Source organism: Leuresthes tenuis, unplaced genomic scaffold, assembly GCF_036924035.1.
Source record: "Leuresthes tenuis unplaced genomic scaffold, fLeuTen1.0.hap1 SCAF_18, whole genome shotgun sequence".
NCBI lineage: Eukaryota > Metazoa > Chordata > Actinopteri > Atheriniformes > Atherinopsidae > Leuresthes > Leuresthes tenuis.
In genome coordinates, this window is record NW_027325372.1 from 33325452 (window position 1) to 33469027 (window position 143576).

The 143576-nt window shown below is 42.9% G+C and overlaps 5 protein-coding genes across 12 annotated transcripts; 3 read left to right on the plus strand and 2 right to left on the minus strand.

Moving 5' to 3' along the window:
- Positions 1-2598: 2598 nt before the first annotated feature.
- cunh6orf136 (chromosome unknown C6orf136 homolog) lies at positions 2599-24838 on the minus strand. Of its 2 annotated transcripts, XM_072370835.1 has the most exons (7): positions 24740-24838; positions 21463-21686; positions 11281-11961; positions 9517-9605; positions 9234-9434; positions 5791-5860; positions 2599-5440 (listed from the first exon to the last, which is right to left on the minus strand). In XM_072370835.1, exons 2-7 carry the CDS (start codon positions 21559-21561, stop codon positions 5297-5299), a joined length of 1284 nt encoding a protein of 427 aa, XP_072226936.1. In that variant the 5' UTR covers positions 21562-21686; positions 24740-24838; the 3' UTR covers positions 2599-5296. The 2 variants fall into 2 exon arrangements, with proteins under 2 accessions (XP_072226936.1, XP_072226937.1); XM_072370836.1 differs by lacking the exon at positions 21463-21686 and having other exon boundaries at positions 24740-24821.
- Positions 24839-28628: 3790 nt separating this feature from the next.
- abcf1 (ATP-binding cassette, sub-family F (GCN20), member 1) lies at positions 28629-68211 on the plus strand. Of its 4 annotated transcripts, XM_072370818.1 has the most exons (25): positions 28629-28860; positions 30059-30105; positions 30204-30275; positions 36686-36812; positions 36903-36934; positions 37006-37104; positions 39300-39393; positions 45636-45712; positions 45793-45888; positions 47935-48057; positions 48794-48894; positions 49790-49875; positions 49967-50106; positions 56650-56798; positions 56876-56959; positions 57085-57209; positions 57552-57664; positions 61291-61465; positions 62491-62565; positions 62793-62863; positions 62951-62983; positions 63786-63954; positions 64035-64099; positions 64175-64247; positions 67922-68211. In XM_072370818.1, the coding sequence occupies exons 1-25, from the start codon at positions 28800-28802 to the stop codon at positions 68086-68088; spliced, it is 2454 nt and encodes an 817-aa protein (XP_072226919.1). In that variant the 5' UTR covers positions 28629-28799; the 3' UTR covers positions 68089-68211. The 4 variants fall into 4 exon arrangements, with proteins under 4 accessions (XP_072226919.1, XP_072226920.1, XP_072226922.1 ...); XM_072370819.1 differs by lacking the exon at positions 39300-39393 and having other exon boundaries at positions 45632-45712; XM_072370820.1 differs by lacking the exons at positions 28629-28860; positions 30059-30105; positions 30204-30275; ... (1 more) ...; positions 36903-36934; positions 37006-37104 and adding an exon at positions 39024-39096.
- mrps18b (mitochondrial ribosomal protein S18B) lies at positions 68196-95407 on the minus strand. The gene is made up of 7 exons (XM_072370848.1): positions 95288-95407; positions 94881-95049; positions 94706-94803; positions 94541-94609; positions 80227-80293; positions 79039-79098; positions 68196-68478 (listed from the first exon to the last, which is right to left on the minus strand). The coding sequence occupies exons 1-7, from the start codon at positions 95366-95368 to the stop codon at positions 68282-68284; spliced, it is 741 nt and encodes a 246-aa protein (XP_072226949.1). The 5' UTR covers positions 95369-95407; the 3' UTR covers positions 68196-68281.
- A 662-nt stretch (positions 95408-96069) lies between these two features.
- On the plus strand, positions 96070-106498 carry ppp1r10 (protein phosphatase 1, regulatory subunit 10). Of its 4 annotated transcripts, none has more exons than XM_072369886.1 (18): positions 96070-96376; positions 99365-99485; positions 99568-99654; positions 100007-100142; positions 100234-100285; positions 100369-100458; positions 100546-100674; positions 100759-100864; positions 100983-101086; positions 101179-101306; positions 102887-103046; positions 103305-103448; positions 103534-103780; positions 103964-104039; positions 104133-104351; positions 104516-104639; positions 104756-105115; positions 105210-106498. In XM_072369886.1, coding segments are annotated over exons 1-18 (2442 nt in total). In that variant the 5' UTR covers positions 96070-96375; the 3' UTR covers positions 105368-106498. The 4 variants fall into 4 exon arrangements, with proteins under 4 accessions (XP_072225987.1, XP_072225988.1, XP_072225986.1 ...); XM_072369887.1 differs by having other exon boundaries at positions 99377-99485; XM_072369885.1 differs by having other exon boundaries at positions 96070-96166; positions 99377-99485.
- Positions 106499-121460: 14962 nt separating this feature from the next.
- On the plus strand, positions 121461-124844 carry agr2 (anterior gradient 2). Its single transcript, XM_072370846.1, has 8 exons — positions 121461-121552; positions 122066-122209; positions 122296-122359; positions 122446-122498; positions 122689-122765; positions 123596-123659; positions 124438-124521; positions 124614-124844. The coding sequence occupies exons 2-8, from the start codon at positions 122101-122103 to the stop codon at positions 124661-124663; spliced, it is 501 nt and encodes a 166-aa protein (XP_072226947.1). The 5' UTR covers positions 121461-121552; positions 122066-122100; the 3' UTR covers positions 124664-124844.
- The last annotated feature ends 18732 nt before the right edge of the window (positions 124845-143576 follow it).

Here is a 143576-nt window from a genome sequence, read left to right on the forward strand (position 1 = left end):
GATTAAAGGAACTGCATTAGGCTGGTTTAAGTCATATTTATCTGATAGATTCCAGTTTGTTCTTGTAAATTAAGAATCTTCCTCACACATTGGAGTAAGTCATGGAGTTCCTCAGGGTTCTGTGCTTGGACCGATTCTTTTTACTTTATACATGCTTCCATTAGGTAACATTATCAGACAGCATGGCATAAATTTCCATTGCTATGCTGATGATACTCAGCTGTACTTATCTATGAAACCAGATGAAACCAATAGGTTGGTCAGACTACAAGCCTGTCTTAAAGACATAAAGACCTGGATGACTCAGAACTTTCTGCTTTTAAATTCAGACAAAACTGAAGTTGTTCTCTTTGGACCTGAGTGCTTCAGGGAGAAATTGTCTAGTTATATAGTTACTCTAGATGGTATTTCCTTGGCTTCTAGTTCTACAGTGAGGAACCTTGGAGTTATTTTTGACCAGAATTTATCATTTGACGCACATATAAAACTGGTTTCTAGGACTGCCTTCTTTCACCTTCGTAATATTGCTAAAATCAGGAAAATCCTGTCTCAGGGTGATGCAGAGAAACTAGTTCATGCATTTGTTACTTCAAGATTGGACTACTGTAATTCCTTATTATTGGGCTGTCCCACATATTCTCTGAAAAGCCTCCAGCTGATCCAAAATGCTGCAGCCAGAGTTCTGATGAGAACTAACAGGAGAGATCATGTTTCTCCAGTTTTAGCTTCTCTTCATTGGCTCCCTGTTAAATTCAGAATAGAATTTAAGATTCTTCTCCTCACATATAAAGCTCTTAATGACCGAGCTCCATCATATCTTAAAGATCTCATTGTAAGATATTCTCCTAACAGAGCACTTTGCTCCCAAACTGCAGGTTTACTTGTTGTTCCCAGAGTTTCTAAAAGTAGAATGGGAGGTAGAGCCTTCAGTTATCAGGCTCCTCTCTGTGGAACCAGCTGCCAATTTTGGTTCAGGAAGACATCCTCCCTACCTTTAATATTGGGCTTAAAACTTTCCTTTTTGATAAAGCTTATAGTTAGGGATGGCTCAGGTGATCCTGAAACATCACATAGTTAAGCTGCTATAGGCTTAGACTGCTGGGGGACCTCATCTGTCACACCTTTCCTCACTTTCCTCTCTTTTTCCCCCTGTTTAATTTCTCAATTGATTTTATGTACATGTGACATTATTGTGGTTATTAACTTGTGTTTCCCTGTTCCAACAGGTATCCTTTGAATGGTGTTATGGTGTTTTTCCCCCCTCTTTTCCCTATTTTCTGTCTTCTCAAACCCCAGCTGGTCGAGGCGGATGGCCACCCTTCCTGGTTCTGGTTCTGCCAGAGGTTTCTTCCTGGTTCTGGTTCTGCCAGAGGTTTCTTCCTGTTAAAGGGAGTCGTTCCTTTCCACAGTCCCTCAGGCTCAGGACGGGAGATTGGACTGAAGACAAGTTTCAGTGCAATCTGTTGGTTTCCTTAGTAAGGATATTGTTTTTGAAGTGGCTCTATATGAATGAATTGGATCAATTTTGAAATTAATTAATTGGATTATGTTTACAATGAATTGAACTCCAATTGGCTTGAATTGGATTATATTATTTAAGTGCCTTGAGATGACATTTGTTGTAAGTTGGCGCTATATAAATAAACTGAATTGAACCCTGAAAAAGCTGTAAAGCTCCAAAACAGGTTAGAGTGTCTCCAAGCTACACACTCCACACAGCTGGTCTTTGTGGAAAAGTCCCCATTGCTTAAAGAGGAACAAGAACATCTGAAGAAGGTACTTAGGTAATCATGAGATGAAAATGGAACTTTTTCGCTAAAGGGAAATCAATGCATGTGGGACCCAAACATCACTGCAAGTGAAGCATGGTGATGGCAGCATAATGTCTTCAGCAGGAATTGGTCAGAATTTCAGGAATGAAGGATGGTGTTGAATACATTCGAGGAAAACCTGCTTCAGTCCTCCAGAGATTTGACACAGAAGGAGGTTCACCTTCCAGAAGGACAATGACCCTTAGCTTACTGCTGAAACAACACTAGAGTTGTTTAAGGGGAACCTTTAAATGAACAGGAATGGACTAGTCGAAGCCTCGACCCCACTCCAACTTAGAATCTATGACATGACTTCTTGATTATTGTAACAGAGGTGTCTTCTTGAGGAATGGGCAAAAATAACAGTGGATAGATGTTCCTGCTGCAGCTCAATTTGCTGCAAAAAGTGGTTCTACAAAGTAGGGGGGGTTAGTTATGGTTAGTTAAGGTTACTACAACCTTAGGGGGTTGAATACTACTATGCATGGTCTTTTTTCTTCTTTGACAAAAACATTTAGTAACTTCAAATTTGGAGGCATGTTGTGTTAATCAAGTGATACAAACCCTCCAATATTCTTTCAAATTCTAGGGGGTGAGGCAATAATACATTTTCAAGGCACTGTAACAGGTCGAAAAGGGAAAAGATGCATAATATAAGATCAGCAAGCTGAACATGTGTGCATTTGTTGTGTAGAACATTTGAGGTGCAGGTCGGGTTCACCCTGTTCTGATATCATTCTTCATCCTCCACAGACTGAGACCACTGAAACATGACTGGAGACAGGAATCGTGTTATTCACACGTTTATTTTGATCACAGTAGTGGTTGCAGCACAACATGCAGATATGAATAAGTCTGAAGCTGACAGATACATAGCTGAGCTAAATTAAGCTTAGAACACAGCAGTCATATTTTACATTAAATAAACCCCTTTGCATTCCACATGAAGGACAATTATGTGTTGTTCTTACAGTCATGTTTAGAGTTTACAGTATGTCGGCATACATTGTTCCACAGAGCTGAGCATAACTACTGCCAGGTTGATTTTCTACTCAACTGTCCATGTGGATTAAAAGACAACTAGCTCAGCAACTTGAATATAGACTATTGTTTATGAAATTATCATTGATGAAACTGTGAGTGACTGGGATGCATCACTTAACCTACACTGCAGAGACAGGTGGATGTTTGCAGCTTTGGTGGAGACGGGTTGGAGGATGCGTTTGTAGCTCAGCAAACAAACATGCGTTTACATGCCTAACACCAGATCTGTGGTCAGCAACAGCTCTGAATTTGGAAGGCTCGGGTCTTTTACTGCTTTTACAGGTGCTCCCAGTTAGTTCCCACAGAGGTCATTTGGAAAACAGAGGTGGAAGCACAGACTGTACATCTGTGGGTGGTGGCACCACAGCAGTTTGTGCACACTGTCAGCTGTGTGCAGATTTTAGGTGGAAATGATGTGGGAGCAGAAACAGCAACACTCGTTCTAGCTTCACTTTGCTCAGTGAAAGCAGCAGAGAAATGTCTGGAAATGAGCCACTGTTAAAACTTTGCGTAGCATTGTTCTAGCTTTGTGAACAAAGCCTCCAACTCTGGGTTTCTTTGGCCACAGAGCTGCACTGTTGTCCACCACAGCTAACATGACTGAGCCACACAGGTCCAATGTTCAAGCTCCATCAGACACACATCCTGTAATCCCATACACACCATCCAACTGCCAACACTAGATCACCAAGTGAGGACGAGAGTCAGCTGAAAAGCCCCAATACATTCACCACTTACTCCCGTTTCACAGAGTCCTCACTCCCTTAAAGCAACTCCATGTGAGTCACATGATGTTGAACCAACACGCCTGAGACGGGCTGATGAGTGGTGGACTTTAGTCTTCAGGAATGGTGCTGAGCGAGGACTCCTACATTTTTATCTTACTGAACACAGTTGTTTTATGATTGGCAGCTCATTCATTCGCAGCAGCTCTGCTCTTCAGGCTTTAAACGGATAGAGGCCCAGTCCTGTTCACCACAGTCCCATCAATGTTCATGAAGCACTTTCCTCTGCCATACACACCCTCACTGCTCACATTTGGGAGTCAAAGTGAGCACACAGTCAGGTTTTCTCGACAAACAACTTACTGGTGTGGAAATGATTGGATCCCCGGCATTCAGCTGATCTGCAGTCTGCCTGAATGAGGCCCAGGTGCTTTTTCATCAAAGTCCTGCACACACTACATGCTTTACAAAGGCTTTCTATATCCATTTGTTCACTGGTGTTGCTCTGAAACGCACACGCCACACACAGCGCTGTGTCAGGTCAGGGCCTGACGCCACAGCTTCCATCAACAACATATCTGAGGTGGTGTCACTCATTTTATTTCGAGATCTGCTTCAATCTGATTTTCATCTCTAAACATATTTGGAAAATGTGCTCTGCACACTGCTGATTCTTCATTCTGATGTGTCCCACCTTTTCACTGCTCAGACAGGACTAACAATGACTGTGGTGGACAGTGACTCCGCTGGCGTAAGCAGGCTGCATTCAGCTATGAAGGAGATGTCAGGACGTGTTGTTCCAAAACTGTTCCAGGATCTGCATGGACTGACCCACGGACAGCACATGAAAATCAGGATTATCTAAAAGTGCACACTTGTAGTACTTGTTGCTTTTCCACTACAAAGACAAGGACACATAAAGTGAGGAGGGGAGTGCGGCCTCTGTTTTCTACCAGTTTCTCTCTTTGTTAGTTTGTGCTTTCACATCCTGTAATCTGTCAAACATCAGGAAGACTGCCATGCCACCACACGACCCTCACTGTTTCCCTGTTTCCCTCCAGGTGTCAGTGCAGAGCTAAAGTGTGTGTGTGTGTGTGTGTGTGTGTGTGTAAGCGTACATCACAGCATCTGAACTCGGCAGGAGTCAAACTGGCTCACTCAGCTTTCCCACTGTTTGATTCAGACAAAGCAGGAGCTCCGACATGTGGAACATGCATTCTGTGGTCATTCAGCACACACTGACCTCCATCTTTTTATCCGACTCCTCAGTCAAGAAAAGTTGCATTTTTCCCCACATGTGTAGAAGTTTTGAACTGACCGCACTGTGCTTATCATGAACTTGTTAATGACTGGTCTGAAGTCAGCCAGCTCACATCCAACACTGAAACATCTCTATGGACGGTTAAAAGACTAAAGTTTAAAATTTGGGAGCTTTAAAAACTGAGAAGAACAAAGTAGTTTCCTGTTAGAACATCAACAACTGGTGGCAAAAGAGTGACAACTGGACTGAAAACCTAATTCTGTGTCCAGAACTACTAACAGTTGAACTAATGGAAAGAGGAAAAGCAGAAGAAACACTTGATTTAGTCTCCTGTTCAGGGGAAAACAAATGAGATCTTTCATTTTAACCTGTGCTGATGGTGAGAATTAATCAAACTTTCCGGTTCACATGGACCTTGGAAACCTAGTTTATTCCACTGGCCAGTTCTCCTGGGGTCAGTTTCTGCTCTGTCGCAGTGAGGACAGAAGGAGAGGCAGCAGATTGAGGGCAGGCCTGTGCTCTTGCACCCCCAGCGCCACCAGAGCCCCTGTCAGGAGGGAAGTTACTCTAGGAAGGACAGGCGGCTGAGCCGGCATCACCTGCAACACAGAGGGCATTAGAATATCCAGCTGCTCTCCCAGTCCGCATAACAAAGTTAAACACTGAAAATGAACCGTTTAGTTTCCAGAAAAGGTAGGTTTGTTCCCCCAGGGCAACAAACAAAACTGTTAATATCATCTTACATCATCATCTCCTGTTTAGACCTTACTGACAATGAAGGCAGCCAGGCATAAAGACTTGAAGGCCCCACTGAACACAACACTCAGAGTAACAGAGATTCAAAGGAGTGACAGTGGCAGCAGCAGTGTCAAGAAACATGTGCATCTTTCTAAGTCAGCACTTTAAGGATATAACAGCAGCCACCGGCCACAAGAAGTTAGCTGCTTACCTTTTCAACTTTGTGACAATGAATGAGTCCATCCTGTCCTATGTAAAAAGTAGAGAAAGCATCATATGACCTGAAAGAGAAGATATTTGGATTAGGTGAGATTAGAAACCACTGTGTCAGAAGACTACTTTACAAAAAACATCCAACGTTTACATTCAGACACTTCAGTCAAAGAGGAACTACACAGAACTGGACAGAGCTACTGTTGCCTTTGGTGCAGTTATGCTACCTAAACTTTGCAGGCTAGGATGACAAAACAAAAAAAGTCACAATGTAAATCAATCTAAAAATTATCAGGGTTTTGCTTCAACGCTACAGTTTCTCTGGCTCCAAAGTGTACACTTCAACTCATTTTGATATATTTTGTCTTACAGAAACCTGGCTGCAGCAGGAGGATCATGTTAGCATTAATGAATCAACTCCCTCTGACTATTTAAATGTTCACGTTCCTCCAACCACAGGCAGAGGAGGAGGAGTGGCAGCTATCTTCAGATCAGGGTTACTAATCTGTTACTAAACCTCTTGTGTTTGTTGTTGTGTATCGTCCACCTGGCCCTTATTCTGAGTTTCTGTCTGAATTCTCAGAGTTTTTATCCCAGTTAGTGCTGAGTACAGATAAAGTCATTGTAGTGGGTGACTTTAATATTCATGTAGATGTTGAAAATGACAGCCTAAATATTAACTTTAATTCTATATTAGACTCTATTGGATTTTCTCAAAGTGTTCACAGACCTACTCACTGCCTTAATCATACCCTTGACCTTGTGCTGACTTATGGCATTGAGAGTGAACAGTTAACAGTGTTCCCTCATAACTCTGTCTTGTCTGACCATTTCTCTTCAGCGCTGTTGCCAGGCTGACAAAGAGTCTGAGCTCTGTTGAGCCATGTATTCCTTTAACTGTCAGCAGTGATGATTTCATGAGATTCTTTATCAATAAAAATTGTTTCTATCAGAGAGAAGATTAATGGAATCCTTCCCATTATTATCACTGATGTATCATTAAGTAGAGCAGCTTTAGAAGTATCTTTAGAACCTGATTTTAGACAGCTTCTGTCCAGTTGATCTCTCTGAGCTAACAACAGTAATAGTCTCTTCTAAACCATCAACTTGTATGTTAGACCCAATCCCAACCAGACTGTTCAAGGAGGTTTTCCCCTTAACTGACACTTCCATATTGGATTTGATCAATCGGTCTTTGTTGACAGGATATGTACCTCAGACTTTTAAGGTTGCTGTAATTAAACCTTTACTTAAAAAAACCTACTCTTGATTCAGAAGTGTTGGCTAATTATCGACCTATATCCAATCTCCCTTTTTTGTCCAAAGTTCTTGAAAAAATAGTTGCAGTTCAACTTTGTGATCATTTACATAGAAAAAATCTGTTTGAAGAGTTTCAGTCATGATTCAGAGTGCATCATAGCACAGAAACAGCACTGGTGAAAGTTACCAATGATCTCCTCTTAGCCTCTGATAGCGGACTTGTTTCTTGTCCTGTTGGATCTCAGAGCTGCATTTGATACGATCGATCACAGCATTCTGTTACAGAGACTTGAACATGTTATTGGGATTAAAGGAACTGCATTAGGCTGGTTTAAGTCATATTTATCTGATAGATTCCAGTTTGTTCTTGTAAATTAAGAATCTTCCTCACACATTGGAGTAAGTCATGGAGTTCCTCAGGGTTCTGTGCTTGGACCGATTCTTTTTACTTTATACATGCTTCCATTAGGTAACATTATCAGACAGCATGGCATAAATTTCCATTGTTATGCTGATGATACTCAGCTGTACTTATCTATGAAACCAGATGAAACCAACAGGTTGGTCAGACTACAAGCTTGTCTTAAAGAGATAAAGACCTGAATGACTCAGAACTGTCTGCTTTTAAATTCAGACAAACTGAAGTTGTTCTCTTTGGACCTGAGCGCTTCAGGGAGAAATTGTCTAGTTATATAGTTACTCTAGATGGTATTTCCTTGGCTTCTAGTTCTACAGTGAGGAACCTTGGAGTTATTTTTGACCAGAATTGATCATTTGACGCACATATAAAACAGGTTTCTAGGACTGCCTTCTTTCACCTTCGTAATATTGCTAAAATCAGGAACATCCTGTCTCAGGGTGATGCAGAGAAACTAGTTCATGCATTTGTTACTTCAAGATTGGACTCCTGTAATTCCTTATTATTGGGCTGTCCCACATATTCTCTGAAAAGCCTCCAGCTGATCCAAAATGCTGCAGCCAGAGTTCTGATGAGAACTAACAGGAGAGATCATGTTTCTCCAGTTTTAGCTTCTCTTCATTGGCTCCCTGTTAAATTCAGAATAGAATTTAAGATTCTTCTCCTCACATATAAAGCTCTTAATGACCGAGCTCCATCATATCTTAAAGATCTCATTGTAAGATATTTTCCTAACAGAGCACTTTGCTCCCAAACTGCAGGTTTACTTGTTGTTCCCAGAGTTTCTAAAAGTAGAATGGGAGGCAGAGCCTTCAGTTATCAGGCTCCTCTCTGTGGAACCAGCTGCCAATTTTGGTTCAGGAAGACATCCTCCCTGCCTTTAATATTGGGCTTAAAACTTTCCTTTTTGATAAAGCTTATAGTTAGGGATGGCTCAGGTGACCCTGAAACATCCCATAGTTAAACTGCTATAGGCTTAGACTGCTGGGGGACCTCATCTGTCACACCTTTCCTCACTTTGCTCTCTTTTTCCCCCTGTTTAATTTCTCAAATGATTTTATGTACATGTGACATCATTGTGGTTATTAACTTGTGTTTCCCTGTTCCAACAGGTATCCTTTGAATGGTGTTATGGTGTTTTTCCCCCCTCTTTTCCCTCTTTTCTGTCTTCTCAAACCCCAGCTGGTCGAGGCGGATGGCCACCCTTCCTGGTTCTGGTTCTGCCAGAGGTTTCTTCCTGGTTGTGGTTCTGCCAGAGGTTTCTTCCTGTTAAAAGGGAGTCGTTCCTTTCCACAGTCCCTCAGGCTCAGGACGGGAGATTGGACTGAAGACACGTTTCGATGCAATTTGTTGGTTTCCTTAGCTAGGATCTTGTTTTTGAATTGGCTCTATATGAATTAATCGGCATATTTTGAAATCATTTAATTAGATTTCATTGGATTATGATTACAATTAATTGAATTCCAATTGGCTTGAATTGGACTATATTACTTAAGTGCCTTGAGATGACAATTGTTGTAATCTGGCGCTTTATAAATAAATTGACCTGAATTGAACTCCAGGTAATACAGCTTCAACCGTGAGGGTTAGAGTTCACATCCAACTTTGGGTCTTTAAGAGGGGGACCTTCAAGAGACAGGAGCTGAAACGGGTAGGTAAAAAGTGCTGCAGTCTCTTTCAAAGCTTTACAGACAGGTAACAAAAATGGAAATCTACTCAGACCTTGCTGTGAGATGGCAGCTACTCTGGATGAGCTGTGTTACCTGTACAGAAGTGATTTGTCTTTGCGGTAGAAACGCAGCAGCAGAGTGTGGAAGGGAAGACCCTTGATCCTCCAGCGAGCCTTTATGGTTCCATCCTCCATATGCTTGGTGAGCTTCAGCACATCCAGCCGAGCCTCGGCATAGTAACACAGACACAGTAGACGCCACAAGGACAGGGTGAGCCGGTACGCCAGGCGACCTCTGCATCAACATAACCAGCAGCTTCCAGTGTTTGTTCAAAGTAGAACATATCAACATTTTCCCAGCCTGAATGTGCACTCACCTGGTCTTTATGTTTATGAGGCCAATGATGAATTCCACATCATTTGTGTACATGGTGTAATCATGGTTCGTCATAAAGAAACCTGGAAGCTGTAAAACAAAGAAAAATCATTCTATGATGAAATGGCACAGCTTTCCCACGAGTTTCCAAGCATCTCCTCGCACATCATCAACTTGTATGTTAGACCCAATCCCAACCAGACTGTTCAAGGAGGTTTTCCCCTTAATTGACACTTCCATTTTGGATTTGATCAATCTGTCTTTGTTGATAGGATATGTACCTCAGACTTTTAAGGTTGCTGTAATTAAACCTTTACTTAAAAAACCTACTCTTGATTCAGAAGTGTTGGCTAATTATCGACCTATATCCAATCTCCCTTTTTTGTCTAAAGTTCATGAAAAAATAGTTGCAGTTCAACTTTGTGATAATTTACATAGAAATAATCTGTTTGAAGAGTTTCAGTCAGGATTCAGAGTGCATCATAGCACAGAAACAGCACTGGTGAAAGTTACCAATGATCTCCTGTTAGCTTCTGATAGCGGACTTGTTTCTGTGCTTGTCCTGTTGGATCTCAGTGCTGCATTTGATACGATCGATCACAGCATTCTGTTACAGAGACTTGAACATGTTATTGGGATTAAAGGAACTGCATTAGGCTGGTTTAAGTCATATTTATCTGATAGATTCCAGTTTGTTCTTCTAAATGAAGAATATTCCTCACACATCGGAGTAAGTCATGGAGTTCCTCAGGGTTCTGTGCTTGGACCGATTCTTTTTACTTTATACATGCTTCCATTAGGTAACATTATCAGACAGCATGGCATAAATTTCCATTGTTATGCTGATGATACTCAGCTGTACTTATCTATGAAACCAGATGAAACCAACAGGTTGCTCAGACTACAAGCCTGTCTTAAAGACATAAAGACCTGGATGACTCAGAACTGTCTGCTTTTAAATTCAGACAAAACTGAAGTTGTTCTCTTTGGACCTGAGCGCTTCAGGGAGAAATTGTCTAGTTATATAGTTACTCTAGATGGTATTTCCTTGGCTTCTAGTTCTACAGTGAGGAACCTTGGAGTTATTTCTGACCAGAATTTATCATTTGACGCACATATAAAACTGGTTTCTAGGACTGCCTTCTTTCACCTTCGTAATATTGCTAAAATCAGGAACATCCTGTCTCAGGGTGATGCAGAGAAACTAGTTCATGCATTTGTTACTTCAAGATTGGACTACTGTAATTCCTTATTATTGGGCTGTCCCACATATTCTCTGAAAAGCCTCCAGCTGATCCAAAATGCTGCAGCCAGAGTTCTGATGAGAACTAACAGCAGAGATCATGTTTCTCCAGTTTTAGCTTCTCTTCATTGGCTCCCTGTTAAATTCAGAATAGAATTTAAGATTCTTCTCCTCACATATAAAGCTCTTAATGACCGAGCCCCCCCCCCTTTCATTGTTACGGTGTTTGTTGTCCCTTCTTTTCTGTACTCTCAAACGCCTGAGTGTTGCCGTCATCAGATTCAAGATGAGCTGATCATTTTAATGAAATAGTAAAATGTCTAACTCTCAACATGTGATAAGTTTATATGTGCCATTGTGAATGAAATGTTGGTTTATGAGATACGTAAATCATGTCATTCTGTTTATACTTTTTAAACAGCATCCCAACTTTGGCTTGGATTTACAACCGATGTGATCTGTTACAAGGTGTTTCCTCAATTAAGTCTGTCGCCCTTACTCACACACTAGGTGCACTCTTACCTCTATTCTCAGTCTTTCGTACATCAGAGCCAGTTTCTGTTCTTCTTCACTGTCTCCTTCACAGTGCTCCACCTCTGCACTGCCTGTATGGCTACACAGAGAGACAGATGGCAGCAGAGGCAGTTCCACAGGTCTCCTGTTTAGTCCACTATCCTGTTGGGGTTTTAGTGTGCTACCATGCACTGGGTATGTGCCCGGGCAGTGAAAACAGTAAAAGTGAGAGCCGTACATGTATGGTGCCGGACATCCTTCTGCTTCAAACAGGCTTCTGAAGCAGCCATGTTCCCTCTTTACATCATTAGCTCTGCTTCTCCGGAGGCTCTCAATATTGATGTCATCCTCCCTGCTGCCGTCCACAGTCGTCAGTGGAAAGGAGAACTCAGAAGACTTCCGAGTCCCCAGATTAGGCAGCTCTCCTGTTTTGACGGGATTGAATGTAGGGAGCTCCAGCAGGGTGTGGAGGTCATTTGACTCGCCCTGTGGCACCAACACATACACACTGAGAGACTCCTCCCAGTCCTCCTCGTAGCAACTTTGTTTCTGACACTGGTTAGCATGACGCAGGGGATGGGACAGCAGCGGCTGCTTCACACTCTGATATCTCAGGCTGTTAGGGGGAGCCAGGGCCCAAGCAGCACTGCTCAGCCGGCGAGTCCGACACATCCACTGCCAGTCCACCACCTAAAAGCACCAACAGGAACATTTAGTATGATGTGCCATTAGTCACATATTCTGAGTAGTACTGTCTTAATTGTGTATGTCCAGCACAGACACACCACATCTGCTTCTATTTCCTAATGTGGGAGAGCAGAGCCTTGACACTACTCGAGCCACATATTATGTCTTGACACTGCTCGAATCAGATGTTGTTGAGGTCAGAATGAACCCTGTCTAGATAATGACAAAGATGCAGTAGCGTCCTCAGACAGCAGGCGCCGAATAGAGATTGTGTTTGGGCCACTCACACACTGAATGATATAGAAAGGTATTAAGAGGATGTCACAAACTGAGGTCATTGGGTCAAGAGTGAGACTCTGCGAGTCCGACTACTCTTTTCTCCACAACATAATGGTGACCCCGACTTCGTGAATTAGGCGTCTGGAGCCCCGCTGAGCGAGTCCTCTGTGCCCCGGCAGCCGAGATCAGTCGTCAAAGCCGGCAGGTGGGATATCTTTTTCCTAACCATTAAAGGCAGCAGATGTTTGCTGGTTGATGTACAGGGTGACAGCCCTCAGGGTTTTCCTTAAATTAAGGAACACAGGAGAGAGTGGTGGGCTGGTCCTCGTAAGTTTCTTATTTTTCCTCTGTGCAGGGGGGCTGCTAAAATTATTTAAAGAAAACTGTTGAGCATAGAAGTGCTGAGTGTTTGAATTAAGACAATAATTGGGCGAACAGCAGCTTGTGAGATGTGTTTGTGAAGTAGGTGGCTGTGAAGGAAGCCAGCCGTGCTGTATTGGGAGTGCACTGTAATTGTGAAGGACTAGTCGCTCAGCCCCCGGGAATAAGTCGATGATCTTAAACTGGAAACGTGGATACGCTTTTGGAGTGGGCCGGGTGTAGTCTGTGAGGTAAAGCATCCGCTCATGGGGATGTCTTGGTGCCAAGGGCCAACCTTTAGTGCATAGAAGGGCAATAACCCACGGATCAAGGCACACATTAGTTATTAATTATATGTGGAAATTATTTTCACTAGTCAAGGAGCAGACGGGTACTGATGATAGACCTGAGAACAGAAAAAGTTTGAAGGTGAAATCAATAAATATCGCAAGAAAACTGAAAGATTCATTCCAGTAGGGGCATGTTTTAATATATCTGTTTAAAACTATTTGGAGCTATCTTCATCTTGACCTCATTGTAGAAAACAATTGGCCACAGGAGACATTATAAGAGGTCACACGTGAGGCTGATAAAGTGCACGTCAGCTTCTTCTGATTCATGAATAAACCACAAGGCTTATAAAGAAGAAATATTTTAAATCTCATATATCGTCTATGTCAATATCTCCTGAAAATAAAAGTCTAAATAAAAGAAACTAAACAATTAAAATTGTGAAGAATTGAATGGTTTTTTAAAATTATTTTTAAATGAATTTGATTGGATTATGATTACAATGAATTGAACTCCAATTGGACTATATTATTGAAATGCCTTGAGATGACAACAACCTCATTCCACAGCAGGCCGCTGAGGCAGCTGTGTGTGACAGCAGCTCCTGCTCATCCTCAGAGGCCGTTCACACCTGTTACTGTTCTGAACCAAGCTCAGTTAACCACTCTGTATGCCAGGAAACACATACCTATGTCACAGCCGGCAGTAAGCTGACAGGACACCAGCAGGTCGACCGTGAAAACGCAAAAGCTGTCACCACAGAGGATGCGGTATGCACCACACTTGTCATGGAGGGAAGCTGCAGAGCTGGGGAGAAGGCATGTGCATCTCCAAGTTTGGTGTCAGTTAAGAGGTGACTGAAAAGATGTCCAGGAAATAGATAGTTTAGACAACTGGATACAGGATGTATCTGTCAAGCTGTCAAAGGAAAGCCCTGTCATTACTGTTAATGAGGAAGAGGAGGAGCTAAGAGGACAACACGGTAGTTTGGAGAGTTGAGGCTGATTCAGGAGCTACACCTGTACAGTGAACTCTTCCAGGTCTACATCAGGCAGTCAGGAGTAACCTGTAACAGTGGGATATTTTCCCAACAGGGCACTTTGTTCTGGTTCTGCCAGAGGTTTCTTCCTGGTTCTGGTTCTGCCAGAGGTTTCTTCCTGGTTCTGGTTCTGCCAGAGGTTTCTTCCTGTTAAAGGGAGTGGTTCCTTTCCACAGTCCCTCAGGCTCAGGACGGGAGATTGGACTGAAGACAAGTTTCAGTGCAATCTGTTGGTTTCCTTAGCTAGGCTGCTTTTTTTAAAAATTTTATTTATTTTTTTAAATTGGCTCTGTTTGAACTGCACTAATGTGGAATTTAATAAATTGGATTTGAATGGATTGTGATTCTATTACTATGAATTGGACTCTAATTGACTGTCTTTGAGGTGCCTTCAGATGATATTTGTTGTAATTTGGCGCTTTATAAATAAAACTTAATTGAAACTTAACTGAATTGAATCTAAAGTCCTCCAATACATTCACTTAGCGAACTATACTGTTATTCAGACATTAACACATCTCAGACTAAATTCAGTGCTGCAACAGATGTGATGTGTCTGAAGAAAAGCTACAACACACAGGATTTTTACTTCCTGTGCTGCATTAATGGTAATTCTGCTGAAGAGCAGAAATATGTGCAGCTCGGCTCTAAACATTCAGGGCAGGGCCGATTACAAGAAGACCAGGACAGACAGAAACGATAGTAGCTGCACTCACAGCAGAAGTTCACATCATTTTCTATTAATGCTACCTGCTATGGGTTCTGACAATGATTTTACAGAGGAGATATTTTCCAGAAACCAGAAGAAAACATCTTGGTGAGGTGTGTAGTCACGTCAGGTCAGTAAGTGGTCCTTCGGTGAAGCCCAGAACACAACTGTGCTCATACTGTTATACCAATGCGGCAACAAACATCCAACAACACCTCTGAATGTTGTCCGATGGCTTAGATCCAACACGTTTACTTAACACTGTCCACTTCCAGTCAGTTGGGATTCAAAGCCTGACTTTTAACTTTTTTGTACTGATCCAGACTATCCAGACTGATGTAGTGTGGGGCCTTGTGCATGAGTGTGTCACAGGAATTTTTGTAAACAGTGAAAAAGAACCCACAGTAGACCGACTGCGTATGAACGATTTTCAGACTTAGCCTGGTCACTGACCCCTGCACTCCTCCTCTACATGCTTGCTTCAACAAAAGCAGGGAAAAAAAGCACCTATGGCCATCTCAAATTGTAGGAATTTCATCTTGAAACAATTTCATTAAGTAATATCCAGTCTAAAACCTCCATGAGACAGTTGGTCATGTTCACATTGGCTAAATAAACTCTAAATGGCTAAATATTGAGCCAGTCTATGACAAAAATCTACAAGCAGGGTTCTTCTCCACTGAGGTTCTCTGTTTGACACAGTCTGGATGGAGCAACTGTTAAAACCTTATCTTCTTTAACCTACTGATGCCCTTCATCACATCTTCTCTTACTCGTATTGGTGAAATGCACTGCCCTTTTTAATCGATCTTTCAAAAGGCGTTTGACACAGACGATCAAGAGTATTTTATGTCAGCGACTGTCTAGCATTGGAATGTCAGACCTTGCTGTGGGCTGGTTTTCCAACTACCTCTCCGACTGTAAGCAGGGTGTGCAGTCTGATGTTCTTAGCTCCGGTTTCAAGGTTCCATTTTAGGACCCACTCTTTTTACTATTTATATGAATGGGGTGGGCTGAAACAGCAATGCATCCATACATCTTTATGCTGATGACACCGTTGTATTGCATCTTCTGTCGCCCAGGTGTTCAAAGATCTGCAGTATGCTTTTGACACCATTCAGGTGCAATTGTCTCATCTCAGGCTAGTTCTGAATGCAGGTCCATGTTCTTTTCAAATGAAAGAAGAAGGTGCCTGCTGTTCTACCCTGCATTATGTCTGCTCAGGGCACCCCTATTGAGTCTGTGGCCACTTATAAATACCTTGGCATCATATTGGATGATAGCCTTTCTTTTACATGCCATATTGACCAATTAATGAGGAAACTTAAGTTAAAGCTGGGGTTTTTCTTAGAAATAGAGCCTGTTTTTCTTTTAATACCAGAAAACGTATTGCTCCCGCTACTTTCTTGCCACTCCTGGATTATGGTGATGTTGTTTATATGAATGCCTCTGCTCACTCCCTACATCTACTGGATGCTGCATATCACGGATCTTTGAGATTCATAACTGGTTGTAAACCCCTCACACATCACTGCACATTGTACTCTCTCACTGACTGGTCTCCACTTTCCAATGCGCAGAACCACCTACTGGTATCTATTCATCTATAAATCCATCATTGGACTACTCCCCTCCAATATGTCCTCATACATGACACGGAAACAGTCTGATCGTAGCCTCTGATCCCTGGACTACATCACGTACTGAACTTGACAAAAAGCGCCTACTGCACTCACACAGAGAAGCAGCACCATGTTCCCCATCATGACTCAGGCTTGGACAACAACAGAAAGCAAAGCTAGGCTGTTGTAAGGAAAGGAATACCTTGAAAGGAATGTTTACCAGATCCTGATCTTGAGCCCTCTCATTAATCATAAACAGTTCACTCTTATTCCGATTAATTTTATATCCTGAAAGTCTACTAAAACCGTTCAGTATACCAAGTACTGCAGGTAAGGAGGTGTCCGGGTTGGAAAGAAATAAAAGCAGGTCGTCGGCATAGAGTGAGACTCTGTGCTGGATGCCACCCCTCCAAACACCTTGCATGCCCCTGCTGCCACGGACTGCAATTGCAATTGCTTAGCAGCGATGTTGGCTCTATTGCAAGGGCAAACAGCAAAGGGCTTAAGGGACAGCCTTACCTTGTTCCACGATGCAGCCTAAAGTAATAATGACGGTGAGTTAAAACTGAAGCCATGTGACTGGAATAAAGAAGTTTAATCCAGGAACAAAAGTAAAGAGCCAAAACCAAACTTTTCTAAAGTAAAAAACAAATAATCCCACTCAACCCTATCAAATGCTTTTTCAGCATCCATAGTAATAAGACATTCAGGTGTATTGTGGTTAGGAGTGTAAATAATATAAAAGAGTCGTCGCATGTTGAAGAAAGAATGACGGTTTTGGATGAAGCCAGTTGAAGGTCAGGGGAAATTATAGAAGGATGAATTTGTTCTAGTCTGAGCGCCAGTAACTTAGAAAAAATTTTAACATCTGTATTTAAGATATAGGCCTATAAGAAGCACAGTCAGTCGGATCCTTGTCTTTCTTAAGCAACACAGAAATGCAGGCCTGGTAGCATGATGGAGGGAGAGACGATTCTGTGAAAACTTGGCACAGAAAGGGGCCCAGATCGTCTGAGAATTTTTTGTAAAAGTCTACAGCGAACCAATCGGGGACTGGAGACTTCCCTGATTGCATGGATGAGATTGCCGCCTGAATTTCCTCTTTCGTTACAGGAGCTTCGAGAGTTTGTCCAACTTCTAAAGAAAGCAAGGACATATTGAAGGAATCAAAGAAGTCCTGGAGATTCTTTGAATTTACTCTCAATTCTGATGTGTATAGTTTGGAGTAAAACATACTAAATGTATCATCAATTCCCTTCTCATCTGATGGCACGTCTCCATTTCCTGTCCTAACTCCCGTTATGATTTGCTTTGCCCTCATCTCACAAAGCTGATTAGCAAGAACCTTGCCGGTCTTTCCACCATATTCGTAAAATTCACTCTTATTTCTAATCAAACAGCTTTCGACTTGGCGAGTAGAGAGTAAATTTAGTTTGGTTTGTAAGCTCAGGCGTTCTTCATACAGGGCAGGTGATGGTGATTGGGCATGCTGCTTATCAATATACAAGAACCGGTCTGACAGGGTCTTCTGCTCCTGCATCTCTGATCGTCTTTTAAAAAGGTGTCACAGAGATAAGTTCTCCTTTGAGAAATGCCTTTAAAGCCTCCCATACAGTTTTGTTTGGCATGCCAGGTTCTATTCTCCTTAACAAAGGTTTTAATTTTAGGTGAAATATTCATGGCTAATTGTTCATCCATGAGCAGCAGTTGGTCGAGCCTCCAGTGTTTTCTCACAAATTCACAACCCTGAAAGACCATCTTCAGCACAACAGGCATGATCAGACATGGTGATACTTTCATAACGGCAAGACCTAACCTTATTAATCAGAAACTTGTCAATAAAAAAATGAATAAATAAATAAATAAAAAAAATTGTATATTCTGGTATAAGTGTGGTGAACATGAGAGAAAAAGGAATAGTCTCTGCCTGTAAGATGCAAAAACCGCCAAGGATCTACAAAGGTGTAATTCTCAAGGAAAGATTTTACATAGGTTGCCAATTTATTGATAGTAGCTGGTTTAGTGGATGAACGATCCAACCTCCCATCCAAATAAAAATTAGTCACCTCCCAAAATTAATGAATGGGTATTTAAATCGAAAAGATGTGAAAACAAATTATGAAAAAAATAGTACATCATCAAAGTTGGACGTGTAAAGATTAGAAGATGAAGATGGGACAAATGGAGTATTTCGATTAATAAGAATACCTGCCCCCATGGTCTTCGCTTAAAACTGGAGTGGAACAACTGTCCCAACCAACATTTTGCCAAGCGCGAGTGGTCAGAGTCCTGCAGATAGAATACAACTCCAGGCTTAAATTGTTTCCGGCGTGACAAGACTCTTTTTCATTTTATTTGATGGTTCAACCTCTTTACGTTCCAGCTAACCAACGTCAGATTACCATTCATTCAGAGAGTCTCATAATTTGTATATATTGTAGAACCCCAAAAGGGAATGGGGGACCAAAACAAAACAGAAGGAGAAAGAGGGGAAAAAAAAATAATTTACATCCACCTTCCCGAAAGAATTCCCCAAACCACAATGAGTAAATGACAAAAAAATGCAATCAACAAAAATATCACCACAGCAGGTTGCATTGAACAGCAACCGCATCTTCTCCTCCTCTCTTTTATCAAATAAGAACTTCAATCCTACTAGCTTCAACCTGCTCAATAATAGCATTATACCCTTAATTTACAAAAAACAAGGGGCCGGTATTTGCAATAAAATATAACAAAGAAAAGCGTACGTCTTTTGCCCGAAATTGAACAATCCAAAAACACCTTACTAGAATGACAACTATTTTACCGTATTGGATAACTCTGGTGCGCTGCCCAGGCCGGTCCTTCTCATCCAGGAGTTAATCCAGCGTGAGTATTCTGACCAGCACTAGTGTCTACTTCAAGGCGGAGAGCATCGATTTTCATAGTGATGAGCTAATGAACCAGTCGGCCTCAGAGACAGACTCCAACTGCAGACTTTTGCCGTCTGGAAGAGTGATCCGGAGCCTGGCAGGGAAGAGAAGAGAGGGGCGGAGACCTCTCTTGTACAGCTTGGCCATAGCACCCTTATACTGGGCTCACTGTTTCTGGACCAAGTCCTCATAGAACTGGAGCTTGTGACCACGGTATTCCAAATTCCCACGACGTTGCCGTGCTTCTCTCATGAGCAAATCTTTGGTCTGGAAACAATGAAAGCGAATAATGACCAAGCGTGGTTTCGCGTCAGGACCCCGTTTAGGCATAAGGCTACGATGGGCTCTGTCCAGCTCCGGGGAGGATGACAGGGTCTGAGTGCCGAAAACCTCCACAAGCAGCCGGGAAAAGAACTCAGTTAGCCGTGGACCAAGATCCACTGATTCCGGCAATCCCACCAGACGAATGTTCCGCCTTCTGCTTTGACTTTCCAGGTCAGAAAGTTTAGCTTTAAAAAATGTGTTCTCCTCCTGTAGTAATTCACACGTGGCTAGGGCTGGGTATCAATCAAAATTTTTCGATACCGGTACCAATACCGATACCTTCACTTCAATACTGGTTCCTGAGTGATACTTTTTTCATACCAATTTTATAATATCAATTCTAACGAAAATTACATTTTACATATCTTCAGCTTTATTTTTCAGCTCAGTATTTTTCCAATCCAAGCAGTTTTCGTCCAGAAAAGATTAACAACAAATAATTTCCAGAGCAAAACTGTTGCAAACAAGTGACAGGTTGGTGTCTAACACTATCCTACATACTGAGGATACTTTTCACTGAGCAGTTTTTCTTCAGAAAAGTCAACATGTCTGCTTTCTGCACGTATTAAGTTGCAGTAACTTTGAGATTACTGCCGGATTTCGCTGAACATTAATTTACCTGTTATAATCCCACACACTGCGCCGTCCTCGGTGCTCTTAGATGAAGCCGGGTCCAGTGGTGGAGATTTTGAATGATGCTGCTCGGGCTCTGTGGCGTCCAGAGGCTGACTTGAATGATGGGAGGAGGATGTTGCGGTCCGACCTTCTTGCAGTAAAACAAGTGTAACATTAATACAGCCAATCGATGGTGGCATGATCAGTTCTTGATCAAGTGATTAATCTCGGAACTACCAAAGCATTTTGGTCAGTGTCTTAAAAGAACCGAAGTTCGGTACCCAGCCCTACATGTGGCTTCGAGCGCCGCTAAGCGATGTCTTCTGCTATTGTTTTGAGTTCGTTAATGCGTATCCCTTGGTGCGCAACTTCACCTTGGATCTTGTCCAGCTTTCCATTGATGGCCTCTGAAGTAGCTATAAAATCTGCAGCCATAGCCGTTCTGTGCTGTTCAAGCAAAGCGACAAGTGCAGGGTTCAAGGCAATACTAGCTTCATCGCCAAGGTTGGCATTAGCACAACTTTCAGCTGCAGTGTTCTTCTCGGTTTGTTTTCTTCCCTTAGACATGTTACAGTGCAAAACCATTGTCGTGTTGTTGGAAGCCAAAGCGAACGTGTCAGGAAGAAGAGTAGGGGAAGCAAGTAAAATTGGAAAAAATATATAGCAGGAGCGAGCAGTCGACACGGCTCACTACATTGCCGGAAACCAGAAGTCCCCCACACCTGCAGATCTAACTACACTAAACAGCCAATCAGTGAGCTACGTCACTGACAGACACACCACAAATTGACAATTGAAAAAAAAAAACTGCTGACGGTGTGTTTCAGAGACACAGATGTTCAGCAACACTTCACCTTGGTGAGGACCCTGAAGGACACGACTGAAAGTCAGAGACCTGCTGAAAACACCCTGTTTCAGAAAGAAGGGACTGAACAGATTTCAGTGTGAGAGGTCACTTCTAAGCAGTCTGCTTGGGTTAAACATGCTCCGTTTGTCCCACAGGATGAGCTGATCTGAGGTTGGTAAATCCTAATCTTCAAATGGTTTTCCCCCTAGCTTCTGACAAATCTTCAACTCAATCCCATTTACTTGGTGACTGTTTTAATCATTCGTTTTTGGCTTAGTGGCAACCAACAAATTTTTTGTGAAGTGACAAACTCACAACGAAGAATTATTTCTGCTACACTTGAAGGGTGTTTTGTACAATCCATTTTATATAAAGAAATTCCTAACTTTGTGAAGAAAGACACCTGGTCAATACATTTCCGTAACCTGAGTATCATCATTCCATCACAGTATCTTTTAGCTGATGTATAACAATGAACGTGAAGAAAGTGTCCAGCAGATTACCTGACTCAGACTCCAGCTCCGTTTTTGGATGGGATGTCTTCTGCTGTGGCTGCAGACACAAGCCACCCAGAAGGCCACGCCTCCTCTGCTCACAGCCATTCACCACAGGGGCCAGCGCAACCCCACTCAGCAGCAGATCATCACCCAAAGCACAGAGGACAGCAGAGAGCACCGTCTCTTTGGGACTTCCAGACTAATGCAGGAGAGCCTGAACCAGGACAAACCTGTGAGTTCAAAGAAAGGGCACCATGAGGTTTCCACCATGACACAGTTTAGCACGTTTCAATCCAAGCATGCTGCTCAACTTCAGCTAAATGGAAACTGCATAAAATCGTATGCTGAAAATGTTCCACTGGAGATAATGGGTATCAGCTCAAAACGAAAGAACCTGCATGTCTCAGCTTGCCACGACTCATTATGAGCTTTTGGGTAGAAAATGGATTCATTAGCAAATAAAAAAAACTTTTTGAGGTCTTAGGAACTATGAGTGAATGATATAAGAGGCCGACTTGTTGTTACATCTGATGGAATGAAATAACAACAGTAAGAATTTAAATAGATCAAACAAAGAAGTATCTACAGAGAACGCTGCTAACGTGTTAAACAGCAGCAGTCCACAGGTGACAAAAGCTTCAGTTACTGGTTCCATCGTCATATTCACAGTCTGAATGATAGGACACGACATGTGGGATCACTTTCATACGCTGGATCAAAAGGAAAACTACTCTAATACAGCTCTTTGTCCTTCATATGCAGTCTGACTGATCCCACACAGAGAAGTGACAGTCCTGATACACACACACTAACTGCTGCAGAGTGGAGCACCGTTTCAGGATTTTGTACATGAATGTGCTCTCAGAGTGGGTTCAAAGTGAATCAGTGTGATCTCCCAGTCCTGCTACCATCATGTTCTCTTGATGTGTGTGCACGTTGTTGTGCGTGCACGTTGTTGTGCTGCTGGACACACCTGCTCAGTGATGCCAGGTTAAAGATCATCTCAACCAATTTTCTGTATGACTTAATCACATTTAACAACAACTACTTCCTAACAAAGTCATCAAAACGTAACTTTAAAACAATCCGAACACAGTCCTTCTCCAAATGACTGCAGAGAGCTCTGATGTAAGCCTTCCTGTCCTCAATCGGCTGACACGAGATGCAGCAGGTCCACCGACGGGCTGCACAGCAGTCCGGATTCAGCTGCTGCTCACTGTTGCTAGGAACTAACTGCTGAGTGATACACATTAGCTTCAAATGGCAAATAGTTAGTTCATTTATCAACTTTGAAATATAATCAGTTCATTCATGAGTCCAAATGAACATAACCACAGGTGGTATGAAACCCTGTTTGGCTCACAGAGACCCTGAGCATCCATCTTTGAATAGTTTACTGGCACCGGAACAACAACTATAGCTATTAGTCGATTTAAATAAACCAAGGAATAATCTGGCTAAAACAAAATGTGAAGCAGTGTGGCTTTTCTTTGACTTTTATGAACGTGTTCCGAATATGAAATTAAGGACCACCAGTATGAAAACATACCCCCCCCCCAGGATACCCTCCAGGATAAAGGAGAAATCTGTTTAATATCTGAAATGATTACAGAACATCCTCCCCACAAACACCTGGAAACTGAGCTGGACCAGCAGAGCTGCTGGCTGATTCTCTGCAAGGTCAGGGTGAACGTTCAGGGGTCACACAAAGTGCTTTCCATCAGCCTAATTAAAATCCTCTGATTCGCACCAATGAAAATATGCTCGCTGGCACCGGGTGTTGGTTGATTCGAAAGGGATGGAAACGGTTGTATTTGCATCAAGTGTGACGTAGCGCACTTTCACCCCAACTGCTTACGGGTCTCTCACAAGACAACAAACATGGCGGACAACGGTTTGTGTGGATGGAGGAAGAAGTTGTGGCGTTTTTAACTTTAATTAAGGAGAAACAAATAACCGCTATCCTTGACAATATACAGCAGAGAAATGCCAGCATATAGCAAGAACTCGGATGGAGAAGCCCATAAAACGTTTACAGGCTGGTTGTCATGCCAACCTGCGGAAATCTCGCGAGTTAATAGTTTTCACCAAAGTCCACACTTTTGATGGAAACACACATGATTCGAATTTCTTTTAATGCGCATTTCCCAATTATTCGAATCAGTTTTGGATGGTAACATGACTACAGAACGTTCGGATGTCAGCACGGAACACACGACCCAGAGCTATAGAATACTCTATAGAGTATATACTCTATAGCTCTGACACGACCTATTATTGCTGCATTTCTTGTAGCTTAAAAGTAAAAATGACGTCACGTTCAACCTCCGCGCGTGCGATGCAAGTCAGGGAAAACATGGCTGCCTCTGGGTTTAGCTTGATATTTCGCTAGTAACGATAAACGTTATACAATACAAATAAGACAATAATAAAAACAATAAAGAATTTTATTTGCTCAAAGGGAAGCTGATTCTCAGGAAAATTACTTGAAAACGTAAATAGCGGTCGGCAAGCCGTCTCGATACCCTCATCCGGCTCCTGGATGTTTCTGACGGGCACATATGGACAGAGAGGCTGTAGCGACAGCTGACCACTTCCTCGGACATGAGCCCTGTCCCTGTAGGTTCAAACATCCCACTGTCAGAGACGCTTTGATCTCTGGTTGTTTTCCACCTGTCACGAGCTAAACGTGATTTTTTGGGATGTCGTGGTTTTTGACCTTTACATAATCCTTAAATCAATCAAATAATAAATGATCAAACATTGACAAAATATCAAACCATTACGGCAGCCGCCTATATAGAACGCAGTAAAATACAAACACTACATATCAAATATTTCTTGCGTATTTTGTGCTAGAAAATGGGCAAATACGAGTACTTAAGAGCTGTAAACAAACTGCACACAGCACAGGTTCGTGACACTATGTAGCATGGTCATTTAGGTATAGGTAACACCATTCTTGATAACTAAAAAACAGCTACTTTGACATTTGTTTTCAATCACCTTTCAGATCCAGATTATCCGGATATAGACATATAACTAAGACTGCCAGCTGTTAGCTAGCGCCTGCTGCCGACGGTGACACTCAATGATAGCTGCTAACTAGCTAGCACTGAGCTGCCCGCCGGCTTTGCAAACCTCCCCGAAATGTTACGTTTAACCGTCGAAAACCTTCTCACATCTATTTAAATGTCCTGGTTCCTCTACTCAGAGGAGAGTACAATAAGCCCGTTAAACTGAGACAACTGGCAAGTAAGTACGTGTAATTCAGGTAACTTACACAAATGTCATTCTAGCTGTGAGTGTCCTTGCCCAGCCAAACACGCCTCACTCAAGCCCTATTTATGGTGCCTTCACGAACGTCAGAAATACAGTCACTGCAGCCAGTACCGCGAAGGAGAAGACTTGACAGCATTACAGTCACAGGGAGCACACGTGCTCAGTCATTTTCTTCAAACATCCAAAGAAAAAACTCTCTGTTGTGATCTATGTTGCTTTTTTCTTTTCAAATCGTGTCATGTGACCTATTGGATCAAAATCACAAAATAATCCCTCAACCTCTTGAATTTGGATATTTTCACATACACGATGCTGAGTTAAGTACCCCCCAGCATTTTCTTTATTAGTTTAATCTGCAACTCTTTCTGTTAATAAACTGGATTATGAGGGATTTTAAAATGTTGGAATACTGTGCTGCTAACATATGCATGGTTTTCTGCTTTTACATCTGGAAACTTTAACCTCATTGTGCAAATAAAGTGAAACATTTAATTAAAATAAAAAGTATGCCTCCCCATTGTGAGGATGTGAATGGGATGAATGAAATGTTCTGTGAGAAAGATGTTATTCACTTAGATGGCCATGGTAAGATTACAACCTTTCATGTGGGTGACCATGATTCAAACTCCTTTACCCTACCAGTGTAAGTTGCTTTGGATAAAAGCATCTGCCAAATACACGAACATAAAACGGAATATGCTGAAGGCATATTCCCCCAGGTAAGGTAAAGCACAGAGCTTTGAACTACACGATTAAAGGCCTAATCTATGTGAAAGTAAAAACAAAAAGGATCCTGAACAATTCAAGGCCTCAAGGCTAGCCTAAAGAATATAATAAATAGATTCAAATAAATTTAAAAAAAAAACTTTTTTTATAATTATAATCTGTCTATAAAAGCTGTTGTTGTATCACGTGATGTTGGAAGCAGCTCTGATGTCACATTGTTGGTACCACATGAAGTGTTTCTAATTCAAATGGAGCAGAAAAAACTTAATGCTGATCCTGAACTGTCTGTGGATGGCTCAGCATCACCAAACACAGCCACTGGTAACAATTAAATAGAATTTTATAGTAAGTAAGTGAGAATTAAGTAGATTATGCTGAAATTTTATCTCAACTCTTCTGAGCTGAACACTTCTGTCCTGCAGCAGACAACAAAACAGGAGGAGAGACTGCAGTGGAAGAGTTTGGCAGAATTAACCAACAGATGAGTCAAACTCTCAACAGGGGGGTGAATGATGCAACTATTAATCATGGTTTACGAAAACTTCTCAAGTTTTCCCAAAAATTCGGTGAGTCTTTTGTCTCGTTCTGTTTCGTCTTGTGTTGTGTCTCTGTGTTGATATGTTCTCTGAATGGTTTGAAGTTTTTTCCACAGCAAAAGTTGACGTTACTGCATCTCTAATTAATGCTTTACAGCAGGTTGGTGAGTATTTTGGTACTGTCCTAAAACCTGAAATATTGATTGGTCGACCAATGAACACTATGCTTGAACTTGTTAAAGGGGAACTCCGGCATTTTTAAACCTAGACCTTATTTCTGGCATGAAATATGTTTATCTACTCACCGAGAACAGTTTGGCGGAAGTCGGCGTCCTTCACAAGCTATTTAGATAACTTGCAATAGGCGTATATCCATATAACGGAGTGAACAGGGCTTAGACGATGCAGCCTCTAAATAAGGCATTATCAGAATGAATGAATGAACGTGTGCTATAGCTCTGTTAGCTCATAGCTGCTGTTATGTGGCTACTTGCGGCTATACGAGAGCTAACTGAGGGAATTCTACACACACCTCTACTGGGACCACTTAATCCACAACGTTCATTCATTCATTCTTCTTAAAGTATTGGTGAAATAAAGACAGATAATGCCTTATTTAGAGGCTGCATCGTGAATGTATTTCATGCCAGAAATAAGGTCTAGGTTTAAAAATATCAGAGTTCCCCTTTAAAATGCAATTCCTGAATGTAGAACACTGTGAAAATGACATATTGCATTGTTGTGCTGCTCGGTTCTTTTTCCTGCTAACATTCTTCCACAGGTTGCATTAACTGCATCAGCAGCAGAACCACTACTGGACTTAGAGCCATGTTGCTGACCAGGTGTCCATCTGAAATTCTGGAAGGTGTGTCCATCATGCCAAGATGATGGTGGAACAATCACACAACCTTCATCCACATGTGCACAATGAGGTGGAAGGCGAAGCTAAGCTAAGCACTACACCTCAACAGAGCGAAAAGTCAATTTGAAGAATTCATTCCACCAACCGGCCACCAAACTTTCAATAATCTACAGCCTTCAAGTGAAGTGAACATCACCTTTCCTTCTGAGTTAGCTCCGGATCAGACTGCTGCACTGATGTTCAGCCAGAAGAAGACAAGTCCAGCCAGCAGTGACAGGATTGGACCAGAAGAGACTGAGCTGCACAACACTACTTTGCACATGATTATCATTTTCATTTTTTTTTCAAATTTTGACTGTTATTCACACTCACGTGCATATGTCATGGTTAAATCTTGTGTATTGTTAAGTGTTTTGTGACTTTCCTTCCATTGATCGGTCAGTGTTGTGTGTGTTGTTTATTTTTTCAATTTGTGTTTGTAAGACAAGCTGTTCTTTGTCATTAGCAAAAATCAACCGTTCGTAGTGGGACGTTTTTGAGTTCAGAGGTCGGTCGCCACCTGTGGTATGGGGCCATAGGAGAATTTTCCCATCAATAAAGTTGTAAGTCACAAACAGAAGCACCCGGACGGGTTTTTCGCTCCTATACGCTGCAAACTGTTGATTAACAAGATGGTAACAGTTGATTAATTATTTGCAATTTTTTAGGTTTAAGTAACGTTTAATTTAGTTTTCTTTTTATTCTTTTTATCATTATAAGTTGTTAGTGGTGTAGGGCTGCAGGGTGGTGTGATAGTTAGCACGGTCACAGCAAGAGGGTCCCGGGTTCGAGTCCCAGCTGGGGCCTTTCCATACAGTGTTCTCCCCATGTATCCGTAGGTTCTCTCTGTGTACTCCAGCTTCCTCCCATCATCCAAAAACATGCATGTTAGGTTAATTGGTGACTCTAAATTGCCCCTGGGAGTGAGTGTGAGCGTGGATGGTTGCGCAAAACAATTCTGTATCAGGGCTTTTAGCTCCAATTCATGAAAGGCTTGTATATACTCTTGTAAATAGTTTTCTGGGGGGTTTGTTAATGTTCTTGTTCTTATCTTGAATATTTCAAAGTTATGCTACTTAACCTTCTGGTCATTTAAAGAACCTGTTTAGTTTGAATATTTGGAATCAATCAAATCACTTTATTCATAGAGTAAGTTCCTGCAGCTGTTCTGACGGTCTCATATTCAAAAAGGGTAAAGGCAGCAGATATTATGTCTACTATATTACTAATGATGATGATAGTGATATAATTATAAAAAATAATATTATAATATTAATATAATAATAATAGTAGCAACAATAATATTACTATTATGATAATGATAGCAATAATAATAATACCTGTAATAATAAAAAACTATATAATGATAATAGTAATAACAATCTAATAATAATATAATTAAATCAGAGGTACAACGTATTGTTAAGACGAGAATGAAGGCAAGATGGCAAAGGCAATTGGATAAAGAGAGAGAAGGACCATGTCTTTATAGAACCCAAAGCAAAGTGGGATAAGTAAGGTGGACTGAAAGAAACAGAAGATATGAAAGGATATTATCTCACCTCTTGTCTCACTCAGACCTAGACTGGGACACACTGGGCTTAATAGTACACTACACATAATGGGTAAACATGACTGTGGTAAATGTGAATTTATTTATCCATATTATGTGCCTGTTGGTGGTGATAATGTAGCATAACGTTGTTAGCCAACCGCCAGTGAACACCAGAGGAAGAAAAAGAAGCAGAAGAAGAAACGAGGCAATTCGGCGACCCGGCATCTGCAACATTGCGTCATTGGGCCGCATGACTATGTGGTGATCAGAACCGTTTGGGAAGAAAACAGCCTACATTATAACGAAGTTATTTATTTCAGAAAGTCGCAGTTAAAGCAAGAACATGCCCAAGAAAGTGAAAGAGGAGACGGAGTGGGTGGGTGACGTAGTCGCCCCGGCAGCAGGTGGGATAACGTTCGTGTTAGAAGCTGAGCAGCTAAGCTAAAGCTAACTAACAGACAACTTAGCTCCACGTTCTGTTAGCCGTGTTTCTATTATTACTTACCCTAACTCTTTCATGAAGACTGAGCAATGTTTGTCCTAGAGGGAACTATAAGGATTCATTGAGCTAATATCGAAAGAGTTTGTCGCAATTTTGTAAAAGCCAGTGTTCATAGGAAGAATCTGAGTTTAGGCTTTGGGTGTATAGGTGGCAGATAAACGCACTAGTATAGTCGGTGATATCGGAAGAGGTAACACGCAGTGTTTTAAAGCGGCCCATCAACGGTTAAAAACGCTGTTTTTACATGGGGGACTTGGACAACCACCCTGCTATATCAAGCTGGTGTACAAATGGGCACATCATCACATTTCTGCTGCTGTTGTAGTACAGTTAGCTGGTGCAAACCGTAGAAAGGCAGTGGTTTACACCGCTGTATGATACTGAATGTCATATACCATATACATACTGTATACTTGATGCTGACAGAACAGTGAATGGCAGTGTAACATGTATGCGTAATTACCCAGCACACATTGGGCACATTTCCTCAGCAAATTCCACTGTCAGCACTTAACTTCAGCCAAATTATGACATGTGGAACCTGTCAGGTGACCAGAAATAGTTGCAATGAGCATGTGTAGGTATTTCATGCTCTTTAAAGCCATGTGCATAGGGAAATGGTAATTTTCCATAACCCTCACCAGATTTTTTTATTTCCCAACCCTAAGCAGGTGGCTATGATGCATATGTGGAATCAGAGAAAATATTGAGAAAGATTGCAGAGACAGGACTTAACTGAGTTTGAGGAAATGATACTGAAGGTAAAACAAGAGAAGAACAGCTTCCCACAGGAGTCAAACAAGAATCTGTCTGCTAAAAGTGCATGTGAGAGAAAAATGTTAAATGCCAACAAATGCAACATGAACATACTATTTTCCTGGCGACTGCATTGGATTTGAATACTGTCATGTTCAAAAAGATCGACAGACCCTCCACTTCTGACCCAGTGTTTCCACTGCCCTCAACTTACTGCTGCATGTCAAGTTCAATGTCAGACAGATGCACCTGAAATGACAGTCCCCACCTGGCAGCACAGCACTTGACTATTTCTAAGACCATCTGTGATTTTAGGAAATTAAAAATGAGTTGTCTTTCAACAGAAAAAGCTGTGAAAAAGGGGAAGAAAGATAAAAATGAGAAAAAGAGCGTGAGTACACATCTGATTAACAAAATATTTCAGAACGGATGTTTAATCTCAGCAGCGCAATGTCTCATTATATGTATCATGTGAATGTTTCTCCCCAGTTCTTTGAGGAACTTGCAACAGGTAACAAAGCTGAAATTGAGGTTGCTGTTAAAGAAACTCAAGGAAAACAGGTAACCATCACTGTCAGAATAGCTTTGTAACAAACTATGGTGACTCTTCGTATGTTGACTGGTACAGATGATATGACTAAAGAGCTGAATGATGGAAAGCCATTTTTTTTCCTGTAATACATGGATGTGTTATGAAAACTAATAAGAATTTTGTATGTGTGGCAAGAATGAATCACTTCAGAGTGATTTTGCAGGGGAGTGAAACTGCACAGAGACTTGATGCTGTACAGTTGGTTTCACTGCACCAACCACTGGTGAGGAAGGGTACACATAGCACTGCACGGTGGTGTGATGTTCAGCGCTGTCGCCTCACAGCAAGAGGCCGTTCTGTGTAGAGAGTTCTGTGTGCATGTTCTCCCTGTGTATGTGTGGGGTCTCTCCAGGTACTCCGGCTTCTTCACACTGCCCAAAAATATTTATAAAAATGGGTGTCTCTACATTGAGGGTGAATGTGGATGGTTGTTTGTCTCTGTGTGGCCCTGTGATGGACTGTCCAGCGTGTACAATGACAGCTGGGATAGGCTCCAGCCCCCCTGTGACCCTGAGTTGGATTATGCGGGTATTAAAAATGGATTTTTATGACTTGTTGAGATTTTCTACACTGAACTGATTGAGCTATCTAAAACCTAACCTATGCGTGAGGTGAACAATGAAGCAAGATTAGTGGTTTTGTAAGTTATGCTTAGCTGAAAGTCAGAGTTGTCAGTGTCAGAACAGGCCCATTCCCACTGTAGGAACCTTTTGCAGTTCCTATAACCTTTTCAGGAACTAGGCTGTTTTTTCGCGCATTCAGACATACAGGAACTCGGGACCACGGCCCTCAGTTCCTATAACCATTTTAGCTCCTTCTCCGAGGCAGGGTCTTTTCTGGGTTCCATTGGAACACATATGATGTAGGTGTTTGGTGGCTGGTAGCTCCGCCCCTTGTCCGAAATGTTTCCTCATACGACACGGACACAACCGGCGCCTGTTTAATAAGTTAAACTTAGACGTCGTCTCCTTTGTCTGCGGCGCTCTGCTCTCCTTCTTTCCTCCATGAAACGAAGAAGTATCGCCCGCTGCTGGATTCTTCGTCTCCTGACACTCGCTGTGCGCTCTTCCAGCCTCCATCTTAGACGCCTGATGTGATCGTCCATGATTAATATCACCGTTATGCAGACCATGAACACGGTGGCCTCCTCGCTCTCCATGTTAGCTTCTTGGTGGTGTTTTGTTTTCTTCTCTCCTTACTTTAGCGGGTTTTGTTTTGTTGTTGAGTGTAGTGCTAAAGTAACACGTCTGTCGCAGACGGCGGCGTCACATCAGTCCCTGTCGAGGTCCCTGATGAAATCATCTGAAAACAGCAACAAATTTTCCCTTATCCTTGCCCTGATGATCTCTCACTGAAACAATATTTAAATGTTATCAGACAGGACACTGAAAAAAAGCACATCATTTATTTATTTTATTATATTTTTCAATGTTTTTATTATTTTGTATTAAGTAGAATAAAGCAACTATGGCATACATACAGTCACAGTCTAGAATTATATGTGGTACAATATAAAATATGACATCACAAAATTTAAAATAATTGCAGCGACCAAAATAATACACATACAAATCATCAGGCGCTTTTCAGACCATACCACTCAGACTTATGCACTGTAGCAAGGGGTCCCAAATCTTAGCAAAGTTTTTCAGTTTACCTTTATCATGGTCCCTAATAGTTTCCAGGTTCAACACATTCCCCATCTCTCTAAGCCACATCTCAAACGTTGGTGCAGAGTCAGATATCCACATTTGCAAAATTATTTTCTTGGCCACAACCATACCAAAAGATACAGCCCGAGCTTCATATGAGTTAGCCATCAACAGGGACCCAGCTCCCCCCAAGACTGCAATCAATGGGTCTGGGCTCCAGCTCTTCTTGAAGGCTTTAGAGAAAATGTCATACCAGCAGAAAGATAACTTTGTACATGTTGACCGTTGGAGCCCAGTCTACCGACTCAACGTCACCCAAAGTGCTAGGGCAGCCTAAAAAGTCCCAATGAAGTCCATATTAGACTACCGGTAACTTCATAACCATTTCTAAGTAAATGAGCATTTAACGACAAACTAATGCTATATAAACAGCCTCAAAAACCAAGTTAGCAAGCTAACATACCTCTGACGAAGTGGTCGCTGCAGACACGGGCATTAGCAGTCTCTGCTCCTCCCGACCGAAGACGTACGTTTAAAATCCACTTTTTACGGCATTGTTCTGTGAGCTTTTTACATTTCTCACCTTTGTGAACGACTACCTTCGACTATACTTAAAAAAAAAAAAAAGTATTTTTCTCCATTAGAACGATTATAGCAACAGTAAACCACACAAAACAGGCAGTCTGACTTGGTTCACTTCCTGCTGTCCATCGGAATTTTCCGCTCTTGCGATGCAGCATTGTGACGTTACGTGAATGCAACCTATTGGGCAGTAAGACAAGACGGGTCGCGACCAGGCTTTGGAATGACACTTAAATTAGCGTTGTACAGTGATGGTGGCAACTCCGCAGCTTCCTTAGAGTGAGTAAACATCTGCAAGAGCAGGGGTGATAATTCTTCCCTAAAAGTTTTGAAAAAATCCATAGGGCCTGGAGCTTTGTTAGCCGAAAATGACAAATTACAAAGATGGCTGCATTAAGTTCCTTCAAAGTCAGGTTGACGTCTAATGCACTGATAGCCTCTTCAGAAAGGTGAGGTAAGTGCAGGCCCCCAAAAAACTCCTCAATATGTTCTCGGTTGAGGTTTGCTTGTGATTTATATACATCTGAGTAGAATTCCTTGAATTTATCATTTATCAATTTGGGATTAGTTAGAATGTGACCTGAGCTAGTTTTCATGTGAAATATAGCTCTTGAGGACTGCCTCAGTTGCCTAGCAAGTAGGTTGTGTGGCTTTTCGCCCAGTTCAAAGTGCTTTTGCTTAATTTGTGTTAGTAATTTGATCACATTCTTTGAGACTGCTGTGTTGAATTCATATCTCAGAGCCACAATCTTATTAAGCTGATTCATGTCGGGGGATATCTTGTAATTGTTCTCAAATATTGTTAAATTCCTTTCAATTTCCACTTGCTCACTCCTTGTACGCTTTCTTTCAGCCTTCTCCTAGGATATTATGTGCCCTCAGATTACCACCTTTAAAGCTTCTCACGGAGTAGAATCTTGAACATAGCCCTTGTCATTTGTAACAAATTCAGAAATTTTCTCTCATGTATTTAAAAAAATTCTGATCCTTTAGTAAAACGTTGTTTCATCGCCAATTGTATTTACCCTTTTCTGTGTTCCTTCTAAAATCTAATGAAGCTGGAGAATTATCAGATATGACAATATTATGATAGCAGCAGCCCGACACAGTAGAAAGCAGTGTGGAGTCTAAAAGAAAGTAATCTATTCTTTAATAAGATTTGTGTACAGATGAGAAAAAAGATGTCTTTTTTTAGAGGGATTAAGTAATCTCCATACATCCACAAGGTTGGAGCCCTGCATTAAACTATTGAGGATAGTGGTACTTTTAGACTTGCATGTTTGTGGTTGTTGCCTATCTGTCAAAGGGTCTAGGATACAATTAAAATCACCGCCCATAATCACCTTAGACTCAGAAAGATTAGGAATGATCCTAAAGAGGGCTTGGAAGAAGCCAGGATCATCATAATTGGGGCCATACACATTAATCAGTGTAACTGCTTTCTCATTCAATAAACCTCTCACGATTAAATGTCTGCCATTCTTCTCTGCTTCTTTCTCCTCCTGTATTAATGTAACTTTTTTATGTATTAAGATAGCAACCCCTCTTGCCTTAACTGGAAAGTTTGACTGAAATATCAGGGATGCCCATGGCAACGTCAAGATCTTTGCTGAATTTTTTTAATATGAGTTACCTGGAGAAAGCAGGTAACTCATATAACCTTTGAGTGACCTTAAATGAGTGACCTTAAATGGGTGATAACCTTGCTCCGTTTAACTGGGCTGTTCATTCCTCTCACGTTCCAGCTGACTCGTCTGACAGTTCCTGTACTTTGTCTGTTAGGGTCGCCTGACATTAAGTGAATGAAAAGAAAGAAAAAAAGTACATTCAAAGACTGTTGAGCTCAACAACATATATCTGCTGTAAAAGACTAAACGGAAAAAGAAAAACGTACTTACTACGAGAAAAGAACATTCTCGTCTACTCCCTCCGCACACCCCCCCTTCCCCGTCAAACACCATCTTCTCAAAAACAATGTCAGCAATGCCAAAATCGCGCACTCACGTTCCATCTTATTGCAGCTCAAGTAAACCTCTGGTAGCACTAACAGTGAAATAGAATGAAACCTCTATTTGAGTAAACAATAATAGTTCTTCAGAGAGAAGATGGAATCCTTCCCATTATTATCACTGATGTATCATCAAGTAGAGCAGCTTTAGAAGTATCTTTAGAACCTGATTTGTATTTAGACGGTTTCTGCCCAGTTGATCTCTCTGAGCTAACAACAGCAATAGTCTCTTCTAAACCATCAACTTGTATTTTAGACCCAATCCCAACCAGACTGTTCAAGGAGGTTTTCCCCTTAATTGACACTTCCATATTGGATTTGATCAATCGGTCTTTGTTGATAGGTGTTAGAAAAATTCTCTTAAAATTAGGCTCAGAGTCGCTGGATACGATTAACACAAAACATTTATTTCTTGCAAGAAAGAGACAAGTCCGCACAACCTGTCAGGAAGCTGCTCAGAGTTGTCTGACAACAAAATGGTGCTCTTGCTATTTATATTGTTTATGCTTGCTGGCCACACAATGTTATGGGAAAAGGCATTACTAGCCATTTAATGTTATGGAAAGACAAGTTCAGACAGTCAAAACACTTTTGCTTGCTACATAGTATTATGAGAACCAAAAGACAGGAGGAGCCCCCCCCCCCCCACACACACACACACACACACATCACAGAAACTCTTATTCTTGCAGCTTTTTTCTCATAGTATAACTATATAATTTTTCTAACAACAGGATATGTACCTCAGACTTTTAAGGTTGCTGTAATTAAACCTTTACTTAAAAAACCTACTCTTGATTCAGAAGTGTTGGCTAATTATCGACCTATATCCAATCTCCCTTTTTTGTCTAAAGTTCATGAAAAAATAGTTGCAGTTCAACTTTGTGATAATTTACATAGAAATAATCTGTTTGAAGAGTTTCAGTCAGGATTCAGAGTGCATCATAGCACAGAAACAGCACTGGTGAAAGTTACCAATGATCTCCTCTTAGCCTCTGATAGCGGACTTGTTTCTGTGCTTGTCCTGTTGGATCTCAGTGCTGCATTTGATACGATCGATCACAGCATTCTGTTACAGAGACTTGAACATGTTATTGGGATTAAAGGAACTGCATTAGGCTGGTTTAAGTCATATTTATCTGATAGATTCCAGTTTGTTCTTGTAAATGAAGAATCTTCCTCACACATTGGAGTAAGTCATGGAGTTCCTCAGGGTTCTGTGCTTGGACCGATTCTTTTTACTTTATACATGCTTCCATTAGGTAACATTATCAGACAGCATGGCATAAATTTCCATTGTTATGCTGATGATACTCAGCTGTACTTATCTATGAAACCAGATGAAACCAATAGGTTGGTCAGACTACAAGCCTGTCTTAAAGACATAAAGACCTGGATGACTCAGAACTGTCTGCTTCTAAATTCAGACAAAACTGAAGTTGTTCTCTTTGGACCTGAGCGCTTCAGGGAGAAATTGTCTAGTTATATAGTTACTCTAGATGGTATTTCCTTGGCTTCTAGTTCTACAGTGAGTCAGTTTCCCAGTCCCTGTCAATGGAAAACATCCCCACAGCATGATGCTGCCACCACAATGCTTCACTGTGGGATGGTGTTCCTGGGGTGATGAGAGGTATTGGGTTTGTACCAGACATAGCTATGTTCAGTTTTAGCCTCATCTGACCCGAGGACCTTCTTTCATATATTTGGGGAGTCTCTCAGATATGCTTTGGTGAACTTTTCTGTAAGCAGCAGCTTTTTTCCAGCCACTCTTGCATAAAGCCCATCTCTGTGGCGTGGACAACTCATAGTGGTCCTATGGACAGATGCACCAGTCTCCTCTGTGGAGCTTTCCAGCTGCTTCAGGGTTATCTTTGGTCTCTTTGCCACCTCTCTGATTAATGCCCTCCTTCAACCAATTTGGACTATTTTATGTGGGTCTGTTAAATAAAATACCCCTCTCCCCAAAATCAACAAAAAAACCCAGGCTATAACGCAAAAAAAAAGTAAACTGTCAAGGGGTATGAATACTGTTGTATGCCACTACACACTGTTGTAGCTGCTGCTCTGCCTCTAGTGCCACAGCTACCCATGTTCTATGTTGTCTCTGCTTGTAACTCTTGAATCTGCTTTTTTTCAGCCTCAGAAGAAAAAGAAAGAGCGGCGGAAAGGAAAAGGTGGACAAGCAGATGAGAATGATGAGGAGAATGTCATGCTGACACTGAAAAAGCTGTCAGTGCAAGCAAGTGATGAGGAAGATGGAACAGGTATCTTGATTCATTCCTGATCCAAGAGATTCCGCATATTGTAACCTGTGTACAGTTGATGATCAGTGTACGTGTCGTTTGTGTCCACAGTCATCACACTCAGTAAAGGAAACAAGAAGAAGGTTTGTCATTAATCTGCAGGCACACAGGACTTCACATGTTGACATTTTAAAACATCTCTGGTGTCCTTCAGGGTGGGAACATCTTTGCTGCTCTCAGCCAAGACCAGAGTGATGAGGAGGAGGAGGAAGAAGAAGAGGATTTGAATGACAAAGATAAAGCTGCAAAAAAGGTGCAATGCTGGAAAAGTCTTGCAGGTCTAACAGACATGGGAGTAATCGCAATATGCTAACTCTGGGCAAGTGTGGGCATTAGTCATTGGAAATCAGTTAACATCCCATATGAGGAGGCCCTCACAGGTGAAAGCTAACAATATACTCAAACTTTTACTTATGGCAGAGTCAAGACATGGTGACAGGTGACACATGGTGAAGGAAGCTAGGTAATCCAATCGGCTAAACCTTCCATTCTTTATTACCACTGCAAAGTAAGCACATTGGTTGGATTGCACTTCCACTTCATTTCGTAGCACTACCTCTTAGCGAATCGTAGGGCTTCCTCTGATTTATAAGATAATAATAGATCATTCAGTTTATGTCTGTTCTTTCTTAGGGAGTTCAGTATGTCTTGACTTTTTTGGTGTTCTGACTTTAACTTTTCATTTCCCTCTCAAACAAACCTTTGCTTTTACATTATTGAGAAGAGTGCAATGATCTTCCCTCTCATTACTGCTTTGGCACCCTCCTATAGTATGGAGGGTGATACTTCATCATTATCATTCAGTGTCAAGTATTCATGCCACCATATATCTACTAGGCCAGGTTCATCATGGCCCTGAGTGTAACAGATTTTTTTAGATGGTGGGCTGCCATCTGCTGGCAGTCTATCTATGGTTTGTCTCAAAACACAGTTCAAGTCTCCACCAATCAGAATAATGCTTTCGGAAGAGCTGGAGGAAGTAGCAGGGGACAGGGACGTCTGGGTTTCTCTGTTAAAGCTGCTGTCCCCGCGACCCGACCCTCGGATAATGGATGGATGGATGGATTTATTTCCCATATCATATTTTACATGTCTGTTTTGTATACATATGAGCAACCTTAGCCCACATTCTCAGAGTGAAAGACGGAAAGCAAGTAACACAGTTATCAAAATAAAACAGAACTATAAAAATGTATAACTTCCCCATTACAGTGGTCACCTCATAACAATTCCAGTGTTGTAAGCGAGAACTTGGTCTTGCTGTGTCCCTTTTCTCCCTTATTTTCTCCAGCTCTGCTAGTATTTTCGACTCAGCTAGCATTGGCTGTGCTGCGTTTTTTTTTTTGTTTTTTTTGTCCTCTCTTGGTTATTGGGCCTCTGTTTCTAGTAGACATTGCCATAATTTTATCAGAACTATGCAGGTTCAATGAGTTTAGGTCGTTTTATTATTGAATTTAATATGTTTATGTTTATGTATTTATCAGACGCTTTTATCCAAAGCGACTTAAAAATGAAGATATAACAAGCTATACAAAAAGCTAACAATAAACTACATAGAAGGAACCCAGGAGTCCGACTCTGTCAGAGGGGACAGAGTAGAGATAGGGTGCAGGCATAGAAGGAAGTGCAGAAAGATAAAGAGCAGAGATAGAGGGGGTAGGGAAGTACAAGGTAAGTGCTGGGATAGGAGATGCTCTCTGAAGAGCTGGGTTTTCAGGAGCTTCTTGAAGATAGACAGGGACGCCCCTGTTCTGGTAGCGCTCGGTAGGTCATTCCACCATCGTGGGACGACACATGAACAGAGTTTGGATTGTCTTAATAAGTTCCCTGACAGAGATGTACTTTTAGGCTGCTGCTATGGGCGTGTTGTTGCTGAAAGTCTTTTTAACAATTCTGAAGATAATCAGTTTCCACTCATTTAGAACAGAGAGGCAGAGCCCTGTAAACTGCTTAATGAATCCACCAAGACCTCATGCAGCAGGACTATACCTGTGCCCATGTGACCTTAATGAAGGTCTGGAGGGTAAACTAGGTCCACTGAGCATGTTTTGTGTCCGTTACATTGCATGTATAATATGCAGGGACAAGAACATGCAGCCTAATGATACTTGTGAAGAATATTTTGTCACTGCACCTTATGTGCCATAATTCTACTTTGTCTTAAAGTTCTGGGATATGTGTGTCATTAAAACAAGAAAATGAGATGCGCAAAAAGAAAGACAAGTTGAAGTCTGGGAACGTGAAGGTGGGTGCTAGAAAATTGCCCTCTTCTCTCTTATGCTCTTATACAATTCAGCTTTTTTCTTTTTCAAATCTCTTCTCATGTCAGATACTAGTCATCTTCTGTCTGAGGCCTGATACTTTACAAAGCTTCTCAAGATGTGAACCTCCAACTCTTGACCTGACACAGACTTTACTTACAGTGATTTCTGTTTATGAAATTGTCAGGCAGGGTCTGTTGAAAAGGATGAGACAGAAATAGATGACTGTGAAGAAAGATCTGTAAAGAAGACAAAGAAGGCTGAGACCAAGTCCAAGTCGGGTGCTGCTATGAACACACTCAGTGGAGTTCCATGGCACTGTGAAGAATCGGATTAATGGCTAAATTACAATAACACTGAGTTATTAAGTTCATGTATACACCTTAGTCTGACTAAAAATTGGACTGGATCAGGTTCGGCTGAACGTGCTTGTATACGAGGAATTGGACTTTGCGTTCTGCGCATTCTCAAGATTTTTTTCCCGGGTTCGTGACCTGGAAGTCGAAGGAGACGATCGGCAGCAGCGTCTTTCCTCCATAATCATTGCAACCAAGAGCGACGTTGTGCATCGCATTTGTGCCATAACCATGCTCAAGGGAAATGTAGAGGGACGTAGCTTCATCTTGCTCTTCGTTTGCCATCTTTTTTCGAATGCCTGAGTTTGTTGTTGTTGTTGAAGAGGTCAACAGGAAGTGGCTCTACTACCACTAGTTGAAATGGGTACGGTGCCACCTATCGTACCAGAGTATGTCATGCTTAGTGCCCATGATTCCATTTATTCACCGCCATATATACTTGGATAATTGCCCTTGCCCAAATAAGGAGCATAGTCCAACTATAGCTATAATCGAATTAATCTTATCATATAGACCCACTCAGTGTTTCATTGTAGACTGTACATGTACCATAAATTCCGGACTATAGAGTGCACCTGAATATAAGCCGCACCCTCTAATTTTAAAAAGAAAATCCATTTTGTTCTTGTATAGACCGCACCGGATTATAAGCCGTGGGTGTTCACATTGAAATATGAGAAATTTACACAGAAAGATGTTACACGTGAGGATTTTTAAACTTTTTATTAAATGCGTATGGTAACATAAACGAATACGTGGCGTAAATGCTTTTTTTCCCGAACACTGCCTGTAACACCGATGGTTTTAACTTAAATACCTATCGGTAACGCACAAATACGTGGCGTAAATGCTTTTTTTTCTCCCGAACACTGCCTGTAACACAGATGGGTTTTAACTTAAATAGCTATCGGTAACGCACAAATACGTGGCGTAAATGCTTTTTTTCCCCGAACACTGCCTGTAACACCGATGGTTTTAACTTAAATGCCTGTCGCTAACGCACAAATACGTGGCGTAAATGCTTTTTTTCCTGAACACTGCCTGTAACACCGATGGTTTTAACTTAAACACCTATCAGTAACGCACATATACGTGGCGTAAATGCTTTTTTTCCTGAGGACTGCCTGTAACACTGATGGTTTTAACTTAAACACCTATCAGTAACGCACAAATAGTAACACCGATGGTTTTAACTTAAACACCTATCAGTAACGCACAAATACGTGGCGTAAATGCTTTTTTTCCCGAACACTGCCTGTAACACTGATGGTTTTAACTTAAACACCTATCAGTAACGCACAAATACGTGGCGTAAATGCTTTTTTTTCTCCCGAACACTGCCTGTAACACCGATGGGTTTAACTTAAATACCTATTGGTAACGCACAAATACGTGGAGTAAATGCTTTTTTTCCCGAACACTGCCTGTAACACTGATGGTTTTAACTTAAACACCTATCAGTAACGCACAAATACGTGGCGTAAATGCTTTTTTTCCCGAACACTGCCTGTAACACTGATGGTTTTAACTTAAACACCTATCAGTAACGCACAAATAGTAACACCGATGGTTTTAACTTAAACACCTATCAGTAACGCACAAATACGTGGCGTAAATGCTTTTTTTCCCGAACACTGCCTGTAACACTGATGGTTTTAACTTAAACACCTATCAGTAACGCACAAATACGTGGCGTAAATGCTTTTTTTTCTCCCGAACACTGCCTGTAACACCGATGGGTTTAACTTAAATACCTGTCAGTAACGCACAAATACGTGGCGTAAATGCTTTTTTTCCCGAACACTGCCTGTAACACTGATGGTTTTAACTTAAACACCTATCAGTAACGCACAAATACGTGGTGTAAATGCTTTTTTTTCTCCCGAACACTGCCTGTAACACCGATGGGTTTTAACTTAAATACCTATCGGTAACGCACAAATACGTGGCGTAAATGCTTTTTTTCCCCGAACACTGCCTGTAACACCGATGGGTTTAACTTAAATACCTGTCAGTAACGCACAAATACGTGGCGTAAATGCTTTTTTTCCCGAACACTGCCTGTAACACTGATGGTTTTAACTTAAACACCTATCAGTAACGCACAAATACGTGGCGTAAATGCTTTTTTTTCTCCCGAACACTGCCTGTAACACCGATGGGTTTTAACTTAAATACCTATCGGTAACGCACAAATACGTGGCGTAAATGCTTTTTTTCCCCGAACACTGCCTGTAACACCGATGGTTTTAACTTAAACACCTATCAGTAACGCACAAATAGTAACACCGATGGTTTTAACTTAAACACCTATCAGTAACGCACAAATACGTGGCGTAAATGCTTTTTTCCTGAACACTGCCTGTAACACCGATGGTTTTAACTTAAATACCTGTCAGTAACGCACAAATACGTGGCGTAAATGCTTTTTTTCCCGAACACTGCCTGTAACACTGATGGTTTTAACTTAAACACCTATCAGTAACGCACAAATACGTGGCGTAAATGCTTTTTTTTCTCCCGAACACTGCCTGTAACACCGATGGGTTTTAACTTAAATACCTATCGGTAACGCACAAATACGTGGCGTAAATGCTTTTTTCCCGAACACTGCCTGTAACACCGATGGTTTTAACTTAAATACCTATTGGTAACGCACAAATACGTGGAGTAAATGCTTTTTTTCCCGAACACTGCCTGTAACACTGATGGTTTTAACTTAAACACCTATCGGTAACGCACAAATACGTGGCGTAAATGCTTTTTTTCCCGAACACTGCCTGTAACACCGATGGGTTTAACTTAAATACCTATCAGTAACGCACAAATACGTGGCGTAAATGCTTTTTTTTCTAACAGTGCCTGTAACACCGATGGTTTTAACTTAAATACCTGTCGCTAACGCACAAATACGTGGCGTAAATGCTTTTTTCCCCGAACAGTGCCTGTAACACCGATGGTTTTAACTTAAATACCTATTGGTAACGCACAAATACGTGGAGTAAATGCTTTTTTTCCCGAACACTGCCTGTAACACTGATGGTTTTAACTTAAACACCTATCAGTAACGCACAAATACGTGGCGTAAATGCTTTTTTTTCTCCCGAACACTGCCTGTAACACCGATGGGTTTTAACTTAAATACCTATCGGTAACGCACAAATACGTGGCGTAAATGCTTTTTTTCCCCGAACACTGCCTGTAACACCGATGGTTTTAACTTAAACACCTATCAGTAACGCACAAATAGTAACACCGATGGTTTTAACTTAAACACCTATCAGTAACGCACAAATACGTGGCGTAAATGCTTTTTTCCTGAACACTGCCTGTAACACCGATGGTTTTAACTTAAATACCTGTCAGTAACGCACAAATACGTGGCGTAAATGCTTTTTTTCCCGAACACTGCCTGTAACACTGATGGTTTTAACTTAAACACCTATCAGTAACGCACAAATACGTGGCGTAAATGCTTTTTTTTCTCCCGAACACTGCCTGTAACACCGATGGGTTTTAACTTAAATACCTATCGGTAACGCACAAATACGTGGCGTAAATGCTTTTTTCCCGAACACTGCCTGTAACACCGATGGTTTTAACTTAAATACCTATTGGTAACGCACAAATACGTGGAGTAAATGCTTTTTTTCCCGAACACTGCCTGTAACACTGATGGTTTTAACTTAAACACCTATCGGTAACGCACAAATACGTGGCGTAAATGCTTTTTTTCCCGAACACTGCCTGTAACACCGATGGGTTTAACTTAAATACCTATCAGTAACGCACAAATACGTGGCGTAAATGCTTTTTTTTCTAACAGTGCCTGTAACACCGATGGTTTTAACTTAAATACCTGTCGCTAACGCACAAATACGTGGCGTAAATGCTTTTTTCCCCGAACAGTGCCTGTAACACCGATGGTTTTAACTTAAATACCTATTGGTAACGCACAAATACGTGGAGTAAATGCTTTTTTTCCCGAACACTGCCTGTAACACTGATGGTTTTAACTTAAACACCTATCAGTAACGCACAAATACGTGGCGTAAATGCTTTTTTTTCTCCCGAACACTGCCTGTAACACCGATGGGTTTTAACTTAAATAGCTATCGGTAACGCACAAATACGTGGCGTAAATGCTTTTTTCCCGAACACTGCCTGTAACACCGATGGTTTTAACTTAAATACCTGTCAGTAACGCACAAATACGTGGCGTAAATGCTTTTTTCCTGAACACTGCCTGTAACACGATGGTTTTAACTTAAATACCTATCAGTAACGCACAAATACGTGGAGTAAATGCTTTTTTTTCCCGAGCACTGCCTGTAACACCGATGGTTTTAACTTAAATACCTATCAGTAACGCACAAATACGTGGCGTAAATGCTTTTTTTCCCGAACACTGCCTGTAACACCGATGGTTTTAACTTAAATACCTATCGGTAACGCACAAATACGTGGTGTAAATGCTTTTTTTCCCGAACACTGCCTGTAACACCGATGGTTTTAACTTAAATACCTATCAGTAACGCACAAATACGTGGCGTAAATGCTTTTTTTTCTAACAGTGCCTGTAACACCGATGGTTTTAACTTAAATACCTGTCGCTAACGCACAAATACGTGGCGTAAATGCTTTTTTTTCCTGAGGACTGCCTGTAACACCGATGGTTTTAACTTAAATACCTATCAGTAACGCACAAATAGTAACACCGATGGTTTTAACTTAAATACCTTTCGGTAACGCACAAATACGTGATGTAAATGCTTTTTTTACTAACAGTGCCTGTAACACCGATGGTTTTAACTTAAATACCTTTCCGTAACGCACAAATACGTGGCGTAAATGCTTTTTTTCCGAACACTGCCTGTAACACCGATGGTTTTAACTTGAATACCTATCGGTAACGCACAAATACGTGGCGTAAATGCTTTTTTTCCGAACACTGCCTGTAACACCGATGGTTTTAACTTGAATACCTATCGGTAACGCACAAATACGTGGCGTAAATGCTTTTTTTCCGAACACTGCCTGTAACACCGATGGTTTTAACTTGAATACCTATCGGTAACGCACAAATACGTGGCGTAAATGCTTTTTTTTTCCCGAACACTGCCTGTAACACGGCTGGTAAAAAAAGAAAAGAAAAAAAACAGTAGCCTACCAGGAAAAGTCATTGACCGCCTTCTTCATCTTCCTCCTGTGCACTAAAAACATCAGTCATCTTCTTTAGTGTCCCACTTGAACAGCCTCCCAACTTTGTCACTCACTTCAGTCTCTTCGTTGTCGTTCTCACAGTCTCATCGCAGATTGATTGCCTTCAGTTTAAAAGCTGCCTCATATGCATTTCTTTGTTTGTTTTCCATGTTGATGCTGAGTAGAAATGACCGATTTACAATAATTTAGCAGTGTAAGTGTGTTTGATTTATCATACAATTTCATTGGACCATTGTGAACTACCTGTCAATTTTATTGGTCTAATGTTAAGAGGCAAAATGTTTTTGGTGACTTGGAAAAAAGTAGCGGCTTATTGTCTGGAATTTACGGTAGTTGTCTGCACAATATATTATTATATATTGTTTATTATTATACATGTAGTTTTGGTAAGAACTGCTACTAAGTGGTCGGTTTTACTGTAGTCATTAGCTACTTTCACACACACTGAAGTCCTGAAATGTTGCAGAGATGTTCTGGAGCGGTGCCATGTGTGAATGTAAATGTCCACAACATTCCCTCTGGACTTCTGCCTCCCTCCCTCACATTTCCAGCTGGGATAGTTAATTTCCAGCCAAAAACTCTCTGCTGTCATGTGCATGTGTGAATAATAACTGCAGAAAAATATCAGATCAAACTGTCCTCACAATCTCCCAAACATGTCCTGTGTTGATGTGTGATGTGTTCACAGCACAGAGTGACAGTCGATGGTGGGCAACAGTAGCCTCTGACGATAATTTCACAGCTAAACTAAAAACACTTATTTTCAACACAAAGTAACACACTGTGGTCCATTCCATGCATTTACTCCAGAACTTTTTTTTGATCAATGGGACGTCATAAAGGCAAGAATTAAAAAAAAAAAAGCCAGAAAGAGCAACACAAAGCTTTGATGTTGGCTAAACTTGTTCCAGATAACCACGCTGTCTTTGCATTCTGATAGAGAGGACAACCAGCAGGGGAGTCACATAGCATGGATGATGATGAAAAGGAGGAAGATGCTGATGAAGGTGACATGATGATGGTATGTTTGCCCTCTGCAGTGCTGTCTGTTTCTCTCAGCTTGTGCTTGTGCTTGAACATGTCTTTGTCTGTAACCATCAGAGTGCAGAAGATGTCATTGCAGAGCAGGCCAAGCAGGAGGAGGATGACCCGTATGCTAACCTGAGCAAAAAGGAGAAGAAGAAGAAAAAAAAAATGGTAATCACTATGCATCCATGTTGTTTGGGAAAAGTAGGACTTATTCAGTCTGTGACTGTTTTAGTGGAGCACCTGCTTGGTGCTCCAGGTCTGATTTCATTGCAACCTCTGACAGAACAACCTCCTCCTATGGTTCTGATCCAATTCAGACTGGCTTTGAGAATGTCCACTTCACTGAAACAGCTTGGCTGTGGCAGTGTACCACCCTGGGCATTCTTTCAATGTGTCCACATCTAGTCACCTCTCCACAGAGGTGTTCCAAGGCATGGCACCGATGTGCTCATGGCTTCTCATTATGACTACACAGATTAAACCCAGCTGTACATTCATTCCCACCAGATGAGCCCACAGTTTCAGCAAAAATGTCAGCTTGTCTCTCAGAGATATTCACATGGATGAAGAATAACTCATTCTCTAAGGAGCAGGGGTATCCCATTCTACCTCAGAAAAACTGCTAGAGAAAAGGCTATTTGTTAAAATTAGTGGTGCAACAGATCATCATTGATCCGTGATGCGTTCGGATCAATATCTTCGGTTCGGCACGGAAGTGATCCGCGGATTGATTTATGAGACCAAAAAAAGTTGTGCGCATGTTCAGTTCACTCACAGCATGGTCATGCCGGGCGGAGGAGTTTGACCGCCCCGCGTCATTAAAGTCTCCTTTATCGGGAAAAGAGGTCAGTGGATGAAACCGTGACGGTGTGTCGGCACGGCTCAAGCATGGCCACGTGTTTGAAGCAACATCACCCCGGTGTTTCACTGACAGGAGTGAAAACGAAGGCTGCTCAACAACCGCATATCACCGCGGCAGTTGTGCAGCAAGGGGCTGCATAATCTGACCGGGTCAAAGCATCACAGACACTATGGGTGTGTTTATAGGTGCAGACATGAGACCAAATTTGGTTAAAGGAAGGAAATATGCCTTTTTATGTTGCACTTTAAGTTGGTTTTCATTGATTATGTTAAAAAGAAGATATTATGCCTTGTGCACATTAAGATGATTTCATATATTTTAATTTAATCATTTAAAAGTGTCACAGACTCTTGAAACAATTTAAAGACAGAAGTTGTACTGAAAGAAAATCTGTAACTCTAATATTGATAATTTATTCCTGATTTTTGAAGATTTTGACCATTGCCAGGAATTAAAAAGCTTTTTCATGATATTTTAATGCCTTATAAAGACATTAAAATAACTAACGTTTGATGTGTAAAAAATATCCTGGTCAGGGCCAGTTTTCACACTGGACTTCTACACGAACACATATGCAAGTGCCTCATTGCAGCAATACTGGTAGCAAAAACAGAGTTCCTTTGAAGTGTTTGGTGGAGTCAGAAAAATAGCCAAAAATCCAATGCAGTGCAGTTTATTTAGGAAAAGTACTAAATTTATAGTTCCATTGTGCTGCTTTAATACACTGAATTTTTGGTTAAGCCCTGCCTTTTATTGAAAAAAAACTCTTCTCTGCCTGGTAACAAAGAACACACCCGACATTTCTCCCCTATTGGTTTGGCTTTTGGCCAACATCTCTAATTCCTTCCATCTGGGGTAATGGTGCTGTCCGAAGGACCAATCCGGTTCCAACCCGTACCAGGCAGTTCTAAGCTGTTCTCAAACTCGTTTTTCACCATTCTTTTTGGGCCAAAACCTACTGTATTTTTTAAAATTGTATTTCTTGTTAGTATATTTTCATAATTCACTCAGTACGGTACATTTTAATGATATGCGAGTTAAATGCAGTGCTTTACTTCATAAAAACAATAACATGAGTAAATGTTGTGTAGTATACATTATCTACTTACTTCAGGCTAATATGGAGTACACCCACTAATGACATATCTAATAATTTCTTCAACAGACACTCAATCTATATTGAAGTTCTTCATTTTTCTCACCCTACAGAAATAGTTGTGATTTATAGATTATGTGCCACCATGTTTTTTTTGCTCATAATGTGCATTAATACCCTGGAAAGGAACAAAGTGAAGTTAAAGCTCTTGCTTCGTGGAGTTACCATCTCTTCATATGGGTGTGTGTTCCTGCAGATGGAGTATGAGCGTCAGGTGGCGAGTGTCCGTGCTCAGAATGCTTTGGAAGGAGATTTCTCCATATCTCAGGCTGAGATGTCCTCCAGACAGGCCATGCTGGAGAATGCCTCTGATATTAAGGTAACATATGTACTACAATCAAGTGTTAGAATTCTTTTCTCTTGTGCTGTTAGACAAACTGAACAGAGGCCTAATTATTTGTAAGAACTTCATGTAGAAGCATTTGTCTCTTCTATTCCTTGTTTTTTTTTTTTTTTTTCTCCCCAATTCAATTCAGTTTATTTTTATAGCACCAAATCAGAACAAACATCATCTCAAGGCACTTTAAATATACTGTCCAGTTCAAGCTAAATACTATCCAATATACAATCATACAATATACAATAATACAATCATAATCCAGTTCATCTAATCCCAGATTGGTCCAATTCATATGGAGCCAATTTAAAAAATAAAATAAAATAAATAAGTAAAAAAAAGCAGACGAGCTAAGGGAAACCAACAGATTGTACCAAAACTTCTGTTCTATCCAATCTCCCGTCCTGAGAGTGCACAAGGTGACATTGGAAAGGAAAACAAAACTCCCTTTTAACAGGAAGAAACCTCCATCAGAACCAGGAAGGGTCCATCTGCCTCAACCAGCTGGGGGTTGAGAGGACAGGAAAGAGGGGACAACAAGCAGCGTAACACCAGGCCAGAGAATACCTGCTGAGAGAGAGAAACACAAGTTAATGACAGCAATGATGCCATAATTGTTTAATTTCTTTATGAGAGAAAAGAAAACTCAGTCATGAAAACATTGCATGTATAGCATTCTTCAGTGTTTGCTGATAATGGTCTGTTTTGTGTCTTTTAGCTGGAGAGGTTCAGCATATCTGCTCACGGCAAGGAGCTTTTTGTTAATGCTGACCTTCTGATCGTGGCAGGAAGAAGATATGGTTTGGTTGGACCAAATGGGTAAAAATCTTTTTTGGAATTTTTTATTATAAACAGAGGCACAGAGACTTGTGCTCCTAATAACCAAATTTTGATTCCTGATGTTCCTGGACAACATTAGGATATATATTTTATATATATATATATATATATATATATTTAATGCTGGCATTTAAATGAATGGCTCCTTATCAGAGCTTGAGGACGAGCTGATCATTTGAATCAGGTGCGGTGGAGGAGGGAAACATTGAAAACATGCAGGGATTGAGAAACACTGTGTTAGCGGTACACTCGCTTTGGCTTGGTCAGCTGGAAAGGGGTCCTTGTATGCTTATTGTTCTGCAAGAGAGGGACAGAGAAGGATCAGGCCCCTGGCAGGCCTTGATCCTGTAGGCTGAGAGCAATTTGAGCTGGGGTTACCTTTGTTGCCTCCCCCATGGTAAATGGACTTGGACTTTTCTAGTCTAACTGACCACTCAAAGCGCACATACAGCACGTCTTAAGATACATAATCATAATCATCACACATTCATACCCCAGTGATACACTGGAAGGCAACATGGGGTTCAGTGTCTTGCCCAAGGACGCTTCGACATGTAGCCCGGGGTCGAGCCACCGACCTTCCGATTGGTGGGCGACTGCTCTTCCTCCTGAGCTACAACCGCCCCTAGACTCTCCCATGGAGAGAAGAGGGAGGCCTACAGTAGAAGGAGCTGGGAGAACTCACGAGAAGAGGTTTGGCAGGAAAGAGAGGCAGTCTGAGGGGGGTTAACTGAGTGGATCAGGGGGCGTGGCTACCTGAAAAGTAGCCAAGGATTTTCAGAGTAAAATGCAGTTAAAGTAGTCAGTGTGTTGCTTGATGGTCACATTGACAGATTCTTTTTCAACATTCTCTCGTATTCATGTTGTCTTTCAGCAAAGGAAAGACTACATTACTGAAACACATAGCCAACAGAGCTCTCAGTATTCCTCCCAACATTGATGTACTGCTGTGTGAACAAGGTGAGTGACTTGTTACACTGTGCTCTCCATTTTTCTATCTGTGTCATTCTGTTACACCCTACTGACGTTGTTGTATGTCTGTTTCTGTTAGAGGTGGTAGCTGATGACACACCGGCAGTGCAGGCAGTGCTGAAGGCTGACACCCGCCGTCTGAAACTGCTGGAGGAGGAGAAACAGCTCCAGGCTCGCTTGGAGAAGGGAGAGGACAGTGTGGCTGAGAGGCTGGACAAGGTGAATATTTTCCTGCCAGATATCGGTCTGCTTCACCGGGAGAGTAACCTTTGTTAGATCGGGTACTTGCAGTCCCGCTGCAGGTGTGATTTCCCACCCAGTGCCATTTGGTCTAACAGTAGTTGTGTGATTTTATTACTATTTGAAGCGAGACAGTTGTATGCAGGATCTTAGCTGTTCTTTGGGCTGCGCTCTTCTGGAGATCTTTGATGTGGTTCATGGGATATTTTGGAACCTTTCTCCCAGTGTGGTGTCATAGCTCAGAGTATTCCCATTACCACTGGTACTCGGTTCAAGGTAATCTGTCTTGTCCCCCTAGGGTTCAATTAGTGTGCAGTAAGAGACAGCCATTCCGTATGTATAAATCCATACATCAGATAAAACATACATTACAGACACAACAGCAAATACAGGTTTGTGATAAAAGTATGAAAAGGTCCAGGTAATTGCCAGTGTAAAAACAAGATGAAAATAATGAAATATAAATAAAATTACAGAAATAAAAAATCATTGACTGTTAAAGAAAGTCAATTTCTGCAGGGACAGATGAGTGCTTCCGTCTGTTGGTCCTGCACTTCGGGTCCCTGTATCTGTGACCAGACAAGTAAACGTCAAACTCATGGGCGGCTGTAGCTCAGGAGGAAGAGCAGTCGCCCACCAATCGGAAGGTTGGTGGTTGGACTCTGGCTTCCCCAGGATACATGTCGAAGCGTCCTTGGGCAAGACACTGAACCACTGAACCCACAGTGTATCACTGGGGTATGAATGTGTGTGAATGATTAGAAAGCACGTAGTTATGTATCTTAAGACGTGCTGTATGAGTGTGTGTGAGTGGGGTGAATGCGGCATGTAGTGAAGCGCTTTGAGTGGTCAGTTAGACTAGAAAAGCGCTATACAAGTACAAGTCCATTTACGCATTAAAAGAGGGTGACTGGGATCAGGTAAAATGGACTACTGTTTCCATCACTTCCATCTTTTCAGCTTTGTCTTTTAGCCCTAATTCTAATCTTCACACTTCCTGTGTTCCTATCTTTTTGATATTGCTTTATATTATGTTTTGGTGTTTTTGGCACCTTTTGTAATGGTATTTTCTCAAAATGAGTTTGACCAGCCTCGTAGACTTAAACATGGCTGTGAGTTTCTTTGCCATTTCTGCAATGCCGAAATAGCTTTTCAATCTGGAGAGATTTTAGTCACGATTCTTGAATGCTTAAATTGGTGAATTGTATTGAATGTTGACTCCAAGACATTCAGGACTGTTTGGTTAAGAAAGCGAGGATGGAGGGGAGGAGTATGCCGACGATTACAGAACAGCCGCTGAGTCACATTTTCACCAAATTCGAGTCACTAAGGGACAAACTCAACCAACTCACTTTCCCTCACTGAAACATGGTTTAAGACTACTATTCTGATGCACAACTTACAGGTAAATCCCAGGGTGGAAGTGAGTTCCTGTGAGTACCTGAAGCTGTGAGAGCTCCTGACATTGAACTTACCTGTGTTGCTTCAGCTGTTCTATGACAAATTATGGAAAAAAATACTTTTTTTCTGTGCTTTAGAACTAAGATTTGGGTGTTTGAAGGTACTGCCAACCCAAAAAACACAGAAAGTACCAAGAAAATATCTCACTTAACTCGCCGTTAGATTTTCAAACTTATGTCACTCATTAAGTTGGCTCCGCCTCCTCTGTTAAGCCCCGCCCACTCACATCCACCCTGCTGGACGGATGAAGCCAACTTCTGGTGGAAATGTTCTGCTGTCAGCTGCACTGAGGAGCATGCATCTTCCATCCAGCAGCAGCCTCAGAGGATATAAGAGCCCAGTGGATAAAGTATATCTGAGGCTAATGTTCCAGCAGAGTTAGCTAAAGACTGGGAATGTGCAGCAGACACTTTTCATCCCACTGTTTTAACAACTTGGTCCAGTTCAACGCTGGACTGAAGGAACTGAGCCACAAAGAGGATCAGTTCCAACTCTCAGAGCCTGAACTTCAGAGCAGGGAAATGGAAGCATCTGAGAAATAACTCCTCATGGTTTATTTATTGATTTATTTCTTCCTTTAGCAGCAGCTAATGCTAACAGCTTAGCTAATGAAGAGTACACCAACTTCTAAGGAGTTACTGCTGTTCCTTTCTGAAAGATGAACATTATTGTTCCCACATTACTTTGTTAGCTGAAGCTTTCTAGCTGAACGGTTCCGTTCTGTAACTCAGACAACCTGCAGCTGTGTTTAAGGTGTGTTTCCAACACAACACCGGTCCTCTCCTCACTCTCGCTGTGTTAGCGTTACATTATCGGCATGTTTCTGATAAAGATGGAGGTCTCCAGGTACAATTGTTTAATGAGGTTAATATATCCAACATGTTTAAACGTAACGGTACACATGCATTATGCTGTGTACATCTTGGTCCATTACCGTTTCCTTCGCCAGTAAACAAACATACATTAACTAGAATTGAATAGAATATCTTTATTGTCACTATACACAGTACAATGAGATTAAAAGCAACTCCTCATTCAGTGCAAACATGTAGGCAAAATAAATGTTATAACAACATATACAAGTAGTGTAAAGATATATATACAACATCAAAACTGCAAGTGCAGATAGATATGCAGTATAGGCAATATTTTATTTTATATGCAGTGTGAGGTATTGCGGTATCGCATGGTATACAGATATTGCACTGTAAATGGAGTCACAGTATTTTTAATGTTATCAAATATTAAATATTTATGGCTGAGAAATAAGTGCCTGTGTGAGTTCAGAGTGGTTATGGCTTTTGGGAAGAAGCTGTTCTTGAGTCTGTTGGTTTTTGTTCTGATGCACCTGTAGCGCCTCCCTGAGGGCAACAGGTCAAACAGATCAAAGCCAGGGTGGGAGCTGTCCTTGGTGATGTTTTTTGCTCTGCTGAGTCAGCAGGAGGTAGGGCTGAACGATATGGAAAAATGATCTAATTGCGATTTAAATATTGCGATTTAATAAGCAATTATTTTTTAAGTTCCTTGTCTTTTGTATTTTTCAACAAATATAGGGATTACATCTTTCTGTTATAGAAGACAAATTCAGCTGTTTTCAGCTCTGCAGTCACCCTTTGCTTGCATTTTTTTATACAGCTCCTGTATAGCAACCTGGCTAAAACATGTCCGGGATGGCATGCTGTACCGCTTATCCAGTGTCTTGATTAAGGCTGTAAACCCAGGCTTGGTCATCGTGTGATGGGCATCGTGTTCCTTGCCAAAAACTCTGTTATTGCTCGAGTAATTTGTCTGTGCTGTTTTGACGAAGTTTCATATGGAGTCACGCTTTCCAACATTGCGGTTAACTGTCGGGTGCTGTGTTGATGATGTCATATGCCGCTAATCGCCATGTGAGCCATGCAGTTATCATATAAGGCTTGATGGTGTTTTTTTAAAATGTTGAAACAAGTTTGCCTTGTTGCCTTGCGAGGTAGCAACAGTAGCAAGACATTTTTCACAGTACCTGGCGCTGTGCAGCATCCCCTTTTTTTAAAACCAAAATAATGCAACACAATTGAAGTACTGCTCCTCTTAGACACTAAAGTTTTTTTTTTAGTGTTGGCTGCTGTCGTGGTTGTGCCTGAGGCCATCTTCGTCTGGTCAGTTTTATTTTTTTTTGTCCCTTTTCGTGTTGAAAGTCACTTGACTTAAATCGCAACGTAACGCGATTAGAATATCTAATTTTTTCACATCGCGATTTTATCGCAAATGCAATTAATCGTTCAGCCCTATTATTATTATTTGAACCCACTGGCCACTAAACACCAAAGTTTTATTAAAGATACAAATGATTTCATTGATAAAGTTTAAAAAAATGAAATATCTCCACTAATTCAATTTTATTCACATTTGACGTTGACAGCTTATACACAAATATTGACATCAAAGAAGGCATTCAATCGATTAGAAACATATTTTTCAAATTTCATGACAAAAAAAGACCAGACAAAGAATTATTACAGCTATTAGAGATCAATTTCACCAAAAATGACTTTGAAATTGATGGTTAATACTTTCTATAAATAAAAGGCACAGCCATGGGCAAGAAATTTGCCCCTGCATATGCAGATATTTTTATGGCTGAATGGGAGACTGTTGCACTGGAGAAATGTGATTTTTAAAAAGCCCCTGCATTACTACAGGTACCTGGATGACATTTGGGGCATCTGGACCTACTTGCTGGATGATTTTAATAAATGTTTAGATACCTTAAATAATCATAATCCCTCAATAAAATTAAAATTCACAACGGACAATAATTCAATTAACCTTTTAGACACAACAGCATACAAAGGACCAAATTTCACTCAGAACAATCAAATGACCCTTTGCTAAGCCCCTCCCACAAACGTCTTCTGTCCAATCCTACGTTAGCAACCGTAACTATGCACAAGAGGCCAGTCAAGCTTTCGGCAGAACAGTCGGACTCGCAAGTCCGACAGTCGATATCCAAGAAGTTTGGAAGGTGGTGTTGAATTCTTTGCCATCCCCAAGACTCAACAAGAAAGATGCCGGGTGTGGATAAAGCAGTGTGGAAGACCACACGACCAGCTGAACCCCGTTTGTTCTAAGGCTAAGTGCTAGCTAACGTTAGCTTTGTGTGGTAACGTTAACAAAGACGTCTCTGTTAAACCTGGAGCCACGGTGTAATATTTAAGCAAAATAAATACTAACAGATAGAGACAAGTTCTGACATACTGATCTTTTAGCATTTTATGAAGGGACACCTTAACTGACTTTCCAAATCCGGTGGCTGCTCTTCTTAGTAGTTTTATTTGTCTGTGTGAACAATGCCGCTGTTGTTGTAAGAGACCATATAATTATCTATGAAATATGAATCATACCTGCTTCATCTTGTGCAAGATATTGCTGGGCTTTGCTGTGCCTTAATGAGGTCAAATGTATATATCAGCCCCACTATATGTGAGCAATATCCTGGCGCACTGTAAACAAATGCAAGATAGTTTATTTTAGCAAGAAATTGGCAAACAGAACGACAGTGAAAGCTAACATAACATTTAATTTAAATTTAAAGAATAAATATCGAGCTACCCTGCTGTACAAGAACATTGTTGTTCTTGTATGTGCTGTTTTTTTATTCGAAGTAGCAACACGTGGTGTCTGGCACTTACATTAAGAGCGGTGTACTTTTCCCTCTGTTTGAGAGTTCCTCTTCGTTTGAACTTTGCCAACATTTAATCTGGTGAACGTATCTTTCAAACGCATACTGGAGACCTTTTTGTCTGTTTCTCTATGACACATCTGAAGAATTTTGACAGAGAATGTCAAATATTTCCTGAGGAATATGACTTAACGGTACCGGTAAAAACTTTGTGTTTCTCGCTCTAGGAGGGAAAACTTGACTGGCGTAGCAACAGTAACCGAGGGGGGCGGAGCTTAGCAAAATACACATTTGCAGGACTCATTAAATCCCAATTATTAAGATTTCACAGAATTTGTACACAGAAAGACAGAAACGCGCCACTAAGGTGTTATTTTGCCCTTTGACCACAAGAGGATACTCTAGGACTTTTCTTAGAACCTGCTTCAAAACCTTTCTCCAGTCAAATCCCACCCAGGTCTCAACTGCTCTCCCTAACCTGAGTGAATATGTCTATACATGTAGGAAGGGATATGGGTGTGTACAGGTGTGTATATGTATATGTGGGTGTGTGTGTGTCTTTTTTTGAGGGGGGGGTGTCTAGTTTGGGTGGGCTGGATGGAGTTCCCACAACCGGTAGCTGTTCCTCATCTTTCACTGACTTCTCGGTCAGCACATTAACATTCTTGATACAGTGATCTTAAAATGAAGCTAGCTTTCTTAGCTTTTGATTCACTGAGCTAGCTGTAAATGAGCTGGTTCAGGTCCGGACTCATTAAAAGGCGACTTGCAGGGCAGAGCCTGACCTTTGCGACTGTGCTCTGTTCAGAAATAAACATCAAAGAAGAGCAGTAGGTTCACTGTGAATCATTCATGCATTGCACATTTTAATTCTCACAGAAAACATCCTGCTGATAACTCAGCTGCTTGTTTGGAGTCGTGTCAGATCAGTTGGTGGTCCCAGAATGTTTCAAATGATGTGTCCTGCACCACCTCTGAATGTGGCCTGGATCCACCCTAAGTGTGATTATTCCTGTAACCCTATCATCCTAACCCTTGTACCTGGAGCTGTCCACTTGTGCTCCAACCACCTAGGACACATGTTAGCACCAGGTCTCCCAGATGTCTTTGAAAAAAGCCTGGTTTGTTAAAGTTCTGGGTGGTGAAAATGTGCTTGTACAGTCTCCCTGTGAAATAACTGACATTAACATTATGTTTATGCATTTAGCAGACACTTTTACCCAAAGGGACTTACAGGTAGGCAGGTAGGGTAAGGGGGTCTTGCCTAAGGACCCCTACTGGAGGTAATACCTTTCATGCAAGGGGATTTGAACCCAGGTCTCCCACAAGAAAGGTGGCAATCTTACAACTACACCAGCTGATCTGTTTCCTGATGTGTCAATGTTTCTTTTTGGCATCAGGTGTACGAAGAGCTAAGGGCAATTGGAGCTGCAGCAGCTGAGGCAAAGGCCAGAAGAATCCTGGCTGGTCTGTCGTTTACCCCCGAGATGCAGAACAGACCAACCAAAAGGTTCTCTGGAGGGTGGAGAATGAGAGTTTCCCTTGCCAGGTAGATCATGAGAAACTTGTCCAGCAGAAACCAGTCAGAGGATATTTTTTACTCAGTCTTACCCTCTGTGCACACAGAGCCCTGTTCATGGAGCCCACCCTATTGATGCTGGATGAACCCACTAACCACCTGGACCTGAACGCCGTCATCTGGCTAAACAAGTATGAAACAACTTTCTAATTAAATGTGTATTCATATATGCAACTCTGTTCCATACAAGCAGCAGCTCTCACTGTTCCTGTCCATGCTGGTCTGTGAGTTTCTACTTTTTCTTTTCTACTTCCAGTTACCTTCAAGGCTGGAAGAAGACTCTCCTCATAGTGTCCCATGACCAGAGCTTTCTTGATGATGTATGCACAGACATTATCCACCTGGACAACCAGAAGCTCTATTATTACAGAGGAAACTACTGTACGTATCACTCTTCGAATAGACTGTTTTCTGTTGATTCCTTGATGAAGTAGGAGAATGTCTGCTGAGTAGCTTGTCTGTGTACATCTTAAATTACAGCCCATATTTGTCTTGCAGTTTTATTTATTCATATTTCTGTGAATTTCGTTCACTTGGTTTAAATCAGCTTTGAGGAACTTGTTCTGAAGGTTTAAGCAGCCCAATAATGGTGGATGAAATCTGCATAAAAAAACTGTATAATCTGTATAAAAAGCTATTTTCTGGGCTTGTGTTGTGTCAGCTGAGTAAAACACACACAGCTCACATCTAACAGTGGAAGACTTTTTTTTCTTTCTCTTCAAGTGACCTTCAAGAAGATGTACGTGCAGAAGCAAAAAGAAATGCAGAAACAGTACGACAAACAGGAGAAGAAGCTCAAAGAGCTGAAGGCTGGTGGCAAGTCCACTAAACAAGCTGTGAGTATGTCCAGCCCCTCAGCTGAGACTTCATCACTCAAATGCTCTCCACACATTACACACAACATTATAGCCTAAAATCAAATCCACAAATACTGACTACCGTGGCATGTCTGTGACAACATATACTGATCAGCCTTAACATTATGACCACGTGCCTAATATTGAGTAGGTCCTCATCATACAGCAAAACACTGAGCAGCCAGGATGTGGACAAAGAACATCTGAGGGGTCCTAGATGTTCGGGCTCTGTTGCTAGTGTGGTCTTTGCGGATTGGGTTGCTTCCCACAGATCCCATCAGATTGGTATGTGAGAGGTTTGGAAGTCAGGGGAACACCTCAGACTCTTGGTTGTTGTCTTTGAATCCTTCCTTAGAAGTTTTTGTGGGGCCTGCTGCTGTCCTGCTGATGGAGGCAGCTAATGTAAGGGAGGGCTGTTGCCACAATGGGACGGGTGCTAACCGGTCGGCATAAAATATTTAGGTCGGTGAAGAGTGTCAGAGAAACATCCATGTGAAAGTCAGGATTTAGGTTTCTAGGAGAACATTGCATTGTAACATGATCTGTGTTTCTGGCTTCACCTGTCAGTGGTGTTAATGTTGTGGCTCATAGCCATGCTTGATACAACATCCATCAGTTGGTTGGAAGTGATGCGATGATGCAAAAGTTTTTAGTGGGTTTGGAAGTGGCTGTACAAAGGATAATTGCTAATAATACTATAACTTAAGTGTTCCTGTACTGTATGTGGAGCAGCGCTCGAACATGGGAGCAGAATCTGGGTAACTGAGCTGCTTACATGGGATGGTTGGTGTAGATTACCTATACTTGCTGCAATTAACATGCTAACTGAGGCCTGTAGAGTCTGAGATGTAGCTCTTGGCTTTTTCACCTTGGGGTGAACTTTAACCTTTAACATGCTAACTGAGGCCTGTAGAGTCTGAGATGTAGCTCTGGGCTTTTTCACCTTTGGGTGACCTTTAACCTTTAACATGCTAACTGAGGCCTGTAGAGTCTGAGATGTAGCTCTGGGCTTTTTCACCTTGGGGTGAACTTTAACCTTTAACATGCTAACTGAGGCCTGTAGAGTCTGAGATGTAGCTCTGGGCTTTTTCACCTTGGGGTGACCTTTAACCTTTAACATGCTAACTGAGGCCTGTAGAGTCTGAGATGTAGCTCTGGGCTTTTTCACCTTTGGGTGACCTTTAACCTTTAACATGCTAACTGAGGCCTGGAGAGTCTGAGATGTAGCTCTGGGCTTTTTCACCTTGGGGTGACCTTTAACCTTTAACATGCTAACTGAGGCCTGTAGAGTCTGAGATGTAGCTCTGGGCTTTTTCATCTTGAGGTGACCTTTAACCTTTAACATGCTAACTGAGGTCTGTAGAGTCTGAGATGTAGCTCTGGGCTTTTTCACCTTGGGGTGACCTTTAACCTTTAACATGCTAACTGGGGCCTGTAGAGTCTGAGATGTAGCTCTGGGGTTTTTCACCTTGGGGTGAACTTTAACCTTTAACATGCTAACTGGGGCCTGTAGAGTCTGAGATGTAGCTCTGGGCTTTTTCATCTTGAGGTGACCTTTAACCTTTAACATGCTAACTGGGGTCTGTAGAGTCTGAGATGTAGCTCTGGGCTTTTTCACCTTGGGGTGACCTTTAACCTTTAACATGCTAACTGGGGCCTGTAGAGTCTGAGATGTAGCTCTGGGCTTTTTCACCTTGGGGTGACCTTTAACCTTTAACATGCTAACTGAGGCCTGTAGAGTCTGAGATGTAGCTCTGGGCTTTTTCATCTTGGGGTGACCTTTAACCTTTAACATGCTAACTGAGGCCTGTAGAGTCTGAGATGTAGCTCTGGGCTTTTTCATCTTGAGGTGAACTTTAACCTTTAGCATGCTAACTGAGGCCTGTAGAGTCTGAGATGTAGCTCTGGGCTTTTTCACCTTGGGGTGACCTTTAACCTTTAACATGCTAACTGAGGCCTGTAGAGTCTGAGATGTAGCTCTGGGCTTTTTCATCTTGAGGTGAACTTTAACCTTTAGCATGCTAACTGAGGCCTGTAGAGTCTGAGATGTAGCTCTGGGCTTTTTCACCTTGGGGTGACCTTTAACCTTTAGCATGCTAACTGAGGCCTGTAGAGTCTGAGATGTAGCTCTGGGCTTTTTCACCTTGGGGTGACCTTTAACCTTTAACATGCTAACTGAGGCCTGTAGAGTCTGAGATGTAGCTCTGGGCTTTTTGACCTTGGGGTGAACTTGCTGGGACGTCCACTCCTGGGAAGATTGACAGCTGTCCTGAATGTTTTCCACTTGTGAATAATCTTTCTCTCTGTAGAATGATGGACTCCAGATAGTCTGGAAATGGCCTTATAACCCTTCCCAGACTGATGGGCAGCAACAGCTGCTTCTCTGAGATCATTGCTGGTGTCTTTCCTCCTTGGCATCGTGTTAAACTGACAGAACTTCTGCTTTTATAGAGCTGCTCACACTGACTGATGATCAGTTAATCAGAGCTTTGATCAGCAGCTCCTGGCTGTGACTTACCCTCTTAGTTCCTGTGGAAGCAGGGAGGGTTCACTTAGTTTTTTACACACTGTTTCTCTGTTTTTTTTCCATAAATAATGATGCAGTGTGATATGTCATATGTTGGTAATCTGAGGTTGGATTTACTGAGTAAAAAGATCTGGTGAGGACCAGATGATTTTTTTTTATCCTCGGTATATCTTGCCACTGAGATTTCTGCCCGTTCTTCAGTTACACTTTAGAGTTTATTTAGCACCATCCATCATTCCTTCAGTTCTGACCAGTTTCCCAGTCCCTGTCAATGGAAAACATCCCCACAGCATGATGCTGCCACCACAATGCTTCACTGTGGGATGGTGTTCCTGGGGTGATGAGAGGTATTGGGTTTGTACCAGACATAGCTATGTTCAGTTTTAGCCTCATCTGACCCGAGGACCTTCTTTCATATATTTGGGGAGTCTCTCAGATATGCTTTGGTGAACTTTTCTGTAAGCAGCAGCTTTTTTCCAGCCACTCTTGCATAAAGCCCATCTCTGTGGCGTGGACAACTCATAGTGGTCCTATGGACAGATGCACCAGTCTCCTCTGTGGAGCTTTCCAGCTGCTTCAGGGTTATCTTTGGTCTCTTTGCCACCTCTCTGATTAATGCCCTCCTTACCTGGTTTGTGAGTTTTGGTGGACGGCCCTCTGGAGAGCTCTTTGGTCTTCCTGGTACCTCTTGATTAGTGGTGTTGCCGACTCCAGGGCCTTTAGGACAGGTGTATGTATACTGAGATCATGTGACACAGAGTGCACACAGGTGGACCTGATTTAACTACTTATGTGACTTTTCGAGGTAATTAAAATTAAGAAATAGGATCTTATTTAGCGGCTTCATAGCAGGTGAATACATTCAGCTCTTTTTTTTTTTTTTTAGAATGAGAACAAATCTATATTTTATTTCTCTTAACCAATTCGAACTATTTTACGTTGATTTATTTTTTTACTTAAAGTCCATTAAAGGTTGTAATGTAAAACAAAGATTAGAAAAGTGAATGCTTCTATTCGCCCATAGTCTCAAGTTAGCTGTTGCAGCTGATACCAGTTTGGTTCAATTGTTCCCTCTCAGGAGAAGCAGACTAAGGAGGCACTGACCAGAAAGCAGCAAAAAGGCAAGAAGAAGGGAAACCAGGAGGAAGAGAGCCAGGACAGCACAGAACTGCTGAAGAGGCCCAAAGAGTACACTGTCAAGTTCACCTTCCCCAACCCACCTCCACTCTCCCCACCCATACTGGGACTACACAGTAAGAAGATCCACTCATGCTGCAGAGCTTTCACCATTATCGTATCCAGAACACCTCACTATGTATTTCAGCTGCTCAGATTACACCTTTACTGTCCCACGTATGAGACACAGTTGTATCATTCACTAAGAGTGCTTTTTAAAAATCCATTGAGTGTCAGAGGGCAGACTGAGGCAGCGGGTCAGACTGAGGCAGCGGGTCAGACTGAGGCAGCGGGTCAGACTGAGGCAGCGGGTCAGACTGAGGCAGCGGGTCACACTGAGGCAGCGGGTCACACTGAGGCAGCGGGTCACACTGAGGCAGCGGGTCACACTGAGGCAGCGGGTCAGACTGAGGCAGCGGGTCACACTGAGGCAGCGGGTCAGACTGAGGCAGCGGGTCAGACTGAGGCAGCGGGTCAGACTGAGGCAGCGGGTCACACTGAGGCAGCGGGTCAGACTGAGGCAGCGGGTCAGACTGAGGCAGCGGGTCAGACTGAGGCAGCGGGTCAGACTGAGGCAGCGGGTCAGACTGAGGCAGCGGGTCACACTGAGGCAGCGGGTCACACTGAGGCAGCGGGTCACACTGAGGCAGCGGGTCACACTGAGGCAGCGGGTCAGACTGAGGCAGCGGGTCAGACTGAGGCAGCGGGTCACACTGAGGCAGCGGGTCAGACTGAGGCAGCGGGTCACACTGAGGCAGCGGGTCAGACTGAGGCAGCGGGTCACACTGAGGCAGCGGGTCACACTGAGGCAGCGGGTCAGACTGAGGCAGCGGGTCAGACTGAGGCAGCGGGTCACACTGAGGCAGCGGGTCACACTGAGGCAGCGGGTCACACTGAGGCAGCGGGTCACACTGAGGCAGCGGGTCCTCCTCAGATTATGGACATTGTGGTTCATGGCTGTCAACTTAGCACCAACACTTCAAAAATCCTTCCAAGACATCCTTCATGTTTTACTATTGCTAATGTCACACTGCCATGTCCTCCTACTGATGTAAAGATTTTGTCCTGATGTTATTGACTTGGTGGTTTGTGTCGTATGCAGGTGTTGACTTTGGCTACCATGGTCAGAAGCCCCTCTTCAAAAATGTGGACTTTGGCATCGACATGGACTCCAGGAGTGAGTATACAGCCTTTCTGCTGATGTCACACATAGACCTCTAAAAGATGCAGGTGTGTCTGTAGAGTTAGAAATGACAGCCATTGGAGATGAAAACCAGCTCAGAAGCACTGACCTGGAGAAAAAGTTTATGACCCAGTAGGTGCAGCATTCCAGATCAGTTTCTCTTCCAGCTTTAAACTGTGATGTACTCTTTTCTCACATGACTTTTTCCTTCCCACCTTCAGTTTGTACTGTCGGACCTAATGGTGTTGGGAAGAGTACCCTGCTGCTGCTGCTGACCGGAAAATTAAACCCGGTAAGAGTGTAGATATGCAAATTAGATCTGAAACTACACTAAAACATAAACACTGCTGAGTTAACTGGAGGATTGTCTATTTTTTAGACCAAAGGTGAGATGCGGAAGAATCATCGCCTGGTGAGTAACTCAAACATTTGACCATAAAAAGACAGATTCTTAACCAGAAACCTCTTGATGAGTATTTTGTGGTTCTGACTAAATCACATGTTCACATGTTGTTGTCTAGCATTGGCTTTAATGAGGTTTCTCTTACTACTGTGTGTTAATGCAGACCAACATAACTAATGATGGATGTAACAGCAGACTCTTGGCTGACAGGTGCAGGGGAACTTACCACATGAGCCCAATAATCCTGGGACAAACTCAATCGTCTGATCACTTCCAGGAAATAATACAAAAATAATCTGTTTGAAGAGTTTCAGTCAGGATTCAGAGTGCATCATAGCACAGAAACAGCACTGGTGAAAGTTACCAATGATCTCCTGTTAGCCTCTGATAGCGGACTTGTTTCTGTGCTTGTCCTGTTGGATCTCAGCATGCACAAGGTGACTGTTGAGAGAAAAAACTCCCTTTAAACAGCAAGAAACATCCATCAGAACCAGAACCTCGACCAGGTGGGGTTTGAGAGGACAGGAAAGGGGGGACAACAAACACCATAACACCAGGCCAGGGATACCTACACAGAGAGGCTTGAACATGTTATTGGGATTAAAAGTACATCAGGCTGGTTTGGGTCACGTTGGTTGTTTTTTAAAAGGCTAATATGGTGCTCAATGAAAAGAGCCACTGTCTGTATTTTCAGTATGCACTGATAGAACCGCTGTGACAACACATGGCTGGATGATGGAATGCTGCAGAGGTTCTACTGCTCACTTCACATGAACACAAGTTTGATCTTGGGTGTTTGGTCTTTTTGTAGAAAGTGGGTTTCTTCAATCAGCAGTATGCCGATCAGCTGAACATGGAGGAGACGGCCACAGAGTACCTGATGAGAAACTTCAACCTTCCCTACCAGGACAGCAGGAAGTGTCTGGGACGTTTCGGCCTCGAGAGCCATGCCCACACCATCCAGATTTCCAAGCTCTCTGGTACGAAGCTTAACAGCCGCTTCCTTTGTCTTGTCCCGAGGGGACATGCTTTGACATTATCTGGCTTTTATGTTTCACAGGTGGTCAGAAGGCTAGAGTGGTGTTTGCTGAGTTGGCCTGTCGTCAGCCGGATGTACTTATCTTGGTGAGAGCCTCTCAGCCTCTCCTCCTACACATCTGTTATGTCTGTATTACCTCATGTGCTTCTCTTCTTTCTTAGGATGAACCCACTAACAATCTGGACATTGAGTCAATAGATGCGTTATCAGAGGCCATCAATGAATACAAAGGAGGTGAGCTATTTTGTCCAACTGCTAATTATGAAGTGTGTGTAAGGAACTGACAGAGAATGGGCGGGTCAGACTGAGGCAGCGGGTCAGACTGAGGCAGCGGGTCACACTGAGGCAGCGGGTCACACTGAGGCAGCGGGTCAGACTGAGGCAGCGGGTCACACTGAGGCAGCGGGTCACACTGAGGCAGCGGGTCACACTGAGGCAGCGGGTCACACTGAGGCAGCGGGTCAGACTGAGGCAGCGGGTCAGACTGAGGCAGCGGGTCAGACTGAGGCAGCGGGTCACACTGAGGCAGCGGGTCAGACTGAGGCAGCGGGTCACACTGAGGCAGCGGGTCACACTGAGGCAGCGGGTCAGACTGAGGCAGCGGGTCAGACTGAGGCAGCGGGTCACACTGAGGCAGCGGGTCAGACTGAGGCAGCGGGTCAGACTGAGGCAGCGGGTCACACTGAGGCAGCGGGTCAGACTGAGGCAGCGGGTCACACTGAGGCAGCGGGTCAGACTGAGGCAGCGGGTCACACTGAGGCAGCGGGTCACACTGAGGCAGCGGGTCAGACTGAGGCAGCGGGTCACACTGAGGCAGCGGGTCACACTGAGGCAGCGGGTCAGACTGAGGCAGCGGGTCAGACTGAGGCAGCGGGTCACACTGAGGCAGCGGGTCAGACTGAGGCAGCGGGTCACACTGAGGCAGCGGGTCACACTGAGGCAGCGGGTCAGACTGAGGCAGCGGGTCACACTGAGGCAGCGGGTCACACTGAGGCAGCGGGTCAGACTGAGGCAGCGGGTCACACTGAGGCAGCGGGTCAGACTGAGGCAGCGGGTCACACTGAGGCAGCGGGTCACACTGAGGCAGCGGGTCAGACTGAGGCAGCGGGTCAGACTGAGGCAGCGGGTCACACTGAGGCAGCGGGTCAGACTGAGGCAGCGGGTCAGACTGAGGCAGCGGGTCACACTGAGGCAGCGGGTCAGACTGAGGCAGCGGGTCACACTGAGGCAGCGGGTCAGACTGAGGCAGCGGGTCACACTGAGGCAGCGGGTCACACTGAGGCAGCGGGTCAGACTGAGGCAGCGGGTCACACTGAGGCAGCGGGTCACACTGAGGCAGCGGGTCAGACTGAGGCAGCGGGTCAGACTGAGGCAGCGGGTCACACTGAGGCAGCGGGTCAGACTGAGGCAGCGGGTCACACTGAGGCAGCGGGTCACACTGAGGCAGCGGGTCACACTGAGGCAGCGGGTCAGACTGAGGCAGCGGGTCAGACTGAGGCAGCGGGTCACACTGAGGCAGCGGGTCAGACTGAGGCAGCGGGTCAGACTGAGGCAGCGGGTCACACTGAGGCAGCGGGTCAGACTGAGGCAGCGGGTCACACTGAGGCAGCGGGTCACACTGAGGCAGCGGGTCAGACTGAGGCAGCGGGTCACACTGAGGCAGCGGGTCAGACTGAGGCAGCGGGTCAGACTGAGGCAGCGGGTCACACTGAGGCAGCGGGTCAGACTGAGGCAGCGGGTCAGACTGAGGCGGCGGGTCACACTGAGGCGGCGGGTCAGACTGAGGCGGCGGGTCACACTGAGGCAGCGGGTCAGACTGAGGCAGCGGGTCACACTGAGGCAGCGGGTCACACTGAGGCAGCGGGTCACACTGAGGCAGCGGGTCACACTGAGGCAGCGGGTCAGACTGAGGCAGCGGGTCAGACTGAGGCAGCGGGTCACACTGAGGCAGCGGGTCAGACTGAGGCAGCGGGTCACACTGAGGCAGCGGGTCAGACTGAGGCAGCGGGTCAGACTGAGGCAGCGGGTCAGACTGAGGCAGCGGGTCACACTGAGGCAGCGGGTCACACTGAGGCAGCGGGTCAGACTGAGGCAGCGGGTCAGACTGAGGCAGCGGGTCAGACTGAGGCAGCGGGTCACACTGAGGCAGCGGGTCACACTGATGCAGCGGGTCAGACTGAGGCAGCGGGTCAGACTGAGGCGGCGGGTCACACTGAGGCGGCGGGTCACACTGAGGCGGCGGGTCAGACTGAGGCGGCGGGTCAGACTGAGGCGGCGGGTCACACTGAGGCAGCGGGTCAGACTGAGGCAGCGGGTCACACTGATGCAGCGGGTCAGACTGAGGCAGCGGGTCACACTGATGCAGCGGGTCACACTGATGCAGCGGGTCAGACTGAGGCAGCGGGTCAGACTGAGGCAGCGGGTCACACTGAGGCGGCGGGTCACACTGAGGCGGCGGGTCAGACTGAGGCGGCGGGTCAGACTGAGGCAGCGGGTCACACTGAGGCAGCGGGTCAGACTGAGGCGGCGGGTCAGACTGAGGCGGCGGGTCAGACTGAGGCAGCGGGTCACACTGAGGCAGCGGGTCAGACTGAGGCAGCGGGTCACACTGAGGCAGCGGGTCAGACTGAGGCAGCGGGTCAGACTGAGGCAGCGGGTCACACTGAGGCAGCGGGTCAGACTGAGGCAGCGGGTCACACTGAGGCAGCGGGTCAGACTGAGGCAGCGGGTCACACTGAGGCAGCGGGTCAGACTGAGGCAGCGGGTCACACTGAGGCAGCGGGTCACACTGAGGCAGCGGGTCACACTGAGGCAGCGGGTCAGACTGAGGCAGCGGGTCAGACTGAGGCAGCGGGTCAGACTGAGGCAGCGGGTCAGACTGAGGCAGCGGGTCAGACTGAGGCAGCGGGTCAGACTGAGGCAGCGGGTCAGACTGAGGCAGCGGGTCACACTGAGGCAGCGGGTCAGACTGAGGCAGCGGGTCACACTGAGGCAGCGGGTCAGACTGAGGCAGCGGGTCACACTGAGGCAGCGGGTCAGACTGAGGCAGCGGGTCACACTGAGGCAGCGGGTCAGACTGAGGCAGCGGGTCAGACTGAGGCAGCGGGTCACACTGAGGCAGCGGGTCAGACTGAGGCAGCGGGTCAGACTGAGGCAGCGGGTCACACTGAGGCAGCGGGTCACACTGAGGCAGCGGGTCAGACTGAGGCAGCGGGTCAGACTGAGGCAGCGGGTCACACTGAGGCAGCGGGTCAGACTGAGGCAGCGGGTCACACTGAGGCAGCGGGTCACACTGAGGCAGCGGGTCAGACTGAGGCAGCGGGTCAGACTGAGGCAGCGGGTCACACTGAGGCAGCGGGTCACACTGAGGCAGCGGGTCAGACTGAGGCAGCGGGTCAGACTGAGGCAGCGGGTCAGACTGAGGCAGCGGGTCACACTGAGGCAGCGGGTCACACTGAGGCAGCGGGTCACACTGAGGCAGCGGGTCACACTGAGGCAGCGGGTCACACTGAGGCAGCGGGTCAGACTGAGGCAGCGGGTCAAAGCTTAACAGCCGTTTCCTTTGTCTTTGTCCTGCAGTACACAGCTTTTCCGTTACTATGAGACTTTAAAGCTCATTTCACTCTGTTAGAAGGTTCCTGAGTAAATCTGACTATTGGCCCAGACCCCTGGTGTTAACATAGCACCATTTCTTTGGTGGTCATGGAAAAAAAAAAAAAGTCTTTGGAGCCCAGACTTGTTCCAGCCACACTGATTTAACACTGTTCTATATCAGCCTCAGAGGAAGAAAAGCAGAGCAGAGCTTCCACAAAACAAGCAGTGATACAGGCCTTCACATCATGTGTGAATTGTGTAATGAAGTAAATTGGTTTTGTTGGACCACTAACACACTGACCCTGTCCTATCAGCTGTGATCATAGTGAGTCACGACGCTCGGCTCATCACAGAGACTCAGTGCCAGCTCTGGGTGGTGGAGGACTGCACCATCAACCAGATTGACGGAGACTTCGATGACTACAAGCGGGAAGTGCTGGAGGCTTTGGGAGAGACCATGGTCAACAAGGTTAACCCCTGACCAGCTGGCACAGGCACCATGTGCCACACCAACGCTCAGCCTGGTCCTGGACTTCACTCCTAATCAGACATCACATATGCGAAATAATGAGCTGCCAAAGCTAAATAAATGTTTTCACCATGATCTTTATTGTACAATTGATTGTGTGTAACCATGTAGTCACAATGTGTGGACAACAGTCATGATCCCAGCGTCACTTTAAGTAAGCTTTGTAGGTCTTCTTGACTTTAGCCACCTCACTGTGGTCTGGTGCCATTTCCCCGTACCATTTATACCAGCTGTCGCCTGAAGTCAAAGATGGAGGAGGAGGTGTGGACCCAACAGCATCATGGGAATTTGAGTAGTCCTCTCCTGAAAATTCCACATGTGGGATCTGAAAGGGCAGTAAGCCTGAAAGGAGACAGAGAGAGAGTTAATTCATCAGCGAGGCTGAGCTGATAACATCATCTTGTGATTCCAGGTCAATGAGCTCTACTCTCTGCATTGTACATTTATTTCAGCAACTTTGACTGACCCTGCAGAGCAGAAAGAACACTGAACACAGGGGCTGGAACAATAATGGGCTGGAAGCTTGGCCTCATTGTACGTTTGAGGCTTTCTCGTCAAAAGTGAAATAAAATTGATGGGAATTGCAGCTCTTCTATATTCAACAACTTATCAGGAAGGAAGTTGGGTTGAGCTGTTTGGACGTGTGCACTTCTTCATCATTTCTACAGCAGGTAAGTGGTCTGCAGTGGAGCCGCTCATTCTTATGTTACCATTAAAGAGTGAAACTCAGCTGTGATGCCAGTCACAGGTGATATTTCACGTTGCTCACATTCACCTTCCTGTCTGCAGAACTCCTAAATGAAACCTAAAGTTTCTTTTGTTAGAATTTAAAGAAATCCCTTAACTCTTATCTTATTTCATGATCACTTCACACAACATCATCTGTGACCAAATTAACGATTTTCCAAAAGATGAAAGCCTTCAAAACATCCAGTCAAGTGAAGAAGAAAATTCAGGAGGAAAACGTCATGGTCCACCAGAGGCTGCAGGACATTCACAGCAGGGTGTTCAACACCAGCAGGCTCCACGAAATGATTAGCTGCAGCTGTCTGCTAACTAAGTTTTCCTTTTTCTGTAAAAGTGGCCCTTTCCTGCATGAGGTCACGCCCCCATTGCAACATGCATGGATCAGACAATTAATTGAGGAACAGGTTGTTTAAAGGTGTGACAACATTGAGCTGAAAATAAGTTAAAGTATTTATTTACAACCCAGGGTACAGGGTCTCTTTATCATTTGTCTGTAAAAAGGAGACAGACCTGATCTTAAACCTGAGATCACATGAGTGTTGTGCATATTTATGAGAAATATTGCCTGGCTTGGTGGCATCCCAGCCCACCAGGTTTTGAACAGAATGGGTTCCTTCTGTGAGCTGTATTTGAGCTCAGGGTTGATTTTTGGTTCAGGTTAAATGTGACGACTGAACAACATTTCTTCTGCTCTCTCAGACTTCCTGTCACTTAGGGTTCCGCTGTTTATTTGACATCTGTGTGAAACTGATAGCGGACTTGTTTCTGTGCTTGTCCTGTTGGATCTCAGTGCTGCATTTGATACGATCGATCACAGCATTCTGTTACAGAGACTTGAACATGTTATTGGGATTAAAGGAACTGCATTAGGCTGGTTTAAGTCATATTTATCTGATAGATTCCAGTTTGTTCTTGTAAATGAAGAATCTTCCTCACACGTTGGAGTAAGTCATGGAGTTCCTCAGGGTTCTGTGCTTGGACCGATTCTTTTTACTTTATACATGCTTCCATTAGGTAACATTATCAGACAGCATGGCATAAATGTCCATTGTTATGCTGATGATACTCAGCTTTACCTATCTATGAAACCAGATGAAACCAATAGGTTGGTCAGACTACAAGCCTGTCTTAAAGACATAAAGACCTGGATTACTCAGAACTTTCTGCTTTTAAATTCAGACAAAACTGAAGTGGTTCTCTTTGGACCTGAGCGCTTCAGGGAGAAATTGTCTAGTTATATAGTTACTCTAGATGGTATTTCCTTGGCTTCTAGTTCTACAGTGAGGAACCTTGGAGTTATTTTTGACCAGAATTTATCATTTGACGCACATATAAAACTGGTTTCTAGGACTGCCTTCTTTCACCTTCGTAATATTGCTAAAATCAGGAACATCCTGTCTCAGGGTGATGCAGAGAAACTAGTTCATGCATTTGTTACTTCAAGATTGGACTCCTGTAATTCCTTATTATTGGGCCGTCCCACATATTCTCTGAAAAGCCTCCAGCTGATCCAAAACCCTGCAGCCAGAGTTCTGATGAGAACTAACAGCAGAGATCATGTTTCTCCAGTTTTAGCTTCTCTTCATTGGCTCCCTGTTAAATTCAGAATAGAATTTAAGATTCTTCTCCTCACATATAAAGCTCTTAATGACCGAGCTCCATCATATCTTAAAGATCTCATAGTTGGACATTTAATGAATTGGATTCTATCTTTAAAGTCTTGACATTATGTTTGTTGTGATTTGGCACTATATAAATAAAATATAGAACTGAATTGAATTTGTGTTTTCAATGTAAAACTTCAATAGTTCTCCCTGACCACATTCACATTTTCCAGTCTGATATTGCTCTCTAGGATGTCATCCAGGACACAATCAGTGCTATGGTGGTGCTTTTTACAGCCTGTTTAACTCTGAGCAGAGATTGGACAGGTCTTTTATTGTTTAGATTATTACTAGTGTTGTTGTTAGTGTTGCTCTGCTCAGACTCATGGGAGACGTGCTTGTTTCCTGCCATTTCCATAGCGATAGCAGCACCAGAGAAATTTACATTATACTTTTTTTTTTCAGCGTGAGAAATGCCATGTGTGTCGTGTGAGCGTGAGAACTTGTTGAAATGCATGTGTCTCGTCAGACTTGCGAGCCCTGATTTTTAGCATTAAGCCATACAGTCCTGCAGTACCGGTTGCCATGGTCACTTCAGTAAACACCATTGTGGTCTATGGGCGTGAAGTAATCAATGATCAACTGCGTATCCGGGTCACTTCAGGAACGTGAGCTGTTCACATAGGAATCCGTAGACAGGCCACATTTAAAGAGGTAATGTGAACAGCCAAACAAAAAAATAAATAAGAAAAGAAAATCGTATTCGAGCAGTAAATCGGGTTAGACCTGCAGACCTGCAGACCTGCAGTGTGAACGTAGCCTAACAAGGCACTTAACAGCAAAATTCACAACAAGTGTTTGATCCATGAATCGACCAATACATTTCCTGGTTATTAAAATTGGTATTTAAACAGTCCTCCTCATGTTGTTCACATTTTGTCATCATGACACCAAGACGACACCCAACTATTGATCAACAGTACCTCGCCATTGCGAGACTTCAAACAGGATGTTCTCTGAGGGATGTGGCCACTGAGCTTAGAGTATCACAGTGCCATCAACAGGTTGCAACAGAGATACAGAAATACTGGAAGAGTCACAGAAAGGCATAGAAGTGGACGTCCACATCCCACACTGATGACTGCTTCATTGTGAACAGCGCCCTGTGAAACCGGATTATGGATGCCACTCAATTCCAGGCACATTTAAGGGAGGTGAAAGGCACCCAAGTGTCACGTCAGACCAAACTTTACATCAGTGTGGTCTGCATGCTAGACGACCTGCAAGGGTACCTGACCACACCACCAGGCACATCATCTTGCATGATCCATGGAGCATTTATGCTGGACGAGGGATAAGTGCTGTTCTCTGATGAAAGTTGATTAGTCACCAACGATGTTTGAGACGTCAAGGAGAGCGCTATGCATCAGCCACTGTTGTCACCAAATGAGCCTTTGGTGGAGGTGATATAGATATAGTTGGGCTCACCTCCACGCACAGTGTCGGCTCTGGAACCAAACTCCTCAATAAAGGATGGTCTCTTGCCTACTCAGGATTAGGCATGTCACGATACCAGACATTTAGTAGTCCAATACCAATACCAATGAAATTCCACGATCCTCGATACCCAATTCAATACCACAGTAAAAAAAACAAAGTCCATGTACTTCAACATACTAATTCATTAAAAACATTTGAACATTACAAGAAAACAGTGGCGCTTGCATGTAGCCTTCAAGTAATGAATAAAAATAATACACCATTAACATTACAGAAAAAGAAGAGTGGCATGTAGCCTTCAAGTAATGAATAAAAATAAACCATTACCATTTGAATTGGGATCAGGCTATATCAGAAACATGATAGTGGGATATTCTATGATTTAGTAATTTGAAAAAAAAAATCTGCTTTGTGCCTATCGCACACTTTAGTCTTTGCTATATAAGCAGATACATGATTTGCGATGGGGAGTTTGTTCAACTGAGAACAATGGGTGTGAATTAACACAAAGTGAAGATTAACATGACTTGAAACTTACTTGACAAATCTGGATGTCTGTCTTTGAAGTGCTTCGCTAAATTGGAAGCATTTCCTCCTATCGTCTGAAAAGCTGTTTGGTACCGTTTGCATATAGGTATTTGCCAATCTATTATTAATCCCTGATCATCCGCCTCAAACGCAAAGAACTTCCAAACACAACTCTTACTATTTTTCTTTTTGACGAGTCGAGGCAGAGCTGTGGCTGCAGCTGCATCTTCAGTGTTCCTTTGGAATTTAACAGCCCACTGGAACACTTGTATGTGTATATGGTGGCCACATTACGCCCGGGGGAATTTTATCCCCGGTACCAACGATACTGTTGCAAAACAAGTACCGTCATGTTTTTAGAATTGTGGCATCGACTTGGTACCGAAGTATCGGTTCTCGTGACATCCCTACTCAGAAGTTGCTCAGGGTGGGAGGCACCGGGCGGGTGTGGGGATACTCACAAGCCCCGAGCTGGCTGCCACAAAGTTGGAGTTTGTCCCAGTGTATGAGAGGGTCGTCTCTATGCAGCTTAAAGTTGCAAGGAGGACAACTCTGACTGTTGTTTGTGCACTGAACAGCAGCTCAGAGTATTCAGGCTTTTTTGAGCAAGTGAGTGGGGTTATGAAAAGGGCCCCACCGGCATACTCCATAGTCCTCCTGGGCAACTTCAACACCCATGTTGGCAATGACTGCGTAACCTGGAAGGGGGTGATTGAGAGGAATGGCCTGCTTGATCTAAACCCAAGTGGTGAGTTGTTGTTGGATTTCTGTGCAAGTAGGGACTGTGATAGTGTGGTGGTAAGATTGTCAACTTTCAAGTTGGTGACCTGAGTTCAAATCCCCTGCATGACAGGTATCCAGTAGGTGTCCTTGGGCAAGACCCCCTTACCCTACCCGCCTACCTGTATGTCGCTTTGGATAAAAGTGTCTGCTAAATGCAGAAACATGAACATAAGTCATGGACTGTCCATAACAAACACCATTTTTGAGCACAAGGATGCTCATAAGTTTACCTGCTACCAGAGCTTCCTGGGTCATTGATGGTCGATGATCGATTTTATTGTTGTTTTACCTGACCTGAGACTTTTTGTTCTGGACAATCGGGTGAAGAGAGATGCTGAGCTATCGACTGATCACCATTTGGTGATGAGTTGGATCAGATGGCAGGGAAAACTGCAGGTCAGATCTGGTAGACCCAAGCGTGTCATGAGGGTGTGCTGGAAAAGGCTGGCAGAGAAATATGTCCAGCATGAGTTCAACTCCCACCTCCGTGAGAAGTTCTCTCATGTGCTGGAGGAGGTAGGGGACATGGAGTCCGAGTGGACCCTGTTCAAAACCATTGTGGAAGCGGCCACGTGCAGCAGTAGCCAGAGACTTATTGGTGTCTGTCACGGCAGCAACCCAAGAACCCGCTGGTGGACCCCAGCAGTTCAGGAAGCCGCCAGGTTGAAGACGGAGGCCTTCAGGGCCTGGTTCGTTTGGGAGGCTAAGCAAAATCTGTGGCATGGGAGGAGTTCGGGGAGGCCATGGAAAGTGACTTTCGGTCGGCCTCAACGAGGTTCTGGGGCACCATCCGGCAACTCAGGAGAGGTCAGAGTGATCTTGGTCAAGCTGTGCTCAGCAGGAGTGGCGATCCTCTTACCTCAAATGAGGATATTGTTGGAAGGTGGAGGGAACACTTTGAGGTGCTTCTGAATCCGAGGGATATGCCTACTGTACAGGAGTCAGAGCCAGAGGCATCTGGGGTGTCAACCTCCATTTCCCTAGTGGAGGTCACCAAGGTAGTCAAAAAAAAACTCTTTGGTGGCAAGGCCCCGGGGGCGGATGAGATGCGCCCAGAAATGCTCAAGGCTCTGGATGTTGTGGGACTCTTGTGGCTGATACGTCTCTTTCACATTTCATATCACATGGATCTCGGGTGCAGTACTCTTGGACGGACCCTTTCCCTTTTGAGGTATGCCGGGCACGACCAACTAGGACAAGGCCCAGAGGTCAGCCCAGGACTCGCTGGAGAGATTATATCTCTCGATTGGCCTGGGAACGGCTCAGGGTCACCCAGGATGAGCTGGAGGAAGTAGCAGGGGATGTCTGGGCCTCTCTACTCTTCATATTGCCACCACGACCCCATGTGGATTAAGCGGTTAAGAAAATGGATGGATGGCTAAAATTATTCATACCCCTGTCAAATTCTGACTTAAAGCTACTTTTATACAACCAGCAAGTTTTTTCTTGATAGGAAATGAGACAGGCATCATTGTGGAAAATAATATTTAGAATCTCAGCTTTTATTTACATTTGAGCAAAAAGTGGCATGTCCAAAATTATTCATACCCTTAGCAATCTGTCACAGTCTATGGGAAAGTTATATACCATTCCAAATAGTCCAATCTGTTCTAAAGCATCCTAATAACCCTGGCTCATTGGGAACAGTCGTCTTAATCAACTCAACAGGTGAAAAACAGCAGCTCTACAGTTGGTTTGTGGACAGTCATGGCTAAGACAAAGGAGATCACTGAGGACCTGCGGTTACGCATTGTAGCTGCTCACAAGTCAGGAAAGGGCTATAAGGCCATATCTAAATGTTTTCAAGTTCCAGTAGCTACAGTGCAAAGTATTACTAAAAAATACAAGACGTTCCGCACTGTGGAAGATTTTAGAGGACGTAGTCGGTAGTCAAAAGTGACCAGTGCTGACCAGGAGGACAGAGAAGGAGATGAAAAAGAATCCAAGGATCACCACTAAAGCATCCTAGTGGTGAATCTGGACTTTGCTGGTGACAACGTCTTACAGTCCAACGGACACTGCACATTGCTGGGTTCCACAGACGCAGCCCAAAGAGGACACCACTTCTCCAGAAAAGGCGCACAAAAGCCCGCTTGACTTTTGCAAATGCTCATCTGAACAAAGAATAAGACTTCTGGTCATCTGTTTTATGGTCAGATGAAACAAAAATTAAATTATTTGGCCACAATGATGTGTCCATCATTTGGCGTAAAAAAGGAGAAGCCTTCAACCCTAAGAACACCATCCCCACTGTCAAACACTGTGGTGGGAACCTAATGCTTTGGGGTGTTTTTCAGCCAATGGACCAGGGAACCTAACCGCTGTAAACGGCACCGTGAAAAAAGAGCAACACATCAAGATTCTCAACAACATCAAGCAGTCTGCAGAGAAACTTGGCCTTGGGCACCAGTGGACATTTCAGCACTACAACCACCCAAAACACACAGCAAAAGTGGTGAAGAAATGGTTAGCGGACAAAAACATTAACATTTTGCAGTGGCCCAGCCAGAGTCCTGACTTCAGAATCTGTGAAGGGAGCTAAAGCACAGGCTGTTGGCAAGGAGACCTTCCAACCTGAAAGAGTTGGAGCTCATTGCTAAAGATGAATGGGCAAAATTACCAGTGGAGACATGCAAAAAGCTGGTCAGCAATTATAGGAAGCACTTGATTGCTGTCATAGCCAATAAAGGCTTTTCTATTGATTATTGAGAAAAGTATGAATAATTTTGGACATGCCACTTTTTGTTCAAATGTAAATAAAAGCTGATATAGACCAATAAGCTGATGTACACCACAGCTGCAGTAAGGAACATTCCCCCCTCATGGAGGCTAAAAGCAAGGCAGCATAGAGAGAGGTTAGCCAGCTATCAGAGCTTCAGAAATACAACAAATGCTCCATACCTGAGGCACTGAAGAGAATACACTAGATAAGCTGAAGCCAAAAGAGTAAATAGGAAGTTCAGTGGGAGGTCATAAGATGAGAATAGACCCATCCAGGGCAACACCAATGCTCCATGGCTAGTGGATCTGAGAGCTGACCACAGCAATCTCCCAGAACAGGAACCAGTAACCATCACAGTGGCAGACATCCAATAAAGAGACTCAAGTATGAAGATCTGGACTGCACCAGGCTCTAACACGATACACATCTGCTGGCTAAAGGAACTAACAGCACTGCATGAACATCTAGCAGCACAAATTCACCAGCTGCTAATGGTGGATGGGACCCACCCAGACTGGTTAACCAAAAGTCGGACAGTGCTGATCATGAAAGGGCTCCAGAAAGGGGCAGTTCCATCCAACTAACAGCCAATAACCTGGCTCTAACCTGCCTCCACATAACATGGAAGCTCCTGTCAGGCAGATAAAATGAGTAGGCACATGGCTCAATACATGAATGGGGCCCAGTGGGGAGTTGGAAGTAATACCCGAGGTGCTAAACACCAGCTGCTGATCAACAGGATGCCAGTCATCAGATACTGCGCTGGAATAATAACCTGGTAAAAGGCAGAGATGGAAGCCACTGATGTTAAGATAAGAAAGCTCCCCATAACGCCAAACGCCTCAAGTCCAGCACCCTGAGATTGTACACTTACAGGAAGGAGGGAGGACAGGGACTAGTGGGCGTCAGAACCACGATCCAGGATGAAATGACAAAGATTCAGGAATACATCAGGAAGATGGCCCCCAGTGATGAACTGCTAAGTGAATGTCTCAGGCTGCTGAAACCTAGGGGAAGCAGGGAGGAAGACGAGGAGCTATCATGGAAGGATAAGCCTCTAAACGGCATGTACCACCGACAGCTTGAAGAAGTGGCAGATATTAAGAAGCCCTATCATCAGCTAAAAAACGCTGGTCTGAAAGACAACACAGAGGTACTTATCATGGCAGCTCAAGAACAGGCGCTAAGCACAAGAAAAACAAATAAAGGCCAGAATCTACCACATCAGACAGGACTCAAGGTGTAGGCTGTGTAAAGAGGCTTGTGAGACCATCCAGCTCATAGCAGGTGCAGGCAGATACAGCATACATTGAATGCCATAACCACATAGCAGGTATAGTGTACAGGAACATCTGTGCCGAGTATGGATTGGAGGTCCCAAAGTTAAAATGGGAGACACCTCCAAAAGTGGTGCAGTTGGACAGAGCTAAGATCCTGTGGGAGTTTCCAGATCCAGACTGATAAGCAGGTGATGGCCAACAAGCCAGACATTATGGTGCTCGACAAACTACAGAAGAAGGCAGTAGTTATGGATGTAGCAAGTCCAAGTCACAGCAACATCAAGAAGAAGGATACAAGAAGCTCGAAAAATACCAAGGGCAGAAGGAGGAAGTTGAAAAGATTCCGGGGAATTGAAGGCAGCAGTGATAATCAAAGCACTCGGTGCTCCAGATGATCCCAGGAACTCTGATCTCTGTCCAGAAAACCGCAGCTCTAAGAACAGCGAAGATACTTGGTAGAACACTCAAGCTCCCAGGCCTCTGGTAGAGGACACTAGCTGGAAGGAAGGGTGCCGCCCACAAGAAGGGTGAGTGTGTTTTTGTGTTTTCTTATTCGTTTCACTCAGTGAGTACCAAAAAAACCCAAAACATTTCACCCTCAGCATTTTGGTAATAAAATATGGTATCATTACACATTTGAAATTAAGCTGTGAGTTTTCATCAGATAACCAGGGTTCTACTTGATGAATACCCTAAACTGCAACATTTTCTGTGTATACCCCATGGATAGTGGTGGTAAACTCAGATCATTTCATGGACTCGAGTCACTCACTAAAGTCATCCGAGTCACTTGAGTCAGTGTTGTTAACCATTACTACTGACAATAATAATAAATAAATAATAATAATCACCATCATCATTGCATGTGCATAAAATATATCAGCCACATAACAAATATCACTGTATTTAACCACTTGTTTATTGCAACTTGGATTCATTGACTGGAATGAAGTCAGTGAACCGATTCAACTGAATCATCTGAGTCCACAGCGTTTCTGGCCAGTCCGCCTTGTGTCTTTAGCAGCAGCCAGCCAGACTAGTATTCTTTCAAAAACTGTCTTGAAGAAGCCAACCACTATGCAAATGTCGCAGTTTAGGATATTCATCAACAGCTACAACTACAAGTTCTCACATCAAATCTTCAAGCTCGTTCACTTTGGCAAATATTTACCATGATACAGACAGGTGTTTCTGCTGCGCGACAGAGATCTAAATCTGACTTGGAATCACCAAGTTGGCAAGAATGGCAATGTTGGTCTCCTCTTTTTGTCACACCATCATAGGTTTTGAGTTTGTTTGATCACTGTGACAGAAAAAGGTGTGTGGCATAACAGTGTTTGAAAATGGGATTAGTCAGAGCCCTGCTTATATGACGTTGATTTACAGTCAGCCCTCATTGCTAGCACCCTCCTGAAATGACAGAGGAGTACGATGGTTTGGAAAAGTTGGAAACTGTTCTCCATTACCATCCTCTAGCTGGATGCCAACACTCCATATCAAAGATGACTGAACAACATGACCTTGGGTAATAGAAGACACACTTGTCAGGTGCACAGATCTGTGGAAGCTGAATGGCACTGCAGTGACTTATTGACAGCTGTACACTTTCAAAACTTGAAATATATTGGCTTCCCCCCCGCTTTCTTAAATGGGGTTAAAAAGAAAAAGATCAAAATTAAGTTGAGTTGGATAGGCACCTAAGATACTTGATATTTCTGAGAAACTTTGTAATCTGTACCGTGATCTCGTGCGGTCTTGATGGCCTCGTGCAACCTCTTCTGCTGCTTCATACACACACCTGAAGGCAGGAGAAGCAAAAAAATCAATCAATCAATCAATCAGTGACTTGCAAGGAAGATGTTGATGCAATAACAGAGTTTATTTCACAAATGCCTTTGCAAGCCAGCATTGTATCGTGTGTGAAAGTACAGATATGAATGCGGGAGGGGGGTGTGGATGTCGATCTGCTGCTGTTATGCCAGCAAGGGAGGAAGTAACAGAGGTGAAACGATCCCACCTCAGATGTGCTTTCACACATTAAGCTGGCATTGTGGAACTTGCCACTCTAACCAGCGGTGCTTTGGACACTCAGCTGATTCTGTGATGCTGACTTGATGTGTGAGAGGACACAGTGATGTGGAGCCGAGTCTCCTCTGTTTGGCTTGTAATTTCTCAAACCCCAGCTGGTCGAGGCGGATGGCCACCCTTCCTGGTTCTGGTTCTGCCAGAGGTTTCTTCCTGGTTCTGGTTCTGCCAGAGGTTTCTTGCTGGTTCTGGTTCTGCCAGAGGTTTCTTCCTGGTTCTGGTTCTGCCAGAGGTTTCTTGCTGGTTCTGGTTCTGCCAGAGATTTCTTCCTGTTAAAGGGAGTCGTTCCTTTCCACAGTCCCTCAGGCTCAGGACGGGAGATTGGACTGAAGACAAGTTTTGGTGCAATCTGTTGGTTTCCTTAGCTAGGACATTGTTTTTTAATTGGCGCTATATGAATTAATTGGATTATGATTACAATGAATTGAATTCCAATTGGCTTGAATTGGATTATATTACTTAAGTGCCTTGAGATGACAATTGTTGTAATCTGGCGCTATATAAATAAAATTGAATTGAATTGTTATGAGGGGGAACAGTTCCGGGTTAATTAAGAAAGCTTTTAGCACCGATAATGCTCAACTGACATGTGAAAGAAGCTCGTGTTCCCTAATCCTGGTCCTTGTACCCCCTCCCCTACATGTTTAATATTTCCCTGCTAAAACACACTTGATTAAGATAAATGGGACAGCTCAATAGCTCTGCAGTAGCATGGTTAAAAAAAAAAAACTCGTTTAAATCTGATATGATAGTGGAAAGAAACCTGTAAAACATGCAGGGCAGGGCGCCCTAAGGACCAGGATTGGAAAACACTGCATTAACAGATGAAATGGTGACTTACCAGTTCGAGTGGGATCATATACCATTCCAGTGTGGGGACTGATAAACTGCTGCAGCAGCTTCACATTCTACAAGAGAAGAACCAGCAGCATGTGATCAGTGGTGATCAGATCCTTCCATTTAACAGTTTTCCCAAGAGAAAGCGGCCGATCACCACAAACATTTCAACTACTAAGACTTCGTCATAAGGTCTTTCAACAGTTTAATGCAGTTTAATAAAGACTATTTATTGGTTACCTCAGGTTTTCTGAACATTGAAAATTCAATACAATTCTGTTTGGATTTTTTATATGGAATGAACTGTGATTCAATTAAAAGGTTGCACATATTGCCAACTTGTCACACATTATTTTAGAGCACTTTCACACCAGGATAGTTCTAGTGACTTAGTTTGTTTGGGTGGAGAATGCTGAAAAAATTCACACTTTCGTTTGGTTTACTTCACTTTCACACTACATTTTTGAAAGCGGACCAATCATCTGGACAATGTCACCCAGTTACAACAGCTGCTTAGGAAGGCAAAAAGCATGAGGCTAGGCAGCGAGGTATCCAGCATGTTGCTCTGTTAATTAAATTAATGCAACAGTACCAAAAAAGATGACAGAGTGCAAGAGACTACAACACACTGCTGTGGTTACACAAACGCCAGGCAGGGTATGTCACTTCCTCTTTTTCATTAGCTGGATATTTAATTTGCATTTCCCAAGGTGAACTGCACCAGGGTCTACTTGCAAGCTAACCGAGATCCATGTTTTCAGATGAAACAGTTTGCTTGTATGAGCTTTCACACCTGCCCAAACGAAGCGGACCATCTAAGGAAACAAACTCTGGTCCGTTTAAAGCGGACCAAACAGCTCTGGTCAGAAAGTGCCCATAAGCTTCTTTACTTGTCTCATATTACACTTGATGAACCAGTGTAAATATGTAAATGACTCAGGGGCCCACATGAGACCATCAATGAACTCCCATAACATTTCATAACACAACCCAGAAAACCTCCGAAAATTAAGACAAAAAACTTTAACTGAACAAAAACATCAAACTATTAAATGTGGTTTGCTGAATATTAGATCTCTCCTTTGGAAGTCTCTGTTAGTGAATGATTTGATCTGTGATCATCATATTGATATATTTTGTCTTACAGAAACCTGGCTGCAGCAGGAGGATCATGTTAGCATTAATGAATCAACTCCCTCTGACTATTTAAATGTTCATGTTCCTCCAACCACAGGCAGAGGAGGAGGAGTGGCAGCTATCTTCAGATCAGGGTTACTAATCAGTCCTCGACCCAAGATTAGTTTTAGCTCTTTTGAATCTCTGATTCTCAGTTTTTCCCACCCAAAGTGGAAATCACAAAAACCTCTTGTGTTTGTTGTTGTGTATCGTCCACCTGGCCCTTATTCTGAGTTTCTGTCTGAATTCTCAGAGTTTTTATCCCAGTTAGTGCTGAGTACAGATAAAGTCATTGTAGTGGGTGACTTTAATATTCATGTAGATTCTATTGGATTTTCTCAGAGTGTTCACAGACCTACTCACTGCCTTAATCATACCCTTGACCTTGTGCTGACTTATGGCATTGAGAGTGAACAGTTAACAGTGTTCCCTCATAACTCTGTCTTGTCTGACCTTTTTTAATAACTTTTGAATTTACATTACTTGACTATACGGTTTCTGAGAAGAATTCTACATATAGAAGGTGTCTGTCAGAGAATGCTGTAACCAGATTTAAAGAGTTGATTTCATCATCCTTTTCTTCACTGCCATGTGCAGATATGACAGAGGATGGCTACCTAAATTTTACTCCAGTAGAACTTGACTCTCTTGTTGACAGCACTACAGCTTCAATGCGTACAACACTGGACAATGTTGCCCCTCTGAAAAGGAAGGTAATCAGTCAGAAGAGGTTGGCTCCTTGGTATAATTCACAGCTGCTTTAAAGCAGACTGCAAGAAAGCTGGAGAGACAGTGGCGTTCCTCTAATTTAGAAGAGTCTCAGTTAGTCTGGAAAGATAGTTTAAGAACGTATAAGAAAGCCCTTCGTAAAGCTAGAACTGCTTATTATTCATTATTGATAGAAGAGAATAAGAATAATCCCAGGTTTCTTTTCAGCGCTGTTGCCAGGCTGACAAAGAGTCCGAGCTCTGTTGAGCCATGTATTCCTTTAACTCTCAGCAGTGATGATTTCATGAGATTCTTTATCAATAAAATTGATTCTATCAGAGAGAAGATTAATGGAATCCTTCCCACTATTATCACTGATGTATCATCAAGTAGAGCAGCTTTAGAAGTATCTTTAGAACCTGATTTGTATTTAGACAGCTTCTGTCCAGTTGATCTCTCTGAGCTAACAACAGCAATAGTCTCTTCTAAACCATCAACTTGTATTTTAGACCCAATCCCAACCAGACTGTTCAAGGAGGTTTTCCCCTTAATTGACACTTCCATATTGGATTTGATCAATCGGTCTTTGTTGATAGGTGTTAGAAAAATTCTCTTAAAATTAGGCTCAGAGTCGCTGGATACGATTAACACAAAACATTTATTTCTTGCAAGAAAGAGACAAGTCCGCACAACCTGTCAGGAAGCTGCTCAGAGTTGTCTGACAACAAAATGGTGCTCTTGCTATTTATATTGTTTATGCTTGCTGGCCACACAATGTTATGGGAAAAGGCATTACTAGCCATTTAATGTTATGGAAAGACAAGTTCAGACAGTCAAAACACTTTTGCTTGCTACATAGTATTATGAGAACCAAAAGACAGGAGGATAGTTGCAGCTCAACTTTGTGATCATTTACATAGAAAAAATCTGTTTGAAGAGTTTCAGTCATGATTCAGAGTGCATCATAGCACAGAAACAGCACTGGTGAAAGTTACCAATGATCTCCTGTTAGCCTCTGATAGCGGACTTGTTTCTGTGCTTGTCCTGTTGGATCTCAGTGCTGCATTTGATACGATCGATCACAGCATTCTGTTACAGAGAGGCTCAGGACGGGAGATTGAACTGAAGACAAGTTTCGGTGCAATCTGTTGGTTTCCTTAGCTAGGATATTGTTTTTGAATTGACTCTATATGAATGAATTTGATTATTTTGAAATTAATTAATTTGATTGGATTAGGATTACAATGAATTGAATTCCAATTGGCTTAAATTGGACTATATTGTTTAAGTGCCTTGAGATGACATTTGTTGTAATTTGGTGATATATATATATCTGAGTTGAATTTAATTGAGATTAAAGGAACTGCATTAGGCTGGTTTAAGTCATATTTGAGTGAATGCTGTTGAGGCATATATTAGTTTAAAATTTTGTCCATTTTCTGGTGATTTCTGAGCTTACTATGCATTCCAATGACAGAATGTTCATGTATAGCGTGTTAACCTGACACTGTGTCCACAATTTTTAATTCACAGGCACAATTTTACCATCAAAATGTAGTAAAGTTTGTCCTCTCATTCACAATGTGACTTTCATAGCCATCAAAACTTTAATGTTTGAACTAGAAACCTCTAAATCACAGGAGTACCTTCCAAATGCCTGATAGACTACAATACAAAGTAGGAGAAGCATTTACTCCCCAAAGCTAAAGAGACAGCTTTTTTAACTGGCTCTAATTTACACAATTTCTGCCTCAGTAACACAAATGGCACACTGATCTGATGAGCAAAGCCTTGTTGTTCCTACGGTGTAAATACTGTGATAGATGGAGTTATAGTTCTTCCACAAAATGGAGAGGTTGGACCCAAAGTCTGAGTGCATTTCTCTGCCCCGACATAGAATGTTAATAGTATTATCACCATGACAACAGGCAGTACAGACAGGAGGTGTTCCAACTGACAGTTCACACAGGTACATATTATGTTGACATGAATCAACTGTTCTGGTTTCTGCTTTATCATTCAAAACACTCCAGTGGCATATAAACCCCATCTACCATATAGGTTTATGCAATATGTGCAACACAGATGGATTTAAACATATTTCAGCAATCTCAACTAGTCAATTATAGAAAACTACATTGCTCTGACACAGAAACACATACTTTGATCTTTGATGAAATGATCTTGATCTCCCAATTTAGTTATTTTACAATTAAGTACGATTTCCACTTTCCATTAGACTACTGTAATTCCTTATTATTGGGCTGTCAAATTCTCTGAAAAGCCTCCAGCTGATCCAAAATGCTGCAGCCAGAGTTCTGATGAGAACTAACAGGAGAGATCATGTTTCTCCAGTTTTAGCTTCTCTTCATTGGCTCCCTGTTAAATTCAGAATAGAATTTAAGATTCTTCTCCTCCCATATAAAGCTCTTAATGACCGAGCTCCATCATATCTTAAAGATCTCATTGTAAGATGTTTTCCTAACAGAGCACTTTGCTCCCAAACTGCAGGTTTACTTGTTGTTCCCAGAGTTTCTAAAAGTAGAATGGGAGGCAGAGCCTTCAGTTATCAGGCCCCTCTCTGTAGAACCAACTGCCAGTTTGGCTTCAGGAAGCAGACACCCTCTCTACCTTTAAGATTAGGCTTAAAACTTTCCTTTTTGATAAAGCTTATAGTTAGGGATGGCTCAGGTGAGCCTGAAACATCCCATAGTTAAGCTGCTATAGGCCCAGACTGCTGGGGGAGCTCCCATGATGCACCTCTCCTCTCTTTACTCTCCATGTACAGACATCATTGTTGTCATTAACTTGTGTTTCTCTCTCTCAGCAGGTATCTCTGGTCTGGTGTTACGGTATTTGTTGTGCCCTCTTTCCTGTCCTCTCAGCCCCCAGCTGGTTGAGGCAGATGGCCACCCTTCTTGGTTCTGATGGAGGTTTCTTCCGGTAACTTATTAATGTTTCAATGTGGAGTCACGTGACGCGATGCGAGAAGAGGCCATGGAGTAGGGAGCTCCTCACTGCATCGCTACCTTTATTAAAACATTTACACCAGAGATATTTCCATCCAGTATACTAATTTTTAATTAACGGGGGTGCAAAAGACATTAAAAGACATCTATGGTCGTACGGGCCATGCCAAGATGCAAGATCAAGATAGAGTTGACGAGCCCGAGCAGCAACAAGCTAACAACATAGCTCAAGATATCAGTAATTAAAATTGTCGATGACTAATTTGTTTCCTTTTTCAACAATTTCATCTTTCAACAATCTCTCAAAGCTGCTGCAGCACCTTCCACTGCTGCATCTGCGTTTCTGTTCTTGACACACATGCGCAGAAGTGGTAACTGGGGGTCAGCCGTGATGTCACAGGATGTTAAACCAGACGGGCTCTGGTATCATGGCTACCCGGCAACGGAAAGTGTGCGAGCATTTTAAGAAGGGAGCAGTTTAAGAAGACTAAAGAAAAAGGTTTGCAATGCAATATCTGCAAGGCAGAACTTGGCTTCCACGGCAGCACAACGATGATGAACGAGCACCTGAAAAAGAAGCATGTTGTTGTGCTGATTGTGAAGAGGGACCGTCATCTTGGTAAGCTAACTGGCTAGTTAGCAGCTAAAATAAGTGTAAACAGAGAGTTAACTTTCTACTCATATTGATAGCTGTAAACGTTAACATTAGTGATGACGATTTGATTAATTAGCCTTAGCACACATATTTCATGTGTTTTCTGTAACGTTATAACACTGATGTGTTAGAATAGGAAGGCTAATGTTACGTTTCAGTGCTAAAAAAGTACGTTCATCTTCAATGGACAGCTTTGTTACAAAGCTAGCTACATGCACACCTCAGCAAGCAAATGTTCTGACTGAGTCCATACTGAACATGTTGGTGTTATATTTGAGTCAGTGAGACCAAAACTTTTTACCTCATTTGATTTAAATGCAGCTATGTTTGATACCAGAGACAAATGAAGGAAAGAAAACCTTAAGTATTTATTTTTCTGTGTTTGCTACAAAGTTAAATAATTTTTGTTGCAAGAAGCTGCATATTTCTATGATATGAATTAACTATGATATTAATTGTCTTTTTTTTTGTTAGCATATACCTTAAACATTCCAAGCTGAAAGCTAATGATGGTTATATAAGAACAGCTGCATTCTGGTGCGATAAGCTGTACATTTTACATAAAATTTACGTATGATAAAATTGACAATTAGTCGACTAATCGGAATATTTTTTATTTCTTTTTATTTATTTCTTTTTTTTTTTTTTAAATCGGTGATTAGTCGACTAATAAAAATAATCGTTTGTGGCAGCCCTATTACTAACACTAACAAAGATTTCTGAAGACCTGGCAGAAGTACATCGCACCATTGCGTCGGTGGAGATTCTTAATTACAAGAATGGATGACGTGGAAAAGCGAGTGGGGTACTTGGAAATAACCGAGCAGGAGTGGCAAGCTAACCCGCCAGCTAGCAAGACAGATGTCGGACAAATATGGGACAAATTAGAAGACCTGGAGAATCGCTCGAGATGCAACAATGTTTGCTTCGTCGGCTTTCCGGAGGGCAAAAGGGGAGGAGACGTGGTGAGATTTCTGAAGGAGCTGTTGCCAAATTTACTGAACATAATGGGGAGACGAGAGATTGAACGGGGATTCACCGGGTCGCTAGCCAGCGCCAGCCCGTGTCAGGAGACAGACCCAGGCCAGTACTGGCCAGGTTTTTGAGATCGTCAAACCAGGATGCAGGGATGCGAGCAGCGAGAAACAAAGGCAAGCTGAGCTCGGGAAACACTACGGTTATGGAGTAGAGCCACCAAGATGAGACGCGACAAATTCAAGGATTGCAAGAAAAAACTAAATGAGCGGGGGGTGAGTTTTTCAGGAAGGACTTCTGTGCGAGCACAAATGTGCAAAGTTAAGGTTCAGTTACACACTCTTTGTTTTGTTAGTTTTATGGGGATGTTTGCGTTTTGTCACCACCACCACCATGTAACAGTTCTGTTTTTGATAAATGGTTGTGTGTTATTAATGTGAAGGCAGGCATGTCTTCACAAATAGGTTTAATGCGTCTCTCTACTTGGAATGTAAGTGGACTGGGGAGCCCTGTCAAGAGAAAAAAGACATGACCATGCTTAAGAACAAGAACTGTGACATGGTGTTTCTCCAAGAAACATGTCAGAAGAGGAGTCTGAGAAGCTCTGTGCAGGATGGGTTGGACATGTTTTGTTTTACAGTATAGGCTCTAGCAAGAGCAAGGGTGTTATAATTTCATAATTCAGTAAACATTTACAGAATTAAAAAGAATTTGCCAATCTTTGAGATTAATAGAAATTTGGAGGATCATGAACCCCTCTGGTATGGACAACATATTTTTTTCAACTGTACACCAGTAGCCGTTTTCACAAAGGATCTTAGGGCTAAAAGTAGCTCCTAACTGGCGAATTTAGGAGAAACTCCTAAAAATAATGGGCATGTCAGTCTTAAATTAAGGACTTTTAATTTTTTTCCATCAGGAGCAATTCACAAAGTATTTTAGGCCTAAAAGTAGCACCTAACTCTAGGAGAGCTTAAAAGTCTTCGAGAGGACTCCTAACTCAGTAAGAGCTATTCACAAAGAAACAGAAAATGGCTGCAGCAAGACGAAATGTTTTGGAGAATTGATGCAATAACGTCCTTGACTAACAGAAATAACCCGATCAGTCCGTAGACAAAATGTTTGGCAACACTACGATATTCAGCAACAGGACAAATGCAACTTTGCAATGCCGGCGATTTAGGAATATCACAACCATCAGTCAGCCGTGCCATAAACCAAATCATCAATGCGCTCTTTAGACCACATATCATACAACAGTTTATCCGGTTTCCTTTGGACAATCAGCAACTGCACAGAATCAAAGCCAACTTTATGGCAATTGTAGGCATGCCCGGTGTGGTCGGTGCTATTGACGGGACGCATATAAAAATATTTGCGCTATCAATAGACGAGGACGTGTTTGTGAATCGAAAGAAAGTCCACTCCATCAATATGCAGGTTGTTTTTGATGCAAATTTTAACATTCTTGATGTCGTTGCAAATAGCCTGGCTCTATCCATGATTCTTGGGAAATGCTGAGGCATATTGCCTCTCGCTTCTTTTTACTGGTAAAGTCAAAGTCAAATTTCCCCTTAATAATCCCTCTCCTCTCCAGACAAACTGGGCCAACAGTAACAATTGGTCCTGGGACCAATTGGGCTTTCACTTGCGTTTGACGGCGTCTTCCCTTCTTTCGCTCATAATGAAGGAGGACATGAGCGGCTGATATTTAAAGGGTTTAAATGCTGGAAATATGCTCATTGGATAATTGATCATTTGCAGGGTACAAATTAATTACCTCATTGATTTAATGCAGTTGACGTATTTGTATTGTTTGCTTTCTCTCTCTCTCTTTAACGTGCATAACGTTATTATTGTAGTCTGCACAAACTTGTCATCATGCGTGTATTCTCCTAACTGTCCATAACTATTAGTTACTTTGTAGCCTAGGCTATTTTCTCATTTTTCGTTGATTTAGTGGGCTCGTTTGTGGGCAAAGAGTTTCGCCGAGACCGCCTGCACTCAAGCAACCAATCACGGTACTGAGCACGTCTAAAGTCATGCACGAGAATCGACGTGATCCATAGCAACAGTGTGTCACTTTTTTTTTTTTTTAAAACAATATCTTTATTGTTTTTTCTTTTTTCAACATAACAACCCCAGAGCTGAACAGTAGCACAATACACAAAAATATCATGTCAGCCCATCCCTCCCACCCAACCTACAGGTTCGACCATCCATTCCTACAGAGTGTGTACCAGTCTACATAAGTAAGAACAAATACAAACCACCTGTATATTATAAAACAGACAAATGAAAATAACACATAGCGTAATTGTTGCAGAGAGGGAGTAAATAATAGCCACTGTACCGTGCATTAGTTGAGACTGGAATAAGGAGAAAGAAAAATCTAAAAAAATAAATCAAAGTGAATAAAAATAAAGCTAAAAACAGCAGCAGTTGTTGAATAAGCATGTATAACAATCACCTAACATTGAAGATTCAGGCTTATATAAATATAAAAGGATTACTCTATTGGGGATCCTGCGTTCACATAACTTAGAAAACCACCCCAGATATTTTGAAACTCTCCAGGTTTATCCTTCACGTACATAATCTTTTCACTTGGTATGCACAATGCTAGCTCATTTGTCCATCTAGCAAGTGTAGGTGGTGGTGCATCTTTCGAAAGCATGGCTACATTTGTTGACTGTGATAAGGGCAATTTGAATAAATTTGAGATGATTTTTTTAATTCACTTTTAACATTTATGTTTATGTATTTAGCAGACGCTTTTATCCAAAGCGACTTACAAATGAAGATATAACAGCTATATAAAAAGCTAACAATAAGCTACATAGAAGGAACCCAGGAGTCCGACTCTGTCAGAGGGGACAGAGTAGAGATAGGGTGCAGGCATAGAAGGAAGAGCAGAAAGATAAAGTGCAGAGATAGAGGGGGTAGGGAAGTACAAGGTAAGTGCTGGGATAGGAGATGCTCTCTGAAGAGCTGGGTTTCAGGAGCTTCTTGAAGATAGACAGGGACGCCCCTGTTCTGGTAGCGCTCGGTAGGTCATTCCACCATCGTGGGACGACACATGAACAGAGTTTGGATTGTCTTAGGCGTGGTGTAGGAGCTGCTAGACGACAATCCTGGGACCAACGTTCCATTAAGCACTTTGTAGGCTAAGATGTGTCGCCCAGGAGGATTACTCTTGGCTCTGTGGGGATGAATTGTCCTATAATGCAATTAAGCACTTTGAGTATAGACACCCAATACAAATTAAGACAAGGGCAAGTCCAAAACATAAGTACCAACATTCCCATTCCAGATTTGCATCTTTGGCAAAACTGGGAATACTGAGGCTTTATTTTATGTAGTCTGTCAGGGGTATAGTAAGTTCTATGAATAAGATTGTATTGTGTGAGTTTGTGTCTAGAGTTAAAGGGGAACTCCGGTATTTTTAAACCTAGACCTTATTTCTGGCATGAAATATGTTTATCTACTCACCAAGAACAGTTTGGCGAAAGTCGGCGTCCTTCGGAAGCTATTTAAATAACTCGCGATCGGCGTATATCCATATAACGGAGTGAACAGGGCAGGGACGATACAGCCTCTAAATAAGGCATTATCTGTCTTTATTTTACCAATACTTTAAGAAGAATGAATGAACGAACGTGTAGTATAGCTCTGTTAGCTCATAGGTGCTGTTATGTGGCTACGTGCGGCTATAGGAGTGCTAACGGAGGGATTTCTATACACACCTCTACTGGGACCACTTCATCCACACGCCCCCCTGGAGCACAGTTTATTTACTCCTTTCTCTGTGACAGTCAGCTAACTTCACACGAAGTTTGCTACTGCTAGTTTTGTGCAACATGGAAGGATATTTAATCAAATTTTGACAATGTGAACGACGACTTTGAGTAAGATGGGTGTTCGTACCGGAGTGACTGAGCTGTGCTGCAGCCATAAGGTCATGTTAAGGTCAAAAAAGGTCTAGGTTTAAAAATACCAGAGTTCCCCTTTAAATGAAAAACAATGACTACTAGTACATAATTTTTCCCCATTCCCCTTCTTTGAAAGCACACTCCAGATCTTCTTCCCATTTGCTTTTCACTCTTAGCTCCTCCCAATCTAATCTGAGAAATTCCTGAGTAAAAGTGGGATATCAACCCCCTCACTCCCTGTTTAGTATGCACCAGTTTATCTAGAGGTTGCTCTTTCAACGGTAAAAGATGGCCTCCTTGTTCAGAGATAACAAAGTGCCTAACCTGGAGGACATAAGTATAGGGTAGCCCATACTGAGATGAGAGCTCTTCAAAAGTCTGAAGAGTTCAGTCTTTAAACAAACTCCCAAAAGTAGACCTTTTGTAAACCATATGTTTGTAATAGCATCTCTAAGGGCTTTAGGTACAATGTGTCACTCTTAGTTAACTCTTAGTGATTTATCCTTAGTATGAGTAGGTCTCAGCGGGTTTGTGAATTACTTTTAAGGAAAAACTCCTACATAAAATGTTTTAGCACGAGTTGGGAGCACTCCTAGCAGTAAGACAAAAAGCTTTGTGAAAACTGCCACAGACCTATCTCCTCAACTATGGGTTGTGAAATAGGGAATATTATTATTCCTGACCATGCCTGGGTTGGCCTAAACCTATTACCCCAGAGCGAGAGAAAGTCTTATAGATGGCGGCGACTTACACTTCACTTCTACAGGACCCAGTAAGTGTAGAGTGGCTAAGGACACAACTAAATACCGTAAATTCCGGACTATAAGCCGCTACTTTTTTCCCAGGCTGTGAGCACCATGGCTTATAATACGGTGTTTAAATATTTTGTTTTGTTTAAATGTTCAAATTTTTTAATGTCTCTGTAAAGCACTTTGAATCACCTTGACGTTGAAATTGTGCTATACAAATAAACTTGCCTTGTCTCAAAAATATTAGCAAACTGATTAGACAGTGTAATTACATCATTGATTTGTCTTGGATTAATGGGCTTGTCTCCGATTTTTTTATGTTGGGTAGGGGAACCAGGCAGGGGCCGTCCCCTTTTCCTTTGCCCTTCTGTTTAGCTATTGAGCCTCTTGCAGCAGCTGTACGTGAGGCGACTAATTTCCTGGGTGTCACTGTAGGTGGGATGGTACATAAATTGATGCTTTACGCAGACAACATTTTATTACTGGTGTCTGACCCCGGCAGTTCTGTACCATGTCTTCTTAGAATCATAAATTAATTTGCAAAATTATCTGGCTACAGGGTGAACTGGTCCAAGTCCGAGGCACTCCCCTTGACAGCTTATGGCCCCTCTACTGCCTTCCATCCAGGCGCATTTTAGCGGCTTCAGCAAAGTATCAAGTATCTGGGTATCCGATTTCCTAGACAGCTGAAAGATTTGATCAATGTCAATTTTGACCCATTATTACAAAAAACTTCTTGCGATGTTGAGAGAGGCAACTCTTAATTTGTCTATGGCAGGTAAAGTTAAGTTTTGAAAATGAACTGTGTACCCAAACTTAGTTATCTTATCTAGTCCCACCCTTTAGAAATTTCCTATTATTATTTTAAAAGGTTTGACAGGATATCCAAGATATTTATTTGGAATGGTAAACGCCCCCATTTGAACCACAGCAAGTTACAAAGACCAGCTGATAGAGGAGGCTTAAGGCTGCCAAATATGCTGTTTTACTACTATGCTTTTAATTAAAAGGCACCTGGCCCATTGGTCTCTCCCTCCCGAAAGGACTCCCCGTGGTACTGTATGGAACAAGCTGTAACGGCCCCTCTATCACCCATGCAAGTCTTGTCTACTAAATTCAGTAAAAGAGCAAAAACACATCCAGTAATCTCTCATCTTAAAATAATTTGGACCAAGGTTGCTCGTATATTTCAATTTGATCGCTTTCTAAATGTCTCTTCAAGTATCTGATTAAGTCCTAAATTAGATTTGGTGCAGTGGTTCAGGATTCCTACGTCTCTCTTTTTTTGGTACCTGCAACTTCGACATATGTTGGTGGGGATTTTTGGGTCTGCTGCATCTCTCCCCCAAAATGTAGAACGCCTAGATAATATTATTAAGAGTTATGGAAAGGGGCACAAGGCATTATTGTCTATTATTCTACGATGATTCAGACTCTTGGCAATGGGTCCATTTCAGCTCTGCAGAAGACATGGGAAAGGGATCTGACCCTGACGTTTGACTGAATGTGGATACAGTCTGTTCCTGTGGTGACATAATGCATATATTGCGCTCTACTGCAATCATGTACCATATATTCAATTGGCGGGAATCTCAACACTCAAAGAATGTCATAAGGAACAGAGTCAAAGAGAAAGTTGATTCTTTTACATCTAAAACTTTGCAATTAACCTCAAGAGGAAGTGGTGTGTTCTGCAGCAGATCTTCAGGTCACCAGAGTAACGCTTTGTGACACTGTCAACTTAAGCCACTGAATCTGAGCTACATCAACATGGTGTGAATAAACAGTTGAGTGATTAAAATTATCTTCATAGTAACACAATGAAAAATTGGAGTGGATTGTATTTAGTTCACCACTGGACTATCACTGCTAATATTGATGAGAAAAACAAGCCAGGTGACAGACTATCAGTCATCCTGAAAAGATCCAACTTAAGCTGTCTGCATGAAGACCAAGCAAAGAGTTTATTTCCTTCACCATCTCCGGTCTTTTGTGGCAAATAAACAGATTCTTAATTCATTGATTCTGAGTGCTTTACAATACTACTTGACACAAGTATATGTCCTCGAATTTAAAGTCAAGATCATTAAAAAAGGATTTTTTAAAAATATATATAGGCAATAACATTGTTTTTGATCATGTCTTAAATAGCTAATATAAATTGTTATCATCAAACTGAGGATACAGGGGGTCCGGGCGAATAGTCAGATTTACACAGGAACCTTCCTAACAGAGTGAAATGAGCTGGAAGTAAGTCAGACATTGTCAAAATGATCAGAGAAATACTAAGGAAAGGAGCTCCAATGCTTCCTTAATGAACTGGGGTCCTAAAATATTCTAGAGATGTTCTGAAGTTGTGTCATGTCACAACATAAATATCCACAACATTTGCTGTTGAGCATGAGCAGGTTTGACAATGAATGAACGTGTCAATACCTATGCAGGAACATTTGCTGCTGCTCTGTGTGTGTGCGCCGGTGAGTTTGCCCTTTCTATTGACCTGTATGCTGCTTTTCTCTCGCTCCCTGCTATTGTGGATACGTGCAGATGCGTACAGTACTCATATCATCACCATAAGGAGCCTTAACTGCTGTTCCCAACACATTTCCACAGAGTACTTTCTGCATCATGCCCACTCCCTCACATTTCCAGCTTGGAGATTTCATCTCCAGCAGTGATGAGCTAGTGTGAAACTCAACTTGAGAAAAAGATAAATCAAATTTTCTGCACATTCTCCGGAACATCGCCAGTGTTAATGTGTGGAAACTGATATTGTGCATTACTATAAAATCATTCATTTTGGTTTGGTAAAAAAGAGACACTGAAACATTTTCCATGCATTTCATAGGCCTACAATCATTGATTGAAATTACTTTACAAGTCTGAAATAGCTCTTATAAGACATCATCAGGGCATAAAGGATGGGAAACTGATTTGTCACACTTGGCTGCGTTTTCCTAAGTTTACAATTACATTTTTTTTTATAAAAGAAGAATGACTAAAAAGTAACATAAGTTAATAAAGATAGCAGGTGAGTTTTTGATTGATTTATAAGCACCTAAATCCATTAAATTAACTTTGTTTGAAGTAACTGATCATGTTCATCAAGTCATGTGTGTGTTAAACATGCAGAGACAGTGATGATGTTGCCTACCTGGTGGTGGATGATAATGTTTGGATCTCGACAAATCGGACAGGGGTTCCCACATGTCTGGTTTCCTCTCTACAGAAACAGTGTTATTGTTTTGGGTTTTTTTTAGAAGAAATCTAACGTACTGTACTAATAAAAATATTTTTAGAGGAATAAAAGAAATCATACAATGCAAGTCTTGCGTGTCTTCTGCGGTGGAATGGCCCCTTTGTGGTTCCTCCTGTAGTTTGCCCAAACATGACTACTTCCATACCTCTCTATATACTCTATCACAGAAAAAGATAATATTGTTGAATTCTTTTTAAGTGCGTCCTTGAAAAAAGACACAATTTTACTTTAGTACCTTCGCTTTCCAGGTAATCCCAGGGTCTGTCCTTGTAACGGGACAGAGCCTCTGTGGCCTGAGAAGAAGCTTCATCGTGCAGCGACGCGACTTTGCAGAAATGGTGACTTGGATGTTCAAGCAGAGAGAGCGCTGGACGGGTGCTCACAGGCAGCCCCCGCAGGCAACACTGCATGAAACAAAAAAATTAAATAGCAGAAATCACATTACAACATCCCACAAGAATCCACAACTGTCCCGTGCTGGTCTTTTAAGTCATACATGACATCGTAGTATAACGGATACTCTTAGCTAACGCAGCTAGATCACAGGTTGCATACACTCAGGTTTTTGTTAGCGAAATCCTTGTTGCAAACAAGACACAATTGACTCAAAGAGCATGTTATCAGATTACTAATATATGATACCTGATACTGACGAGATGGATGTAAAATTGAAGGCGACAGACGGCACAACACCTTCGTGATGATCCGTATGGAAGCAGCCATTTTATGCCGAAGTGGGGTTGTAGGTGAAAGTTGAAAGATCAGGCGAAGCGCAGCTATTCTCAACGGTTTTTTACAAAGAAAAAAAAATCAAAATCAAATAACTTATCAGTACGTTAAACGACACACACAGACATTTTTATTACCGTGTGTGGGATGCTACCGATTGTCAAATTGCATTTTTCTCTTTTTGGCTGCCGCATGTGACAGATAAAACAGTCGCCATTTTGAAGAAATATTATTTACAAAATATATATATTTAAAAGTAACTTGAACCCAGCTAAACCATCAAAAAGCACTGATGTTTTTTATTATCTCTTTAATAACATGAAAACAAAACATTTCAAATGGAAATGTTTGAAGCAATTCAGAATAACTTTCCACGAAGTAAGATGCGCCATTACGTCCTTGACTGAGAACGGTAAGGTCAGCTGTCCACCATTTTGTTTCAGCGAAATACAGGAAAAACACTTACAGTGACGTCAAAAACGTCATGCAGTATAAATGCGAAGTCCCTCCTTTCGGAGCTCATTCCTGGATTTGGTTAAAGGTAAGTGAAGTTAGAAAAAGATGGACAAATTGTGACCGTGTCATCAGTCTTTTTAATGGGAAAATGTTGCTTTATAAATAATAAAAAATAACAATAATAACTTTAATGTAGCACAATGAAGGGTATTTAACAGACGATTATAAGTAAATGAATGTATTTTGTGTGTTTCCGCAGGTATGAACTTGCTTTGCCGAAGACTGATCCGTCGAGGACTTTGAACAACTCTTCTCAATTTCATATTTTTTCTTCAAGTAATGGACATTTGATTACTACTTTTGCCTCAAGTTTGCTCCTGAAGGAAAGGCTAGCATTTAGCTATCACAGCCCCACCCATAAGAAGTATTTCAGTTAATATTCAAACCATGAAGGTTGACGACATAATATTGATGAAATGAGAGCTATAAGTGCCTGAAAAGCACACCATAATATAACCGAGACGCTGAGGATCTATAGTATCAATAGTAAGTTGATTTTGAAGTTAAATTGAAACGAGATTCATCAAATGAAAATTGTCGTAGATAATAGGCTAGCTAGCGGTAGCTGGCGAGCAGGCACCGTGAGTTAGCTTGTTCCTTGGCAATCAGTATTCTAGTATGAGCTCACACAGAAAAGTGGACGGACGCACAGTTCTCCGTTCCTTTGTGTGTGAGACGGGATGGCCGAAATGTTCAAATAAACCTATTAACAGGAAATTCGTATCATTACCATAAGCAATCTGTTCATAAAGATTGCCTTAGGCATAGCAGGAAAACACAGACTTTTTGCCTGTCAAATATGCGTTTTAGGGGCTGCTCCACGGAACGAACACCCACCGCAATCTACACATAAAGATTGCGTTAGTTTGAAGATGTATTGTGTTTTGAAATGTCGATAATTTTAGCACAGGGACACTTGAGCACCATGTCCTCGGCAATCTGCGGATAAAGATTGCAGGATGAAAGGCGAAGTGCTCATTCGGAGCTCAAACAGTTGGGATTGATCAATATGGTGGACTGTGGTATTTGCTTCCCGTTCTCGGATAGCTCTGGGGGCTGACTGTTTTCCTCGGAGCGACATTTGGACCATTTTTGAAAAACTGTTGTGCGGGACAAGCTTAGACTTTTTCCACGGCACTGTCTGACTTGTATACGCGTTTGGTGCGCTGATACTGTCCGCCCCTCGCCTGGCATCAGTCTTCGCGCTGTTTGCCATGAAAGCCATTGTTTGTGAAGGGATCGGTCTGTCGTGGAAGTGGTTAACGGAGGGAGGGCTCTGATCAGCATGCAGCTCCCTCCCCTTTGTTAAGAAGCTCAGTGGTGGAGCTGGCCTGTTCTGTGACACGTCAGGTTGAGCACCAGCCTTTCATAGGCTGGCTGAACTGTCCTTATGTAACCCAGGGCATTTTATACTCTTGAATTTTTCCTGTCTCCTTGATAAACATGCCCTGCTGCCTTACGTAGTAAACACTGTCATTGTGCAACCATTATACAAATCAAGTGAAGTATATTAATTAGAGATAGATTGGTGGCTGAGTGCAGTCATAGATTGAGAAATAGAATGTACCAGTGATATGTAGTAACACCACACTGTGACTGCTCACAATACTGATGATCTTTGTCCATTTGGACTGAGAACCACAGCCGTGTTTAACAATGACTTTGTGCATATGTGTAACACTTGTGACATTTCCAGGATTTGGGTTATTTGCAGTGTTGTGGAGGTCTGAGACAATATAATACTTCTACTACAACAGTTACACGGGTAAGACCTAACTGATTCCTCACACCTGACATTTCCAGCAAAGCTGCAGGTTCTTCACATTTATAGACACATTGTAACTATGGAAAAGTATTTCATTTTCAGAAATATGGGGAAAAATGCATGCTTACAAAGCTCAATGCAGGCTCTGGCTTAAGTAAGTCATTTGGAGATGATTTTACCCTCCATGGTAATGGAGTGTTTATCTTATTGGGCATTTTAAAAAGGACACATGGTCATAGTGAAATGATGAAACATCCTGCACATCTCCCTCATGATTTACTGATTCTTTTCATGTGACCATTGCCATGTTATCTAGAGTTAAAAAGTGTATACATTTGAAGTGAATTTCAGTAATGTGGACGTACACAGACAGTAGAGTACCTGCAGGTGGCAGTACGTGGCCTGATGTGCACTCTTAACCGGGACAGTTGAGAACATTGTCAGTAGAACACTGCAACTCCATGTCCAGATCCATTTCCTCTGATCACACAGTCAAGGCCGCAGAAGAAGATGACTATTTCTACAGTTTCCAAGCATTTCATACTTCATACAGTTAGCTTTAGTCATATAGAAATTTGTTGAATTCTCTCCTCATCCTGTCGTCAGTTACCATGTTAATAAGAGGGTGTAGGATTGTGCACGGTTCTATTGATAACTGTCTCGATCCTCATTTTCAGAGTTTCATTGACAGACAAATGGTGCCAGATGTGTTTTATTAAAAGGAAGAAATCAGTATTCATATTTGTCTTAATCACACTCTGGATGTTTTTTATTATAAGAACACTCACTGTATTTTGAATTTGTTACATTTATACAGCACCAGTCAGAAGTTTGGACACACCCACTTATTCAGAATACATTGGTAGGTGTGTCCAAATCTTTGGTTGTTTGGACATTGATTGAGTGCACACTGACATTTAGTTTGAGGTACTTCCATGATCTCTCTGTGACTCAAAGAAACGTTTGAATAAAAGTAAGATAAATAAATTGGAGTGGGTTTATGGTGGATGGGAGGATTTGTACATCGGTTCTATACACATGCAGTGCTGAGTGTTGGTCTGAATGGAAACATATTGTTGTCTGACACACTAAATGAACACTTTAAGACAATGTTCCAGGCAGTCGGGCACTGAGGACTGATTATCTGCAGTCCAACCTCGTTCAAGTCAGCTCCATGAAATACTTCAAACATTTGGAGTGTGAGGCAGCTGAGCTGTGTGTACATGTACCTTTCAGCCAGGTCAACGTTCCACATGTTGTTGTGTTTCTTCTCTGTACCTACTGGTATATTGAAATGACTTTTTGGAGCCAGTGATCTGCTTCAGGCTCAGAGATCCAGAAGCTGGTCTTTGTACCTTGGTGTAGATGCAGACAGGTTGGTGTTGTCAAACAGTCTCTGAAAGAAGACCGTTGAGTGATCACTCTCCTGTGAGCTTGTCAGACTGATCCAGTTTAGATTTTTGCATCCAGGTGAACATGTTTAAATCTTCATGTAAGTTTGAGTTTGGAAGAAATTGGGATAAATTTGTTGCAGCTACGATCCTAAAAGCAGTCGTTGAATTGCAGGCAGTCTGGTTAATTTTTCTGTTTGGCAGGCAAACAGTCTGATCTTATAAAAATAGTCTTTACCGTAAACAGAAGATTCTCTGCACGTTCAAGAAAATGTGATCCACCTATGTCCTGTTGGCATGTATATTCATTGTGTGAAGTGTGTGTTTCAGACATGGCAGGGGGACCAGTGGACCCTCGAGAGATTTTGAAAGGTATAGAGGCTCTACTTGGAAGGGATGGAGAGCTCCGCAGCCTAGAGGGAGTCCCAAAGGTGTTCAGGTAAGTCGCGCATGATACATTGTTGTGCCTTCACTGTTAACACCAGGGTAATAATCTAAAAACCTCTGCTTTTTCTATCCAGTCTAATGAAAGCTTCCACTAAGATGGTCAGTAGATGTATGTACCTGAACATCCTGCTGCAGACAAAATCCCATGATGTTCTTAACAGGTAGGACTATTTTTTTATCACACATGTATTATCATACTGTCAAAGCTGTGGATAAAAGTTCATTTTGTTCAGTGGGAAGAACTCTTGAGTTATCAGATAACTTAAACAAAATGCATACAATCTTCTGTGATCAGTCTGAATGAATGAGTGATATTCAGAAATCCTTGTTGTTGTCTGGAAGAGTCATGTACACAGTCTGTCAGGGCACACACATACACATAGCGCCAGTTTGTGAATTGTATTAAATGCAGTGTGATGGCGGTTCTGCAACAGTCTGTGTACCACACAGCATCCTCACAGACAGATCTCACATCGGCTTCATCATAAATCAGTTGCTGTCTCCTTCATGCAGGTTCATCAGAGTTGGTGGTTACAGGTTGCTCAATTCCTGGCTCACCTATTCCAAAACCACCAACAATACCCCTCTGCTTCAGCTCATCCTGCTCACACTGCAAAAGCTGCCTCTCAAAGTAGACCACCTTAAACAGGTACTGTCTCAGTTCATCAGTCAGAACATCCCTTTAGTGCTATATACTGCCTGCTTCGCCAATCTAATGTCTTTTTTTTATCTTGTTCCAGAACAACACAGCCAAGTTAGTGAAGCAACTGAGCAAGAGTGCAGAGACCGAAGGTTAGCTTCCTTTACCTCAGGAAAGATGCTTTGCATAAGCAGCAGTCTGTGTTACACCAACAATGCTGTCACTTTGTTTTCAGAACTGAGGAAGTTGGCAGCTGTCCTTGTAGACGGCTGGATGGCTACAATCCGCTCCCAGAGTGTCGCAAGCAGCGGCAGCTCTCCTGCTGGTACAGACCTGACGATCATTAGTGAATTTCAGCCCAGAGGTCTGCTCCTTCTAACAAGTTGTAACATGCGCTGTGTTCATGTTTAAGATAAAAAGAAGAAGAAAGAAGACAGCAAGGTGCCAGTGAGGGATGTAAAAGAAAAGAGTGCAGATGAGGAGAAGAAGAAGGAGAAACCCAAAGCCCACGCGCCCAGCCACGCAAAAATCCGCTCCATAGGTAGCTGAACCTGACGAGCACCGATAACAGCGGAATGTTTTTTATGAACCGCTGTGTAGTCATTGTGGTTGTGTGTGTTTGTAGGACTGGAGATGGAAGCTTCCAACCCAACCCCTGCAAAGAAGACTCCCCATGCCCCACAGCTTGGTGACAAGTACAAGATAAAGCCCCCAGATCTCAAAAGGCCCAGGTAACACACACTCCATGGCCCTGTTGAGCAAAGTGCCCCCTGGTGCTGTGATGGTCGTTGCAGCAGGTGACCAATGGCAGGGCTGACATGTTTTTCTCTGCTTCTTTTCATCCAACAGCTCAGGTCCTTCAGATACCCCACCTCTTGAGAAAAAGTACAAACCCCTTAATACACCATCAAACTCTGCCAAAGAAATCAAAGTCAAGCTCATTCCAGCACCGCGTAAGTTCAGGCACCCCATAATGAAGACAAAACGACTTTTGGACTTTATTTTACATAGAAGAACGTGATCATGTCTTGTGTGTTCATTGCAGCAATGGAGGGCACAGGGTTCCTCGATGCCCTGAACTCGGCCCCAGTTCCTGGAATCAAGATTAAGAAGAAGAAACAAAGTGCTGTATCTCCTGCTCATACCAAGGCCGTGTCACCAACATCTAACAAGGTACCAACTGCAGATTCTCTTATTTTCATCTACTCATTTCTTCAATTGTTTTTCCCCCTGAAATTCTCCGAATAAATGTTATGCTGAACATGATCAGCTTTACTATACACTTGATCATTTCAGAATCAGAATCAAGTTTATTTCCAAGTAGGTTTGCACATACAAGGGATTTGACTTGGTGTAGTTGGTGCCGAGTAATAAGTATAGCAACATAGATATATATACAGAGTTTCAAAAATAAGGAGCTGTAGTGCAAGCTGAATGCTATAAATACTATAAATGTGCAGATATACAACAGGATGAAGTGGTCCCAAATAAATAGAGCGTTGATGTAATGCAGAAAGTCTGAAATGCTACAGTAATTTGGCTTGTAGGTCTGGAAGGGGAGAGGGAGAGAGTCCAGGCTTTGTTGATAAGGCTAGTGGTGGATGGGAGGGGAGAGGTTTTGGTCCTGATGGACCGCAGCCTCCTGCCACAGGGGAGTTTCTGAAATAGTTTGTGACTGGGATGCGAGGGATCAGCCACAATCTTGCCTGCACGTCTCAGAGGCCTGGAGGTGTACAGGTCCTGGAGAGATGGAAGATTGCAGCCAATCACCTTCTCTGCAGACCGAATGACTCGCTGCAGTCTAGCCTTGTTCTTGGTGGTGGCAGCAGCGTACCAGATGGTGATGGAAGAGGTGAGGACGGACTCAGTGATGGAGGGGTAGAAGTGCACCATCACTGTCCTTAGCAGGTCGAATTTTTTCAGCTGCCGCAGGAAGTACATCCTCTGCTGGTCTTTCTTGATGAAGGAGCTGATGTTCAGCTCTCACTTTAGGTCCTGGGAGATGATAGTTCCCAGGAAGCGGAAAGACTCCACAGTGTCAACTGTCAGGCACACTCAGCTGGGAGAGCTTCTCCTGAAGCAGTGCCGGGATGATTGTGTTGAAGGCAGAGCTGAAATCCACAAACAGGATCCTGGCGTAGGTACCTGCGGAATCAAGGTGCTGGAGGATATAGTGAAGGGCCAGGTTGACTGGATCGTCCACAGACCTGTTGACTCTGTAGACAAACTGTAAGGGGTCCAGGAGGGGGGTCAGTGATCTCTTTCAGGTGTGAAAGCACAAGGCGCTCAAAGGACTTCATAACCACAGAGGTCAGGGCGAGGGGTCTGAAGTCATTAAGTCCCGTGGACCTTGGCTTCTTGGGAACAGGAATGATGGTGGAGGTCTTGAAGCAGGTTGGCACGTGACAGGTCTCCAGGGAGGTGTTAAAAATGTCTGAACACTGGAGACAGCTGATCAGCACAGTGCTTCAAGGTGGATGGAGAGAACCGCTGTTGATGTAACAGATTCAGATTCACACTACAGATTCCTCCACCTTTAGCTTTGCCGGAAAGTTCTGTGTCTCTGTTAGCTCTGTAGAGTTGGAAGCCTGCCAGCTGCAGTGCAGAGTCTGGTATTAATCCACACACCCACGTCTCCGTCTTCGTCTCTAATGTATCAAGCCGATCCAGAGCATTAGTTATTATTATCAGCCATGTCTTATAAGAATTCGTAATGATACCAGTCATTCATCATTGCTTCTTTTTGTTCGCAGACGAGCCCGTTTGACAGCAAACCTGCTGCATACCCTTCATCCTCTGCTAAACCATCGTCTCCAGAATCTGCTGCTTCCACCACTCCTGCTGATGAAAACCAGGAATTGGAGCAGCCTGGCACCCCTGTTCCCCCTGAGGACCCAGAGACTGCAGACAATGGTAAGGCCCAGACAAACAAAGATGCGAAATGTTTCAGTTTTATTTTCAGCTCCTTTCTTAGCCAATAAGTTTATCAGTGTTTGAAAAAAATAAAAGTTCATAGCGGAATCTTAAAAAATCCTGAAGAAATGTTTGTGTGGCATCTGGCTTGAAAGGGTAAAAGCACACATTCATGGTGTCAGGTCTCAAGTCACACCAGGTTTGAATCTGTTAGTGAACAATGGATGTCCTCTGCTGCCCCATGCCTCTTGTCTACAGGTGAGAAGCCTAACGCTCTGGCAGAACCTCGTGGAGAAGAAGAGAGCCTGACCAAGAAGGGCAAGAAGAAGAAAACGGTTCACTGGGCTGAGGAGGAGCAGCTCAAACACTACTTCTACTTCGATTTGGATGAGACAGAGCGAGGTAAAGAAATGGTTGGGCATGCTCAGTGTGTCTGAGCTGGATGTAATCTTACGCACTTACTTACATCATTCCATGTTATTCACAGTCAATGTCAACAAGATCAAGGACTTTGGTGAAGCTGCAAAACGAGAACTGATGATGGACAGACACACGTTTGAGATGGCTCGTCGGCTTTCACACGATGCCATGGAAGAAAGGGTGCCTTGGACACCCCCAAGACCTCTGACACTGACCGGCAGTCTGGTCAGCCCCGGAGCCAACAGCACAGAGAAACTCACCCAAAGAGACCGTGAGATGGGCATCCTGCAGGAGATCTTCCTCAGCAAGGAAAGGTATGATGCTGCACTACACCAGCTGTGCATCTGTACTAGTTTTTCCAGATCAAACTCTGTGGGCTACAACTGCCAAAAAGCCAGCATCCAGAGAAGACTGACTCTTACCTGTTCAGATGCCTGCTTTACAAGTTGTGAATGAATAGTTTGTGCTAAAGATTTCCCATCCTTTGTGTTCTCTAGTGTGCCCGACAGTCCACATGAACCAGATCCAGAGCCATATGAGCCCATGCCTCCCCGTCTCATCCCTCTGGACGAGGTTCGCACACATTTATGTTTCTAGTCAGTTTTTTTGTCCACATGTACATGTTTTATCTGGTCCACTAAGCTGTCATTCTGGTCTTCACAACAGGACTCCTCCATGCTAGATGATGGCTACGCTGAGCCCATGGACACTTCATCACAGCCGGACTCTGCTATGGGTCAGACCGAAAGCTCTAAGCTGCCACCCGTCCTGGCCAACCTCATGGTCAACCTTAATAACAGCACACGCAGTCCACAAGCCACCAGCACAGTCAACAACCCCATTCCTCCAACTGTCAACGTACAGGAACTGCTGTCATCCATCATGGTAAATGTTTTAGCTTGTTCTTATCCTTTTGGTTTGCAACATTCTGCATGTTGTACACTTCCTTTAAGTCATCAGTGAAAACACATGGATCATATTTGTGGAAAACACTTGGGTGGGAAGTGCCTGTTGGTTGTTTTAGACTTAACACGACTGTGTGTCATCAGGGTGCTTCTGGTAACCAGTCTACTGAGGAGCTGATAAAGCAGCCCGACTTCTCAGACAAGATTAAACAGCTACTGGGCTCCCTGCAGCAGTCCCAGAACCAGAACCAGAGTGGACCTCCACCAGGTATACTCAGATTGTCATTCCACAGTAGAAGCATATGTTTCCTGCTGTCACAGCACCATGTCCATCTGTCCTGGTCTTTGCTCTGCTCATTGTTGGTGTAACCTCTGTCTGTGCAGTCAACCAGGGCCTTCTGGGACACAACCCAGGCATGAACAGCATGAACAACATGCATATGCAGATGCCCATGAATGGTGGCTACCCTCCCAACAGCTCACCTGGTGGTCCCCGCTTTAACCACCCCCCACCCCCCCACAACCACGGGCCACCTTTTAATGCTGGTGGAGGACCCCGCATGATGGGGCCACCACCAGTTCAAGGCAGGGGGGACAACGGCAACTACTGGGGAGATGATTCAATGAGAGGGGGGCCCCACAGAGGGGGGCATTTCCACCGAGGAGGTCGGGGGCGAGGAGGAGAGCCGGGTTTCAGGGGCAGAGGACGAGGAGGGCCCAGAGGAGGACACAACAACATGAATGGTATGTGGAGTGAACTGAGAGCATCAGCAGCAACACATTATGAGACAGATGATAAGAAGTATCTCATTATTGTCACTCTGTTTTCTCCTGTCAGATATGTCCAAGAGGCCTGTTTGTCGTCACTTCATGATGAAGGGAAGCTGCAGGTATGAGAGCAACTGTGCTTTCTACCACCCGGGTGTAAATGGACCACTACTCCCCCCCAACTACCCTGCTAACCAACACAGCCAGCACCCACAGCATGGCCACTAGGTGGCATGCTGCCGGCCTGGGAGTCATTGTGAACTGTCACTCTGCTTAAATGAGTGCTGCAAAGAAGGTGTAGAGTCCACTCTGAAGGGACTGAAGTCGTGCTGCAGCTGACGACATGAATCAGCGAGCTCTGCCTCAGTTGGTAGAGAGAAGTGTTGAGAGACAACAGGAAACCAAAAGGCTGTGAGATGATCACTGATGACACTTGTGTTTTTATTGTGATCACTTTTAATGGTGAGACTGAAACTAACTACCACATATGACCACTATGTCTGAGTCACTGCAGCTTACTGTAGATATGCTCTGTCACTCTCCACTGTTCTCCTCAACAGACATGAATTCCTCTCTCATTGTGGCTGCCGTAGTTTGTGCCAAATGTGATGCTGCTGTCAAGTCTTAGTCGAGGTAAGGACAGTAGAGCTCCTTCCTTCATGATCACTGATGTGACACAAAAGTTTAGGAAAGACTAGAAAGATGAGGCTTCAGTTGTCATGTCCTGGTTCTGAAAAACAGCAGCATCATTTTTGACCTGCTTAATTTAGCTCAGTCCTTCAGAAAAATGCAGCAATGAACTGAGTTGACCTGATTGGGACGGCTTTGATAACTCTTTTCTTTCTGCAACCGGTGTTGAATGTGAGAGATGCAGGTAAAGCACAGCACTGTTTTATATAGAGGCTTTCTGCATGCGTGGTGGACTCAGAACATCAGCTGTGTGTATGCGTGCGTGCGTGTGTGTAATGTGACAATCATGACATACTGTGGTCAGCCTGATCTCAGAGCTGTTGCCTGTGACTTGTGTCTCTCATGTGAACCCACACAGGGTTTATGTTGTCAGTGTTAGAGGATGAATCCCCCGGTGGGTCGCCTACAAGTGTTTTCTGTGAAAACAGTCATTTTCCCGTCTCTTGTGGGACTGTAAGAATGTAATGTTTCTTGTTGCTCCCTCCACCTTCTGAGGTTTTTTTCCTGGTTTTTTTTTTTTTTTTTATAGTCTTGAACTCTGAACCTCTTTAAAATGGGTTCATTTTGTGTCAGTATAAAATGTTTGTATGAATATAGACCACACATTCATACATACTGTTTATGTTGAATTCTTTTGTACACAGTGTATTGAATAAATCTCCAAATATACATAGCAGTGTATTCCCTCTAATCACTTGTGCCTACAGAATGATTATCGACGGTTATGTCTGGAAATTTTGGAACTGTCTGGAAAATGTCTTTAGTAACATCTTGCTCATACCAAAATATTCAATAAGAGTCGCACATTGATTTTGCAGAATTTGCTTAAATGTGAGAGAATTGGTAGTCAAATTAGTGGTAAGGTTTGGCACGAAAGCATTAAACTAAGACCCTATTTAGTTGTTCCTCATCCATTCACAAAAACACACATTCTAGAATGGCTCCGCAGTAGTGGGGCGGCCTGCTTCACTGCCGCAGTGTGGCGGCCTGCTTCACTGCCGCAGTGTGGCGGCCTTCTTCAGTGTGGCGGACTGCTTCAGTGGGGCGGCCTGCTTCAGTGTGGCAGCCTGCTTCAGTGGGGCGGCCTGCTTCACTGCCGCAGTGTGGCGGCCTTCTTCAGTGTGGCGGACTGCTTCAGTGGGGCGGCCTGCTTCAGTGTGGCAGCCTGCTTCACTGCATCAGTGTGGCGGCCTGCTTCAGTGTGGCGGCCTGCTTCCCTGCCGCAGTGTGGCGGCCTGCTTCCCTGCCGCAGTGTGGCGGCCTGCTTCAGTGTGGCGGCCTGCTTCAGTGGGGCAGCCTGCTTCCCTGCCGCAGTGTGGCGGCCTGCTTCAGTGTGGCGGCCTGCTTCAGTGTGGCGGCCTGCTTCAGTGGGGCAGCCTGCTTCCCTGCCGCAGTGTGGCGGCCTGCTTCAGTGTGGCGGCCTGCTTCAGTGGGGCGGCCTGCTTCAGTGGGGCGGCCTACTTCAGTGTGGCGGCCTGCTTCACTGCCGCAGTGTGGCAGCCTGCTTCAGTGTGGCGGCCTGCTTCACTGCCGCAGTGTGGCAGCCTGCTTCAGTGTGGCGGCCTGCTTCAGTGGGGCAGCCTGCTTCCCTGCCGCAGTGTGGCGGCCTGCTTCAGTGTGGCGGCCTGCTTCAGTGGGGCAGCCTGCTTCCCTGCCGCAGTGTGGCGGCCTGCTTCAGTGTGGCGGCCTGCTTCAGTGTGGCGGCCTGCTTCAGTGGGGCAGCCTGCTTCCCTGCCGCAGTGTGGCGGCCTGCTTCAGTGTGGCGGCCTGCTTCAGTGGGGCGGCCTGCTTCAGTGGGGCAGCCTGCTTCCCTGCCGCAGTGTGGCGGCCTGTTTCAGTGGGGCGGCCTGCTTCAGTGGGGCAGCCTGCTTCCCTGCCGCAGTGTGGCGGCCTGCTTCAGTGTGGCGGCCTGCTTCAGTGGGGCGGCCTGCTTCAGTGGGGCAGCCTGCTTCCCTGCCGCAGTGTGGCGGCCTGCTTCAGTGTGGCGGCCTGCTTCACTGCTGCAGTGTGGCAGCCTGCTTCAGTGTGGCGGCCTGCTTCAGTGGGGCAGCCTGCTTCCCTGCCGCAGTGTGGCGGCCTGCTTCAGTGTGGCGGCCTGCTTCAGTGGGGCAGCCTGCTTCCCTGCCGCAGTGTGGCGGCCTGCTTCAGTGTGGCGGCCTGCTGCCGCAGAGGGGTGGCCTGCATCACTGCATCAGTTGGTCGGCTTGCTTCACTGCCACAGTGTGGCGGCCTGCTTCAGTGTGGCAGCCTGCTTCACTGCCGCAGTGTGGCAGCCTGCTTCACTGCTGCAGTGTGGCAGCCTGCTTCACTGCCGCAGTGTGGCGGCCTGCTTCAGTGTGGCGGCCTGCTTCAGTGGGGCGGCCTACTTCAGTGTGGCGGCCTGCTTCACTGCTGCAGTGTGGCGGCCTGCTTCACTGCATCAGTGTGGCGGCCTGCTTCAGTGTGGCGGCCTGCTTCAGTGTGGCGGCCTGCTTCAGTGTGGCGGCCTGCTTCAGTGGGGCAGCCTGCTTCCCTGCCGCAGTGTGGCGGCCTGCTTCAGTGTGGCGGCCTGCTGCCGCAGAGGGGTGGCCTGCATCACTGCATCAGTTGGTCGGCTTGCTTCACTGCCACAGTGTGGCGGCCTGCTTCAGTGTGGCAGCCTGCTTCAGTGGGGCAGCCTGCTTCACTGCCACAGTGTGGCGGCCTGCTTCAGTGTGGCAGCCTGCTTCAGTGTGGCAGCCTGCTTCACTGCCGCAGTGTGGCGGCCTGCTTCAGTGCGGTGGCCAGGAAATATCAGGAAGGCAGTTTTCATCAAGACAGCAGGAACAACTCTTAACAGCTCTCTGCTCAGCTTCAAGACTATACGGGCAGACAGAGACTGCAGACAGAGCGGTAACAGTAAAGGAGGAGGATTACAGAGCTGGTTAACAACAGATGGTGGAATCCTGGATGTGTCTCTGAGAAGGAGCGTCTCTGCAGCCCAGATGTTGAGCTGCTGGCTGTGAGTTTCTGTCCATGTTGTCTGCTGAGAGTTACCTGCTGACGCTGTGTGTGACATCATCAGCTGAGTTGTTGCTAAACTACAGAAACAACACCCTTCCTCTCTGCTACACTTAAACTTTCAACATTTTTGTCAGCTGTCAGTTTATTTTCATCTATATATAACAACAGCATATCTGTAATAAGGATTTATACTGCAGAAATATAATTTCCCTTATCATGATAAAGTATCATTGAATTGATTTTTTTATACTTTATATACACTCTACATATCCTCAATAATCACACACCAGTAAGTATATCAGGGGCAGTGTTGGGTAAGTTTCTTCCCCAAGACAAATGAAGGAGCTTGGAATCAAACTACCGACCTTCCAATTAGAAGTTGATCACTCTGATACTTTGAAAGTTTCGGTGCAATCTGTTGGTTTCCTTAGCTAGGATATTATTTTTTGAATTGGCTCTATATGAATGAATTGGATTATGATTACAATTAATTGAATTCCAATTGGCTTGAATTGAACTATATTATTTAAGTACCTTGAGATGACAATTGTTGTGATTTGGCGCTATATAAATGAAATTGAATTGATACCTGAGCCACAGCTGCCCCACCTCATGGAAAGCTGCATGCATTTCTCTCTCTTGTTTCCTCAGGAGTTTAGCTGGTAAAAGGTGGGTCACTGATCCCAAGTCTGACATTTGGATTTGGAAGCTGCCATTTTGAACCCACAGCTTTCAGTCAATGAGCTCTTCACTAACAATGAACTCGGCATATAAAGAAACCCAAATGTCCTCAGAGAACATCAGCCTTTCCAACATCCAGTCAAGTGTTGAACACTCTTCAGGAGGAAAGGTCCAAATCCACAAAAAAAAACACGTTTAGCACAAGGAGCAGGTAATTCAAAAGCCATAAGAACAAAAAGACTGGACAGCAGATCAGTCAATATCTTTGGACAGAAAAAGTATGGAGAAACACGGAGTCCAAACTTAAAGACTTTACTGATGAAGTCTGAACTGTTCAGGGGTATACATCCACTCAGATTCAAACGAATGCAGCAAAGCTAAATGGACAAAGCTTCACTCTACAGATAGACAATTAGCCAAACCACAACAAGGTAAAGAAGTTAAATATTCCACAGCTGAGAATGTTCACATTAGAGGAAAGATTAGAGGAGAAGAGTTTAGGAGAGGAAGTCTAATTTTACTAGGCTGCTGCATTTCACTGTTGAAGACAAGACAAAAAGAGCCAAAACCAACATCAGCCGAAGAATCCTGAGAAAAGCACCGCAAATGAGGAAACTTAAAAGTCCTGAGAAAAGGGTTCTATGTAGCCTCCCAATACAACTGCCATGGCTAGAATCAGCTCCATACCTTGTACCTGCCTAACTAATGATGAAGTGGTGAACGAACGACTTCCAGCTGTCAATAAAGCTAAACTGTCCAGTTACATTTGAACCTGAAGAAGAAGGTTCTACATATTTAAGAACTCCACTCTTAAAATCCTACTTTGAGATGATCTGTAGTTCACCAGCAAATTTGTTTTAAAACCAACTTGGATTTGTTTTTGGTGAGCAGCCAAAATAAGAAAGTAGTGTGAGTGTTCAAGTATTTCAAAACCTAATTGAGTGTGTGACACACAGCCACACATCATCATATCCGTGTGATCAGGGCTGGGCTGACTGCAGCTGGGGAATGGGAAGCGTTAATAGGAGTGGTCTTAACCAAGCCCAGAAGAGCAAATATTGGCCACAATGCTGTTACAGAGCAAATACGATCTCCTCAGCACTAAACTTATTCCACATCCTGGTTGCAAGCAGGGATGAAAGCATATATTTATTTAGTTCTTTGGTTCGTTAAAAGCTTTACGTGTGAACTGCTGCAAGTGGAAGACAGGAGGCAGTTTTACAGGGGAGGGAAACAGGAATACAACTGCCCCAAGACAAATACAAACTGACTCACACATCAATCTCACATAATGTAAGATCAGGAAACAACTACATTTCTCGAAACATCTCCAGTAGTTTTGACTGCTACCATATGATATGTACAATATATATGGTTTATTTACCCTGATCAACAACCACATTAAAAACACCAACAGGCGAAGTGAGAAACCTGCCAAATCTGCAGGAAGTCAAGAACAGAAAAAAGTTAAATACACACATAGAGCTTCCTGTTTGTATTGGTGCTGTACCATCCTTCTGTATCAGACTAAGCAATGAAGCTAACAAGTAAGAAAAGGTTCCAGGAAGTCCACAGAGGCTGAATCTGTGATTTGGGCTATGGTTAGGGGTTAACCCTACTCACAACCATCAGTACCCAAATGATCTACTTCCAACATCCCAGTACAGATAAAATCAGAAGAATGCCTGAAGTCTACAGATCAGCCTAAATATTCCTCTAAAGGATTCAACCATCCATTACATTCACACCTAATCTGAGACACATTTATCAGTGAAAAGGGGCACAGTGTCATGATCAGTTACTACACACTTATTGCTGATTTGCTGGCAATGTCATTCATTTCATTTAATCATTTTTGCACTAGTAAACCTCAGACTGTGTTATGACTTTCAAGCCAACCACATAAGTATGAAAGCTAATATTTTATTGAAAAAGATTATTTAAAGACAGCAAATAAATGTGGAATGAATTTGTCCAGTTACTGATCCTTCCCCCACCCCCATTAAACACTTTTGACTTACAAAACGTATCATGCCACACAGTCATGGTTACAACTGTTCTCCAATTCCATCAAGGACAACCACTCAACTGGCCATGTTCTTTATTTTTCAGTTCTTTCAGTAAGAATCAGACCCAAACTGCAGCTCTGTCTTCTGTGATGATGTTTTAAATACATTTTTATAATGTAATATTCAGCATTTGAACCAACTCTACTAAAATAAAATACAGTAACCTGCAACTTTATCGAGCATAGGATTCCATATTTTTTTTAGAGCAATGGGCTTTTCGTAGGATGTTCTGTAAATAAGAAAGACCATTGAAATAGAAAGGAATCTGTTCAACAGGCCTCTGTCTGCTTGCCTTCAGAGTAACATACAACAGAATGACAGCAGACCCAAGAAACTTGGAAATTATCAGTGTAACATGATTAAAGGTGTGGGTTAGAGCTCTGTTTGATAAACAAGACTCCATAGCTTTAAGACTCCATAGCTTTCTCTGGCTGTTAGGTGGTGTCCAACATGGGACAACGTGGCATAAATAGTCCTACAACTTGAAAATTTGGCAGAGAGTATCCTGACACATAGGGGAAAACAGGAAAAAAGATTCTGGGGCTATTCATGCCATCGTAGTACCTAAGTAGTACCTAAATATTTGCATTTACATAATATCGCCAGGAACATGTCCCAAAAAAAGGGGTTTTGGCCCCCTGTAGCTTTCCAGTAGCTAGTTGACCGGGTCTCCCACCCAGGTTGTTATCCTTGAAGGTCCTAGATATAATTTCTGGTGCAAAACCTTTTACAACAGTCCGTGTCTGTTTTTTCACTTTGCCCCCTGGGTATTAACAGTCGGGCAATGTTTGCCTGCAACTCCTAAAAAAAGCATACCCAAAGTAAATTGAAAGCTGTTCTTGAACCACTTGGAGTAGAGGGCTGGTTGAGGTCTCTTTTGAAAGAGAACACCCACAACAGTCAAAGTCTCATTTAGTGCTACTGTCACAGAGTAATATGAGCTTGAATACAATGAAAGAGATGGAATTTTATGTCTGCCTAATTTTCCTTTCCCAATATGTGTCTTAAAAGTGACTTTAGCATAGGGCTGCGGACTGTAAAACAAAATGGGACTACAGCCTGGACAGTCTTACCTAGACCCACTTCAAATTTGACTTAATACAACAAAAAATTTGGTTTTTCTAAGGACAGGACCAGGCGTGCCAAAGCTGTACCAAAACTGTGCCATTTGGAGAGCCTTGGGAAAAAAGACTGCCATTCCTGAATGTTTCAGCATACAGTCATAATGAAAGGTTACACTTGGGACTGTCTTATCCCAAATCCAGATCCACTGTCAGTATTATTGACAAACATTAACCGAAGCACAGACACATTTTTTGTCTATAACCAGAGCTTTACGCATACAATAAATGTCCAAACAATGGATAGTGGATAGTTTAGTGGTATGATTTCCATCTTTCGTGTGGGAGACCTGGGTTCAAATCCCCTGCATGAAAGGTACGACCTCCAGTAGGGCTCCTCAGGCAAGACCCCCTTACCCTACCTGCCTACCTGTAAGTCGCTTTGGATGCCAAATGCATAAACATAAACAAATAGTATGATCGAAATGCAATTAGTTTCTATACATAAATAATGACATAGCAAACAACACTGAACGGTATTCACAATTTGTATTGAGATTATTTGCTGTCTGCAACATGCCAATTATTGTAGCAATCTCTGCCTGTCACAAAGCATAGAGGCACATCACATGTGGCACACTTCACAGGAGTCTTGGTCTGGCAGTGTCTACATCTCCAGCTGTGCTGTGTCCTGATATGTGCACAGGTTTGTGATGACTGGCAAGAAATGACCCAGGCTCAACTGAGGTGGTAGACCCCATCTCTGACAACTCCAAGGCTAAGGTCTCCCTGAATGCCTTCTGGTGCAAAGGAACCACCTCTTTTCTTCACATAATTCACATAATTTATTTATTTATATAGCGCCAGATTACAACAATTGTCATCTCAAGGCACTTAAGTAATATAGTCCAATTCAAGCCAATTGGAATTCAATTCATTGTAATCATAATCCAATTAATTCATATAGAGCTAATTCAAAAAATTAATATCCTAGCTAAGGAAACCAACAGATTGCACCGAAATGTGTCTTCAGTCCAATCTCCCGTCCTGAGCGTGCCTGTGCCATGTTCCTTGTGCAAGATGCATTCACAAAAGCAATGTCCATGAAGTGGTAGAAGAAATTCTACTTCTATGTTTTGTGCAAGACCTTGACGTATCTTATCAGGTCATCTGATAGGTCAACTCCCCCCATATACCTTAAAGGACAGTTGGAAAAACAAAAAAGAAAAATCGTACTAAAATCTGTCCAGCACACAAATTATTACATTTCAAAAGGAAGAAAATACCAATAAAATAAAATGACAATAAAATATAAATAATACTCACTTGTCGACAGCAACGTTTCACCCCTTCAGATGATTGGTCCAGTCATTATTACTGTCACCCTCTGACGCCAGAAGCATCACTGCCCCATCGTAAACAAACCTCCGAGGCTTCCTCTTTATTGTATTTGTTTTTGACGTCCGTTTAGCCATGTTGTAGAAAAATAAATGAATAAACTGCAGAATCTGAAATTACGCATGACGATGCGTAATTTGCAACTCAAGAAGCTAGACTACATTTGCCATATATGGAAGAAGAGACCACCCGTCAACCTGCATACCGTTTTTTTCCGAATTCCATTAGCTATTCAATGCACCACTCCAAAGTAAAATCCGCCGCAGCTGGTTTGAGCCTCACACATAAGAATAGGTGCAGATACTTTTGACGCATCAATGAGTAATTGACTGTTGTGCCCCAGCGGACAGGGTAAACAGTCATCTATTGGAACAAGTAAGATTTCATTCAAAAGTGTAAAGACCAGAGCTGTTTTGGTATCACGGTGTGGCTGATACATGCATGCTAACTGAAGTTATGATCAAGAATGTGCGGAAAAATATGCATCTGATGGAAATTTTGAAAATTTGCCGCCACAGACCATGTGACTTTGTGGGCATAAGACTTGTTGTAGACTAACTATTTTACTGGAGTACATTAACTGGACCCTTACCAAAGTAATAGGACCATTTTTGTTGGAGTTGCATATTTTCTTAGAATACTGTGAGGCCTTATAGGTGACTTTGACACTTTTTTGTATTTGTGACTGGTTTTACATAAGTGTTTACTGTGTCCACAGTTCGGATTGTATCCTGGATTGCCATACACCATTGGAATTGCAGGATCCTTAGCTTTCCAACGGTATATAACATATTTAGGTACATAAAAAGGGGTGCTGAGGAATACCCCAGATTTGTATGCAAAGAATCTCATTATCATTTTCTTCACCTCGCACCTAGCCCGGCTTTCGCCGTGATGACTCACAAATTGGACTCAAGTGCAGACTCTGACTCAGAGAGTTTAGGGTTAAGACAAGGTTTATTAAAGATAGGTGCAGCGATGAGTGGATCCATGTGAACAGCTAACTCTGCAAAGAGAAGGAGATGGTTGACGCGAGCCGGAGAGAGGGTAATTTGTCCAAGAGAAGATGAGTCCATGAAGGTTTCCAGAGTGGAGGGTCCTGGCTGTGGTGAAGAAGGTACTGAGTCAAGGGTGGGGCGAGCAGGCAGGTGTCTCGGAAGCCAGTCGTATTACCACTGTAGCAATGAGACAATCTGGTGAAGACTGGTTGCTCCTGCAGGTCCTTATCAAGGTATCTTGACGAGCACTGATGGAAAACAGGTGGGAGTACAAGAGCTGAACCAAACTAGAAGAAACAGGTTTGATTAGTGAAACGTGGAAAGTAGGATGGATGCACATGGAGGCTGGAAGCTTGATGCGGACAGCATCGGGGTTGATTATGGACTTCACCTCGAAGGGGCCGATGAACTTTGGAGCATACACACACACACACACACACACAGACACACACACACACAATCCATCACCCCCAGCATCTGGATCTGAAATCAACCCTCAGTGGTTCTGGTCTCTGGTCCTCAATCTGTCAAGTGATGCCACCCACCTAGCAGGTCAAAGGGAGTACCCATGCTGGTCCATCTGGTTACTCCTCAGATGCAAACTGCCGGGATAGTGCATCTGGATTGACGTTACGGGTGCCGGGACTTTAGGTAATGGAGAATGAGAAACAACCAAAAAACAGGGACCAACGGGCTTGGCAGGAGTTTAACCTCTTAGCATTTTGAAGATAAGACTTTTATGGTCAGTCCATACAATCAAAGACTGCTTGGCTCCCACACCTTTGTCTGACGCGTCCACCTCCAGAATGAACTGCTGATAAGGGTTAACTCGTAACCCTTTAACTGTTTAGATGCTCAGGTGGCTTCCGGGTTCCAATGGAAGGTGGTCTTAACAGAGGTCAGCTTGGTTAAAGGGTAAACGACGATGCTATAGCTGTGGATGAAACAGCAATAGAAGCGAAAGAACAGATTAGCGAAAGCAAGGAATCTTTGTAACTGCTTAAGGTTCGTGGGAGTAGGCCAATCAGCCACAGCCTTTTTCTTGTCTGGATCCGTCTTCACCTGCCCTCCCTGGAAGATGTTGCCAAGGAAGGTGACTGAGGATGCGTGGAATTTGTATTTTTCAGCCTTCACATAGAGATGATTTTCCAGGAGTTTCTGAAGAATCATACGTACATGCTGCTTGTGTTCTGTGGGGGATTTAGAAAAAAAATTGAATGTCATCCAGGTACGCAAACCCCGATAGACTCAAATAGTCAATACAGGGCTGAAAGCTTTTATCTTTCTTCTGCATGAAGAAAAACCCGACTCCTACTGGGGAAGAGAATGGTCTTATAATACTTGCTGCTAAAGACTCACGGGTGTAGCGTTCCATGGCCTCTCGCTCTGGGCGAGACAGATTGTAAAGTCGAATGGAAAGCAAGAGAACCCCAGGCAGGAGGTCTATGGCGCAGTCATAGGGATGGTGAGGTGGTAATGACAAGGCCCTGTCCTTGCTGAAAACTGTGCCAACGTCATGATATTTGGTGGGAACTAATGACAAATGCACCAGAGGAGTTGTAATCTCAGATGGAGAGTGACTGGACGACTGAAGGGCTGATTGGAGGCAGTTGGAGAGGCAGAATAGACTCCAGCTTTCAGTCCAACCAGAGACTGTGAGGTTAATGGAGAACTAACCTGGGGTAACCAATAATTAAGGGAATGCTGGAGACAGGGAACAGGAGGAACTTGATTAACTTGCAGTGATTGCCAGAAACAGTTAGGGTTATGGGTTCGGTTGTATGTGTTATGGGTAGTTAGGATACCTCTGTGGTCATGGTAGCCAATCCCTGTTTTGACAGAGCTGAACAAACAGCGTATGCTGAGTCCATCTCTTGGCCAGATTGTGCTGTCACGGCAAAAGCCAGGCTGACACACAAATTGGACTCAAGAGCAGACGCTGACTTTACAGTTAAGACAAGGTTTATTAAAGATAGGTGCAGCGATGAGCCGATGAGTGGATCCAGGTGACCAGGTAACTCTGAGAGGAGAGGGAGATGGTTAGCGTGAGCCGGAGAGAGGGTAATTTGTCCAAGAGGGTTTTTCCTTACGGAGTCCAAGAGGGTTTTCAGAGTGGAGGAGAGGGTGCTGGCTATGGTGAAGAAGGTACTGAGTCAACAGTAGGCCAAGTAGGCAGGTGGTGAACAGGCAGGCGTCTCAGAATCCACAGTGGAGAGCTAAATCATTTAGCTTGGAAATTGCAACAAGCAACAGAGAAACAGACACTGGGAGCACAAGAGGACAAGGTAAGTACACAGACGGTTTCACTAGGCAATGAGTGCAGAAGTCAGCCAGATAACTACTGCAGCAGTGAGAGCAATCTGGCAAAGACTGGTTGCTCCTGCAGATCCTTATGAAGGCATCTTGACGAGCGCAGATACAAGAAAACAGGTGAGAGTGAAGGAGCTGAACCAGACTCCATCCCAGTCTTCCTGGAAAACCTGCTCAAAAAAATAAACAAAAAAATAAATGGTGGTAAATAAATAAATTTCCCTTCATTTATACATAGAAATAATCTGTTTGAAGAGTTTCAGTCAGGATTCAGAGTGCATCATAGCACAGAAACAGCACTGGTGAAAGTTACCAATGATCTACAGTCTTTACCACTGCGGCTGTAGCTCAGGAGGAAGAGCAGTCGCCCACCAATCGGAAGGTCGGTGGTTCGACTCTGGCTTCCCCAGGATACATGTCGAAGCGTCCTTGGGCAAGACACTGAACCCCACGTTGCTCCCCCAGTGTATCATTGGGGGTATGAATGTGTGTGAATGCTTAGAAAGCACGTAGTTATATCCTAAGACGTGCTGTATGAATGTGTGTGAGTGGGGTGAATGCGGCATGTAGTGAAGCGCTTTGAGTGGTCAGCTAGACTAGAAAAGCGCTATACAAGTACAAGTCCATTTACCATTTACCATTTATCTCCTCTTAGCCTCTGATAGGACATGTGTTTGTGATTGTCCTGTTGGATCTCAGTGCTGCTTTGATATGATCAATCACAGCATTCTATTACTAACTGTTAAAGCAACCATATCAGTTACTCACCCTTAAAGTCAGATTAATCAGCTCATTTAGTTTGAGTGCAAACATGTCTTAAAGACATACTGGCCTGCATGACTCAGTATTTTCAAAGATTTGAAAAAATTTAAGTCGCTGACTTTGGACCTGAGGATGAAATTGTCTAGTTATATAGTTACTCTAGATGGTATTTCCTTGGCTTCTAGAACTGCAGTGAGGAACCTCTGAGTTATTTTTGACCAGAATTTATAATTTGACGCACATATAAAACTAGGACTGCCTTCTTTCACCTTCATAATATTGTTAAAATCCAGGAACATCCTGTCTCTGAGAAGAAAAACTGCTTTCTGCATTTGTTACTTCAAGATTGGACTACTGTAGTTCTTTAATTTTGGGCTGTCCCACAAATTATCTGAAAAGCCTCCAGCTGATCCAAAATTCAGTTGGTTACATTAGAAAAACAACTTTTTTTGATTTGGTATCAAATGCTTGTCTTATTTGGAGTTGAATGCATTTGAATTAATTGGATTGTCATAGGATTACCATAAATTAGACTGTAGTTGGTTTGAACTGGACTATCTGTAAAATTTTCCTGGGGTGATGTTTTTGTGATTTGGCACTGGATAAATAAAACTTCATGGTTTTTGGATTTTGTGGACACTGATTTTGTTTTTTCCATTTTTTGTCTAACTAGTTTTTTATCTGTTGTCTGATTTGTCTTTCTGTTCTTAGCTATTGGTTTATCAGGTTTCTTGCTACACTTTTCTTCAGTTCCCTGGTCATTATCTCTACTCCCACACCTGTGTTCAATGTTCTCAACTACACTCATTCACAAATCACTCTCCCCGCAGTATATATTCCTCTTGGTTTCCTTCACTTCTTGCCAAATCCATGCTATATCACTTCATGGATTTTGCTGTCATTCCTGGTCCTGTTCCTGCTCTCATCCCTGTCTTCAGTCTGGTACTACTGTTCATCCTTAGGTTTTGTTTGATCTGGTATTTGTTGTTTGGCTTTCTGGCTCAGTCACGCCTTTTGTTACAGTTTTAAGGAATCAATTTAGTTTCTCCACAATGTCCTGCATCTGAGTCTGCATTTTAGGTCCTTCTCATCCTCCATCACCCGTGACATGTCACTGAGACATGGCTGAAGGAGCATATACCTGACTGCATTGTTTCTCTTTTCTCACCATTCAGGTTGTACTGGCTGAAAATGACATCAGGAGCAGTGGTAAAGACAAATTGGCGGTATCTCAGTTCTTGTTAACAGATGTAATCTTTAAGGTCTTTATGCCTTTAAGACATACTTGTAGTCTAACCAACTGATTGGTTTCATAGATAAGTAAAGATGAGTATCATTTCAGCAATGAAATTTGTATAACATGCTGTCTAAAGGGCAGCTGTAGCTAGGGAGGAAGAGCAGTTGCCCACCAATCGGAAGGTCGGTGGTTCGACTCTGGCTTCCCCAGAATACATGTCGAAGCGTCCTTGGGCAAGACACTGAACCCCACGTTGCCTGTATGAATGATTAGAAAAGCACGTAGTTATGTATCTTAAGACGTGCTGTGTGAGTGGGGTGAATGCAGGGTATGTAGCGCTTTGAGTGGTCAGTTAGACTAGAAAAGCGCTATACAAGTCCATTTACTATTTAAAGGGCTGTTTATGCTTCTCCATTATTTCGACGTGGACGTGGACCCCTACGCCGTAGCCTGATGTGCACCTCCAAAAAATTCTAACTACCGCGTAGACAGCCATAAGGGCTGTGATTGGTCCGCTCAGAACGTAATTTCCAGGTCTTTTCCGGTCTTAATGGCTGTATACGGTGAAAAAGCTTGTTGACATTCAAAATGATCTAAAGCGCATTTGGTCATCCAGTTGTAATTTCACCCGTTCCCAGCCTCGGCCGGTCGTACAGACCACCTCCACAAACGTCTTCTCTGTTGCCTGCGCTTCAACATTTGCAATTTAACCATTTGTTCTTCAGTATTGATGAGCTCCAACCTGCTCTGTAATAGTGCTGTAATTGGTGTGTAAAGACAAAATCATTGGTTACAAGCTCTAAACCCTTTATAACCCCTATCTTAGCACAGGCATTGTAGTAAGTAAAGTTGATTTATATTGCACCTTTCACAGATGAAAATCACAAAGCACTTCACAATGAATATCATCCATCCATTTTCTATACCGTCAATCCGTGGTCGGGTATGAATATCAAAGAATGAAAATAAAAATGATACACAAATGTAGTAAAATAAAAAGGCTTTTGCAGTACACACTGCAAAAAAATGTTCCATAGTTGAGGTGCAACTGCCAGAAAGGAATGATGATGACTCAATGCTTCACCAGGAAGTTTCCCTCAAAAATCTAAACACATCACAAAAGCCAAGGATGAGAGTTATCAGTATTTACCAGTTTCATTTTTCATAAAGAGATAAGGGACTGCAAAGCAGAAAAGCCGGTTTCAGGTAACCGGCTGCCAGCAGAGCAGTTGCTCTGTTTTCAAGCTGTATGCGCAATGGCGTGAATACAAAGACAGTGAAAGGCCTGAGTCCTGAGAGGCAGATCAGTTGTCAAGAGACTTGAACAAAGCAGCCATTGACATTTACTCTCTACAGCAGGATACACATACAGCTCATGTTTGAATTCCTTCACATCATGACAAATTTAAGATTTTTCTATGTGAATCATCATGCAGACTACAAGAGCCCTGTAATTTAAAGGATGAAACGGTCTTCGTTTTCCAGCCTGATATATTTCTGTATCTGTCTGTATTGCTGCATCAGTACTTTGCAGCAAATATACATTGAGTTGGAGCTCTATGTTTTGAGTCAATCATAGAAAGACCAGTCACCTTGATCACTTTTACTTGAATTCAAGCCAAATATCTTGTCTCATTTGACTGTGCAAAAAGCCATGTGCAAGACTATAACTATCATCGTTACTGAATTGGTGGACAAATCTCATTTAATCATCATGTATATTTGTATGATTGTATAGGTATGAGAGAACTGAATCCTCCTCACAAACATGGCTGCATCATATTAAATTTTTCTACAGTGTTTCTGTATTTTAGCTCTCATTGAGTAAGAATATTCAAATACAAAATTATAAATGATAGCATACTTTAGATGACTGTACTATTATGGTAGTTGCTAAAAATATGTGCTGACTTTGAATGTTCCAGGTTATTTATAAAGAGCATTCAAAAACAACAAATGTTCATTAACTCTCAACATGAAATATTTATAGTCATGATGTTACACCAGGATGTCTTTGATTACCCATTTTCTCAGTGGAGTTTGGTTTGCAAACAAACGCTGTGCGTCACTGAGGCATTCCAGCACTGACGAGGTGTGTGGAAGGGAGGAGGGAGGAGGGCGGCCTCTCAGGGAACAGGTGCTTAAAAAGAGGGCAGGTGAGGTTTGTGGTACAGCAGATCCTGGAGCTCCCGTCCTACATTTTTCACCTGACCAGTCAGGAACAGGTAAGTTACAGTTTCTGTCCTGGCAGGCTGCCATGCCTTATTATTGTATCTTTGTAGAAGGAAAATTTTCATGTTGACCTCAAACTGTGCTGGAAAAAGTGCTCTGAGAAACTTGATTTCCATAGCAACCTCCAAAGGGAAGAGTAAGCTTAAGATAAGTATTGGGGTGTTTCTGATTACATTTTTATTTGAATAAGTGGGGTCAGTGTTTAAAATAAAAGACATTTGGTCATGACGTCCACTATTCTGATCCTTCTCACAGAAATAATGTGTTTGTGCACATCCAATGAGCATCATGGTGTATCAGTTTCTCTATACTGGTTTTGTCTCTGAGAATTAGCTTCTTAAATAATCATTAGGTGAGCAGAATTCTTGAGTTAGGAACAACATGAAGAACACTTCAAGTAGGTAATGGGGATGTTTAAGTTTCTGTCAATCTGAACAGACATGTCATTTCCACAATGTTCTTTGATCACATAAATTCTCAAACTGTTTTTTGTGATTTGTTTTCAGCTCTCTTTGTTGTTGCTCCAATTGGCCCTTTAAACATGATCAAGGCAGCGTTTTCTGTGCTCTTGGTCCTGGTGGCCATGTCCTCCATATTTGCCAAATACATCCCGAAGACTGGCAAGAGGATTCCACAGACTTTGTCCAGAGGTGTGTGACAACCAGCGGCACCGAGGCTGTGGGCAGGTAAGATGAAGTGGAGTCTCTGATTTTAAACTGTGTCCATGTCTGTGCAGGGTGGGGTGATCAGCTGATCTGGGCTCAGACTTATGAGGAAGCTCTCTTTTGGTCCAGGTCAAGGTGAGAAACATTGAAATGCTGTTTTAACAGACTTTTACTGAGGTTGACCATTAAGTCAGTGAAACGTGTTTTTTGTTTTGTTTCAGGAACAAGCCTGTGATGGTCATATTTCACCTTGAGGACTGCCCACACAGCCAGGGTGAGAGAAGCTGCTGCTGCTACTTGAGTTATTCATTTACCCATGTAGAATGAAATAAAACATGCTTTGTTTAAATAAGAGCTGAACCTCTTTGAGGAGTGAGCAGTCTTTGTTTGCTCTTGTGTGAAGCCAGCTCACACATCCTGGTGTTGTTCTGAGTTGTACGGTCATAACCATATTTTGCCTGCAGCACTGAAGAAGGTGTTCTCCGAGGACGACCAGCTCCAGAAGATTCTTGATGAGGATTTCACCGTCCTCAATCTGGTGGTAGGTTACAGGACTTTTCAAACAATATTACTACAAAGAAAGGTGTTTTTAAAGTCTTAATTCAATTCTATTTATATAGTGCCAAATCACAACAAATATCATCTCAAGGCACTTCAAAGATGCAGTCAAATTTAAATAATTAGAATCAATTAGAATCAATTTGATAGTAATGAAATCAGATCAAATTCATTAAATTCCAACTGACTCCAATTCACACAAAGCCAAATAAAAAAATAAAAAAAGAAAGTATCCTAGCTAAGGAAACCATCAGATTGCAGTGAAACTTGTCTTCAGTCCAATCCCCTGTCCAGCTGGGGGTTGAGAGGACAGAAAAGAGGGGACAACAAGCACCATAACACCATTCAAAGGATACCTGTTGGAACAGGGAAACAAAAGTTAATGACAGCAATAATGTCACATGTACATGGAGAGTGAAGAGAGCAGCGGGAGGAGAGGTGCATCATGGGAGGTCCCTCAGCAGTCTGGGCCTATAGCAGAAAGCTTTTGTTTGACTCTGTGTTGCAGTTTGAGCTATAAAAAAAAAGCTAGTGTCAGCCCCATGTACAGCCCTCATACCTAACAGCTAATTAACATTTTGTTTGGCATTCCATTCCACACACATGCTTCCTCATATAACTTTGTTAAAGTTCCTCCACTGTCTTCATATTATCATTCGAATGTTGCTGCCTTGTGACTGCTTTTAAACTGAGCCCACATCAGTTCACACAGAAACCATCAGATCACAATTGGAAGCATTCTGTCTATCCAGATGTTCCTGCTAACAGTACTAAGTTAACTCTTCTCTGATTATTTTTTTTTCTCACCTGCAGTATGAAACCACAGACAAGCATCTCTCTCCTGATGGACAGTATGTTCCACGAATTCTTTTTGTGGGTAAGACCTCTCTTGTGACTCCTCTCAGTTGCCTTTAACAGAGGTCAATGTCAGTTTTTTTTGTTGTTTTTTTAAAATTTCACTCAGTTTTCAGAACATTAAAGGCAAGACTTCACAACTTAGCTGCAAATATTATCCTCTAACTTTTTAAAGGAAAGGTATGATGTTGCTGTGAGCGCAGATGAAAATAGGCAAGTTCACATGATGTTCACACCAGTTACTAGAGTAAGAGTAGCAGCTTTGAAAATGCAACTAAAGTTCAAACACTGAGAATGTACGTTCTCACACACAAAAAAAGTGAGCGTTTAAGAAAAATATATGTTAAAGCCACTGGTGTAAATCAGCTTTAAAACAGAAACACTCAAAACACACATACCTCAGATCTGTTGCTCCCTATTCACTGTATGTCGCACACACATACAAACAAACGTGTATAAATAGCTGAGTCTTTATTCAGGACATAATTAACAAAGCAAATATCTATATATTTCCACATAAACAATGACTTGCCCTAACTAATTATTCACCAGCTTTACAGAACACTGACTGCCAAATAATGACTGCAAATGTTAAAGGAGCAGAAAGCTCTCCGCCTGTTACCCCCCATACTCAACTTGATGTTTTTGAGAGGAACTTTGTGTTATTCCTTCCTTTAAAAGTCACAGTTTTTTAAAAAAATATCTTGACCCACAGCTGGAAGCTGAAGGGATTTTAAAAAGCTTTCACATGATTTATGAGCATGTCTGCTTCCACTCACACTCTGCCCATCTCTCCACAGACCCCTCAATGACAGTGAGAGCTGACATCAATGGTCGCTATGCCAACCGCATGTATGCTTATGAACCAAGTGACATCAGCCTCTGTAAGTGCTGCAGATGGGAAATTTGCATTCAGGCTGTTTACTAGCTTTGTGTGTTTGTCAGTAGGATTAAAAGTTTCCTGTTTCTCCCTTAGTGATAAGCAACATGCAGAAGGCCAAGAAGCTCCTGAAGTCAGAGCTGTGAGCACCAGGACAGACCATGAGGCTGTGGCTTCTGATAACACATGCAGCAGTTTACACACAGAAAACTGAGCACTTCCTCTCATCTTTATTCTGAATGTTTCTTCCCTGAACTGCCATGCTGATCCATAACTCTGTTTTGCTCTCATCACCTCTGTTTTGAATAAATACACACCTGTTCATACATTTATTGTTAGATTGTCTTTTTTTGTTTGCCTTCACTTGGGAATATGAAACACAAGAGAAAATCTGTATGTTGTGTCTTTAAAAAGGAAGTAAATTAGAAATGTTACTTTAAAAGCTACTTTTAAAGTGCTTTACAAAATGTGTCTAATTCAGCTGTTCACTCACACATTCATGCATCACTGCTAATGGTATATATGGAGTGCTTTTTATCCCCTCTGTCACACTCACACAAGTGAAAACAAGACATTTCTTTTAGATGTTAAAAAATCATCACTGGTGTCACCATAGTTCCAGAATGGCACAAAAACCATCCAGTGACATATTCTGTTCAAACCCACTGTGTTACTGAGGTCTGAGGAAAGTTTATTAGTATCCAGAAATGAGCTAGCCTTCACCACTCAGCAGAGAAGCCCGAGGTAAGGCTTCTCACCATTAGCCGCTAGTTTGCTGAACCCTCTCCCCATCCCCTCGACACTTCACATCGCTGTAGATTTTGTCTCTGATCTGCCTCCTTCTACAGGTAACTCAGTCATCTTCACTATTATTGATCGTTTTTCTAAGCCTATGCATTTTGTGCCATTATCGAAGGTCCCTTCTCCTCTTGAGACTGCTGAGCTCTTAGTTAACCATGTTTTTTGTCTCCATGGTTTCCCCGTGGAGTTTTTGATCAGGGACCCCAGTTTTCTTCCCAGGTCTGGCGAGCATTCTGTGGAGCATTTGGGGGCAAGGGTTAGTTTCTGCTCTGCGGGAGCACCTTCAATTTCGTTGTACCTCCACAGTGGCCGGGTACTGTCACAGCAGAGGCTGTGACACCTGGTCCCTGACACACCTGTGTTCCATCTTCTCTTCTCTGCCATTGATCACCATTCTGGTCTTCTCTGCCATTCATCACCAGTGTGTTCATATTTTCTGTTATGCATAGTTGGCTAATAACCTTGGACCTTGACCTCTAGTGTTTTTTTGTTTCCTGTGGATTATTTTCAGTACTTTTATTACCCATGGTTTTTGTGCTGCCATCCTGCTGGCCAACTTTTCTGCTCAACAGTCCAGGTTTTTCTCAGTGAGAATTTGTTCACAATTCTCTTGCTTCTCCTGACTCTGTGTCCGCTCCATGGTCCGCACTTCAATAGAGTGTGACAGTTACTACTTTGACTACTGTTTGAGGTCACTACTAACAGACCCACATAAGAGAAAAAGGAAAGATCAACAGCGTTGGAAGTTTGGTCTGAGAGCAAGATCTAACTGAAGATCAAATTAAGATCAGATTTATTTGTCATGCATACACACGAAATTTGTCCTCCGCTTTTAACCCATCCAGGTTGGCACCTGTTGACACACACATGCACATGCACAGGGTCACACACTCATAGAGACAGATGCCAGACACTGGAGCGGTGGGCAGCCATTCACACTGCCCAGGGAGCTTGGGGGTATGGTGCCTTACTCAAGGGCACCTCAGCCGTGACAAGGAGGTGACACTTTTGCTTTCTGATGTCAGATAACCTCTAAACCACCATGCTGCTCTATAATGTTCCCACTTTAAGTTTTTATTTGTTCTCAGCATTTCACCTGGTATCCTTAGCTTTGTCATAAATGCTCTCACCCTGATTATTATAACATGTCATGTCCAATTAATTAGATCATTGGTTAATTCAACAGGTCCTACTCTGAGAAAAATAACCATCAGAAGCTCCTTTTCTTTAAATCCACAACATTTGATGAAAAAACAGAAACACAGTTCACGCTGATGGTGATTAAAGTTGAGTAACTTAGAGCTGTGGTTGTTGTTGACCAGATTAGTGAAAGGTTGTTGTGCATTGATCTTATTGACTGCATCTGGGACCACGCAGATAAGGAAAGGGTGAGCTGAGGCTCCTCTGCTTGGGTCATAGTGACTTAGCATTGAGCTATCTCAACCCTGCCTCCTTCTTCTCTCATTCAGCCTTGAGTGTGAGGACAGTCCAAACAATACGTTTATCTAGAGATTCTGATGCTGGTTGATCATTGGTCTGTACTTTAAGAGCACCAGAGTTACACATAGTTAGTTATTCAGTATATGAGTTCACAATGATAACAGAAGTTAAGTTTTTTATTCAATTCAAATCAAATCAAATTTTATTTATATGGCACCTTTCATATTTTAAAAGCAACACAAAGTGCCTCACAGAGGCTAAAAACAACAATGATATTCAACATACCAACCCTCCCACCCCCATAAATACCCAGAGAGAGAGACACATAGACAAACAGACACACACACACACACACACACACACACAAGCTCAGACCCACTGCACCTATCGGACAGAGACATGGCCGGGCACCCAGACCTAAGGCAAGGAAAAAGCCACCTTGGGGACCAACCACGCTGAGAGGGCTCCTGGGCCACAACCACAGGGAGCGCCGCCACAGAGACAGTCCCAACCCAGGCAGACAAGAGGCCCCACACCAAGGTGCCGAGTCCTCCAGCCACCCGGGCCAGAGCAGTCCACAGAACAGCACCCCGTCAGTGGACCAAAAGCAGCTCCCAGTGTGGTAGGCCCCCATGAGGAAACACTGGAGCTAAAAACTGAAAGACTAAAACAGTTAAATAAGATAAAAAGATGTAAAATGAACACAATAGATAAAACGCTTTTCAACTCATATAGTTAAAGACGTCTAACTAAAACATGGAGTTTAAAACATATAATTAAAATGATATAGCGCAAAAATTAAATATGATAAAAAGTTTGATCAAAAGGAATAACGAAAATCAATAAAATCAAATAAAAGCCTGATTAAAAAGGTGAGTATTGAGCCTCTTTTGAAAAACATCAACAGTCTCTGCGGCCCTGAGGTTTTCCGGCAGGCTGTTCCACAATCGGGGGCCATAATAACTAAAAGTCGCCTCCCCGTGTGTTTTAGATCGAACACGTGGTATTGTTAAAAGGCCAGTGCCGGAAGACCTCAGGGTCTGTGAGGGTTGATATGATAAAAGTAAGTCTGATAAGTAAGAAGGCCCGAGACTGTTAAGAAATCTAAAAAGGAGTAAAATAACCTTGAAATTGATCCTGAAACGTACGGCGAGCAAATGGATCGATTTTAAAACTGGTGTAATCCGCCCCCTGGTCTTTGTCAGCACTCGTGCAGCTGAATTCTGGAGTAGCTGAAGTTTAAGAATACTCTCTTTTGGAAGACCAGAGAGCAGGGCATTACAGGAATCTAAACAACAAGAGATAAAAGCATGCATCAGCACCTCCATACTGGCCTGAGAGAGAAACGGGCGGACTCTGGCTATATTCTTAAGATGGTAAAAACCTATCTATGTTATGTTTTTGATATGTGGAATAAAACTGAGCTCAGAGTCAAAAATCACACCATATTTTTTTAAATTTTAGATGGTTTAAGATTTTGTAATTTTGTGAAAAGTTTCTCTCTCTGACCTTCAGGACCAATGATTAAAACCTCAGTTTTGTCCTGGTTGAGCTGTAGGAAGTTTGCTGCCATCCATGACTTGATATCTAAAATACAGTTAAAAAGGGCATCAAGTGGCCCTGTGTCATCAGGAGACACGGCAATGTACAATTGCATATCGTCAGCATAGTTATGAAATCTGATGCCATGCCTCCTGATGACATCCCCGAGGGGAAGCATGTACAGATTAAAAAGAATTGGACCTAAAATTGACCCCTGGGGAACCCCACACTTGATCTCATGGGTCTGTGAGGAACATGTATCCATACTTACAAAGACGTATCGATCTGTGAGGTAGGAAGCAAACCAGTTAAAAACAGTACCAGAGAGGCTGACCAGGTTTCTCAGTCTGTTTAATAAAATGTTATGGTCTACTGTATCGAAGGCGGCGATCCAGTAGTACAAAGACTGTAAGTTTATAATTAGATAAGTTGCATCTGGTATTGGTCAAAATCTTTAAGAGAGCTGTCTCGGTACTGTGGTTCCTCCTAAAACCAGACTGATACTTCTATAAAATGTTTTTCATGTTTAAAAAATAATTTACTTGGTTAAAAAACAGTTTTTCTAATATTTTACTTAAAAATGGTAAGTTGGATATAGGCCAGTAATTGTTAAGAATGTTTGGCTCCTCTTCAGAAGGGGCTTCACCACCGCTGTCTTAAAAGAGGTGGGGAAGACACCCATCTGGAGAGAGCAGTTCACAATGTTTAAAAGCTGTTCCTCAAAGAATCCATAAAATGTTTTTAAAAAACATGTGGGAATTTTGTCTAAAAGGCAGGTTGTAGGGTTTTCCTGGGAGAAGACTCGACCAAGTGTCCTTGCATCAACCAGGGCAAAACTCTCCAGTGTTTCCTCAGGTAAAAGCAATGATCCAGGTGTGGTGACGGCTAAAAACTGTTGAGATAAAAGACTGGATCTGATGTCATCAATTTCACTCCTGAAGTGGTCTGCAAAGTCCTCACAGAGAGTACCTGATGTTGTTTTGTGGGATCTGCTAAAATTAATGTAAGTTAAAAGATCATGGTGGAGAAGAGAAATTCAGTATTGTTTTTATTGTCAGAGATCAGTTTTTTTAAGTGGAAAATTCTTGCCTGTTTCATTGCATTATTGTAGGTTTTGAGTTGTTGGTGTAAAATTTTATAATGAATTGTTAGTTTTAATTTTCTCCATCTCCTTTGAGCACTCCTGCAGTTTCTTTTCAGTTTCTTTGTTTCCTCATTTCTCCATGGCGATGTAGGTTTTGTCTTAATTGTTTTTGTTAAAAGAGGAGCCACTAAGTCCAGCGTTGACTTAAGATTGCTGTTAAAATTGTCAACGATAAAATCACAAGGTGCTGGTAAAATCTCTGCAGGGAGTGCTCTGTAAAATCTGGATAAAATTTGCAGCCACTGCAGAAGTTAGGTAGTGTTTCCTCACCGTTCTCACTGGGGCCTCCTGCTGATTAAAACTGGTGATGTTAAAAAACACACAGTAGTGGTCAGACACAGCCAGGTCCACAACAGAGGACACATCCATGGACAGGCCAAAGGTTATGACCAGGTCCAGGGTGTGTCCTCTGGTGTGGGTCGGCTGTGAAATATGCTGTTTAAAATCCAAGCAGTTTAAGAGGTTTGAAAATTCTCTGGACACTGGGTCTGAGGTGTTGTCAACGTGTAGATTAAAATCACCAGTTATTAAAATCCTGTTGTAGGTGGTGTGAATGATTGATAGCAGTTCAGAGAATTCACTGATAAAAGATGTGGAATACTGGGGTGGTCTGTAGACCATTATACAAAGAATAGCAGGGCTGCTAAAAACAAAGGCATGATGCTCAAATGATGAGTAACTGTTAAAAGGAACTTTGTTTGAGGACATTGTGGTTTGTGTTATTGATGCAGTTCCTCCCCCTTTTTTTGCCTCCCCTAGTAGAAAATAGAAAGTTAAAATTTGGTGGGGAAGCCTCAGTGAGAACAACAGGTGCATCGGTGCCAAGCCAAGTCTCTGTAAGGAGAACTGTCCAGGTTTTTCTCTAAAATTAAATCATTTATGATAAAAGATTTGTTTAAAAGAGAGCACACGTTCAGCAAAGCCATTTTGATGTCAGTGCTGAACATGCGGTCATCGTGGCATTTTAAGGGAATATTAAAAACACTTTTGAGTTGAAAAACATTTCTGGGTTTTAACTGTCTATGTGAAATGATAGTTTTGATAGTGTGAATGTCCTGAGATTCTGGTGGCGCAGAAGGGTCTACTCAATGAAAGGAGTGTATGGTTGGTGAGGATGAAACGTGTAGTGGCGGAGGGTGGGGGTGAGTGAGGGGGCCTATGTGCATGTGAGTTAGCAGTTAGTTAAAATCTGTGGTAGTTAAAAGCTGTGGTACAGGACTGGACAGTCAGATTTAAGTTAACTGATAAAAGCCATGAACCCTCCTGATTTGGGTGGAGGCCGTCCTGGTACGGACCTGTTTAAAAAAAATGCAAAGTTGTCAACAAAAGGGATACTTTTGTTCAAACAGTATCCCTTCAGCCACAGGTGCAGCTGACGAAGGCGGCTGGTGGTGACGTCACCGTAGCAAGGTGGGGGAAGCGGGCCGGAGATACTCAGTCGCTTCCCCCTATCCAGTAGGCGATCCACGAGGGAGATGAAATCCTGTTTGAGGACCTCCGACTGCTGATTTTTGATGTCATTTATACCGGCCTCCAGGACCAGCGTGGAGGCCGAGCTGTGCTGTGCACACAGTTTAAGGGCGTAGGATGTCATCTCCTTGATGCAGGCTCCAGGGTAGCAGAAGGTCCGGCCACCGTGCACTGCCACGTGCCTGACCATGGAGGTCCCAATAACCAGCACAGATGGGGTGCGCCGTTCCGTTGGCTGCCTGGAGGCGCAGTGGGGTTGAGGGCGCCTGTTCACGATTTCTTCTGGCAGAGATGGAGTGGGACCACTGACCAGGGTTCCCTCGGCTTGAGTGGGGTTGAGCTCACTGGAGCCTCCGCTCAATCCTTCCGGTCCCGGGTGAAGCACTGCCACTCTGCGGGACGAAGGCAGGAGGCGGGGGGTGCCGATGTCTTGGACTTGGCTCCCTGGTGGTGCCAGCAGGACTCGGTTAGGCCGAAATCCCGGTGATGATGGAGCAGGGTGGTGTTGTCCATGGCCGTCATGCTCCGATCGCTAGCAACGGATGTTTTTAGGTTAGTAATGAGCTTCATCTGGGTCGCAGCGACAGTGGAGAAATCCATGAGGCTCTTGTCCCTCTCCATGAGGTCCGCCTGGAGACACTTTCCCTCAGTTTTGAGAGTGTGGGGAGGCAAGACCCGCACACCGCCAACGTCGCTTGTAACTCTTTGTATTTCTTTTGTTTTGTATTTGTTTGTTTTGTTTTGCTAGCGAAAAGCAAGCTCCACTGCTAGCGTTTGCTAGGCCCAACGTTAGCCGAGTTGACAAAGCCAATTCTCTACCACTTTGTTCCTGTCTTTGTTCTCATAAAAATAGTTTTTTTCTCTTGTGGAGACACTGTCCATATACACAAAAGGATATCCAGAGACCAAAACTTTCAAAAATTTCTAAGGCTCAAAGAGAGCCTTCGTTTCTCAGCACGTCTGCTCAGCAAGTCCGCCCATGGTTGTGCGTTGACTCAAACGCCAAGCCAAGTGCCTCCCCGCCAACTCCACTGAACACAAGTGAAGGGAGTGGAGCTGATGACAAGGCACGAGGGAACTTCACCTTCCAACTGTGAGAGACCCTACTAAAGCAATTCTTATTAATTAATTAATTTATTTTAAAATGTATTTGATTGAGAGAGATACCAAAGTACATGGATAATCTACTGCTAAAACAGCTTTTCAATGTAAGTATCACAGTGAAGAGATAAGAAGTAATCAAATGTACGAAATAGGTCCAGTTAAGAACAAAATGTTTAAAACTAGATTCTAGTACAAGTTTATTGTTGAATTAAGATTTAACAGCTCTCTTAAAGAGTTAAAGTTCAAAAGATTTCAGATGAACAAGCAGAGAATTTAAAATCTTTGCTCCTTTCACTGAAAAACTATCTGAACAAAAGATGTTTTACAAACTGAAACTTAATTATTTCCACTTGAAGCAGCTCTGAGACCAGACAGTCAAACCATATGATACATGTGAAAATATCAGGATTTACCAGCAAGGTCTGACAGTCAGATGTCAAACAGTTTCTTATCATCTTAAAGCAGTAAAGGTTAGTCTTTATTGTTTTAGAGATCATATTAACATGACTTAAAAAGAATAAGTCATTCAATCTGTTGACAGCCTGTAAAGAGACAGATGTTTACACCAATTCTGAGTTAATACTTATCATCAGCATTTATGTATGATCTCATTAAACCATTGAACTATTTAACTGCAGCAGATCTATGAATCAGATTATCTGTTCTCATAACAGAGCAGCAAAGTCCTTTACAGAAAGGTTTAAAGTGAGTTAGATTATTAGAATATTAACACAATCACAGCAATAAAATGTGCTACAGGAGTCTGATATCACCTGTGGCTTTCTTAAAGAGGAAAACTCAGAGCAATTTAAAGGCAGCTGCAGTGAGTTTGAGTCATAATAAGTCAAATCAAGGTTTGTTTTTGTGGCGCATTTAAAAACAGCCACAGTGACCAGAGAGCTGTAAAAGATGAACAAAATAGCAAAACTATTAGCAGTTTCTAAGCCTGGAGATGAATATGAATTAAATTAAACAGTAAAACATTGAATGAAATTAGTGAAATAGAAATAAAAATAGTGTTTACAGTTGCCACAGATGCCACTCAACCAGAGAAAAGGAATGAATTTGATTAAGTTTAGAATACTCAGAGGTGTGAGCTGCTCTGATTGGAAAAGGTCGATTAAACATTTAACTTAAAGTGGTAAATCAAGTTTTATGAGTTCACTTTAACTACAACAACAAGTAGTAAAGTTAAATACTGATTTTATACTGAGAAATATACACTCTGCCAGATATTATTATATTTCAGGCCGATACCTTAATTTCATCCCAGGACTTTATGTGCCATGGCAGACTCTCTACCTTATAGAGCTGCTCAGTATCAATGAGGGAGCAGAACAAGCTTCTTATGAAGAGACAGTGGACAAACAGTTGATTCTGAGTGACACTGAAGCAGTGTGTACAATTTTGGAGGCTCATACCACAAAGGACATTTTGAACATTTATCCAATAAGAATCAAGAGTCTGTATTGTCATTATACAAGATAACAAAATTTTCTTCAGACTCACAGCTTAAAGGCACACATTGAAGTATAAAACTGCATGTAAAATTGAATGAAGACGGAGAATAAAGTGGCAGAGGTTTGTTTGTGACTGAAGGGGGGGAGGGGGCTTGAGTGAGTGTTCTCCAGGGGGATGTGTGTCACTACAGGGGGGCTTTCACAGCTTTGGGGAAGAAGCTGTTCCTGAGCCTTGTAGTGCTGGTTTTGATATTCCTGTACCGCTTTCTTGATAGCAGCGGTACAAACACCCGGGTGGGTGGGATCATTAGCAATGCGTCCAGCCCTCCTCTAGACTCTGGAGGTGTAAATAGAGTCCAGATCAGGCAGACGGCCGCCCGCAATCCCCTGTGCAGTTCTCTCCAGGTGGGCTAAGTCCTTCCTGTTCTGTGCAGCTAACGTACCACACTGTGAAAGTCAGTGCGATTACATGCGGGCCATCGGATTGGACTAATGGCTAAATTACAATAAGATTGAGTTATTCAGCTCATGTAGACAGCTTAATCCGACAAGAAATCGAATCGGATCGGGTTACTTGCGATTGAATTGAGACCCTGAGATAACTCGATCCAAACGTGCACTTAAGGTGCATGTAGACGACCGTGGATCGGATCGAGCGTTCTGCTCATGCTCCAGATTTTTCCCTGCGATCGTCAGCCGGAAGTGGAAGGAGACGATATTCCTGTTGTTGTCGTCAGAAAGAAAGAAACAACGCGATGGAGAATGCGCCGTTGGGCATCGTCTGTGCCATAACCAGCTCATCACACATGTAGAGGGACGCAGCTTCATCTCGCTCTGCGTTCGCCATCTTTCTGAATGCCTGAGTTTGTTGTTGTTGGTGGTGAAGACGTCAACAGGAAGTGGCTCTATTAGCGATAGCTGAAATGGGGACAGCGCCACCTATCGTACCGGGGTATGACACGCTTTGTGCCAGTGATTCCATTCATTCACCGCCATATATCCAAGGATAATTACCCTCAGATAAGGAGCATAACCCAACTATAGCTATAATCCAGCTAATCTCATCATGTAAACCCACTGACTGAAACACAGAGTGCTCTCTATTGTTGCCCTGTAGAAGTTTTCGAGCAGCTGAGAGGAGAGTCCAGCCCGCTTCAGCTTCCTGAGGAAGAAGAGCTGATGTTGGGCCTTCTTCAAAAGGTGTGAAGTGTTTAGCGGCCAAGAAAGGTCAGAGGAAATTTGGACTCCCAGGAACTTGATGTTGTCCACACGCTCCACTGCCTCCCTCTGTATGCAGAGCGGGGCGTGTTGAGTTTTCCTGGATCTTCTGTAGTCCACTATGACCTCCTTGGTCTTGCTGGTGTTCAGGATGAGGTTGTTGCTAGAACACCACTGTGTCAAGTGCTGGACCTCTCTGTAGTGGGTTTCATCATTGTCTGATATGAGACCCACCACAGTGGTGTCGTCTGCAAACTTCACGGCCATGTTTGAGGAGTGGATGGCAGAGCAAACGTGGGTGAAGAGAGTGAAGAGGGCAGGGCTGAGCACACAGCCCTGCGGCATGCCAGTGTTGAGGATCAGTAGGGAAGATGTTGAGTCCCCTATCTGCACCACCTGAGGCCTGTCAGTGAGGAAATCTCTGATCCAGAGGCACAGTGATGCTGACTGTCCCAGGTTGTGGAACTTCAGAGCCAGCGTGTCCGGTAGAACAGTGTTAAAGGCTGAACTGAAGTCCACGAATAGCATCCTGACATAGGTGTTTGGATGCTGCAGGTGAGTCAGGGTCGTGTGAAGTGCTAACGAGACAGCATCCTCCGTAGATCGTAGATTCTCCCTGTAGGCAAACTGCAAGCTGTCCAGACCGACAGGGATGGCGTCCTTTATGTGCTTGAGGCACTTCATGATGACTGGGGTCAGGGTGATAGGGCGGTAATCATTTAGACACGTGATGGCAGATTTCTTGGACACAGGCACAAACAGTGATTGGATGTTGAACCCCAAAATATTTGGAACTGAATTTAATTTTTTCGAATTGCAATCTGTGATCGCTGCAAGCATAACAAAGGCCTCAGAGGGAGAGTCAGAGACTCTGAATCCAACCATAGAATACACAAAGAATGAAGGAAGTGAAAACAAGTGACTTCAGGGGGGTGACATATGTCAGCTTTGACATGCCTAAGAGAACCATGCCAGGTGTTCACAGACCCACAGGAGCAAGCTTGACCTGTGATCAGCTTGTTCACTATATGAACAACTGCCAATGACCATGAGGAAACTCTGATCCTCAGCGTGACCAAGACCAGCCTCTGCAGGGTGTGTCACGGACCTCCTGATTCAGGACACAGATGCAGGGTCAGTTCAAAAGCAAGAGTGTTTATTTTTAACACAGCAGTAATAAGGCAGGTTGAGGATCTCCAAGCAGAGCAAAGCAAAAGGCTGTGAAAATCCTGAGCACTCTCCTCAATAAATATGTTTGAGGACGAGTGCAGCTATGAAAGTTATCAACACAGAAAAACCTCTCCACTCTAGGAGGAAAACAAAGGGCTATTAAATATAACAAAATAAACTCACGCTCTCCTACTGAGACGGACTTAAACAAAAACCGAGACACTAGGAAACCTTAACAATTTAACTATAGGCACACCTATAACAGTGGTACAAAAGATCTTTCAACACAAAACACTCCAAAACGGAGGAACAAAAACCGGCTATGAAACTTACCGTTGTAAACTAGGGCTAGCGATTAAATTATTAAACACAAAGGATATGCTCTGCAGGAGGAACACTCACTGCAGGCTCATGGAATCAAGGCACGTGGAAGACTGAGGAATTAAAAGGCTGGTAATGAAGGTCACAACAGAACGCAACACACTGGCACAAGACAGGGGAAATGCAGACTATTTGAACACATGAGGGACCAAGGGGAACAAGTGGAAACACTTGGGAATCAGGGAAGACAATGAGACGCTTGACACGGGAGGAAGGGCAAGATACCTGAAATGAGAGGGGAAAGTTAGTGATTTTTCAAAATAAAACAGGAAATGACGAGACAAGACATGAAACACAACGTAAATCATGACAGGGTGGAGCGAGAGACCAGGTCGATACCTGGGCAGGGCCAGACTTTAGGATGGAAATTAAAATACAAATATTGATTCCAATGAGACACCTAACAATTTATCAGGGGGAGATGTTTTTTTTTCATATAAAACAAGATTAAAATAAAAATAAAAAATCTGGTGTTTTCCCTAGGGTGTATATTTTGATAAACTATTAATACAGACTACAGCGTTTCCAATATTCAAGCAAACAGAAAGAACAAAAGTTTCCTGTTGAAAGACATCATTCATAAAAACTGCTTCAGTAGTAAATTGTTTCACAGTTCTTTTTAAATACAAGATGCAACAATGATCAGAATCCTGTGTGATGCAGGAATGGTAGCAGAACCACAGGCTGTTATCGCAAATCAAAGAGCCCAGCAAAAAATCAGGTAAAAAGTGACGTGTTGAAGGAGAAGCTGACACACACGTTCCAAACAATTCAAGGTCCAAAATAATATTGTGAATATCATGATAACCAAGAGAGAATAGAGTTAAAAATTTTCAAAATTAGCCAGAAAACAGAAAACAAAAAGGAGCAAGTAAAATTATTGTGGGACTAAGTGCCTTGAGATGACATTAGTTGGTATTTGGAGCTATATAAATAGAATTTAATTGAATTAACTTTGATTAATACATGCAGAGTTATTGGTTAAAACACACAGTGAGTGTGACACTCCAATATTAACAGGTATAAAATAGAGAAATCCATGTATAGGTTAGAGCTTTATTTGAGAATATTAAATGTTGTGGCTACACTCTGCCAAACCCTCACGCTCTCCTTACCAAGGTGCCACCAGATTTTAAAGTTTTACAGTGTGTTCCATCTGTTCAATTTTTCCTCAGATTTTTCTGGATCATTAATGTTCAGCTTACTTAGTGTTTTTCTCTGGCTGAGGACTCTCAGTGTTTGTTAGCATTCATACAGAGGTAAGCAGATGTTCATTTAGCACAAAGTTGAGGCATGGCTGAGAGAATTAATGAAACCTGGAGAGCCAATATTGATGTGATCCAGGAGTTGTTTCTTACATTAAAGCGTTACCATAGTTGAGGGGAATCCTTTTAAGGACTCAGGAGTTTGCTGATTATTTTAGATGTGCACAGTAGATACACTCTGTGCCAGGGGGGAAGGAATGGAAAGAACAAAACAGCTGATTACTTCATGATGAGTGATTTTATATCAGTTTACAAACCCACCTACTAAACCCAACACTTACTAAATACACTGATCCAAACATATTCTTATAGATGGAAAGAAGAGTGAGTGTGAGGGGCAGAATGTGGGAGGATGTGAATGGGATGAATGACATGTTCTGTGAGAAAAGTTTTATTCATGTGTTATGGTTCATTTGAAAAGTTCCATAAGAATTTACCTGCGCTGTTGATCTGGTATGCTTAAGTACAACAGAATATATTGATAGCAGAGCTGCTCTAAGTAAGGTAAAGCACAGAGCTTTGAACTACACAATTAAAGGCCTAATTTATGTCAAAGGAAAAACAAAAAGGATCCTGAACAATTTAGCTAACATTCCAAAACTGCTCAGAGAAAGGAAAATTCTAACAAACAATGATGAGGAGAAAAGTGAGAGAATCAAAGCTGATCTGGACCCTTAGGTCAAAGCATGAAAGGTAACAGTGATCGATAACAGTGACCAATAACCAACCAAAGATGTCTGATGTCGAACAACACAAGCATGACACTGTGGTAAATGGTAAATGGACTTGTACTTGTATAGCGCTTTTCTAGTCTAACTGACCACTCAAAGCGCTTCACTACATGCCGCATTCACCCCACTCATACAGCACGTCTTAAGATACTTAACTACGTGCTTTTTATAATCATTCATACACACATTCATACCCCAGTGATACACTGGGAGGCAACGTGGGGTTCAGTGTCTTGCCCAAGGACGCTTCGACATGTAGCCCGAGTCCTTCCGATTGGTGGGCGACTGCTCTTCCTCCTGAGCTACAGCCGCCCCTGTGGCACTGCTAAGGTAAAGTTAGCGGCATAAGGCCACAAAGCTAGCCTCAAAAATATAATTAATAGATTCAAATAAATAAAAAAGAAATAAATAAAACCAATTTTTTGGTGTTTTTTATTCTAATCTGTATGTAAAAGGTGTTGTTGCATCACATGATGTTGTAAGCAACTATGATTTCACACTGTTGGTACCACGTGTCAAGACCTGATTACTGCTCCACCTGCCTTGATCCTTATCATATCCACCTGTGCCTTGCAATCACTCTCATAGAACTCAACTGTGAAGTGAACTCAAGTATGGATTTAATATGGAACTTTTCTTTGGGAGGACCCAGCAACATCCCGTACAGTAATGTTGGTGGAAATGTGGGATTTCCACACCAGGAAGAGACAGACATCTTATTTATCACAAACTTTGTTTGTGAGACTAACTTCCAGATTAACTTTCAGATGGATTTTCAAAACTGTGTTAAATGTGTTTTATACCTTTGTACAGTTTCTTTAAAGTCTTCAGTGATATCCCAAGCTGCATTTTTTTCATGATTGTACTTGGTATAATAAGGAAGAAATCATTATTTAGGAAAGTGACTAACTTTTCTATGGAGCCACATTGCCACCCTGTGGTCTGTGGTAACCAGACATTTATATGAAGTAACACAACTGTTAACTGATGTTCCCTATTGTCTCTTTTTGTGCTCCATTGTTCTCGTCAAATGGAAGATAAGATTGTTTGGTTCTTTATTCATGTCATCAGAGAACATCACCCTCATCTGTCTGCTTCCTGCTTCTGAAGAGTGCAGACGCGTCTCCGCTTCCTCCTGCTGCTTACTGCTTAATTTGCTTTTAAATCATTCTATTTATTTCCACAAGTCTTGGATATAATTCTATTCTTTTTCTTTTAAGTGAACCAAGACTTTTTAACTAATTTTTAATAATTTTTTATTCTTTTTACACCTTATCTGACGAGCCAGCAACTCCGTGTGCGTGGCCTACACACAGCTGAAGCCTGATTTACAGTGTCCGGGCACCTAGCACTCAGCTAAAGCTAAATAGCCTGGAAAGGTGCAAACCGTTAGGCGAACTAGCAACAAGATGCCTCCCTTCTCCACAGATGACTACTACAGCCTCCTGCAGAAGACTGCAGTACTGGAGACGAAAATTCATCGCTTAGAAGTAAATGTGGAGGTAAATGGACTATGTGGAAATGAAACAACCTCACCATTGATTCAAAATAGCGGAGATGAGCAAGCTAACACACAGCTAAGGAGCACAGATAACACAACCAAGAAAGTAGACTCTGTGCATTATAATAAATCAGCGAATAATAATCCTCCCTGGAACTGTCTCGGTGCAAAACCAAAGAGTAAATCATGTTTCCTGAAAGTGGGAGGACGAGAAACCGACTGGCCTTCACTCCCTACGAGACAGAGGAGCTCTTCTACTCCTGTACATGGGAGGAAACAGGACTAGACATCCGTGAATCAGAAGGTTAACAACAAACCTCCAAAACAACCGAGTGTGAAACTGCAGAACAGATTTGCTCCACTATCGAAGGACTCTTGATCTCTATCGGATGACCATCCATCCCAAAGCAGCAAGGCAAGGACTGAAAACCAGTTGGAAAGTAAAAGGCCACAGGGAAAGCTAAAGGCTGGGCCTCAAACTCTGATTGTGGGTGACTCTGCCGTAAATGATGTTCAAAGGATGTGCGGTAAGAACACTAAAGTCCTCTGCTTTCCTCAGGATATGGTTAACGATCTAAAGGAGAGAATTCTTGGAATTGCACATGAATATCCAACTGTGACAAACATCGTTCTACATACAGGGTCAAACGATGTGTCCAAGCAACAATCCGAGGTTCTGAAACGGGACTTCATTGGATTATTAAACACAGTGAGCTCGCTGAATGCAGCTGTATTCATCAGTGGAGCTGAACCACCAGTCCGAGGAGGAGAGGAAAGATTCAGCAGGTTGCTGGCACTGAATAAATGGCTTTTATTGGCATGTGCTGACCACTCAGTGCATTTTATTAATAATTTTAACATTTTTTGGGAACGCAGGCATCTTTTTAAGGCAAATGGATTTCATTTGAACAAGTCAGGGGTGAAACTGTTCACCTCCAACACATTTTATTTCCTATGTCATCCATCTGTGCTCGGGGCCAAGGCTGAGATAAACGAGGAGTTATCTCATAGAGAGGAACAAACAAATCCCAGCAGAAACCTTGAGGAGGAACTCCATCTGCCCCCACCCGAGAAGAGCTTCGGAAAGGAGAGACAGCAGAGGCAAGAAGAGGGGTCCTTATTTGCCCCAAACCCTCTCAACAGCACTAATGACCAGGACCAGGGACCAGGGACCAGGACCAGGACCTTCCCCAGCCCCCCAAACCCCTGACAGGTCATTGCTCCTCACCCTCCCTTTCTCCCTCCTCCTCTCCTTTCCTGAAATTCACTGAGGAGATGATGGAGCGGGTCAATCCTGGGCTTAGATCTACACCCCAGCCCAATCCCTTTTTGTCCCCCATAAATCCCCCACCAGAGCAGCCAAAGGTTCGCCACCGAGCCCCGCCCCCACCAGAGCAGCCGAAGCGACGGAGCCCAGCCCCACCCCCTCCTGTCCCTCCACGCTGCCACCATGTTCTGTCTCCGCAGTCTGATGTGTGATGTGTGAGGGGTCCAGGCTGTGTGGATTCTGACTTTTCCCAGGACAAGCTGGGACCCTGTTTATTAGAAGATTTTAAAATTTCTGTACTTTTATGTGACAGAAGGAGAAATGTGACCCAGTCAAAACCCAGAGTTGCACTCAAAAAGATCTTTAAATAAAGTAATCATACCTTGTGTGCCACAGACTGCTCCCAAACACGAGGGGGCAAATAATACCTCTAAAACACTTAAGTTGGCTTTATTAAATGTTAGGTCTTTAGCTGGGAAAACATTCTTAATTAATGATTTTATCACTGAGCACACCCTGGATTTTATGTTTTTAATTGAAACTTGGTTGGAACAAAATAACAGTGCTGCTGTTCTCATTGAGTCGACCCCTCCTGGTTACAGTTTTATCAGCGAGGCCAGAGTGAGCAGGAGAGGAGGGGGGGTCGCAGTCTTATTCAATGAATCATTTCAATGTAAGCAGTTATCTCCTGGAAGTTTTCAGTCCTTTGAATATATGGCTATACAGCTGAAGGCCTCACCCAGAGTCCTGTTTCTGAATGTTTACAGGCCCCCCAAATACTGTGCAGATTTTTCTGAAGACCTCAGTGAACTGCTGTCTATGATCTGTGTTGATTTTAACTGTATAATTATTGTTGGTGATTTTAACATCCATATGGACAACCCTCAGGACAGAGGGACTAAAGACCTGAGGAACACTCTGGACAACTTTGGGCTGACTCAGCATGTAACAGAGGCCATGCATAATAGGGGGCATACTCTACACTTACTGATCTCTAAGGGTGTGAACGTTTCAAAGATTACTGTGTCTGATGTGGGCCTGTCTGACCATTCCTGTGTTTTCTTTGAGAGAACGATTTCAGTGCACACAAATGTCTCAACAGCAGTGATCTCAAAACGGTGTATAACTGAAAACAGTAGTGAGACCTTTAACCAGGTCTTCTCTTTAACACCTGCCCTGCCCGGGGGTTCAGTCAGTGAGTTTATCAGTATCTTCAATGCTAAAATGTTAAATGTTATGGATACTATTGCTCCCATGAAGGTGAAGGTTATCTCTGGAAGTAAGAAGTCTCCATGGCGAAATTCCACACTGGTGAAAAATGGGAAAAGAGAGTGTCGGAAAGCTGAGCACAGATGGAGAAAAACAAATCTCCAGGTTCATTATGACATCTATAAAGAGAAACTTCACTCTTATAATTTACAACTGAGGAATGCAAGGAAGTCCTACTTCTCTGACATCATCACCAAAAACAGTCATAATGCTCGGGCCTTATTTGCTACAGTTGACAGGCTAACAAACCCTCCTGTGTCAGTGGGAACTGAACTCCATTCCACCATGGCCTGCAATGACTTTGCCAAATTCTTCATAGACAAAGTCCAAAATATTAGACAAGCAGTTGGTACATCAGCAGCAGGTTCAGCATATGTACCGTGTCCACCGAAAACCGGTTTAAACACCATAACACTGTTTTAACCCATTAACAGTAAAGACCTGGAGGACATCTTACGTCACCTGAACTCCTCCTCTTGCTGTTTAGACATCCTGCCAACAGGTTTTTTCAAAGGGGTCTCAAAGACTTTGGAGTCAGACCTGTTACTGATCGTGAACTTGTCATTAATGTCAGGTGTGTTTCCAGAGCCACTAAAAACAGCTGTAATTAAACCTCTGCTGAAAAAGGACAATCTTGACAAGACGCAAATGAACAACTACAGGCCCATCTCAAATCTCCCATTTTTAAGTAAGATCATTGAAAAAGCGGTTTTTCAACAGCTTAATTACTTTTTAACACAAAATAACTGCTATGATACCTTCCAGTCAGGTTTTAGACAGCACCACAGCACTGAGACTGTTCTGACCAAAGTGTTTAATGACATAAGTCTGAATACAGACAGTGGAAAAATGTCAGTCTTAGTTTTACTGGATCTCAGTGCTGCCTTTGATACAGTTGACCACAATATATTACTCAAACGACTGGAGAACTGGGCTGGTCTTTCCGGAACTGTACTAAACTGGTTTAAAACATACTTAGAGAACAGGAAGTACTTTGTGTCAATAGGTAACTTTACATCTGAGCAGACAAGAATCACATGTGGAGTTCCCCAAGGTTCCATCCTGGGACCTCTTCTGTTTAACATCTACATGCTTCCACTGGCACAGATTATAAATAACAACCAAATACACTACCATAGCTATGCAGATGACACACATATATATATTACAATGTCACCAGGAGACCGAGGGCCTGTACAGGCCCTTGGTAAATGCATTGAAGAGATTAATGACTGGATGTGCCACAACTTCCTCCAGCTAAACAAAAACAAAACTGAGGTAATTGTCTTTGGAGCC

What these genes read in the sequence shown, in the direction of transcription:
- cunh6orf136 (XM_072370835.1), bottom strand. Translation starts at nt 21,561, where the DNA reads ATGGCTGTGAGCAGAGGAGGCGTGGCCTTCTGGGTGGCTTGTGTCTGC. An exon ending in CTCATAAACATAAAGACCAG is followed by an intron (nt 9,435 to 9,516) that starts GTGAGTGCACAT and finishes ATGTTGATGCAG; the next exon opens with AGGTCGCCTGGCGTACCGGC. An exon ending in ATTGTCACAAAGTTGAAAAG is followed by an intron (nt 5,441 to 5,790) that starts GTAAGCAGCTAA and finishes TCTGTGTTGCAG; the next exon opens with GTGATGCCGGCTCAGCCGCC.
- abcf1 (XM_072370818.1), top strand. Translation starts at nt 28,800, where the DNA reads ATGCCCAAGAAAGTGAAAGAGGAGACGGAGTGGGTGGGTGACGTAGTC. An exon ending in TTATTACAGAGGAAACTACT is followed by an intron (nt 57,210 to 57,551) that starts GTACGTATCACT and finishes TTTCTCTTCAAG; the next exon opens with TGACCTTCAAGAAGATGTAC. An exon ending in ACCCATACTGGGACTACACA is followed by an intron (nt 61,466 to 62,490) that starts GTAAGAAGATCC and finishes TGTCGTATGCAG; the next exon opens with GTGTTGACTTTGGCTACCAT.
- mrps18b (XM_072370848.1), bottom strand. Translation starts at nt 95,368, where the DNA reads ATGGCTGCTTCCATACGGATCATCACGAAGGTGTTGTGCCGTCTGTCG. An exon ending in ATCCATCTCGTCAGTATCAG is followed by an intron (nt 95,050 to 95,287) that starts GTATCATATATT and finishes TGTTTCATGCAG; the next exon opens with TGTTGCCTGCGGGGGCTGCC. An exon ending in CAAGACCGCACGAGATCACG is followed by an intron (nt 68,479 to 79,038) that starts GTACAGATTACA and finishes GTCTCCTTTCAG; the next exon opens with GCTTACTGCCCTTTCAGATC.
- ppp1r10 (XM_072369886.1), top strand. An exon ending in CCAGAGTGGACCTCCACCAG is followed by an intron (nt 104,640 to 104,755) that starts GTATACTCAGAT and finishes CTGTCTGTGCAG; the next exon opens with TCAACCAGGGCCTTCTGGGA. An exon ending in AGGACACAACAACATGAATG is followed by an intron (nt 105,116 to 105,209) that starts GTATGTGGAGTG and finishes TTCTCCTGTCAG; the next exon opens with ATATGTCCAAGAGGCCTGTT.
- agr2 (XM_072370846.1), top strand. Translation starts at nt 122,101, where the DNA reads ATGATCAAGGCAGCGTTTTCTGTGCTCTTGGTCCTGGTGGCCATGTCC. An exon ending in CTCTTTTGGTCCAGGTCAAG is followed by an intron (nt 122,360 to 122,445) that starts GTGAGAAACATT and finishes GTTTTGTTTCAG; the next exon opens with GAACAAGCCTGTGATGGTCA. An exon ending in TCACCGTCCTCAATCTGGTG is followed by an intron (nt 122,766 to 123,595) that starts GTAGGTTACAGG and finishes TCTCACCTGCAG; the next exon opens with TATGAAACCACAGACAAGCA.